This window comes from Coregonus clupeaformis, chromosome 30 (assembly GCF_020615455.1).
Source record: "Coregonus clupeaformis isolate EN_2021a chromosome 30, ASM2061545v1, whole genome shotgun sequence".
In the NCBI taxonomy this organism is placed as follows: domain Eukaryota; kingdom Metazoa; phylum Chordata; class Actinopteri; order Salmoniformes; family Salmonidae; genus Coregonus; species Coregonus clupeaformis.
The window spans coordinates 15,252,902-15,397,080 of NC_059221.1; the positions used below are offsets into that span (position 1 = coordinate 15,252,902).

The 144,179-nt window shown below is 42.6% G+C and overlaps 7 protein-coding genes and 1 long non-coding RNA gene across 15 annotated transcripts in view; 4 read left to right on the forward strand and 4 right to left on the reverse strand.

Moving 5' to 3' along the window:
- Positions 1–3,119: 3,119 nt before the first annotated feature.
- agap2 (ArfGAP with GTPase domain, ankyrin repeat and PH domain 2) lies at positions 3,120–28,710 on the reverse strand. Of its 7 annotated transcripts, none has more exons than XM_045209466.1 (18): positions 28,438–28,709; positions 10,970–11,028; positions 10,730–10,817; positions 10,515–10,600; positions 10,117–10,258; positions 9,775–9,909; positions 9,354–9,475; positions 8,745–8,927; positions 8,375–8,455; positions 8,171–8,275; positions 7,476–7,746; positions 7,224–7,355; positions 7,035–7,094; positions 6,548–6,699; positions 6,179–6,269; positions 5,683–5,905; positions 5,117–5,408; positions 3,120–4,917 (listed from the first exon to the last, which is right to left on the reverse strand). In XM_045209466.1, the coding sequence occupies exons 1-18, from the start codon at positions 28,598–28,600 to the stop codon at positions 4,684–4,686; spliced, it is 2,619 nt and encodes an 872-aa protein (XP_045065401.1). In that variant the 5' UTR covers positions 28,601–28,709; the 3' UTR covers positions 3,120–4,683. The 7 variants fall into 7 exon arrangements, with proteins under 7 accessions (XP_045065401.1, XP_045065397.1, XP_045065398.1 ...); XM_045209462.1 differs by lacking the exon at positions 28,438–28,709 and adding an exon at positions 21,447–22,796; XM_045209463.1 differs by lacking the exon at positions 28,438–28,709 and adding an exon at positions 21,447–22,796 and having other exon boundaries at positions 7,224–7,352; positions 10,970–11,031.
- Positions 28,711–29,311: 601 nt separating this feature from the next.
- tspan31 (tetraspanin 31) lies at positions 29,312–39,674 on the forward strand. The gene is made up of 6 exons (XM_041856651.2): positions 29,312–29,482; positions 30,488–30,655; positions 36,013–36,093; positions 38,332–38,472; positions 38,934–39,044; positions 39,283–39,674. The coding sequence occupies exons 1-6, from the start codon at positions 29,420–29,422 to the stop codon at positions 39,355–39,357; spliced, it is 639 nt and encodes a 212-aa protein (XP_041712585.1). The 5' UTR covers positions 29,312–29,419; the 3' UTR covers positions 39,358–39,674.
- A 13,821-nt stretch (positions 39,675–53,495) lies between these two features.
- LOC121545812 (E3 ubiquitin-protein ligase MARCHF9) lies at positions 53,496–61,099 on the forward strand. Its single transcript, XM_041856650.2, has 4 exons — positions 53,496–55,322; positions 58,223–58,378; positions 59,025–59,217; positions 59,553–61,099. Exons 1-4 carry the CDS (start codon positions 54,999–55,001, stop codon positions 59,879–59,881), a joined length of 1,002 nt encoding a protein of 333 aa, XP_041712584.1. The 5' UTR covers positions 53,496–54,998; the 3' UTR covers positions 59,882–61,099.
- Positions 61,100–65,378: 4,279 nt separating this feature from the next.
- Positions 65,379–67,218, reverse strand: LOC121545811. Its single transcript, XM_045209309.1, has 2 exons — positions 65,548–67,218; positions 65,379–65,441 (listed from the first exon to the last, which is right to left on the reverse strand). The coding sequence occupies exon 1, from the start codon at positions 67,216–67,218 to the stop codon at positions 66,058–66,060; it is 1,161 nt and encodes a 386-aa protein (XP_045065244.1). The 3' UTR covers positions 65,379–65,441; positions 65,548–66,057.
- Positions 67,219–70,331: 3,113 nt separating this feature from the next.
- Positions 70,332–70,799, reverse strand: LOC121545809. Its single transcript, XR_005996298.2, has 2 exons — positions 70,501–70,799; positions 70,332–70,394 (listed from the first exon to the last, which is right to left on the reverse strand). It is a non-coding gene; the product is annotated as an uncharacterized LOC121545809 (long non-coding RNA).
- A 24,936-nt stretch (positions 70,800–95,735) lies between these two features.
- Positions 95,736–105,982, forward strand: LOC121545808 (natural resistance-associated macrophage protein 2-like). Of its 2 annotated transcripts, XM_041856648.2 has the most exons (15): positions 95,740–96,181; positions 96,710–96,793; positions 97,455–97,600; positions 97,831–97,953; positions 101,151–101,270; positions 101,473–101,579; positions 101,675–101,813; positions 102,009–102,164; positions 102,432–102,590; positions 102,718–102,804; positions 103,722–103,841; positions 104,144–104,293; positions 104,726–104,799; positions 104,933–105,086; positions 105,837–105,982. In XM_041856648.2, exons 1-15 carry the CDS (start codon positions 96,136–96,138, stop codon positions 105,942–105,944), a joined length of 1,773 nt encoding a protein of 590 aa, XP_041712582.1. In that variant the 5' UTR covers positions 95,740–96,135; the 3' UTR covers positions 105,945–105,982. The 2 variants fall into 2 exon arrangements, with proteins under 2 accessions (XP_041712583.1, XP_041712582.1); XM_041856649.2 differs by lacking the exons at positions 104,933–105,086; positions 105,837–105,982 and having other exon boundaries at positions 95,736–96,181; positions 104,144–104,325.
- Positions 105,983–110,003: 4,021 nt separating this feature from the next.
- On the forward strand, positions 110,004–119,979 carry LOC121545807 (carboxy-terminal domain RNA polymerase II polypeptide A small phosphatase 2). The gene is made up of 7 exons (XM_041856647.2): positions 110,004–110,645; positions 114,285–114,439; positions 115,692–115,796; positions 116,051–116,107; positions 116,906–116,998; positions 117,726–117,911; positions 118,529–119,979. Exons 1-7 carry the CDS (start codon positions 110,585–110,587, stop codon positions 118,652–118,654), a joined length of 783 nt encoding a protein of 260 aa, XP_041712581.1. The 5' UTR covers positions 110,004–110,584; the 3' UTR covers positions 118,655–119,979.
- A 14,591-nt stretch (positions 119,980–134,570) lies between these two features.
- LOC121545806 (nck-associated protein 5-like) overlaps positions 134,571–144,179 on the reverse strand; it is a 16,840-nt gene continuing 7,231 nt past the window's right edge. Inside the window, exons 3-13 of the mRNA XM_041856646.2 lie at positions 143,070–143,237; positions 142,810–142,917; positions 142,574–142,693; positions 141,874–141,972; positions 138,805–141,495; positions 138,279–138,691; positions 137,981–138,119; positions 137,253–137,328; positions 136,734–137,027; positions 136,333–136,481; positions 134,571–136,053 (exon numbers count right to left, since the gene is read on the reverse strand). Coding sequence (XP_041712580.2) covers positions 135,790–136,053; positions 136,333–136,481; positions 136,734–137,027; positions 137,253–137,328; positions 137,981–138,119; positions 138,279–138,691; positions 138,805–141,495; positions 141,874–141,972; positions 142,574–142,693; positions 142,810–142,917; positions 143,070–143,237 — 4,521 coding nt within the window. The 3' untranslated portion in view covers positions 134,571–135,789. The remainder of the gene's footprint in view (positions 136,054–136,332; positions 136,482–136,733; positions 137,028–137,252; positions 137,329–137,980; positions 138,120–138,278; positions 138,692–138,804; positions 141,496–141,873; positions 141,973–142,573; positions 142,694–142,809; positions 142,918–143,069; positions 143,238–144,179) is intronic.

Sequence of the window (144,179 nt, forward strand, 5' to 3'; positions counted from 1 at the left end):
TTCATGGTGCTGCTTGCTTGGTGGTGCCCCTTGCTTAGGGGTGTTGCAGACTCTGGGGCTTTTCAGAACAGGTGTATATATACTGAGATCATGTGACAGATCATGTGACACTTAGATTGCACACAGGTGGACTTTATGTAACTAATTATGTGACTTCTGAAGGTAATTGGTTGCACCAGATCTTATTTAGGGGCTTCATAGCAAAGGGGGTGAATACATATGCACGCACCCCTTTTCCGTTATTAATCTTTTAGAATTTCTTTAAACAAGTTATTTTTTTCATTTCACTTCACCAATTTGGACTATTTTGTGTATGTCCATGACATGAAATCCAAATAAAAATCAATTTAAATTACAGGTTGTAATGCAATAAAATAGGAAAAACGCCAAGGGGGATGAATACTTTTGCAAGGCACTGTACGTGCTTGTAGTTTGTCCACTTTATTATCAATCGATTGTAAATTGGCCAATAGTATCAATGGCAAAGGCAGATTAGCCACTCATCGCCGGCTCCTTACCAGGCACCCCGATCTCCTTCCGCGATATCTCCTTTTCTTTCTACTGCGAATGACGGTCATAAGAGACGGTAGCAGCAACATTATGTAAAAAATAAGTTGCAAACAATGTGAAAAAACACACAAAATAGCACGGTTGGTTAAGAGTCCATAAAACGGCAGCCATCCCCAAGTTGTAGACCTTACCTTGAAATGCTTACTTACAAGCCCTTAACCAACAATGCAGTTCAAGAAATAGAGTTAAGAAAATATTTACTAAATAAAATAAGGTAAAAATGTAAATAAAAAGTAAAACAATAAAATAACAATAACAAGGCTATATGCAGGGGGTACCGGTACTGAGTCAATGTGCGGGGGTACTGGTTAGTCGAGGTAGTTTGTACATGTAGGTAGGGGTAATGCAATTTCAGAATGTGGGGGGGGGGGGACATGTCCCCCCGGTCCCCAGTGAAAGTTGCACCCCTGGTTGGAATTGTAAGAGTTGTTGCCCTGTAATTTTCTCTGCAATTGTCATTCTAATGGAATCCAGAAAGAACAAAACCCTGTCCTCAAACATTTACATCAAAAGGTGCAAAGTTATGGGCAAAGACACAAAACATTCACATCAAATGAAATATTTTTCTTGATTAAATAAAATGTAAAAAACAACCACTTTTTGTGCAGTATTAATTTACCATCCTACAAACTACTTAATTTAAATGTACATTACTATATCTAGGTTTGTACCTGTAGACTTTCCATCACCATGAAGAAAAACAATGCGCAATACAGTAATTGAGTACATCAACACATGAAGTGGTTTGTGATGATGTGGCTCAGTTGGCAGAGTATGGCGCTTGAAATGCTAGGGTGGTGGGTTCGATTCCCATGGGGGACCAGTACAAAAAAGTATGAAAATGTATGTACTCACTACTGTAAATTTGTCACGCCCTGACCTATAGACTCTAGTTAGTTTGGTCAGGGTGTGAATATATGTGGGGGGGTTTCTATGTGGGGTTTCTATTTCTGTGTCTGGCCGGGTGTGATTCCCAATCAGAGGCAGCTGTCGCTCGTTGTCTCTGATTGGGGATCATACTTAGACAGCCAGTTTTCCTGCCTGTGTTGTGGGATCTTGTTTGTGTTCGGTTAGTGTGGCTTGTTTAGTGTTAGCCTGCCGATGTCACGTTTCGTTGCCTTTTGTTGTTTTGTATGTTTATTCAGTTCAATAAACATGGATGCATTTCACGCTGCGCCTTGGTCTGACCCGTCCTTCAACGTCCGTGACAAAATTGCTCTGGATGAGCGTATACTAAAATGGAAAAGGAATAAATACACCGTTTCAGTTTTCACATAGAAATAAGTTTTATTTGCAAAGTATTTCAAGAAACTGGAAAACATATAACAAGCAAGTGCTTTATATTCCACAAGTGTTATCAGATTAACTGTTTTGTACAGATAATTATCAGACTCAAATTACAAATGCTGTTAAACACTCAAATACATTTAGTTAAAATGTTTTCACAAAAGTAGTGCACTAGTCCTGTATTAGACCTATATACTGTAGAAGTTTTCAGTGGGGGCAAAAATACATTCTAGATTTACAGGATTATTGTTCAACCCCTATTGTTTGAACTTTAATATAACAACTTTCAGGATGAATCAAGCCACTGTATTTTTAATTCATCAACATATTTAATGAGTAAAGGCTCTCCAAACCTGTTTTTTTAATCATTCTTACATATTTTCGTAACCCCAAAATTTACCTGGTCTATGAGCATTTCCTAGTATTCTGTACATAAATCTGAGACACTTCATTTAGTATGATATGTATTAATTTGTGGAAGTCCATCACCCATTTCATATGCTATGTTACGAATTACAATTCGTATTATATGTTACGAATTTGCTAAATGTATAATATGTATGAATTTGCAAACGTACTATATGCTACGAATGTGCAAAAAGTATGATATGTTACAAATTCTAGCTAGGTGGATAACGTTAGCTAGGCTAGCAGTTAAGGGTTAAGGTTAGGGTTAGGGGAAGGGTTAGCTAAAAGGGTTAAGGTTAGGGTTAGATAAAAAGGTTAAGGTTAGGGGAAGGGTTAGCTAACATGGGTTAGGGTTAGGGTTAAAAAGTACTTTAGTTTTTGCCTTAAGTAACCATCTCTCTTATGTAACCATACCAAACGTAACATATCATACTAATTTCAGTATCTCAGATTTACTTTTACTATGTTACGTCTAGTCTATGAGACCAGGCTGCAAAAAATGTGACAAAAATCTATTGGCCAGCAAGTGGGAGGGTTTTCAGCAGCAGTGGCGTGTATTATAATAATATGCCATTTAGCAGACGCTTTTATCCAAAGCGACTTACAGTCATGTGCGCATACATTTTTACGTATGGGTGGCCCCGGGGATCGAACCCACTACCCTGGCGTTACAAGCGCCATGCTCTACCAATTGAGCTACAGAGGACCACAATTCAATATTCATGGATGCCAATGGAAGCTAGGCTTCCCCCAAAAATGTACCAAGAAAAAATCATATAAAATAATGTATATTTTGTCTCTATGTGTTTCATAATTGTCCTTCAATTCGCAAAAGGCTGAATGTACTTCACTGGAGAAAGCATCAGAGCGAGCGAAACAGCGCCCCTCTGTCTCTGTATGTGTAGCCCATCTATCTGATGCTGTCTGATCAGAAGAAGTATGATATTGTTGCCGCCCATAGTATTGAATGCAAGGGTAGTGGTACAGTGGTACACAGGAACCAGAGGGCCACACAAACATTTTATTCAGTTTACTTACACAGCTCATAAAAGTTTCAAATAGAAACAGAGAGAAACAGGGATGACAAATAGATACATAGTAACAAATAGCAAACAGAAAATGGTAGAAATTATAAAGTCAGATAAAAGTACTCATATAGAAATAAATGCAGTCCATTTTTTGAATTGTAAATTTTACCATGCATGGTTACGAACAAGTCCTATCTGTTCGTACAGGCTTACATAAAAGTACAATATATATTACAAAGACATTGTATGGATTATACATCAGTATTATTTGTCAATATTTTAAAACAAAGGCTAAATGTATCATCTAAATAGATATAAATAGTTTATTACAGAGTTAACCCCCCTATTTTCTAATTTGTTTCAATTATTGTAAACAGACAATCATTCACAATTTCAGCAATACATTTGCCTTCAATAAATTGAATAAATATTGCTTTTTAGTTGTTTGATATGTTGTTCTCTTTCTGTGCTTTATTTTTGTATGTGGAGTACTTTATTTATATCCTTGTTGCCTTCCTCACTTTCAACACTACTAGTGCTGACTGATTAACCAAAATGTCGGTTATTTTTTGTTTTTTAAACGACTAATTGACCACATTGGTTCAATTATTTGAATTCCATTTGGTTGTATTTTTTTTGTGTGAGCTCATACTGTTTCTCTGGAGCTAAATCAGATCACGCCTGAACTGTGCGATGTAGTAGGGAGTTGTAGTTTCCAACAGGCCAATATTCTACATAGTTTAGCACATAAAATGTGATATGAACTACAATTACCATAATCCATTGCACATCTACTTGTCTGGTCTGTTTCTTTTACGCCTGCTAGGGAAGAGAGAAGAATACTAGATTGTGAGGTGAGAACAGCTATTGCTTCATGAGGTATCTACCTGAAATTACATTATCTAAGTGATTGATAGTTGGTATTCAGCAGTCATAAAAGTATGCCTTATTTACTTTGATGAACTACAAAATAGTAAATTTGTCAGACAGCATAGGCAGAAGCTCTATAGAGATGACATGATGACTTGGAATGAAATAATAAAGTCATCAAATAAAACAAATCTAATATACACAACAACTGAAATATTTTATTGAAGTAAAGTAATGTGAATAAATGATGGTTAATAAGTGATAAGCAGTAATGGGCAGTATATATTATTATATTGTTTTAATCTGTGTTGTTTCAGCATTCAACCCACATAATGCATAGTGCATTTCATGTAAAAAATTATAAGAATCGAAACCGAAATCGAAAAAACGTGATTCTTTTTTTATAATTAAACCGAAACGATCTCAAAAAGCACTAATCGCTCATCACTAAACACTACATCCATAGTTATTTGCTTTTTTTCACCAGCCCTTGTATGTTTTCTACCATGACCTCTTAAAGCTACGAAACCCTTCTCCTGGAATTGGTACGACCCAGGCTGCTGAGGCTGGCAGTGCTAGATCTACGGGATAGACCAAGCGTGGGTCCAGTGGGGGAGACGGGGGAGACGGGGGAGACCTCGTTAGGACAGCCATGTTGCAGCAGGATGTCAGCACACTCTTTGCTCCCAGTCTTTCTGGCCATGGTTAGGGCTGTCTGGCCATGGGGATCCCTGGCCTTCACATCACTTCCATACTGCAAGGAGAGAGAGAGATTGAACAATTCACCATTTACATTCTGTATAAAATGACCAAAAAGTATAATCATTGAGAATGTGGTAAATTAATGAATGCATTATGTTCATTTGACATCACTTGACTTGGGCAAAAGACTAACAAAGTGCTTCCAGTGCTTGGGAAAGATATGAACTCATTTGTCCAGACCAGGGCCTTACCCAGACTAGCAGCTGTGTCATGACCACATCCCCCAGCTGACAGGCAGCGTGCAAGGCGGTGTGAGGCTGTGTCTGTGAGGGTGCTCCTCCGGTGGACAGGGCAGTGTTGATCTGGTCCTTGTTGCTGTGGGCCAGGAGCAGTAGGAGCCTGGGCAAGTCCCTTTCTGTCACCGCCGACAGCAGACACACAGACATAGCAGTGTCCCCTGGGCCTGTGGAGCTTGGAGGAGGCAGGGGTGCCACAAACACCCGTTGCTCGTATTTGGCACGGATCCATGATTCTCTCTCCTCCCTGTGAGAGAGACCCGAACATAGATGAGTGACCATGAGTTACCATGGCAACTCTTCATGGATCAGAAGAGAGATCTCTGTGACAATATACAGTACCTTCCATTTGATGTACTGCAACACATTCTTGGATGCAATCATTTCAATCTTATTCTAGTCTAATAATGGTCTTCATTGGACAAAAAGAAGGGCTTTTCTTTTGAGCTCTCACGAAACAGGTAAAAATCGAATAAAGCTGAAGATGTTCCCTATCTATTACATTCAACCAGTGCCCTCACCGTGTGGCGTTGGGCGTGGGTTTGTGTCTGCCCTGGGTGTGGCTCTCCCAGATGCTATTGGCCAGGTGGTTGCCGATGGCGGTCAGGACCTGGGTGAGCTCCAAAGGCCAGTCATCCAGGTCCAGAGAGCGGACCCTCGACAGGTGTGTCCCCAGGTTACGGTGGATCCCTGAACACTCAATGCAGATCAACGCACCCAGGTTGAGACTGGCCCATGTGGGGTCTGGATGAAGGATAGACAAACCCGAGCATAGGAAGTGAGATACAAGCGCAGTCTGCATCTAACGTAATCAAATAATAGATGCCCATAACAAGGGTCATGGCTAGAAGGGATCCAGCTTTTGTCAAATTCACTTCAAAAGTTTTTTTTTTTTTTTTGCATTTTAGCTATCCTTAACCCTATCAAATCTGATGTGAATATTACAAATGTTGGATCCCTTCTAGCCATGACCCATAACAAGGGACATAGAGAGACAGAGAGAGCCTAGAAACCCACTTGGTGCTTCGCAGTCCACACAGAAGCTGTTGCCCTTGGCATTGCGGATGGCCTGTATTGCTACTGCCTCACTCTGGCTGCTCCTCCGTGCCTATAAAACAACACACACCCATTACCCGGGCATGAAGTGCATGTGGCTGCCAATGTCACTAGAGAGATCAGCACCTTGGACAGTGATAGCGGTTCCTGTCAATACACAGACAAACGGCAGAATCTTCCCTCCCCAATTACAGAACAGAAATTCAGAAGGAACATTTCTATACTATCAGACATTATTACACTATAGGCCTGGCCTACAAACAGAAATAATTACACACACATGTAACTAAGGGCATTGTAATGTTAATGCCAGTGCATTGTGGTCCTTGCCTTGTTCCTAAGGCTCTCACAGGACTGCAGGCTGGCGAGGATCTGGCTCTCTATGGCCGTCACCCAGGCATCTCTTTCCTCTAGACTCTGGGCCTCAAAGTGCCACGTCTGCCCCGTGCTGGACACAATGATGAAGTCAACATTCTCCTCATCTACAAAGATAGGTTGGTAATATGCAGGGGGGAAAAATACAACATATATTTTAGTACGTTTGAACGCTGTTAAACACTTATTTGACATATATGACAATTACAACATACAAACAGACTCACTGTGCCACCATGATATGTTCGCAGAGCAGGCAAAAGGCATGCAATAGGGTGACAAAAGGGTGAACATGAAAGATTGGTAGTAATAAGGAAAACAAACAATGAGCTTTATAAATCACAGTTTCGATCCAAATGTGCAATACAGGTAAACAGTGACAGACAAACAGACAACCAACACAGGTAGATTCAGTGATCCAGCTCCTTATGTTCCTATTTACCTGTCTTGTTAATATTTCTTAAGCTACCAAAGCTTTTTAATTTCCACATTTTGCGCTTGGCTGCAGGGCAACAGATTAGCCCAGAGAAGCAGGAGAGGAGGAGAAGAAGGAAAATAAGAGCAAACGAGATTGATATAAATAGTGCAGAATAATCTGTAAGAGATGTACAGTAATAGGCCCAGAGCTCACCTTCAGCCAGTCCAATGGCTGTGTCGCCTTTCTGGTTCATACTCTTCTTCCTTGTTTTCTTCTTTCTGTCAATCATTGGAGAGGATTGACCGTCTTTTCCAAAAGGGGGACTGGTTACTCCTTCAATAGCTTCTGACATTGGGGTCAAATAAAACACTGTTTGTTATGTGTTCACAGCTCTATTGGCATACTTTATATTAGAAACCCATTATTATTAATGGAAATGTAACACAAAAATGTTTTCTGACATACCAGCACTGTGTGACTTGCTGGACAGTGACGATGGACAGCATTTTACCCCTCTATCTCCTGGAGGAGGCAATGCCCCAGCCTGTTCTTCTACAGGCACAAGGCTGGGTGGCAACAATGGGGCACTGGTGCTCTCCGTGGCCCCAGTGTCTTTGACTACGTCGTTGAGGCCAGGGGAGGGGGAGGGGCCACAAGGGGGGACAGCCCTGGGTGGGCGTTTCCCTGGAACCTTCACTGTGACACGCAATAGGTCGATCTCTTTAGCGTGAGCATTCTGCAAGTAGTCGTGAAACCGCCAAAATCATTCCCATTACTAGGATGATGTGCTGAAGATCACTAGACTAATATTAATATTGCAATTTTACTGTGTATTACAGTTCACAACACAGTGGATTCTCTTATCCAAAGTAGATTTTAAGATAACAAATAACTGTGATTCAAAATTCAAAAAGCACTAGCACATCTGAGCTATCTTTGTTGCTGGTGCATGGTAACAGTTGAATAAGATGAGAAACAAGAAGAAACCCACACGCTGCTCTTGCTAGTATCACTACTCTTTATTAAGCTGTTATGCGGCCCCGAGCAGCTTAATAAAGCTAGCAAGAGCAGTGTGCGGGTTTCTTCTTTATTCTCAAGATAACAAAGCACTAAAATGAGATATTACTGATGTTGATCTGGTTGATTGTGGTGTGACTTACATTGATGCTGGAGTGATAAGCCAGTGTGCCGTTGCTGGACAGAGTGACATATTTCTTCTTCCACTCTTTGTTCAGTGAGCTCCCACTCCGCTTCCATAGGATACTCTGTTACAAACAATGGGTTTAATGTTCCCTTCTATTACTGAGGATACAACGGAACTAGCCTATTCATTCTACATAGTATCCAGTGTGCGTCACACTGACCTGTTTGATAGTGATAGCCCGGCCACTGCCCAAGTCACCTTTAGGGTCAACATTCTTTTCACTGCCACTGCCTCGACGGTTCTGAGAGAAGTTGTATCAAGACAATAGAGTTAGAGATGAGTGTGACAGGTATAAAGACAGACTGACACACGTTTACAGGACAGACCCATGTAGTGAGATGAGTGACAACATGATGATGAGGAAGAAAAATCTAGCAGTGTAACTACTACTATATCTACAATTGTTAATGTATTTTCAGCTCTCTTTCGATAATCAGTTTGTTTGAATTGTATGGCTCTTTGGGACATTGTTCCGCTGATGAAAGAGTCTTATCATTTGATCACCAGAGATTCTGAGAACAGTAACTGACCTTGAACAGGGAGGTTCGTCGTTGAGGGACGTTTCTCAGGGACCCTGAGGAGGTGGCACTGCCGCCCCCCTCTCCCCCCGCCCCCACCCCCGTCCCTGCCCCGCCCCGTAGCTCTCTATGGCTGATCACGGGAGTGGAGGGTAGGGAGGAGGGGTAGCTACTACTCAGTCCTCCATTACTAGCCTGAGAGGTGAGGACAGACAGAGGGACAGGGGGATGGACAAGAGGAATACAAAGAGAGGATGGGGGGAAGTGGACAAATGAGATGAAACAGAGAAGACGAGGCAAACGGACAATTGACACAATGTTCTTCCTTCTGAATACACTTGGTATCTACTAGGATAAATCCTACAACAGTGGTTTCCAAACGTTTTGAACCATTCTTTGAATCCATGTATGGCCTCCTTTTATCCCCCAGATGAACTAAAAACCATGTACAGTATCTAGCCACAGCTCAAGGTTAAGTCAAGGCTCATATAGGAGGAGCTACAATACTACAACAGTTATCCACCTGTGGGTCCCACTGGCTACAGTATTGATTTTCTGTCAACAACACAGACGAGGTAAGCCTGGGAAAAATACAGATGTGAACAGTGTGTAGCATGTTACCTGTCCAGGGAAGGATGTTGACCCAGGTGTGGCGCCCCCAGTGTGACTGGGGGAGTTGGGGAGAGACTTGCAGGAGGCCAGCAGGGCAGACTGCTTCTTCTGTGTGACTATCTTCTGGGCAGCTGAGAGGAGAGAGCAAGATTAGTGAGAAGGCACTAATTGCTAATGACTTTACATTGTATTGTCCAGCATGTGAACTGGATTGTTAGGTGGGTAAAGATCATTTTTATATCACCCTTTATGTGGGATGATTTTGCCTTTAAATAATTTGTGAAGCATCTATGTTGTAGTGCTTTATGAAGACTGAATATTTGTGTTTAAAGTAGGACTGAAATTCTGTATTGTGTTGGCACAACAACAATGTGCCTGTCCCTTTGGATCCCACTGCTAACACCAATGTACTCAATGTCAGTTGACTCACCCTCCTGAAACACCCGGTCCACGTTGAGCCCATAGGTGGCGCAAGTCTCATAGAACACACAATGCCTCACATCAACACATAGCTGCCGAGCGCGTATGTCCTCAATCACACGCAGGTTGGTGCTGCTGATTTTGTCTACATAGCAAAGACAGATGAAGTCACGAACCCTTTACATTGCAAGAGTAACAGATCATTGGAATCCAAATAAACAAACAAGCACTCACTGTTTCCAGTGTGATCTGCAATTCGTCTATAATGGATCTCTATCTGTTACATGCCCATTATAATTAATAGCGTTAATCCATCCCCTAAAGTCGTCCATTCCTGCCTCATGTCCCTTACCTTGTGTCCCAACAACAACCAGTGGGATGTCGGCAGTGCTGCGGTGTGTGTTGAGCTGGCTGTACAGTTTGTACACCTCCTGGAAGCTGGCCTCATTCTCCAGACTGAACACGAGGACCACTGCATCCACCCAGCTGCTGAACTGGAGATAGAGATTTGATGGGATAGGAAGAGAGAGGGAGAAGAATGCAGAACGAGTCAGCGATAGCAGTATTGGTTAAGTATTGGATAAATAACCCACAAAAATAGAATGGATTTTTACCAAATAATCAAATGTAATTCAGTGAATTCTATTAATCAATCTTTCTGTGTGTCTGTTGCTATAGCGACACATTCTTGCACATCGATAACAACAAGGCTGTATGGTTCAGAGGGTACAGGTACACACAAAAACATACCTGTGCATCAGGAAGCGCAGCCTCCTCCCTGATGAGTAGTAGATGGTTCTGTCCATCTACCAATACCTCCTTCTTATACCTCCCCCCTGACAATGGAACAGTAGAGCAGAGGTTAATTACTGTGTGTCAGAGATTCATGAAAGATAAAATGGTAGGACTGCAGAGTTTTTCGGTATAGGAACGAAGAGGACAAGATTGGAGTTTTTCATGCTTACCTTCAATCTTCTCTAGTGGAAGATAGCTGCCTGTTATGTATCTATTGACTAATGCTGACCTGCCACTCCGAAGACTTCCCAGCACCCCCTGCACAGATTAAATAAGTTATGAAACACACACATAACCTATCTTCACTGATGTGGCAGTTTCCCTGAAGGAAGTGGGTAGATGAAGCTCTATCTAACTTCACTTTCAATTAGCCTTTCAAATGACCTTTCATGAGGATGGAGTTGTCTTACCACACGGAGCTCTGGGATGGATCGACTCAGTGTCCACTCTTGACTATTTGCAGAAGCCGCTGCTTGGGGACAAAGGGAGAGAGGGAGAGATAGAGAGCGAGAGAGAGATAATCATTTGGATAATGCTAGGGGAATATCATAACGGCCTTGGAAAGGGATAGCGATAAATTACTGCTATGTGAATTCTAACTGTGTGGCAGCCAGACATGTGGATTTGTGTAAATTCTGCTTCTATATACTGTATGTTGTCTGTATATCCTGTTTGTCTGTCTGTATATCCTGTTTGTCTGTCTGTATATCCTGTTTGTCTGTCTGTATATTCTGTTTATTGTGGCAGCACCATTTCACCTAGTCAAATTCCTGTACAGGCAAATGTATACTGAACAAAAATATAAAGGCAACATGTAAAGTGTTGGTCCCATGTTTCATGATTTGAAATAAAAGATCCTAGATATTTTCCATACGTACAAAAAGCTTATTTCTCTCAAATGTTGTGCACAAATGTGTCTACATCCCTGTTAGGGAGCATTTCTCCTTTACCAAGATAATCCATCCACCTGACAGGTGTGGCGTATCAAGAAGATGATTAAACAGCATGATCATTACACAGGTGCACCTTGTGCCAGGGACAATAAAAGGCCACTCTAAAATGTGCAGTTTTGTAACACAACACAATGCCACAGATGTCTCAAGCTTTGAGGGAGCGTGCAATTGGCATGCTGACTGCAGGAACGTCTACTAGAGCTGTTGCCAGAGGATTTAATGTTCATTTCTCTACCATAAACCACCTCCAACTTCATTTTAGAGAATTTGGCAGTACATCCAACCGGCCTCACAACCACAGACCACGTGTAACCACGCCAGCCCAGGACCGCCATATCCGGCTTCTTCACTTGCGGGATCTTCTGAGACCAGCCACCCAGACAGCTGATGAAACTGGGGGTGTCACGGTTCCCTCAGACAGAACCCAGAAGCAGACCAGGACAAGGAGAGTTGAACGAAGGTGAGGGTTTATTACAGATTCAAAAAAGGTGCAGAATAATCCAGGGACAGAGCGGGCGGCGTGGATGAGTTGTTGAGGGTGCAGTTGTTGGTCCAGTGATGGCTCGGCAGCCGCCGACCATCAGGCAGAGGTAGGGTGAAGGTTCCGGACGAGTGACTGCAGATGGGACAAAAACGGAGGTAAGTAAACCAAAAACCAACAAGGTACAAAACAACAAAACTAACGCTAGACGCTCTAGGACTGATACTCTGACAAAACCTACTGTTCATGGCTAACGATCCGGCAGGAACTGGATGTTCGGCCAGAGCCTAAGAAGGGTGATGATCAGGACCAGGTGTGCAGATTGCTGATGGGATGCAGGTGCGGAAAACAAGAGCGCTCCCCGGAGCGTTCCCGAATCCCTCGGGAAATTGGAGATTACGAACAGGAAAAACTAGTCACCAGACAGGACCCGACTCAGACAGCCGGGATCGTTACAGTACCCCCCCTCCGACGAACGCCACCGGGCGGACTCCCGGAGCGCCAGGATGGAGGCGGTAGAAGTCACTGATGAGGTCCGCATCTAGGACCTGTCGCCGCGGAATCCAACTCCTCTCCTCAGGGCCATACCCCTCCCAGTCCACGAGATACTGGAAACCCCCGGCCCCGCCGTCTGGAATCCATGATGCGACGCACCGTGTAGGCAGGACCACCTCCGATCATCCGAGGAGGAGGAGGAGGAGGCGGAGGAGGCAACAGAGGACTGAGGAAGACAGGCTTGAGGCAGGAGACATGAAAGGTGGGATGGACTCTGAGCGTCCTCGGTAGTTTGAGTCGAACTGCCACTGGATTGATCACCTTCTCCACCACAAACGGACCAATGAACTTCGGTAACAACTTCCTAGACTCAGTCCGTAACGGAAGATCCCGTGTGGCCAACCAAACCCTATCTCCGATGGTATAGGTGGGAGCGGGGATCCGGCGACGATTCGCCTGGAGCTGATACCGGTCCGAAACTCTAAGGAGTGCCTTTCTGGCCCGATGCCAGGTCCGGTGGCAACGACGAATATGGGCCTGAACAGAAGGCACTGAGAGCTCCTTCTCCTGAGAAGGAAACAGGGGAGGTTGGTAGCCATACAGGCACTGGAAGGGAGACATCCCAGTGGCAGATGTAGGAAGAGTATTGTGGGCATACTCAACCCAAGGCAACTGAGAGACCCAGGAGGTGGGGTTGGAAGAGACCAGACAGCGTAGCGTGGATTCCATCTTCTGGTTGGCTCTCTCCGCCTGACCATTGGATTGGGGTGAAAACCAGATGTGAGACTGACTGTAGCTCCAATGGCCAAACAGAAGGACTTCCAGACAGCAGAGGTAAACTGAGGGCCACGGTCGGAAACGATATCACTGGGCAAACCGTGGACCCTGAAAACCTCCCTAACCAGGATCTCGGACGTCTCCGAGGCAGAGGGAAGCTTGGCAATTGGCACAAAGTGGGCGAACTTGCTGAATCTGTCCACGATAGTCAGAACGACCGTGTTCCCCTCAGAAGCGGGCAACCCAGTGACGAAGTCCAGGGCCAGATGCGACCATGGTCGCCGGGGAATAGGAAGGGGGGTGAAGTAGTCCAGAGCTGGGCCGATTGGTACTCTTATTCTGCGCACACACTGGACAGGCAGCAACAAACCCCGAGTATCCTCGGCCACGGCAGGCCACCAAAAACGTCTGCGAAGAAACGCCATTGTCCGAGCCACGCCAGGGTGACAAGCCATCTTGCTGGCGTGGGACCATTTGAGGACAGCCGGACGAACCGACTCAGGCACAAACAACCGACCGGGTGGACCGTTACCGGGACCGGGCTGAGTCCGAAGGGCCGCCAGCACCTCCTCCTCAATCTTCCACATAACTGCTCCCACGACGCAGTTCCGGGGGAGAATTGTCTCGGTCTTGGACCCACTCTCCTCCGTCTTGGAGAACATCCGGGACAAGGCGTCCGCCTTGCCGTTCTTAGATCCAGGTCGGAACGTCGGGGAAAACTTGAATCGTCCGAAAAACAACGCCCACCTGGCCTGGACGGGAGTTGAGACGTTTAGCCGATTGCACGTAAGCAAGATTCTTGTGGTCAGTCCAGACAATAAACGGTTGCTCCGCCCTCCAACCAATGGCGCCACTCCTCCAAGGCAAGTTTCACCGCGAGAAGCTCCCGGTTACCCACATCGTAATTCCTCTCCGCAGGCGAAAGGCTGACGAGAGTAGTAGGCGCAGGGATGGAGTTTACTGTCCGTGGAGCATCGCTGCGACAGGATGGCGCCAACTCCCACATCAGACGCGGTCCACTTCAACGACGAACTGACGGGCCGTGTCCGGTTGAGAGAGAATCGGTGCGTTGGTGAATCGCCTCTTCAAATCCAGAAACGCACGATCCGCCTCCGGATTCCACTTGAAGGTCCTGATACTGGAAGTCAAGGCAGTTAATGGAGCGGCCACACGGCTGTAATCCCGGATGAATCTGCGGTAGAAATTCGCAAACCCCAAAAATCTCTGGAGCTGCAATCTCGTATCGGGCTGGGCCCATTCCAGAACCGCTCTAACCTTCTCCTGGTCCATCCTAATCTCTCCCCTGGAGATGATGTACCCGAGAAAGGATGTCGTGTGGGCGTGAAACTCGCACTTCTCGGCCTTCACGAACAGGCGATTCTCCAACAATCGCTGCAGAACCTGCCGGACATGCTGGACGTGGTCGGAAGGTTCCTTCGAGAAGATCAGAATGTCATCCAGGTAAACAAACACAAAGAGACCGATCATATCTCTCAGGACGTCGTTCACCATACTCTGGAATACCGCTGGAGCATTGGTCAGTCCAAACGGCATCACCTGATACTCGAAGTGACCCATCGGTGTATTGAAACCCGTCAACCACTCGTCCCCCTCTCTGATCCGGACCAGGTGATACGCATTGCGTAGGTCTAGCTTGGTGAACACCGTAGCACCCTGTAAGGAGTCGAAGGCAGAACTCATCAAGGGCAGGGGATACTTGTTCTTGACCGTGATGTCATTCAACCCCCGATAATCAATACACGGTCGAAGAGAGCCATCCTTCTTACCCACAAAGAAGAATCCTGCCCCCAGGGGTGATGACGAGGGACGAACGAGACCAGCAGCTAGGGACTCCTTGATGTAGGTCTCCAACGCCTCACGTTCAGGTCGGGAGATACTGTATAACCTTCCCTTGGGGTAGACAGCTCCAGGGACCAGGTTGATGGCACAATCATATGGTCGGTGGGGAGGAAGTGACAGAGCCTTCTGCTTACTGAAAACTTCCCCCAAATCGTGATATGTCTCGGGAACCAGGGACAAATCTGGGGGTTTAGCCTCAATCACCTGACTGGGAACCGAATGGGGGCAGGCAGTCTTGAGACAGTTAGCATGACAATCAAGGCTCCAACTCGTTACCTTGCCCGTCACCCAATCGAACGTGGGATTGTGTTCCTTCAGCCAGGGGTATCCAAGGACCAGAGGAACATGGGAAGACGGCAGAATGAAGAATGAAATCATCTCAGAATGATTCCCCGACAACCGCATCTTAACCGGTTCAGTCCTCATCGTGATACGTGCCAGACTACTGCCGTTCAGAGTGGTCGCTTCAATGGCTTCCGGCAATTGCTCCTTGGAAAGCCCCAGCTGTTCCACCAACTCGGCATCAAGAAAGCTTCCATCGGCACCTGAATCGATAAAAGCGTTAAGCGCTAAGCTCTGATTCCTGTTCACAAGGGTAGCCGGAAACGGGGTCTGACAGAGGTACTGAGAGGTTGAAACTGGCTCGCTAACAGTCCTCCCAACTTTAGCGAGCCGGGCAGTTTGACGACCGCCGGGAACAAGTGGAGATGTAATGTCCCGAGCGACCACAGTAGAGGCAGCAGTTGGTCTTACGTCTATGTTGACGCTCCTCCTTGGTTAACCCGTGCCGCCCCCCACTTGCATGGGTTCAGAATCGGGAGAGAGGTCCTCTCCACTAATCCTTTGTGGTGGAGAATGATCGACGTGTTCTGGTCCACCACCCGACCCGACTGGGAACTGAGAAGCTGATCGATTGGACGGACCCCATTGCTTCTCCCTCCTTCGCTCTCGGACTCGATTATCCACCCGAATAGACAAGGCTACCAAGCTGTCCAGGTCACTAGGCTCCGGATAAGAGATCAACTCATCCTTGAGCTGCTCCGACAGACCCTGGTAAAAGGCCGCTTGCAAAGACTCCTCGTTCCACCCACTCTCCACAGCCAACGTCTTGAACTCGATCACGAAGTCGGCCACGCTTGCGAAGTTCCTTGGTGAAGAGAAAACAGGCGCCTAGCTGCGTCCCTCCCTCGGACGGAATGGTCGAAGAGCTTCCTCATCTCGGCCGTGAACCCCTGGTATGAAGCCATGCAGGGATCCTGTCGTTCCCAAACGGCTGAAGCCCACTCCAGCGCTCGACCACGCAGCAACTCAATCACAAAGGCTATCCTAGCCTTGTCTGTGGCATAAGAGTAGGGCTGTAGATCGAACACTAATCCACACTGCATAAGGAAGGAACGGCATCTTCCCAGCTCCCCCTCATATTTATCCGGCGTCGGAACCTTGGGCTCACGGAGGGACACAACTTCAGAAGCGGCAGGCGAGATGGGTGAAACCGGTAGTGGGTCCTCCACCGGACACTGGCGTTGGTTCTGGACCTCCGTCAGACCGGAAGAAAGGTTCCGAACTGACAACGCGATCTCCTGTAGTACCGTGCTATGATGGCCCAACATCTTCTCCTGCTGGGTAATGGCATGGCGAACAGAGTCCAGGTCCGCTGGGTTCATTACTGGCCGGATCGTTCTGTCACGGTTCCCTCAGACAGAACCCAGAAGCAGACCAGGACAAGGAGAGTTGAACGAAGGTGAGGGTTTATTACAGATTCAAAAAAGGTGCAGAATAATCCAGGGACAGAGCGGGCGGCGTGGATGAGTTGTTGAGGGTGCAGTTGTTGGTCCAGTGATGGCTCGGCAGCCGCCGACCATCAGGCAGAGGTAGGGTGAAGGTTCCGGACGAGTGACTGCAGATGGGACAAAAACGGAGGTAAGTAAACCAAAAACCAACAAGGTACAAAACAACAAAACTAACGCTAGACGCTCTAGGACTGATACTCTGACAAAACCTACTGTTCATGGCTAACGATCCGGCAGGAACTGGATGTTCGGCCAGAGCCTAAGAAGGGTGATGATCAGGACCAGGTGTGCAGATTGCTGATGGGATGCAGGTGCGGAAAACAAGAGCGCTCCCCGGAGCGTTCCCGAACCCTCGGGAAATTGGAGATTACGAACAGGAAAAACTAGTCACCAGACAGGACCCGACTCAGACAGCCGGGATCGTTACAGGGGGTTTGCACAACCGAAGAAAAACAATCACAAAACGCCTCACCAGCGTCTTGACCTGACTGCAGTTTGGCATCGTAACTGACTTCAGTGGGCAAATTCTCACCTCCGATGGCCACTGGTACACTGGAGAAGTGTGCTCTTCACGGATGAATCCTGGTTTCAACTGTACCGGGCAGATGGCCGACGTGTGGGCGAGCGGTTTGCTGATGTCAACGATGTGAACAGAGTGCCCCATGGTGGCGGTGGGGTTATGATATGGGCAGGCATAAGCTACGGACAACCAACACAATTGCATTTTATCGATGGCAATTTGAATGCACAGAGATACCGGGACGAGATCCTGAGGCCCATTTTTATGCCATTCATCCACATGATAATGCATGGCCCCATGTCGCAAGGATCTGTACACAATTCCTGGATACTGAAAATGTCCCAGTTCTTCCACTGCCTGCATTCTCACCAGACATGTCACCCATTGAGCATGTTTGCGATGCTCTGGACCAATGTGTACGACAGCGTGTTCCAGTTCCCGCCAACATCCAGCAATTTCGCACAGCCATTGAAGAGGAGTGGGACAACATTCCACAGGCCACAATCAACAGCCTGATCAACTCTATGCGAAGGAGATGTGTCGCGCTACATGAGGTCACACCAGATACTGACTGGTTTTCTGATCCACGCCTCTACCTTTTTTTAAGGTATATCTGACCAACAGATGCATAACTGTATTCCCAGTCATGTGAAATCCATAGATTAGGGCCTAATGAATTTATTTCAATTGACTGATTTAATTATATAACATCTTTTAAATTGTTGCAAGTTGCGTTTATATTTTTGTTCAGTGTAATTGGCGAATAAAGGTTATTCTGATTCTGATGAAAGCAACCTTTCACTATAATATAAACTACTGGATTTAACTAGTTTTTCAATTCACTGTTTATCCACTCTGCCCCTCAGAGGCTCGCAAAAGTATGTGTTGTTCTCCTAGAATGCCCTTTATATGCTGAAGCTGCCAGTCAAGGCATCTGGTTTCGCAAAGGATCAAAGTGTCTAAAGGTGTCTGATGCAGGGAACTCCCTTTGCACTCCTTTTGCAAAGACAGAGAGAAGGTTCAGTGACACTGCTGCGTTCTTCGCCCTCTACCAGTAGAACACTACACACACACACACAGTCACGGTCAGCTCACACACAGCTGTGCCACACTGCCACTGTCCCTGCTGGGCTAGAGAGGTGACATGCCCCCAATACGATGTGACGCACACACTCCAAGACCCCCAGTTGTCTCTGTCCACTGTCCACAGCTGTGGCTCTGTGATGAGAGAGAGTGCAGGGTGCTGAGTGCCACTGTGTTGCTGTGGTAGGTTCCAGGGACAGACCATTATACCTCACAACCACCTGGTTCTGATCTGAATCATGGCTACAGACCATCAGACGAGCCCCTCACAGATGTATCCCCATTCAGATACACAATGAGTGCAGAGAAGATGGGGCAAGAAAAAGAGAGGGAGGAGAAAATGGGCTTTTACACACACTACCACTGCGGGCAGCTCTCTAGATTTACATGTTAGTCATTTAGCAGACGCTCTTATCCAGAGCGACTTACAGTTAGTGAATAAATTTTTTTATTTTTATACTGGCCCCCCGTGGGAATCAAACCCACAACCCTGGCGTTGCAAACGCCATGCTCTATCAACTGAGCTACATCCCTGCCGGCCATTGCCTCCCCTACCCTGGACGACGCTGGGCCAATTGTGCGCCGCCCATGAGTCTCCCGGTCGCGGCCGGCTGCGACAGAGCCTGGATTCGAACCAGGATCTCTAGTGGCACAGTTAGCACTGCGATGCAGTGCCTTAGACCACTGCGCCACTCAGGAGTGGATAAGAGACAAACTTGATCTATCTGATTTCATCTCCAGTCAAAGGGCTCTTTATGTGCCAGGCCACATGAGAGATGTTGCCAAAGCAATTAGACAGCATGATCCTTATACAGCTGCCTGCAACACACTCCGTATAAAGCGGAATATCGAGAGTCCCTCTTAGTACTGTATGAAAACAACTGTCACATGTTACTGACATTCAAAGAACCCTTCCAGTGCACTACCCTTCCATTATTTTTTAGGAACATCAAAAGTCTCACTCTTCCCCTCCATTTCATCTGTCTCTCTCTCTCTCCATTGTACAACACACCCATAACATACATTTCTCATAGCCCTCCCCATGTTGCTATGGCAACCTTTCCTCCAGACCCTACTAGCCTGATTCTGCTCTTGCCCAGAGAACACGTACGTGACTAGACACAGAACACATGCATGTGTAACAGCATGAATAATATACAGACACTTTAGGCACATACTTATATTGAGCAAACATACATAAAATAAGTTCAAACTAATATTTAACACAAGCTGCAGGCACATACCAGTGAAACCGCTTGTTAATACAGTCCACAGACATTAATGCTTGCATGTTATTGACCTTGACATAAATGTGTAATGATTTAAGTGACATGTCTTTTTTGTCAGAGGCAGATGAAACTACAAGGCGTTCTTATGTTTTATCAACTTCTCACACAAATAGGGCATATTTATTATTTATAGACCATAGAATGTCAGATGGTTGAAAATATGAAGTACAGGGAAGAGAGAGAGAGAGAGAGAGAGAGAGAGAGAGAGAGAGAGAGAGAGAGAGAGAGAGAGAGAGAGAGAGAGAGAGAGAGAGAGAGAGAGAGAGAGAGAGAGAGAGAAGGAGAGAGAGAAAGAAAGAGAGACAGAGAGAGAGAGAGAGAGAGAGAGAAAGGAAGAGAGAAAGAAAGAGAGACAGAGAGAGAGAGAGAGAGAGAGAGAAGGAAGAGAGAAAGAGAGAGAGAGAGAGAGAGAGAGAGAGAGAGAGAGAGAGAGAGAGAGAGAGAGAGAGAGAGAGAGAGAGAGAGAGAGAGAGAGAGAGAGAGAGAGAGAGAGAGAGAGAGAGAGAGAGAGAGAGAGAGAGAGAGAGAGAGAGAGAGAGAGAGAGAGAGAGAGAGAGAGAGAGAGAGAGAGATAGAGAGAGAGGGGTGCCAGAGATGTTTGTGGAGGAATAGTCAGTCATTGAGTGGGTGGAACATCAAAGATATGGATTAAGGATATTGGCTGTAATTGCACTTTCACAGAGGATATTCATATTGTCAAATTTCCCTCCAAACGCTCCAGTTTTGCTAAGGCAGCAGCCAAAGCAATACATCAAAATAACAGATAGTCATGGTGCCATGCTGTCAGCCTGCTGCCACAGCCTGGGCTTTAACCAGGGCTGTATATCCATAATATATACTGTAGCTCTGGCTTTAATCATTAGGATCATTATGAGAGTTAAACAATGGCGGTGTCCTAAATGGCACCCTATTTCCTATTTAGTGCACTACTTTTAACCAGAACCCAATGGGCCCTGGTCAAAAGTAGTGCACTAAATAGGGAATAGGGTGCCATTTGGGGAGAACGCACAGTGTAGCTACGCTGTGGAGAGATTACCCCTTCAGGCTGCGTGAAATCACCCCTGCTCCATACAGAAGGGAATTAGATTAAAACTGTCCGCTATTGTCAGCTCAGAGATCAAAATACTTTCTATCATGGTTTTACAGTCACACATGGCTCTAAGTTAAACCTCACAAACACGTGACATCCCTTTTATTATGAGCTCTATATCAAATGTATGTGAGGCTCTCGGAATAGCTTATTCCCTTCCCTCCATTACAGATGAATTCCTCTGCATATGGATCAAATTCCAGACTAGAATAAAATGGATACTCGTTTGATTCCTCCTTGACTTTCTTGTTACATGACTGAAAAGCAGCAGACAGACATTTGCTCTTGATCTTTATGTAAAGTATTTCAACCCTTAGAGCAGTGTGTGTGTGTGTGTGAGAGAGAGAGAGAGAGAGAGAGAGAGAGTCTGAAGGGACTCTGCTTCATTTTAGAGAATGTTGTGAGTGTGGGAGGAGGAGAGGAGAGATGGCTATTGGGCTGGGACACAGGGGCGGTGTCATTGTGGGACCCTTATTGTTTGATAGTTTCAATATAAGAGAGTGCATTGTTTGTGTGTGTGTGCTTGCGTGTGTGCTTGCGGTGTCCTACCGTCCTCCTCACTGGACTCTCTCTGAATATTGCAGACAGGGGGAAGTGTTGCTGTACTAGAGGAAGTGGTGGCTGAGACTGGGCTGCTGCTTTTGGTGAAGATCCCACTGATGAACTTGAGCATCTTACGATCTCGAGCAGAGCCCTTTTGTCCCTGCTGGTTGTGGGGACCAGGCTGTATCTGGCTGCTCTCTCTGCCCACACAGAGGTCCTCTGCCTGGCTGTTAGGGTCAGTGTCATCCAAGGTACAGCTGTTGCCCCTGCGTGGGGGCTTGGGGACCAGGGTGACAGGAGCAGGTAGAGAAGCGGAACTGTTCTTCAGTCTCTCCATCCTGGGATTGTCTCGCTTTGCAACCGCTCCTCCTCTTCCCTCCTGTGTAACAGCTCTGTCCCCAGCTTCATCAGTCACTCTTTCTTGATTCCCTGCTCCATCTCCAGCTTCATCCCTAACTCCCTGACCCTGAGATCTGGCCCGACCCTCACCACTCTCAGCCCAGGAGGCCCGACAGGGACCAGGGGACCGGGTTGGGATTCTCCTGTCTCTGCTATCCAGGCTCTGGGATGACGAGGGGCTTTGCTTGGCCTCTCGGCGGCTGGTCACAGGGCTGGCCAATGGGCTGTGTGCTTTCAGCAAGGACCCTGGACACTGACCCCCCGTGCGTACAGGGATACTGCTCCTGGTTGGGGTGCGGTTGGGGTCGACTGCTACCTCTACTGATGTTGAGGTCTGCGGTGTAGTTGTGCTGCATGTTATCACTTTTGAGGTGACTGTTGTCGTCTGGTTGTCCTCTTTCTCCCTTGCTGCATCCTCTCCACCCGTTAACGTTTCAGTCTTCATATTGTCAACAGTGGAGGAGGTAATAACATTGTCGCCGTCTGATAACTTGTCACTTTCTTTAGGAGGAACATCGCCCTCAAAAGGTGCCTTGTCTCTTGAGGGGCTACTGGGTGATTTCCTCTCCTCCTTGAGTTCACTACCTTTTCCACCCTCCGGGACAGCAACATCTGCCTGGTTGTCCTGTGTGGAGAAGGGCTGTCCCTTCTCCACCCCAGCCCCATCCCCAGCCTCCCTCCCCTGGGTGATTGACCTGGCCTGCTCCCCTCCATGCTCTTCCACAGCCTCTACCTTGACCAGGGTGAGGGAGATGAGGTAGGTGGTGCGCTGGTGCAGCGTGTCGACTCGGCTCATGTGATCAGGCTTTGGTAGACACAGAGAAATTCAGAAAGAGCTGACACTGACATGGATTGATGACTGACAAGCTTTGAAATTCTGATCCTCAAAGGAAAATGACAGCAGGTGGGACAAACACAGAGAGAGAGAGAGAGAGAGAGAGAGAGAGAGAGAGAGAGAGAGAGAGAGAGAGAGAGAGAGAGAGAGAGAGAGAGAGAGAGAGAGAGAGAGAGAGAGAGAGAGAGAGAGAGAGAGAGAGAGAGAGAGAGAGAGAGAGAGCTGAAGTATCCCCTCAGGGGGATTAGAACAGAACTGCTACCCACTTTCAGATGTATTTTTTCACTCTTCTCTGCTTTTAGATTTAGGATTCCAGTCATCCATTGTCAGTGTTTCACTTAATCTTCCATCCATTTTCATGGAATGTAGAAAAATACAAAATTTTGCCTACAAATATCAGAATACACTGAAATCCATCCAGTAGCGTCCCAGTTATGTTAACCAAAAACATGCTATGGTAAAAACAGTAGATGTATAAATATGTGGATTCAATTATTCACTTGACCTTATTTGTGTTGTGTTGCTGCTCCCCCATCTCAAATGGTGTTCAACTTCATGTCCCATATTTTATGCAAAACGCAAATCAGAAAAAACAAAATCCGCTCCAAGTCACAATATAGTCTATCTCAATGCAACTGTCGATCAAGTGTCAGGGAAATTTGAAGCATTTTAATATTCCCATGTTGAAAAAAAACATTTGGTATGGTATCAGAAAATATCCTCACAGCCGTGCAGTCCAGACCATGGTTTATCCTCTTCAGCCATGTGTTCTGACAGGAGCCTCTACTCAATCAGAGAAAGGTTGTGGTCAGAGCGAAAGAGGTAGACAGGACAGTGATCCGGTATGATGTCGATCAGGAAGAAAAATACAATAGGATCCAATCGGAGGCAGAGATCTGGAGATGCATGACCGAGTCACAGCGCCCGGCCACCATCACGCCTCTCACCCTCGGTCCCTGTGTCTTCCAAGCGTGTCAGGCACTGTGCATGTCAATAGAACCACCGGTCTGTGAGGCTGAGCCAAGCCTCCGTGCTGAACACTGAACGTCTCTGGCTCTGAATCTCTCTGCTATACAGACAAATCAGGTTCGACATTAGTTTTTTTTTCAACAGTCGCACAGCTGGTACCCGGATAGTATGGATCCAGAGAGGAATCTTCTCAATCCCTTCTCCTCAATCCCTCCTCTTGATCCCCCTCCTTGTGTGAGCGCCAAACCAAACAGATAAGGAAAACCCTGTTTGTATCCTATCTCTGTTCCTCTCCCCCTCTCTGTCTCTTTCCCTCTTAGCAGGCACACTGTGTGCTGTCCCTGCTCTTTATTGCTTGTCACTCCCCCTCCCCTCTCGCTCTCTCTCTCTCTCTCTCTCCCTGTCATAAATGGGGGAGGTGATGAGGCGTAGATGAAAAGGCTAGTGGTAAAACTCAGAGAAGCTGGACCTGGGGAAAGAAGGCAGGAGATACCAGAGGAGGGGAGATCAGGGGCAGAGAGATAGAGGGAGAGAAAGAATAATGAAAGAGGTGTGGAGAGGGTAATCAAGAGTGACAGTGGAATAGAACGAGGGAGAGGAAGGAAAATAGTGACTGCTTTATTTATCTCCTTCTCCTTTCTCTTGTATGTTCTTATTGCACAGATCCGTCACAGCCACTCAGTGTTATAGTTATCATCAGCATCCCCCCTCAGTCTTTACTCAAGATGCTGTGCTGGCTTGTTACTAAGGTTTTAGGATCTTCCTGGCTCCAGTGGTATTGTCCTAGCTCCTTTCCTACTCTCTCAGCAGAGGATCTCTATCTCTGTATCTTAATTGTGTGTGTGTGTGTGTGTGTGGTGTGTGTGTGTGTGTGTGTGTGTGTGTGTGTGTGTGTGTGTGTGTGTGTGTGTGTGTGTGTGTGTGTGTGTGTGTGTGTGTGTGTGTGTGTGTGTGTGTGTGTGTGTGTGTGTGTGTGTGTGTGTGTGTGCGTGATGATCCATGTGTGAATGTATTGATCTGTAGCCTGTCTACCATATAAAGGATGTGTTCATTAGCAGAAGTGAGGGTGAGAACATATTGGACATCAATAAGATTATTACACGTTACATTCAAATAAATAAAACAAGAAAACGGAAAATGTTCTATATCAGACTCATTAATGCCGTAATACATCTCTATCTAAATTTCAGATTTAAAAAAACATACAGTACATTTTATGGGTTTTCTTTGTAAAACCACGTACAGTTTTGTGAGGGTTGTTCACATATGGAATATTCACATACACTAGATTGACATCTCAGTCTCTCCCTGCTGACATCCTAATACATAACATCTGACTACCCACCTGCTCACACCTACTTCCCCTCCCTCTAGCCCTCTCACAGTCACTGAGGGGGCCATGACCACACTCACACTGAATACAAAAGGCCCTGACAGTATTTAGCTAAAGGAGGGGAATACAGCCTAGGAACAACATGATGCAGTCTCAAACACAGAGGAAGTGCACTGAATGAATGTGACTGGTAAATCCACCTTAGGGCTAACGCAAAATGTTATTTTTAGAGAACAGGTCAATTTATGCGTGAAATCCTGCAGAACATATAAAATCCCATTTTTAGTGTTCAATTTCTGTGCTCACATGTGAGAGGTTTGCGTATCTTTCTGTGCTGTCTCTTGATGAATCAAATTAATCTGATATAGACACCCACAGATTTGAGATGAAGAATCCGGTTGCCCAAGGCAAGGATTATCAGACACATGGGCTCGTTCTCTCTCTCTCTCTCTGACACACACACACACACACACACACACACACACACACACACACACACACACACACACAGAGAGAGAGTCAGAGAGAGAGTCAGATGGACACTGACAGAGGGCAGTGTTGAGGCTGGGTGATTTTTCATATTACCCAGCTAGCACATCTGGTTCCTTGGAAGTTGTGGGAACGTATGTTATTGGTTTCACATTGGATGTGGGAACGAAGCCATACATTTCCTGACCAGTGAAACTGGACGTTTTTTAAACGTTCTGAGAACAGAAGTGAAAATTTAGCCTTTTCTGGGAACGTTTATTGTTAGGTTTCAGGGAGGTTCTGAGAAAGTTTTACTCTGGTTCCTTTAAAGTTTTCCTGGGAGGTTTTATTAACGCTCTGAGAATGGAAAGTGTAGGTTAGTTGGAGGTTTTTGAATAACTTCCTTAGAACTTTCACTGAATGTTTCAATAAAACTTTTAATAACACTGCTAGCTTATTTTGGGTAAACTTTTTTAAAACTCCAAGCACAGATATGACACATGGTAATTCATTTACTTAGGCATTAATCATGCAAACACATGTATTTTATGTTGTGACATGGCATCAGTGAAATTCAAACCTAGAATCTTCTGTTCTCTATTAATGGAATTAGTCCACTGCACCACCAGGATGGAACTAGCATGCCATGTTGTTTTAAATGTATTAAATGTAACCATGTTTGAACTTTTAGGAAATGTTCTGTTAAAGTAATGAAATACCAAGAAAATAACTTTTTTTTGTCAAGTTCCTTAAATGTGCTGAGAATGTTCCAAAGCCAAGCAACTATCCTACACCATTCCCAGAAAGTTGTGGGAAGGTTGTATGCAAAATAACCATAGGACAACCACGTTCTCACCAAGCTCTAAGAAACATATGGTTCTCAGAACGTTATGTGCTAGCTGGGTATTCCATCTTTGCTGTGAGCCATCCCTGGTCCTCTTTAAAAGGCCCAATGCAGCCGTTTTTATCTCAATATCAAATTATTTCTGGGTAACAACTAAGTACCTTATTGTAATTGTTTTCAATCAAAATGGTAAAAAATAAACCAAAATTGCTTCTTAGCGAGAGCAATTCTTCAAGCAAGAATTTTGCTAGGACTGTCTAGGAGTGGTCTGAGTGGGGAGGGGAAAACTAGCTGTTATTGGCAGAGAGGTTTGGAAGTCTCTTTCTTATTGGGCTATTAACCAATTTACTGTCTAGTGATGTCACCAGGCAGACCAAAACTCCATCCCACCAAAACAGGTTGAAATTTCAGGCAGTCTTTTTAAACAGCTCTTACACTAAGAGGGCATTATCATAATTCTCACAATTTCACAGTATTATTCCAACCTCATAGTGTGGAAATATATATAAAACACAGGAAAATCCCATTTTTGACAGCACTGGGCCTTTAATCTGTTTTCTCTACAGAAATCATCCACCCTCCCACTGTGTTGGCATGCTGCAGAGAACGGAGCTGCTGTATGTGACAGATCCTAATTCAAATGGCTTAATTCTGCACCCTGGAGCATCACTCCTTCTCCCCACTCTGTTTTTTTTGTCAGCCTATTTTTGGCACGGTGGCCTCTTCATCCGACTCACTTCAATTTCAATTCCTAACAGAAATGCCGCCTCTGACACCAGTGCAATACACACTATGGGCCCTGGTCAGAAGTATGGCACTATGTAGGGAATAGAGTGACATTAGGGACAGAGCCCATGAGATGGGTACCACAGAATGGACTGTCAGAGTCCTTGAGCGTGGCTGCCATGGAACGTTTGCTGACCAAAACATATAAATGATGCAAAATAAATGTTTAAATGTGTATTAGGGAGATATCTTTCTGGCCATGCAGAGGTCTGAAGAGATCATTAAAATAAGTAAAAATGTGACTTCACGGAGTAGTAGAGCACCAGTGACTCTCAACTAATTAGGGATTCTGGTGACCTTTCTCTCACAGCCAAACAGGAGAGTGACTAAATTACCATATTTTACTAAATAATAGATTGATGATCCATAGAGAAAAGGTTTAACAATTATTTTCAACATCTCTACTCAATTTTGGTTATGGTTTAGGCTATCTCATTCATTAGTAAAACAGAGAATAGCAAGTGAATGACAATAAAACAATGATGCTCTGTGAAATCAAGTAAGAAACTAAACAAGAGTGGGAGGGAGGATGGAGGAAGTGACGAAAAGCGACAGAATTCGCATGCAAACTAAGGTTCTAGGATACTGTCGTGGTCTGAGAGGAAGTGGCTTTGAGGCCTACAGAAGAAGAGTGCCAGACAGCGTTTTGGTTGAACAACCCCACTGCCATGGCAATGGCCACGGATACTTGTTGTTTTACCCTGTGTTCTGACTAAATAGTAGCTACACAAATCTTTTCAGAAAGAAAGTAAAATGGAAATGTTGAACTGAGAGAGAGGAGTGTGGAAGCACTCACCCCCACCACAGGAAGCCAAGAGGTTGATATTTTCTTGTCTGGGCGGCAGGTAGCTTAGTGGTTAAAAGCGTTGTGCCAGTAACCGAACGGTCGCTGGTTCTAATCCCCGAGCCAACTAGGTGAAAAATCTGTCGATGTGCCCTTGAGCAAGGCACTTAACCCTAATTGCTCTGGATAAGAGTGTCTGCTAAATGACTAAAATGTAAATCTTATCATGATCTGCAGTCAGTTGTTTTGAAACATATTTCTGGGTAACTGGTCAGTCTTGACCTTAAATTAAACCTCCACCTCCATCACAAACAATAGTACATTACACTTTACTTGAAAGGGGTCTACACAAGGCATAACAGTTGAGAAAGACTAATCAGTAGAAATAAATATATTTTCAGTTACCAACAATATTACATAAACTAATTTATCCAACCTATAATATGATCTAAGTCACATGTTTGAATGCTATACTTTAATTCAGTAACCCCGTGGAATTGATCTCACATATTCAAAACTGCACATTCTAATTTCTTGTCAAACACAGCTTGCACCTGCTGTGATGATAGGAGAGCTTACCTTGAATACTGTGGAGGTAAACCTTCAGGCCAGAGCGGAGCTGCTGATCACCAACCCTCTCAAACTGCTTGAACAGTTTGTTGATTGTGTTCTGGACAGATTCATGCCGTTTTACCTCTGCTCTTATGGCAATTGACTGAGCCAATTTGTTGCTGCTATTCATCTTGAAGTATGTAGATTAAAATAAACTGGGTAAAGAATACAGTTGCTTCAGCCCATTTGAACTCCTCTCTTTTTCGTTCCACAAATGAACCGTTAAAATGCAAAAATATACTCCAAAAGAAAGGTACACTCAATAGTCTAGACCGCAAAACACCAGAGCTCTCATTGCAACGTGTTACAGTTTCCTCTGACGGCTTTGAACTCACTTCCTTATTTCAAACCATGTTAAAGCATAGTCTTATGTGCTCTAGGCAACACTAACAACTGCAAAGGTTCTTATTGCTGATTCAAAAGTCACACTATTTTCTTTTACATTATAATACAATTTCAGGTGCAATAGGTGCATTACGTGTTGGTGTTTATAGATCTCTCCATGTTCACAATAAGGGTATAACAACAGGCCTATAGCAACACTGACAGCATCAGAGCCTCTACTTGTCTCCAGTTGCTGGTGTTGCTGGTAGCTGGTGTTGCTGTACATGACATAAAGCCAATCACAGTGATGCATGGGTAAGTTAATGTTTACATAACAATCATCTACCATTGAGTGCCTCCTGTTTCTCTCTCTACCTCTCTCTTTCTCACCCCTTTCTGTTGCATAATCATTGTTAAGGCTTTGGAAAATTGTGCACATTTTCTCTTCCATATACTGTAGGCTTGATGATGTCATGGCTTGCACATACGTCATGACAACGCCCTCTTTTCACTTGTGTGCTGTTGCCTGCCAGACCAACAACAAATCAGTTTAGCCAGTTACCCTGTTAAAACTTTGCAATTAAAGCAAGGTCTTTGTTTTAGGATTTCGATAAAAAATACGAATATGGTCTGTGGTGGATTTACCTGCTCTAAAAATGCGCTTTGTTCCTTAAATGTGGTTTACATTGTGAGTATTGAAGTGGAACATATTAGCTAGCATCTTAGCTAGCTAGCTAGCTTGCTACACAGCTAAACTGGGTAGCTAGCAAGCCAGCTAACAGTTAGCTAGCTGACAAATGGAAGATTGTGTAACTAGCTAGCTAACACATTTTGAATTTCGTTTAACTAGCTTACGATGTCATCTAACTGGACATATGGGTAATTTCTGACGTAGATTGTTGCTTTTGCTAACGTTTCAATGTATTGTGTCAAAGATTTAACGTTAGCTAGCTAACCAGATAACGGTATCCTACTAAAGTTAGCTAACTGCTACATTAGAACGTATCATTGCTTGGGTTGGGAATAAAATAACGACATCTGCAAGCGAATAGCTAGTTAGCTAGCTACTCCAAACAATACTGTACATTAGTTAGCTAGCTGACTCAGCAGGGATTTGATTTAGCTATATAACTAGCAAGCTAACATTCCTACTAATTAGCAATAACACTAGCTCACAGTGAGTGTTATCTCCCTCGACCTCTGAATCATCACTGACACGTGTTACAGCTGTTCCACAAGGTCTGCAGTTAAGTCTATAATGCACGGTTTCCCAAACTCGGTCCTTGTGGGTGGGGGTTTGGGAAACCCTGCTATAGTGCATAGTTCTCCTCTGCCAGCTCAGCCCTTAGATAATAGATCTCTCTGTGTGTGTGTGTGGTGTTTTTGTTTGGAATCATTCCTCAATCAGCACATTGGCCTAGTTAGTAGAAACTCCAAAGTAGAATGTAAACTGCCTCAACCGTGTTGTATCAGAGACAGTGGTTCCTTACTTGATTGTGTGTTTGGTTACCTCTTGCTATGACTCCTTCCTAGCCTGGTTCCAGATCTGTTTGTGCTGTCTTGCCAACTCCTATAAGCATTGCAAATATGTACCATGACCAAAGGAGTTGACAAGACAACACAACCACATCTGGGACCAGGTTAACAGTTTACTGTATTTGACTGCTTCTCTCCTCACCTCCCTCCTCCTCAGCTAGTAGGTGTGCTGCTGATAGGTGTGGCAGCATGGGGGAAGGAGTTTGGCATCGTGTCTAGCATCCACATCATCGGGGGGGTCATAGCTGTGGGCTTCTTCCTGCTTCTCATAGCCATCGTGGGACTCATCGGAGCCATCCACCACCACCAAGTCATGCTCTTCTTTGTATCCTTTATTTTTCCTGTAGGAGGAAGTCTCCTAACATGGCTCAGTTTGAGTCAGTCATTGGGCTTCAATGACAGTTTCCCTGACTTCATTGTATTGGGCAATAGTTTGGAATAGTGTATCTATTAAGCCAACAAAAATCTACGTTTTTGTAAGAAAAGTGGCGATAAAATGAAAGATTAACCTCTCGTGAAGTTTTATGACATATTTTTATTGTAAGAGACAAATATTTGATAAAATATGTTAAAAGTCCAGACTGGGCTTAATGGGTAACGAGTGTACCCTTTAAACCCGTGGGTGTTCCAAATAAGCCCACCTCTTAAATAACCCATTTTAATTCATATCCAAATGTTGAAAACATACAAACTGACAATTCTTATGGGATCTTAGATTATATTAATCTCCCCTAAAGTCATTAAAATAAACTGATCATCACTATTCATCATGACAGTAGCACTCATAACAGCTGGGTGTCCAATCATATCCACAGAGATCAGTGTGGATTTAAGCTTTTGTTTTTGCCAACTAGTACACACCTGATTCAACTATTCATAGACTTCAATCAAGACATGATTAGTTGAATCAGGTGTGTTATTGCTTAGTTAGGACAAAAACCTACACCCGCACCGTGGATTAGACGCCATGCACAAAGACCATAACACACACAACTTGTTTTTATTTTTTTGGGGGGTAGATCAGCTTTAATATTGCAGATAGATTGTAACTTCCATCAATGTAATTGTCTGCATCCCTTCCAATCGCCCATATGTTTTTTTCTCGCAAATATATACTACCGTTCAAAAGTTTGGGGTCACTTAGAAATGTCCTTGTTTTCGAAAGAAAAGCAATTTTTCTGTCCATTAAAATAACATCATATTAATCAGAAATACAGTGTAGACATTGTTAATGTTGTAAATGGCTATTGTAGCTGGAAACGGCTGATTCTTAATGGAATATCTACATAGGCGTACAGAGGCCCATTATCAGCAACCATCAATCCTGTGTTTCAATGGCACGTTGTGTTTGCTAATCCAAGTTTATCATTTTAAAAGGCTAATTGATCATTAGAAAACCCTTTTGCAATTATGTTAGCACAGCTGAAAACTGTTGTGCTGATTAAAGAAGCAATAAAACTGTCCGCCTTGAGACTAGTTGAGTATCTGGAGCATCAGCAATTGTGGGTTCGATTACAGGCTCAAAATGGCCAGAAACAAAAAACTTTCTTCTGAAACTTGTCAGTCTACTCTTGTTCTGAGAAATGAAGGCCAAGAAACTGAAGATCTCGTACAATGCTGTGTACTACTCCCTTCACAGAACAGCGCAAACTGGCTCTAACCAGAATAGAAAGAGGAGTAGGAGGCCCCGGTGCACAACTGAGCAAGAGGACAAATACATTAGTGTCTAGTTTGAGAAACGGACGCCTCAGGTCCTCAACTGGCAGCTTCATTAAATAGTACCCGCAAAACACCAGTCTCAACGTCAACAGTGAAGAGGCGACTCCGGGATGCTGATCTTCTAGGCAGAGTTGCAAAGAAAAAGCATTATATCAGACTGGCCAATAAAAATAAAAGATTAAGATGGGCAAAAGAACACAGACACTGGACAGAGGAAGATTGGAAAAAAGTGTTATGGACTGACGAATCGAAGTTTGAGGTGTTCGGATCACAAAGAAGAACATTTGTGAGACGCAGACCAAATGAAAAGATGCTGGAGGAGTGCTTGATGCCATCTGTTGAGCATGGTGGAGGCAATGTGATGATCTGGGGGGGGGGCTTTGGTGGTGGTAAAGGGGATCTTGAAGAAGGAAGGCTATCACTCCATTTTGCAACGCCATGCCATACCCTGTGGACGGCGCTTGATTGGAGCCAATTTCCTCCTACAACAAGAAAATGACCCAAAGCACAGCTCCAAACTATGCAATAACTATTTAGTGAAGAACCAGTCAGCTGGTATTCTGTCTATAATGGAGTGGCCAGCACAGTCACCGGATCTCAACCCTATTGAGCTGTTGTGGGAGCAGCTTGACCTTATGGTACGTAAGAAGTGCCCATCAAGCCAATCCAACTTGTGGGAGGTGCTTCAGGAAGCATGGGGTGAATCTTCAGATTACCTCAACAAATTGACAACTAGAATGCCAAAGGTCTGCAAGGCTATAATTGCTGCAAATGGAGGATTCTTTGACGAAAGCAAAGTTTGAAGGACACAATTATTATTTCAATTAAAAATCATTATTTTTATCCTTGTCAATAGGATTTCCTATTAATTTTGCTATATTTCCTATTCAAACTAATTTCATGTATGTTTTCATGGAAAACAAGGACATTTGTAAGTGAACCCAAACTTTTGAACGGTAGTGTACAGTTGAAGTCGGAAGTTTACATACACTTAGGTTGGAGTCATTAAAACTCATTTTTCAACCACTCCACAAATTTCTTGTTAACAAACTATAGTTTTGGCAAGTCGGTTAGGACATCTACTTTGTGCATGACACAAGTAATATTTCCAACAATTGTTTACAGATAGATTATTTCACTTATAATTCACTGTATCACAATTTCAGTGGGTCAGAAGTTTACATACACTAAGTTGACGGTGTCTTTAAACAGCTTGGAAAATTCCAGAAAATTATGTCATGGCTTTAGAAGCTTCTGAAAGGCTAATTTACATAATTTGAGTCAATTTGAGGTGTACCTGTGGATGTATTTCAAGGCCTACCTTCAAACTCAGTGCCTCTTTGCTTGACATCATGGGAAAATGAAAAGAAATCAGCCAAGACCTCAGAAAAAAAATTGTAGACCTCCACAAGTCTGGTTCATCCTTGGGAGCAATTTCCAAACGCCTGAAGGTACCACGTTCATCTGTACAAACAATAGTACGCAAGTATAAACACCATGGGACCACGCAGCCGTCGTACCGCTCAGGAAGGAGACACATTCTGTCTCCTAGGGATGAACGTACTTTGGTGCGAAAAGTGCAAATCAATCCCAGAACAACAGCAAAGGACCTTGTGAAGATGCTGGAGGAAACGGGTACAAACGTATCTATATCCACAGTAAAACGAGGAAGAAGACACTGCTCCAAAACAGCCATAAAAAAGCCAGACTATGTTTTGCAACTGCACATGGGGACAAAGATCGAACTTTTTGGAGAAATGTCCTCTGGTCGGATGAAACAAAAATAGAACTGTTTGGCCATAATGACCATCGTTATGTTTGGAGGAAAAAGGGGGCACTTGCAAGCCAAAAAACACCATCCCAACCGTGAAGCACTGGGGTGGCAGCATCATGCTGTGGGGGTGCTTTGCTGCAGGAGGGACTGGTGCACTTCACAAAATAGATGGCATCATGAGGAAGGAAAATTATGTGGATATATTGAAGCAACCTCTCAAGACGTCAGTCAGGAAGTTAAAGCTTGGTCGCAAATGGGTCTTCCAAATGGACAATGATTCCAAGCATACAAGTTGTGGCAAAATGGCTTAAGGACAACAAAGTCAAAGTATTGGAGTGGCCATCACAAAGCCCTGACCTCAGTCCTATAGAAAATTTGTGGGCAGAACTGAAAAAGCGTGTGCGAGCAAGGAGGCCTATAAACCTGACTCAGTTACACCAGCTCTGTCAGGAGGAATGGGCCAACATTCACCCAACTTATTGTGGGAAGCTTGTGGAAGGCTACCCGAAACGTTTGACCAAGTTAAACAATTTAAAGGTAATGCTACCAAATACTAATTGAGTGTATGTAAACTTCTGACCCATTGGGAATGTGATGAAAGAAATAAAAGCTAAAATAAATCATTCTCTCTACTATTATTCAGACATTTCACATTCTTAAAATAAAGTGGTGATCCTAACTGACCTAAGACAGGGAAGTTTTACTAGGATTAAATATCAGGAATTGTGAAAAACTGAGTTTAAATGTATTTGGCTAAGGTGTATGTAAACTTCTGACTTCAACTGTATATATATATATATATATATATATATATATACACATACACATACATATATAAACATATCCTTTAAAAAAATATATTTCCCTTTAATACTTTCCAACTCCACCACCCCTTCCCTAATTGGAGTAAACTAGTGAACAACAATGCTTAGGCCTCTACTTCCAGCTTATACATACTATATACATTTTATGGACATTTTATGGACACAGTGAATTTGACAATAATTCTATTTTGTTTGTTTTTACTCCTGAACTTCCTCTAACACACAACTTGTAATGAATTATCTGAATGCTGGTTCACATTTGCTGTCCTCCTATTCTTGTTAATTAGTTCAACTTGTCTTCCTGAAGACGGTTTCAAATATCCCTCTCTACTGTTGCATTACAAAGGTACATGTGGTGAACCAAAAAATAGAATCACCTGGATGAATGAGGGACAACAATATGACAATGCCCCGGCCCTAAATGCATTAGTAGTCGTTCTATGGTCATGTCCTTGTCCCTCATTTGTGTCTACTACTTATAAGTCTTCTCTCTCTGCATCAATGACTACCTGTCTACTCCAAATGTCTTGGAGAGAGTACAGAGGCTTTTAATTGTTCTTAATGTTGGTAAAGGCACCATGGATAGATGCATAATTGTAGTTTTCGAGTATTTTAATCTGCATAAATCTGAAGAAAATACATATTTATGCTCGGGTTCATTGAATATTAGGGATGTCAACACACAATCCCCATGTGTTTCAATGCGTACTGGGCTTAATTGGAACAACAATGATTTATAGTAAAAAAAATAAAAATAAGACAGAATAGCAAAGTTTAGTCATAAAATATTTGGAAACCAATTGTTTGGGGTATAAATATACACTATAGACTACAATATTATGCGAAGTTAGTATTGATCATATTGAACAATATTTATTTCCATTTCCAGGGGGTGCTTTTTGTGCTACTGTACCCTTTAAGCCCACCTGAGATAAATGTCAAAATTTCAAAAAATGTCCATGTATAATAATGCAAGGTTCATTTAACAGTAAAATAAGACAAAATGCAGAAAGAAATTTGAGCTGTGAGTGCTTGAGATCTATTATATTGTTGTGGTTCACCAAGTTATGTTGCTACTGTATTGACTGTGACGTGGTACGACTGCTAGCATGAAAAACCCATATTTTCAATTGGCAAGAAATAGTAATTAATACCCATGTAGTATGCTATCATGTGCATATATCAACACTCTTCATTTTACATGAAGTATGATCACTAGAAACTCCAATGTAGAATGTAGAAGCTCCAATGTAAAATGTAGAAACTTCAATGTAGAAACTCCAATGCAGAATGTAGGAACTCTCTCGATATAGGCCTAGAAGATAAATGACCAGTTTGTTGTTTCCTTAACCCGGGCCCTTGTAGTACATGATCATACTTTTCCTGGTATTCCTCGTCCAATTTGGAGTTTCATGCTCCTGCTTGGCCATGAACCAAGGGCAGCAGGTGAGTACCCATATACCCCTCAATCTCAACTCTGGAGACCTGGGACACCAGGTGGGTGAAGTTAATTATCAGGTAGAACAAAAAACCAGCAGGCTCCGGACCTCATAGGGTAAGAGTTGAATACCCCTGCCATAGACCCTACCCCCTAGGAACTTGTGTAGATCTGAAAGGAATGGATAGATTCTCTTTCTCTATCCATTTCAGCTATGCCTTGTCAGCTGTTCCCTTCCACTCCCTCTTTCTATGTAGAATCAATCTTTATGGCTGCGTTTAGACAGGCAGCCCAATTCGTTTTTTTTTTTTCTCACTAATTTGTCTTTGACCAATCAGGAAAAAAAGAGCTGATGTGAAAAGATCTGATGTGATTGGTCAAAAGACCAATTAGTGGAAAAAATATCAGAATTGTCCTGCCTGTGTAAACTGAGCCCATGTTCTCTTGTATTCCTACGCACTCATGTCCTCATGGACCTGTGGCTCAGTTGGTAGAGCATGGCGCTTGCAATGCAAATGATAGTGGATTCGATTCCCACTGGGGCCACCTAAAAATGTACAGTGAGGGAAAAAAGTATTTGATCCCCTGCTGATTTTGTACGTTTGCCCACTGACAAAGACATGATCCGTCTATAATTTTAATGGTAGGTTCATTTGAACAGTGACAGACAGAATAACAACAAAAAAATCCAGAAAAACGCATGTCAAAAATGTTATAAATTGATTTGCATTTTAATGAGGGAAATAAGTATTTGACCCCTCTGCAAAACATGACTTAGTACTTGTTGGCAAAACCCTTGTTGGCAATCACAGAGGTCAGACGTTTCTTGTAGTTGGCCATCAGGTTTGCACACATCTCAGGAGGGATTGTGTTCCACTCCTCTTTGCAGATCTTCTCCAATTCATTAAGTATTCGAGGCTGACGTTTGGCAACTTGAACCTTCAGCTCCCTCCACAGATTTTCTATGGGATTAAGGTCTGGAGACTGGCTAGGCCACTCCAGGACCTTAATGTGCTTCTTCTTGAGCCATTCCTTTGTTGCCTTGGCCGTGTGTTTTGGGTCATTGTCATGCTGGAATACCCATCATCCATGACCCATTTTCAATGCACTGGCTGAGGGAAAGAGGTTCTCACCCAAGATTTGACTGTACATGGCCCCGTCCATCGTCCCTTTGATGCGGTGAAGTTGTCCTGTCCCTTTAGCAGAAAAACACCCCCAAAGCATAATGTTTCCACCTCCATGTTTGACGGTGGGGATGGTGTTCTTGGGGTCATAGGCAGCATTCCTCCTCCTCCAAACACAGCGAGTTGAGTTGATGCCAAAGAGCTCCATTTTGGTCTCATCTGACCACAACACTTTCACCCAGTTCTCCTCTGAATCATTCAGATGTTCATTGGCAAACTTCAGATGGGCATGTATATGTGCTTTCTTGAGCAGGGGGACCTTGCGGGCGCTGCAGGATTTCAGTCCTTCACGGCGTAGTGTGTTACCAATTGTTTTCTTGGTGACTATGGTCCCAGCTGCCTTGAGATCATTGACAAGATCCTCCCGTGTAGTTCTGGGCTGATTCCTCACCGTTCTCATGATCATTGCAACTCCACGAGGTGAGATCTTGCATGGAGCCCCAGGCAGAGGGAGATTGACAGGTCTTTTGTGTTTCTTCCATTTGCGAATAATCGCACCGACTTTTGTCACCTTCTCACCAAGCTGCTTGGCGATGGTCTTGTAGCCCATTCCAGCCTTGTGTAGGTCTAGAATCTTGTCCCTGACATCCTTGGAGAGCTCTTTGGTCTTGGCCATGGTGGAGAGTTTGGAATCTGATTGATTGATTGCTTCTGTGGGCAGGTGTCTTTTATAAAGGTAACAAACTGAGATTAGGAGCACTCTCTTTAAGAGTGTGCTCCTAATCTCAGGTCATTACCTGTATAAAATACACCTGGGAGCCAGAAATCTTTCTTATTGAGAGGGGGTCAAATACTTATTTCCCTCATTAAAATGCAAATCAATTTATAACAGTTTTGACAAGAGTTTTTCTGGATTTTGTTGTTGTTATTCTGTCTCTCACTGTTCAAATAAACCTACCATTAAAATTATAGACTGATCATTTCTTTGTCAGTGGACAAACGTACAAAATCAGCAGGGGATCAAATGCTTTTTTCCCTCACTGTATGCACTCATGACCAAGTCGCTTTGGATAAAAGCATCTGCTAAATGGCATTATTATTATATGTCCTCTCACTTTGCAGGAGAAGCTGCTGAACTCCACCTGGAGTCTGATGAGCAACAACACCAAGGGAGAGCTGGAGGGCCAGCTGGACTGCTGTGGCCTGCTCAACACCACCCTCAGCCAGAGGCAGTTTACCCAGGACTGGTTCAGCTGCACTGCTGTAAGGATTGGCTTTACTTGTAATGCATGTTCCTGCAAAATATGACCTGGAAATAGTTGTACTTGTAATACATGTGTCCTTCTGCTCATACTAAATATGGCGGGGAAATGGTAGCTGAAAAAAGTATGAAAATGTATGCACTCACTACTGTAAGTCGCTCTGGATAAGAGCGTCTGCTAAATGACTAAAATGTCAAATGTTAAAATGTAGCTGTATTTTACATTTCCCCCTTGTTCGTGATGAATCACCACAGGAAAATGTATTTCAGAAATTACTTGGTTTTATCCATAGGTAATGCCCTGTCACTGATAAATATGTGATGTAATGGTCAGAGAAGCTCTGAATGTTTCCACTTGCTTTTGCCAGTGTAGTGTGTACCTCACTCACTGTGGTTTATCAGAGTATTTGCCAGTTGATCTACACACAGCTGAGACTGAGAGCGTGTCTGTCTTCCATTGTAGCCGTGTAAAGCCAGGAACAACTGCTACACCTGTGGTGACATGATGCTACAGCACTCTACAGAGGCTCTGAAGATCCTGGGAGGGGTCGGACTCTTCTTCAGCTTCACTGAGGTGGGTGTCTGAGCTGCAAGCTTTTCTTTAGGCACTTTTTGCTCTTTTCATACTATCGTGACCACCTGAACCCGAACCAAACTGCGCCAACTTGGATATTTTCGCATTGTCCACAATTCCAGGCACTATGGTGGATGCGAACCAGGCCAGCTCAGTACAGCTTGTTTTGGCTCAGTAGTGTGAAAAGCCATTTTGTATACCACATCCTTGTCTGAATTATGTCATCATTCTCTTCCAGATTCTTGGGGTGTGGCTGGCAGTGCGCTACAGGAACCAGAAAGACCCCAGAGCCAATCCCAGTGCTTTCCTATAGTCGGTCTAACCCCATGTAATTAATGCAATACTGTAGATTCACAATGAGAAGATACACTGGTACCTGGACATCTAGAAACACTCAGGAGTTTAAACTGGACCACAATCATACAAATGGGGTGCGTTCCAAATGACACCCTATTCCCTCTATTGTGCACTACACTCTAAAAAGAAAAGGTTCCTGGAGAATCCTTTAGGGGTTCTTCAAATTGAAACTGGGGGAAACCCCTATAAGTTCGTCAAAGATAAAAGGGTTCTTCAAAGAACCCCTTTTAATGGATCCTCAAAGAACCTTTTGGGGTGAATTGTGTAACTACCCCCCCCCCCCCTATTATTATTAATAATAATAACACGCATAACAATAACAACAATATTTGAGTTCTCAGTGTTTATTATGATTTTAGTGGCAAAGCAGAATAAAACATCTAAATATGAGGTAGACTCCCAGCAGAGCCCCAAGTCCAATGGATATATCCTCTGGCCTGTTGATGTTGATGTGTTGATGTTCTCCGTATCCATAGCCAGAATGATTTAGCAGTGCATGGTGATCGAACAGGTTTCCTGTTATATTCATCAGAGGTGTAGGGAGGGTGAAGTCTGTGAATCCCAAAAATAGTAATTATACAGATGATTAACAAAACATGCACACGACATAATACATATCTTGGTTTTTGTGGTGAATATGAATGAAAAAACTGTTTTGATAATGGTTTTCATACACATACCTTGTCCATAATGTAGAGGACTATGGGATATTAATTGACGAGGTAAGGGAGGAGGATGGTAAATGTGATCAGCATAACATACCAATACCAATTGACATACCTTTGTATGCCTCCTCATCTGTATACCTACAGACACAAAAGTGAGCAGTTGTGTGTCAGTTTGGCAGTTATGTTCCTGCAAGAACCCCCACCAACTAAGGAGGTTCCTCGATGAACCCCACCTCCTATGGGGTTCTTGGAAGAACCTTTTGGGGGCCATTTTCAGTGCCAAGAACCCTAAGGTTCTTCAAAGAACTTTGAGGATCTTAGAAGAACCCTTGTTGAACCCCTAATTTTTAAGAGTGTAGTTTTGACCGGGGCCCATAGGGCTCTGGTCAAACGCAGTGCACTATATAGGGAATAGGGTGACATTTGGGAGACATCCATGGACAAGAGAGCGTACACAGAAGCTGACACACCCCTCAGATATACACACCTTCCTTAAATTCACACTGGACTAAAATACATCAACTACCTACCACATTAACCTCCGTTTGTGCAAGCCCTCTTCTTCATATTGCCTAGTTTAGATTTTGCAAGAGGTCAAACTTCTCGATGATTTTGGCAAGGATCCGGTTCTTATGTATGATAGGATAAATGGCTACCTCCATTGGGTTATTGTCCAGCCTTGATTTGAGTACCGGATCTTTGATGGCTGACTATATTCCAACCATGTAACCATAGACATCCTTCTACACGTGCCCTGCTGCACAGACATACCTACAGTACCTTGTTTTCTCCCATGCCTATTGACAACCCTAGTGTGTATAACGTTTAATAAGCAAATTAAATTCACCTTGCACTCCAGCTTTTCCTCCAACCTCTATGTAGTGTTAATTAGGCTGAGTATGGCCCTCTAGATTAGTGCTAGCTGTGATGTGTGGGACTACAGGATGGTATGTACCCACTGCTGTCAAATGCATTATTCAGGAAGTTTCTAATTTTCTCTCTTAACTTAATTTGAGGTGAAATGCTGTGCTGTCGTTTGATGTCGGAGTGAAAATGTCAGAAAGGAATGGGTGTGTATTGGACTTGTTGTGTGATGTAGTTTTGAAATGTATGTGTTTCAGATGAATTGATGATGGCGTAGATGCTGGTATTGTATTTTAGAAGTTAGATTTTAGATTGTCAAGTAGTTAATCTGATAGGATTAGGAATATTTATGAACTGAACTTGTGTAACTGAGCCAACTAATTAAAACATTCACATAAGTAAGTAGCTAGATTGCCAATGGACTGCAGCCATGATCTTTGTACATATATATCATATTTGGAAAGTTTTCAATATCATGAAAGACGGGTTTGATGCTTAAGATGATCCACACCTTATGCATTTACGATGTTCCTTTGTTTCACAAATGTCAGTAAGGGTAACATTTTAGTGACCTATGAGGGACATGGTAGTCAAGTACACTATGACCTCTCCTGCTACTTAAAGGTGCATTACGTTTATTCCTAATTCACTATTGGTTCTCGTTATTGGAAGTTGAAAATGTAAACAAGAGCAATAGTTCACATCTCTGAAAATAATTTAAATTGGTTTATGTTAAGATAAGAAAGTAGTAAGGTAATTTGGTTATTTCTAAGTCTTGTATTCTTCCAAAATAATTGTAATGAGTAATACAATGTTAAATGGCAACTTTAACTGGAAGAGAAATGATCTATTATCGATCCTTTTAAGTTTTATCTGAAAATCAGAAGTTATGCCTAATTTGGTCGAAGCTATAGTGCAAACCTGCTGTACTAGTTTTATTTTCCTTAATCCTCAGTTTGTTTGTGCATTTGTTGTTTTGCTGAATGATGTTATTTGTTTTGTTTTCATTTGCTAACATGTTTTTGTTCAACAGTGTTAAAGTAATTTTAAAATATTTTGTCTTTTTTTTATGCTGATAATGCACAGCAGGCAGTTTTTAATTTGTTAAGTTCATTTTCTAGTATTAGTAAAATGTTTGTTAAAACACTGATAAAACATTACTCCTTGTTCTATGTCTTACACAGAGGTGTGGAGGAGTGTCATCTCATCTGGCCTCTATTGATCTGGATCAACCTTTAGGACTAACATGAATTGAAATGTCAGTGCTTGTATTAGTTGAACCACTTATGGTGAATGAATATGGTTTTGCTGGTGGATATGGTGCTTGAGTAGCGCCACTACAAGGTCTAATGCATATATATATATTATCTGTACGCATTATATTAACTCTGTACCTTATAGACCATGTACCCTACTTAAAACCTTGTGCACTTATTATCCCAATTGTACCCTATCTTGCATTTTTTAGACTTGCATTTCCAAATAAAAATCACAAGATAAGAGAAATATTTTACGTTTACTATTTTGAGACTCACTTCTGGGAAGGAAATTATCTCAATTCACATTTGAGTAGTTATTGTGTAGTACACATTTTATCCATGGCCAGCAAAGGATTTGCTTGTTTTACAATGTGCAGCTCTCTCTATGTCCCACATGGTGGCAGCACAGCGCTTATACCAATTCAGCTGCATAACATCCATATTCACTTGCTTAAAAAAAGGAGTAAAGAGGAACTAGAAAAGGTGGACTAAAGCAATATATTCCTGGAAGATCAGCTGACTAACTCGCATTAACAGTATGATAGAGGCATTTAGTCCTACTGTATCTATTGAATATAAATGCCACATACTATACATTTTTCAGTCAGGTTTTAAGGAATCAGGACTGGAAAAAATATTGAGGAAATTCTCTCAGACACGTGTACTTTATGCGACGGTTTCCCTGACACAGATCAAGCTTAGTCCTGGACTAAAAAGCATGCTTAATGGAGAATCTCCACTGAAAGTGCTTTTTAATCCAGGTCTAGGCTTAATCTGTGTCCGGAAAACCTGAATCTATGAGTATTAAGTCCTTTTCATGCCTATAATGTAAGTCTATTGATCCCCTTGTTGGGTCCCATGACAGCAGACTCTGGGTAATAATACACAAGAGACCATTTCGTTACATGCATTACTTTACCAATTCAAATAAATGGCAAATCCTTTTGAGTAAGCACTAACAAGTTTATTAACAATGGGAACATAACCTGAGTATCCCTAATGCCCTAGTCTATCCCTCCATGATTGCTACCACCATAGTATGTTATACATTGATTTTATGGTTGTCTCGATAGGGGACTGATATTGACATATTGAATAAACAATCTTCCGATTCGTTGCACCATAGCTCATGCAAATGTTCAACACCCGCCCCTAGATGGGCTGTTTTAAGTGTAACCAAATTACATGAGGGTGTTTTAATAGGCTACGTATACGACTTGGCCGGGTGGTGTACCTGCATACAGGCCGGGCGGGGCCTATCCCCTGGGGCGTAGTAGGAACATTTATGTAAGTAAAATGTGCCTAGTAAGGACTTTGGGTCCTCAGAGTTTCCGGTGCGCAGACAGCAGTGTGGTTTAGACACCTCGCTGGTCCACAAACTGGGTGTGTGTTTTTGTGTGTGTGTGGTTCGGACACCTTGCTGGTCCCAATCATCCCCATCCTGTCAGTGTGCTCTCCTGAGGGCCCACTGCCAGTCCATGTCCCAAATGGCACCCAATTCCCTATTTAGTGCACTACTTTTGACCAGGGCTTATAGGGCTTTGGTCAAAAGTAGTGCACTAAATAAGGAATAAGGTACCTTTTGGGATCAGCCTGTTCCCTACCCTGTGATGCATGTCCATATGCCAGGTTTATTAACTTGGAGGAGTGGAGGAGCTGTGGAGATTCACACCAACAGGGACGACCATCTGGCCCATACAGATATTTTATGTGGTTGTGTGTGTGTCATGTAATGTACAATGCCTTTTCAAAGATATAAGTAAGGAATACAATATGCATCCTACAATATCTTAAAATTATGGATTATATATTATATTAGAGATCTGATTACATGGCTGTTTAAAAACCCCTAGTCTATCTAATTAGCATCATTTAAAAAATCCCATAAAAATCCATCTGTTTAAACTAGAGGTATCTGAAATATATTTTTTTTTTACATGGGCTGAGTCTCAATCCACCACATCTGCCGATATCGGCCTTCTGCATCTGTGGTGGAAGGTGGAACAGAGGTGTTTGTCAGACCAGGAGACATCACGAAAATTGGTCTTCTCAAGAAAATGTCTGTAGCTTCCAAACAATTTGGCCTAGAAACTAATATGACTCCTCTATGGAAAGAGGAGATTCTCATGACTCTACAACCCCCACAAGCGTCACAGGACTCGTCTGAAGTCGGTACCGCCGATCTGCCAACTTCTGTCTGTACCGTCCGAACAGTTTGGGCTACACACTATTATGACCCCAACATCGAAAGGTGAGACTCTCACGAACACGTACATGTCGGTTGTTTTGCTCTAGGACGCCCACAAGCCTCACAAAACTCATCAGAGTTTTAAAAATGTATGGAAGTATACTGTATATGGAAGTACAGTGCCTTGCAAAAGTATTCATCCCCCTTGGCATTTTTCCTATTTTGTTGCATTACAACCTGTCACGGTTTCGGCCGAGGCGGCCCCTCCTCCTTGTTCGGACAGGTTTCGGCGGTCGTCGTCTCCGGAGTACTAGCTGCCACCGTTCTATGTTTCTTGTTTGATTGGTTTTGTCTGTTTGTCACACCTGTTTTGTGTTATGTCTCATTAAGCACCCTATTTAGTTCCTTGTTGTTAGTTAGGTGTTGTGTGTAATTGTTTCCTTGTCGTGTTGCTGCGCTACCTATTTTGGTGCGCTATTTTGTAGCTTGCCTCCTTGTTGTTTTTAGGAGAGATTTACGCACATGTTTAGTGCGCCCGTTTGCTTACGCCTGTGCGCGCTTTTCTCGCCTCCGGGCTGTTCTTGGATTATTTTGTGTGATCTACTAAAGTCTTTGTTTGGACTTAACTTCTGCGTCCTGCGCCTGATTCCACACCACACCTACCTACCTACAGCAACTCATGACACAACCTGTAATTTAAATGGATTTTTATTTGGATTTCATGTAATGGGCATACAGAAAATAGTCCAAATTGGTGAAGTGAAATGAAAAAAATAACTAGTTTCAAAAAATTATAAAAAAATCTAAAATGGAAAAGTGGTGCGTGCATATGTATTCAGCCCCTTTGCTATGAAGCCCCTAAATAAGATCTGGTGCAACCAATTACCTTCAGAAGTCACATAATTAGTTAAATAAAGTCCACCTGTGTGCAATCTAAGTGTCACATGTTCTGTTACATGATCTCAGTATATACAGCCATGGTCAAAAGTTTTGAGAATGAAACAAAAACTAATTTTCACAAAGTCTGCTGCCTCAGTTTTGATGATGGCAATTTGCATATACTCCAGAATGTCATGAAGAGTGATCAGATGAATTGCACTTAATTGCATAGTCCCTCTTTGCCATGAAAATGAACTTAATCCCCAAAAAATATTTCCACTGCATTTCAGCCCTGCCACAAAAGGACCAGCTGCCATTATGTCAGTGATTATTTCGTTAACACAGGTGAGAGTGTTGACGAGGACAAGGCTGGAGATCACTCTGTCATGCTGATTGAGTTAGAATAACAGACTGGAAGCTTTAAAAGGAGGGTGGTGCTTGAAATCATTGTTCTTCCTCTGTTAACCATGGTTACCTGCAAGGAAATATGTGCCGTCATCATTGCTTTGCACAAAAAGGGCTTCACAGGCAAGGATATTGCTGCTAGTAAGATTGCACCTAAATCAACCATTTATCGGATCATCAAGAACTTCAAGGAGAGAGGTTCAATTGTTGTGAAGAAGGCGTCACGGCGCCCAAGAAAGTCCAGCAAGCACCAGGACCGTCTCCTAAAGTTGATTCAGCTGCGGGATCAGGGCACCACCAGTGCAGAGCTTGCTCAGGAATGGCAGCAGGCAGGTGTGAGTGCATCTGCACGCACAGTGAGGCGGAGACATTTGGAGGATGGCCTGGTGTCAAGAAGGGCAGCAAAGAAGCCACTTCTCTCCAGGAAAAACATCAGGGACAGACGGATATTCTGCAAAAGGCACAGGGATTGGACTGCTGAGGACTGGGGTAAAGTCATTTTCTCTGATGAATCCCCTTTCCGATTGTTTGGGGCATCCGGAAAACACCTTGTCCGAAGAAGACAAGGTTTGCGCTACCATCAGTCCTGTGTCATGCCAACAGTAAAGCATCCTGAGACCATTCATGTGTGGGGTTGCTTCTCAGCCAAGGGAGTGGGCTCACTCACAATTTTGCCTAAGAACACAGCCATGAATAAAGAATGGTACCAACACATCCTCCGAGAGCAACTTCTCCCAACCATCCAAGAACAGTTTGGTGATGACCAATGCCTTTTCCAGCATGATGGAGCACCTTGCCATAAGGCAAAAGTGATAACTAAGTGGCTCAGGGAACAAAACATCGACATTTTGGGTCCATGGCCAGGAAACTCCCCACACCTTAATCCCATTGAGAACTTGTGGTCGATCCTCAAGAGGCGGGTGGACAAACAAAAACCCACAAATTCTGACAAACTCCAAGCATTGATTATGCAAGAATGGGCTGCCATCAGTCAGGATGTGGTCCAGAAGTTAATTGACAGCATGCCAGGGCGGATTGCAGAGGTCTTGAAAAAGAAGGGTAAACACTGCAAATATTGACACTTTGCATAAACGTAATGTAATTGTAAATAAAAGCCTTTGACACTTATGGAATGGTTGTAATTACAGTGGGGGAAAAAAGTATTTAGTCAGCCACCAATTGTGCAAGTTCTCCCACTTAAAAAGATGAGAGAGGCCTGTAATTTTCATCATAGGTACACGTCAACTATGACAGACAAATTGAGATTTTTTTTCCAGAAAATCACATTGTAGGATTTTTAATGAATTTATTTGCAAATTATGGTGGAAAATAAGTATTTGGTCACCTACAAACAAGCAAGATTTCTGGCTCTCACAGACCTGTAACTTCTTCTTTAAGAGGCTCCTCTGTCCTCCACTCGTTACCTGTATTAATGGCACCTGTTTGAACTTGTTATCAGTATAAAAGACACCTGTCCACAACCTCAAACAGTCACACTCCAAACTCCACTATGGCCAAGACCAAAGAGCTGTCAAAGGACACCAGAAACAAAATTGTAGACCTGCACCAGGCTGGGAAGACTGAATCTGCAATAGGTAAGCAGCTTGGTTTGAAGAAATCAACTGTGGGAGCAATTATTAGGAAATGGAAGACAATGGAAGACCACTGATAATCTCCCTCGATCTGGGGCTCCACGCAAGATCTCACCCCGTGGGGTCAAAATGATCACAAGAACGGTGAGCAAAAATCCCAGAACCACACGGGGGGACCTAGTGAATGACCTGCAGAGAGCTGGGACCAAAGTAACAAAGCCTACCATCAGTAACACACTACGCCGCCAGGGACTCAAATCCTGCAGTGCAAGACGTGTCCCCCTGCTTAAGCCAGGCCCGTCTGAAGATTGCTAGAGTGCATTTGGATGATCCAGAAAAGGATTGGGAGAATGTCATATGGTCAGATGAAACCAAAATGTAACTTTTTGGTAAAAACTCAACTCGTCGTGTTTGGAGGACAAAGAATGCTGAGTTGCATCCAAAGAACACCATACCTACTGTGAAGCATGGGGGTGGAAACATCATGCTTTGGGGCTGTTTTTCTGCAAAGGGACCAGGACGACTGATCCGTGTAAAGGAAAGAATGAATGGGGCCATGTATCGTGAGATTTTGAGTGAAAACCTCCTTCCATCAGCAAGGGCATTGAAGATGAAACGTGGCTGGGTCTTTCAGCATGACAATGATCCCAAACACACCGCCCGGGCAATGAAGGAGTGGCTTCGTAAGAAGCATTTCAAGGTCCTGGAGTGGCCTAGCCAGTCTCCAGATCTCAACCCCATAGAAAATCTTTGGAGGGAGTTGAAAATCCGTGTTGCCCAGCGACAGCCCCAAAACATCACTGTTCTAGAGGAGATCTGCATGGAGGAATGGGTCAAAATACCAACAGTGTGTGAAAACCTTGTGAAGACTTACAGAAAACGTTTGACCTGTGTCATTGCCAACAAAGGGTATATAACAAAGTATTGAGTAACTTTTGTTATTGACCAAATACTTATTTTCCACCATAATTTGCAAATAAATTCATAAAAAATCCTACAATGTGATTTTCTGGATTTTTTTTCTCATTTTGTCTGTCATAGTTGACGTGTACCTATGATGAAAATTACAGGCCTCTCTCATCTTTTTAAGTGGGAGAACTTGCACAATTGATGGCTGACTAAATATATTTTTTCCCCACTGTATACTTCAGTATACCATAGTAACATCTGACAAAAATATCTCATAACACTGAAGCAGCAAACTTTGTGAAGACCAATATGTGTGTCATTCTCAAAACCTTTGACCACGACTGTACAGTTGAAGTCGAAAGTTTACATACACCTTAGCCAAATACATTTAAACTCTGTTTTTCACAATTCCTGACATTTAATCCTAGTAAAATGTCCCTGTTTTAGGTCAGTTAGGATCACCACTTTATTTTAAGAATGTGAAATGTCAGATTAATAGTAGAGAGAATGATTTATTTCAGCTTTTATTTCTTTCATCACATTCCCAGTGGGTCAGACATTTACATACACTCAATTAGTATTTGGTAGCATTGCCTTTAAATTGTTTAACTTGGGTCAAATGTTTCGGGTAGCCTTCCACAAGCTTCCCACAATAAGTTGGGTGAATTTTTGCCCATTCCTCCTGACAGAGCTGGTGTAGCTGAGTCAGGTTTGTAGGCCTCCTTGCTCGCAAATGCTTTTTCAGTTCTGCCACACATTTTCTATAGGATTGAGGTCAGGGCTTTGTGATGACCACTCCAATACCTTGACTTTGTTGTCCTTAAGCCATTTTGCCACAACTTTGGAAGTATGCTTGAGGTCATTGTCCATTTGGAAGACCCATTTGCGACCAAGCTTTAACTTCCTGACTGATGTCTTGAGATGTTGCTTCAATATATCCACATAATTTTCCTTCCTCATGATGCCATCTATTTTGTGAAGTGCACCAGTCCCTCCTGCAGCAAAGCACCCCCACAGCATGATGCTGCCACCCCAGTGCTTCACGGTTGGGATGGTGTTCTTCGGCTTGCAAGCATCCCCCTTTTTCCTCCAAACATAACGATGTCATTATGGCCAAACAGTCCTATTTTTGTTTCATCAGACCAGAGGACATTTCTCCAAAAAGTACGATCTTTGTCCCCATGTGCAGTTGCAAAACGTAGTCTGTCTTTTTTAATGGCGGTTTTGGAGCAGTGGCTTCTTCCTTGCTGAGCGGCCTTTAAAGTTATGTCGATATAGGACTTGTTTTAATGTGGATATAGATACTTTTGTACCTGTTTCCTCCAGCATCTTCACAAGGTCCTTTGCTGTTGTTCTGGGATTGATTTGCACTTTTCGCACCAAAGTACGTTTGTCTCTAAGCTGTTTAAAGGCACAGTGAACTTAGTGTATGTAAACTTCTGACCCACTGGAAATGTGATACAGTGAAATTATCTGTTTGTAAACAATTGTTGGAAAAATTACTTGTGTCATGCACAAAGTAGATGTCCTAACCGACTTGCCAAAACCATAGTTTGTTAACAAGAAATGTGTGGAGTGGTTGAAAAACGAGTTTTAATGACTCCAACCTAAGTGTATGTAAACTTCCGACTTCAACTGTATACACCTGTTCTGAAAGGCCCCAGAGTCTGCAACACCACTAAGCAAGGGGCACCACCAAGCAAGCGGCACCATGAAGACCAAGGAGCTCTCCAAACAGGTCAGGGACAAAGTTGTGGAGAAGTACAGATCAGGGTTGGGTTATAAAAAAATATCCGAAACGTTGAACATCCCACAGAGCACCATTCAATCTATTATAAAAAAATTGAAAGAATATGGTACCACAACAAATCTGCCAAGAGAGGGCCGCCCACCAAAACTCACGGACCAGGCAAGGAAGCATTAATCAGAGAGGCAACAAAGAGACCAAAGATAACCCTGAAGGAGCAAAAAAGCTCCACAGTGGAGATTGGAGTATCTGTCCATAGGACCACTTTAAGCCGTACACTCCACAGAGCTGGGCTTTACAGAAGAGTGGCCAGAAAAAAGCCATTGCTTAAAGAAAACAATAAGCAAACACGTTTGGTGTTCTTCAAAAGGCATGTGGGTGTCACGACTTCCGCCAAGGCTGCCTCCCCTCCTTGTTTGGGCAGGTTCCGGCGTTCGTCGTCACCGGCTTACTAGCCACTGCCGCTCCATATATCATCATTCCATTTGTCTTGTCTTGTCAATTACACACACCTGGTTCATATCCCCTCATTAGTCAGTGTATAAGTGTTCCCTCTGGCCCCTTGTCCTTGTGGGTGATTGTTATTTGTGAGTTGAGTGTAGCTCGGTTGAGCTACCTGTACCTTGTATTTCCGGGGCTATTGTTCCCTGTGTGCCTGTATTTTGTTGACGCTACCCAGTGTAACTGTTTTCTACGGAATAAACTCTGTATTCAGTGATTTACCCTCCTGCGCCTGACTCCTTCAAATCACACTCTCACAGTGGGAGACTCCCCAAACATATCTGGTCAGATTAGACTAAAATTGAGCTTTTTGGCCATCAAGGAAAACGCTATGTCTGGCGCAAACCCAACACCTCTCATCACCCCGAGAACACCATCCATGTTTTTCATCGGCAGGGACTGGGAAACTGGTCAGAATTGAAGGAATGATGGATGGCGCTAAATACAGGGAAGTTCTTGAGGGAAACCTGTTTCAGTCTTCCAGAGATTTGAGACTGGGACGGAGGTTCACCTGCCAGCAGGACAATGACCCTAACCATACTGCTAAAGAAACACTTGAGTGGTTTAAGGGGAAACATTTACATGTCTTGGAATGGCTTAGGCAAAGCCCAGACCTCAATCCAATTGAGAATCTGTGGTATGACTTAAAGATTGCTGTACACCAGCGGAGCCCATCCAACTTGAAGGAGCTGGAGCAGTTTTGCCTTGAAGAATGGGCAAAGATCCCAGTGGCTAGACATGCCAAGCTTATAGAGACATACCCCAAGAGACTTGCAGCTGTAATTGCTGCAAAAGGTGGATCTACAAAGTATTGACTTTGGGGGGTGAATAGTTATACACGCTCAAGTTTTCAGTTTTTTTGTCTAATTTCTTGTTTGTTTCACAACAAAACATATTTTGCATCTTCAAAGTGGTAGGCATGTTGTGTAAATCAAATGATACAAACCCCCAAAAAATCTATTTTAATTCCAGGTTGTAAGGCAACAAAATAGGAAAAATACCAAGGGGGTTGAATACTTTTGCAAGCCACTGTACTTTAGTTCCAAAAATAAGGGGTTAAATATTAGTAATTAAATGAAATTTAAAAAATCCTGATCTATCTTATATCTCTCATATTCTGATTAATTTTTTGACTATCTGTTTTCCCATGTATGGATATGTTATTCAACGCATTTCTATGGGCTAATAGCAGTACGACGAATTTCAATGTTTAATCAAATAATACAACATTTAAAACGTGATACTTACAGGGGTCCTAAAACTCTAAATCAAATCGCTAAATGATCCTTTGTATGACCTTCTTAAAACAATTGCATATGTTAGCTTAGTAGAAACCCAGCTCCGGGCCCTTAGACCTTAGGGGTAATATTTCTTTCATAATTGAACGTTACATTGCAACCACAGGTCATCAATACCCACATAGAATGTTGTTTGGAAAAAGTAACTGATATTTCTCTATTATACTGAGCTCTTCACATAACAGGAGGAAGGGAAAATGTTGTCAATAAAACCATAGAAATAGAATGACAAGAATGCATTTCTGACTATTTCTATGGATGCAACCATGAGACAAGACAATGATGTGTCTGGATATAGATGTACATTCCTCTCACTGTAACGGTGCAGCCAGGGCCAACAGGAGGGGAAATCATTGTCATCCGTTCAGTAAGAGGAGAGAAACAGGTCAGTGAGCCTATCAATAATGTAACAGACCGACTGGTGGGTGGGTGGATGCATGTTGTTAGTGCTCATAAAGAGAAAAAAGCCCTGCCCTGCTACGTCTGAAACTGGCAGTATGGGAGATGATATACTGTTGTTATCATAATTCCTCCATTACAGTAAGAATGGTGGTGGGTGTATGTTAGGGCTCATAAAGACAGCCCTGCCCTGCTATGCCTAGCAGCATGGGAGAGAGTAAGGATATCTTGTGATCACATTATTCTATTACAGTATGAATCACATCCCGTACACTCATTAGTAAGAATGATCATGTCGGGGCAGGTGGTGAGAGTGGGGGTGGGGCAGGATGTTCATGAGTCACTGAAACTACTCCTCAGATTACCATAAGGGGTTTTCGTGTAGGAATACAGATAGCAAATATGACCGTTTATGGGGACTACACATAATAGCCTACCCATGGCACTGCATCTCAAACCAAGTTCCATGTCGAAAATTCCACAGGTACAGAGTATGTGTGAAAAATCAATTCCGATCAATCTAAGAGTAGACTGGGTTCTGTGCAGGGTAGCAGGGCATTGCTATGGGTTCAGAATGCTGAGTGTGGGGGCTGGCTAGTGGTCAAGGAACAGCCAATAATTCAGTGTGTGTGTGTGTGTCTATTTATGTGTGATTAAACTGACCTTACAACCCCAGCGTGTGATATAACCTAATTACCTTGTCGGGTGCACTCTGCGAAATGGCCCCGAGATAATTCCCTCTCAACAAGGAAGGAGCATGGACTTTCTCAGTGGTTTCTCAGTCACCATGACACTAGGAATTTCATGGACCTTATAGTAAACTAGTGATTGCTGGTGTATTAATCCATGCTTGACTTGGGCAGGAGCTCACCGGAGCTGAGTACCGGAACCTTACATGTTCTACTCCTTGAGCTCCTGTTCCTCTTATAGAATATTAGCTCAAAAGTATTGTGGAGTTCCTGCACCTAAATATAAACAGTACCGGCACCCAAAATGAGTACCGGCACCTATTTCAGTCCAAGTCAAGCACTGAGAGTGTCCTGATCGAAATAGACAGAGACCCCATAGATCAAATGTTGTTGATAATGTGGAGTGTAGAAACAGGTCAAAGAAAGAATGGTGGAAAAGAAAGGGTCAGTGAATTCGTAGGATCATGCACATGCATAAGAAAGAAAGAAAGAAAGAAAGAAAGAAAGAAAGAAAGAAAGAAAGAAAGAAAGAAAGAAAGAAAGAAAGAAAGAAAGAAAGAAAGAAAGAAAGAAAGAAAGAAAGAAAGAAAGAAAGAAAGAAAGAAAGAAAGAAAGAAAGAAAGAAAGAAAGAAAGAAGATGCTCAGGCGTCATCATGTCTACCGGGCGTGTAGTGCATGTGGCACTGTGACAGTACACGTCAATAGGCGAGATCTCACCTTGGACAGCGACAGCGTCGTCTGTCAATACAACAGCCGAACGGAATCTGCCCTCCCCATCCCTAACTACAGGGCTCCAGAGAGGGTGCATCCATATCATACAGCGGAGACAGACTAATGACTGTAGAAAAGAAAATGAGAAAATTATACCATTGTCATGCAGTTTTTCATTCCAGTAGGCTAGTATTCATTCCGGAAGTAGGTGCTGCGTTGGTTCACTATCAAAGTCGACCATTTCGAGGAGGAATCAGGCAGCACGAGCAGGCAGTAGGCTATCATCATCAACATCTGAGAGGTTAGGCTACAATATCAATGGCATTAGGCTACCGCTGTAATTGCCCTCTCGGATGTGTAGACTTCTCCATCCGTCTGTAATTAGAAGATTGCAGCAACTGTTGTTTTGAATTCTGGTCTGTTATTCGCAAATTTAGGTGCACCATATTTTCTACGCAAAGCTAGAAGACAGAAGAGAAATGCTGATATCGAATGAAGATGGGATGTATCGCTGTTTTGAGTGGATGTATTTACAGATATATTTAACATGCAAATTCACTGGATTGTAAATTGGATCCACTCTGTGTGGACGTCGGGTGGAATGGGGTGGACCATTCTTGATGGATCAATCCAAAACATATCAGAGGAGGAATAGAATAGAAAAGAAGAATCATGATCTGACGGTTGGGATGCTACTAAGGATAATTAAAAAGACGATATAATCACACGTCTACATCTAACTTCCATTATATCGTCTGTCTGCACCCTTTTGGATTATGCTTCTTGACAACAGTCCCAGATATGACTGTGGGAATGGAAATGGAATGTTGTTGTTTTTTTACACCTCTTTCTATTTTATGTCTCTCCATTGCTCACTCTTCCACTAGTCCACTCTGGCATGTCTTCTGCTTTGTGTAGCAAACATACATTTTTGCTGCAAACCCCAAATGCAATGTGCTAAATGACTAAAATGTAAATGTAATGTGTATAATTTAGATCGATAGTGCAGGCAATGGACGATATAGGCCTATCACGTATTTGTGGTGGTAGGGGTGGAGGAAGAATCTAGCTTGACAGCACTCGCAGAGTTGTTTGGTAATGAATATTGAGAGAGTGTATCGAGCCGCTCAAGAGGAAAATCTCTCATCTGCATTGTCTTAGAAACACATGCCATCAGAGAGACAACAACCAAGACATGGTCCTTTATTTCTTACCATTTGACAGCACATTTACAGTACAAGTTTTTTAAGCTCATCAGTGATGCTATTCAGAAAATGTTTAGGTAAAATCCCCTAAGTCATAGCATATGCAGCACAATAATTGGCTAAAGATAACAGGCGTATTATAATAATAATAATAATAATAATAATAATATTAATAATAATAATAACCCTTCTCCTAAATCAAAGGCATATCTTCTCTTTTCTAGAGACCACCTTATTTTCAAATAGGTTTCATTCCCTTCTGAATAATTCATGTAGCCAAACATGTTCAAATATAGGATCCGCATGTTTTTCAACGAACTGAAAGTACTGGTTTTTATGCGAGACGTTTCGAGACAGCCCGATAGATCCGACGCAGAGAGGCCGTCCAGCATGCGGGGTCTTGGGATGGGCGGCTGCGGCTGGCCTCCCTTTGTGGACTGCTCCTCCCGGGATGACGAGGAGGAATATTACGGGACGGAGCCTCGGCCTCGGAGCCTGGGCTTTGAGGAGAAGGACCCCAAACTGCAAGTGGGCCTGGATGCCGTGTCGCTCACAAGCACTGCAAGCAGCCTGCGCTGTCGTATCTGCTTCCAAGGCCCAGAGCAGGTACTGTCCCATATAGATACATACGCCTTCACGTTGTCCAGCTTTTCGCGCCACAACACAACACCGCTCAATTGGACCATTAGGCAATAGCCCTACGCTGTCCATGGTTCTGAGTGTTAGTGCGCATGTAGGACTATAGAAAACCTATATGGCTACATTTTGACCAGTTTCGATTTGGTGTGTTTACAAATTGATTTGGTTGAGAAAATACTGACAATTATAATTTTTCTTTGAGTACTCTATAGCCTACAACAATGTGGACTATAGCTTGACTGATGTCATGGTCCACGTGTGAACGTGAATAATAATTGGCCCAGGCTTGTTTGTGGGCCTATGAGCCAAGGAATGTATAGGCATGCAGAACAATGAACAGATCTTTGGTCCTCAGCCAAAACTTGACACAACAGATGTGCAGAACCTGTACAGCCTGGCTAAGCTTGTTAACCATGGCCTTGAGATAATGAGATATGGTGTAAGTGCCACTGGAGCACAGATGGAAATCACCACTTAATCACTTTGTAAGATTTTATGTTTGTCATAGTGTTATTACAGTATACAGTAGGTGCTACTTCATAGCATCTGTAAACTCAATGGGAGCTATGCAGAAATGAAAAACTATGAAAAGGAACAGAAATGTTGATCAGTTACCTGGCTCTGACCAGTTGTTCCACATGGTTTGGATCTCAGGCTAGTTTACCGGGCCTTCAGTGAATAGACTATGAGGCAAAGGTAAACACACACATTCAGAATATATTTTAATAGTAATTTAAAAGCAGCATCAATCTTCTTTAGATTGACATGATATTAACTTCTCTTTCAGCACTGCTTCCCTGCACCACTTCAACTTAATGATTACTTAGAAGATGAGCTATTATCTTAGACCCAGCCACTTTGTAATTTAATAGTTATTTCATTATTCAAGTGGGTCACAACAGGGGACAGTCATGTCCCTGTCAGTTGGGCAATTACTTCTACAAATATAATAACCTTGCTCTGTGGGACGCATGAAATATGATTCATAATTAAACAGCCTGTCAGAACCGTCAGGAGAGGAGGACTCCATGGCATGGCAATGGCATGTGCACCCATGATGGGTGCCATGATGGGTGGTCTGGGGTCTGAGGAGATTTAATAATAATAATAATAATAATAATAATAATAATATATGCCATTTAGCAGACGCCTTTATCCAAAGCGACATACATTTGCCCTTTCTAGTGATTCTATATATGTGTGCTCCATCATCAACCTTTCCACTAGACATGGTCTAGCTTCAGAATAGGCTGTGCCAGAGCCTCATATTTGGAATGTTAGCCAAATATGAGGCTCTGGGCAGTGCCAGGCAGCATTTGCTTCAGACTGGATGTGTGCCTGGATGGATGGATGTGTGGGTGGACACATTGGATTACTTTTAACTGGCTTGACATTTTGCTGTACAACAAATGTTTGTTTATGTTTTTATTCATTTCCTCATATACTGCTGACCTTCTCTGTGTAATCTTTATAAAGTCAGCTCAGTCATTGATGTGACATGTGGCTCCTCTCCCCCACTCAAATCGGTATGTTATTAGTCAATGAAAGTATCTCGTAATACCAAGGTTTAACAAGAAAACCTGGTGAAAATAAATGTTAAAAATAGTGTAATTGTAATACCCCTGTCAAAAAACATGCAACTAGTTATTTAGGGAGAAATACACATGGGTTAAATGAGTCACTCTCTACCAACTGAACCAAAATGAGAACATATTTTCTCCATTTGTGCTTAAAAATAATTTAAGCACAACTCCCTCCAGCCAAAGCTTACACCAATCTAATGGTTTTAAATCCATGACGGGAGTGTGCAAGTGGGAGAAGTCTCTGAATGCAGCCTGAGTTCCATCACATCTAACTAGATGGGATGTTTGCTGTAGGTACTGCAAACAATGAATAGGAAACTGCATTCAGAGGAATTACTAGGCTACTTTTTAACTCCAGCCCTTTTAGATGTGTATAATTAGACACATACATAACTGTAAACAGAATTCTACAATGCTCAACATTCTCTCTATTCCTCAAGAGTCAATCTGCTGAACGTTCTTCCCATCCCACCCATCCAGTTGAGAAGGGCAATGTTTGCTGTAGGTGCTGCAGTAGGGCCTGTATTGATTGAGTTCACTGAGAGTCTGTCTCTACACCCAAATGGCAACCCATCCCCTATATAGTGCACTACTTTTGACACAAGCCCCATGGGCCTAGTCAAAAGTAGTGCAACCTAAAGGGAATAGGTTGCCATTTGGGACGTGTTTTGTGTGAACGGTAGGGGTTGAATGGCTCACCTCCTGTTCACCTGCCTGCCCTTCAAATCTCTGTGCATCCCTGCCGATGTTGCCGGGCCCTAATTGGCTCGTTCTGGCCAATAGGCCAGCATCAAGCTGGGCACATGCATTGATCTACTAATGATTCCTAGACATGCATCATTTTAGCATTGAGTAATATAGTAGCCTCGACATTTAGCTACAGTACTGACGTTTTCACCACTTTTGATTTTCCATTTACTAAGGTGGAAATTGTGGAAGAGAAGGAAGACACTAATTAATAATGAATAGGTCATTCATAGTTGCTTTCCGACAGTTTCAAAATCTACAATAAGTGGGAGGATTGTGATGTTGTGTTAAGGTGCCCCACAACCTGTGTGGGCCCACCCATTGTCTTTTTACTGAGTGCGCCAGACAGACATACACCAAACCAGTAGCTTTGGAGAGACATTGAGGGCTATCTATAATCCAATATTGTTTCTTATTCCAAAATATTTCCAATTCAGAAATAACCCATAGTGTGTAATGCCACAGAACATTAACTTGAATGAGAACGTTTATTCTAGTCATTCTAATTGTACGGTTGGACTCTTCTCTCTCCTGCAGGGAGAGCTGCTGAGCCCGTGTCGCTGTAAGGGCTCTGTGCGCTGCACCCACCAGCCCTGCCTCATCCGCTGGATCAGCGAGAGAGGCTCCTGGAGCTGTGAGCTCTGCTACTTCAAGTACCATGTCCTGGCCATCAGCACCAAGAACCCACTGCAGGTATGTCTCGTCACTCCGTCCAACCCCTCATCCCCTAGGACTTATGCTCTGGCCAGAATCAGACCCTAGCCCTTAGGTACTTCATGCAATACAATACACTACTAGCTCCACCTTGCCCACTTTGGTGATTTTCCTCATATTACTTATACCTATCCAATCTTTTCTGATTTACACAAGTGTCTAGGGAGTAGGGTTCTGTCTCATTCACTCCAGTCATATGTGCATTGTGTACTAGGTCTACTCTCATCTTCCAAATCAGTGAAGGTTCTTCTATTATCCACAGCACACAGATCTTATCTCACAGGCAGTTTTCTGCTGATGCATCAATTTGAAACCATGCACAATACCGCTATCAGAGTATTATGCAGTGCTCTGCTCTGGTGCACCAGTCTAGGCGTTACAGTTACTCACTTTGCTAGAACAAATCTTGGGCACTCGCAATGATGAAAGTGTGAAAACTGGACTGCACCATATTGTGCTGACACATTTTCCTGTTGCGTCACTAAATCTGCACCAGAAATGGCATCCTATTCTTTGGGTCAGAGCCCATGAGGCCAAAAGTAGTGCACTAAATAGTGAATAGGGTACCATTTTACTGTCTCTTTCTTAATGTCCCTTTCTTGGCCCTCGTGTCTGTTCTGTTCAGTGGCAGGCCATCTCCCTGACGGTGATCGAGAAGGTTCAGATAGCTGCCATCATCCTGGGCTCCCTGTTCCTCATCGCCAGCATCTCCTGGCTCATCTGGTCGTCCCTCAGCCCCTCGGCCAAGTGGCAGCGCCAGGACCTGCTCTTCCAGATCTGCTATGGGATGTACGGCTTCATGGACATCGTGTGCATAGGTGAGGATAAATCACAGAAGATACACACACACACACACACATACATTAGCATGCACACACACGTGTAGGCGCGCACACACACACACACACTGTGAAGCTTTGTAGATTCTACCTGGTAAAAATGGTGCATTGCCAGACTCAAAACAGATGGTGCTGCTTACGTATCTGCACTGTGTGGTTATGCCAAATGTAGGTAGGTAATCTGTTAGCACTATAGTAAGTTGCTTTGTATGATAGATTTTGAGTATGATAAATACTCCAAGTATTTCATGCCTTAAAGATCATTTAATATCTTGCCTCTTCCTATCTCTGTAAAATCATCTCTCTCTTCCTAGGCCTTATAATCCACGAGGGCTCATCAGTATACCGAATATTCAAGCGATGGCAGGCCGTCAATCAACAATGGAAAGTATTGAACTATATAAAAGCCAATGACTTGGGGGACCCGTTGAGTAGCAGTAAGGGTGGGGGTCGGGGCTCACGGAGTAACCCCCATGGCTTGGGTAGTGGCAGCAGCAGGAGACCGAGCCGGAGGTTCAGGACTATTCTGGACCACCACTGTGGCTACACCATCCTGCATATTCTGAGCCAGCTACGGCCACACAACCCACGCATCGGCTCCTCGGCCAACCGGGAGGTGGTGATGAGGGTGACAACGGTATGAAACTGAGCGTGGAAGGGGTGGAAGGAAGGACTAAAGCAGGGTATTGGGCTTTTTTTTCGGTCTGGTCGGTTCTTTCAAGATTCTGTCAACTCCATTGAGGAACTCGATTTCAGTACCCAGCCCAAGGAAGGACACGTACAGACAAGACAATGTCTGGCCCTGCAGCCAAGCTACTATGATATTGTAACAACCCTTGCCTTGGTAGGCTCATTACGATCCCTCCCAAGTGGGTTAATCCTACTGGAGCAGCGGTTACGAGTTTGTCTATGGGCTGGGAGACCCGGGTTCGAGACAATGTGTTGGATGTTTGGAAACGTCCTGAAACAGCAACAGACCGCACATACTGAACTATGAGGATCTTTCCAGGAGTTTGTTAAAAAAGAGATGCACATGATTTGTAATAATTGAAGAATGGTTATTATAATCTATGTAAAACATGCAAACTGTCCAACAGGCTTTATAACAACGCAATCCAAGGGGACAATGGATATTTTTCGGTCCGAATTCAGGATGCACAAAGAAATGCATGTTTTGTCTTTTTTTCACCTGTGTTTTTTTTGGTACGGTTTCTTTTTTACTCATTTCGATTTTTATATGGGAGTATGATTTAAGGAGATACCTGAAACTCCTTATGCCACGGCAAGCATTTTCAATCAACTCTAAATAATAATAATAATAATAGTTCCGCAGTTCTGAAATATTGTTGTAGCTAATGATGATTAGGCTACAGACAGGAGAACAAAGAATACATCATATTACAACATACATCAAAGCTATCATATGAAAACTGCCCTTATTACTGCAAACAACCCAGGGATCAAGGGATAGTCTACAAAATGAAAATCATTAATTTATTAAGATTCAAATGACTCCTAGTCCTATCTTCTCTGCAATAAAGACATCTGTACATTTCACGGTGAATTTTGCATGGGTATATCATTTTTTATGCTGCATAATTATCACACAACATTTAAGCACTTATACAAATTTGCTCTATTCAGAATGGTGCTTGTCAGAATAAACACTTTTTATTCATCTGGTTTTATTGCACCAAACAGTTTTTATTTTTATTTTTTATCTGACTAATGGCAGTGTGTTATTTCAGCTAAAACAGAGATGACTGACTTGCTGCTGTGTGTTGATGATTCAGATTTGATAACAAGTAAACCATTGGATTAAAGATGGAGATCTGACGATCTCTTATTATTCACTGTCTCACTCCTGTGTCTTTGTTTTTCTTTTTACATATTTGTGCAGTAAAAATGGTTGGCTGATTATTTCATTGTGACTACTAGGCCTTCAAGAGAGATCTGCTTTACAATTAAATTGTTTTACTTTCATTTTTGATCAACACAATCACATAAGGTGGACATTTATGGACTTTGGAAGTTTGTCTTGTCTGTGTCAAAGGCCTGTTATTAAAATGTAATAAAATCTGATCTCTGCACTCTGCTACGGTATGGAAGGACACCAGGTTGTGTTGTGGGTAATTGTCGCCACCTAGAGAACTAATCACATTGTCTCTGGATAATGTATTACAGAACAGGTGCAATGAATGATGATGCTGTAGATGGCGCCCCAATGCCATACATTGTTGACTACCTCGACGGCTCCAGTCCTAGGACTCGGACAAAGTCAGCCAGGTAACCCGGTCACGTGATATAAATATTGCACAGTTATATCAAACGTTGCCCCCTCACCTTCAATGGCTCAAACACGAGGCGCTGTATGTTGCAACTGCAAACCTACTTTGAATTGAATGGACTGAACTGTAAAGATGGGTCGTTCGCGAACGAACGGATCTTTTTGGTGAACGTCGGGAATTTGGCTCCCTGATTTGCATACTGCTACCAAAGATGGTTTAGAAACTCTGAGCTGCTACTACTGCTTTTTGAGCTCCAGACAACGATGATCTGTAGATAAGGTATAAAAACGTTATCTGAAGATGGTAATTCCTCACTGCAGGAACAATTGGTAGTGAGGAGAGAGCCTCATTCTGTACACTACATGTTTGCAGTGTGTTAAAAATATATAAATTTGCAGGCGATCTAATTTCGTCAGGTAAAATGTATTTGAACTCACGTTTCACTATCTGACATAATGGCAGCAACTTTTTAAGCTGTAGCAACCTTTTAGGCTGTACATTAGAAATGTGCTATTTTTGATTATTAATATTTTTTCTTTTGGGAGCCAAATTAACGGTTCATTTAGATGAGCGGGGGCACAGGGAGCAGCGCAAGCAGCAACAAAGATCAGGGCCAGGCGTCAGTTAAACTGCAGTATGGAAGCAAAACTGTAGGCGGAACCCTGGCCCCTTGACTTTGCCCGGAGCCAACCTGTACAACTGGCCGAGATTATATCCGGTTCAAATTCCATATCAGCCAATTAAAATCCTTGAATAAGTTGATTTGAGAGAGGCCTTAACAGAAGTCCAACGGCACGCTCTGATAATTAAAAGCAACAAGATGTATTTGACTGACTGGTAAAATAGCTCTCAGTATAGAGTGGCTAACTCCACGTAATTGTCACAGATTGTGGCAAGGGTTCGAATGTCACGTTAGTCTCCCCCCCTTTGAAATGTAGAATTACGTTAGTGTGTTGAGAAGAGAAGTGCAGACAATTTTGTAAATGAAGATTGCGAATACATTTAATGAGTAGCTATTTGTTGGACTCCCTCTTGCAAACCGACACATAGGCTACTGGCACTGCTACATAAATAATCGTCGCTACTATAGGCTATATTACATAAATGTGTAGGCTACACTTACATGTACGTTTTATCTGCATTATTATGATCATCCATTTGACCTAGATAGTTTGTGTTTATGTATTTATATGTAGGCTTCGTGTGCTGTTTAAAAAAAAAAATGTAGTTCTGTCCTTGAGCTGTTCTTGTCTATTAATGTTCTGTATTATGTCATGTTTCATGTTTTGTGTGGACCCCAGGAAGAGTAGCTGCTGCTTTTGCAACAGCTAATGGGGATCCTAATAAAATACCAATACCACTAATGCTTTATTTCAATCGAGCAGCGAGTCCCAGCAGTGAACATTGTCTCTATCATTCCAGTGTTAATACTAATTGTAATTATTTTGCACTATAGCCTATTTATTGCCTTACCTCCATAACTTGCTACATTTGCACACACTGTATATATATTTTCTGTAGTATTTTTGACTTTATGTTTTGTTTTACCCCATATGTAACTCTGTGTTGTTGTTTTTATCGCACTGCTTTCCTTTATCTTGGCCAGGTCGCAGTTGTAAATGAGAACTTGTTCTCAACTGGCTTACCTGGTTAAATAAAGGTGAAATACACATTTTTAAAAAAACAGTGTTTTCCTTAACAACAATGTTTGACGCTAAGGGGTCTCGAACCCAAAGGTAATGTGCACAGTTGTTGTTTTTTTACGATAAACTTAAATGTTGTATAGATCTCCTTTATATTTTTTTTCCGTAAAAGCACACCGCATCCGCCTATGTCGGCCATCCGCATCTGCGTGTTTGTCAGACCATATGACATCCCGAAAATCGGTCTTCTCACGAAAACGTCTGCAGCGTCCGAACGGTTTGGCCTACAAACTGCTATGGAAAGATAAGACTCTCACAAACACGATGGTGTTCTCCGTTTTGCTCTACGACCCCCACAAGTGTCACGGACTAGTCCGAAATGAATACAAATTAATGGAAATATGGAGGTACTGTAGTTTTGTGCCCCAGAAAATATGGGGTTAAATACAGTATATGTAAAAAAAAAAATATATATATATATTTCCTGAGTTTTCTTATATCTCCTAGATATAGGACAGACACTACAAAACCTTATTCCTTATGATTTATTTTTTACCATCTATTTGGCCATTTATTAATGTGTTATTCAATGCGTTTCTATGGGCTATAGTAGTATAGGCCATATTCAACATGTTATCAAATCATTTTTACATATTTTTTGGGGGATACCTAATGTGGTCCTAACATTCAAAATCAAATAGCTAAATGATCCATGGAATGACCATCTTAAAACAATTCCATAAGTTAGAAAATGCTTTTTATCGAGGTAATTTCCTTAGTAGGTGATGTCAGAAGTCAGCATGTGGGAGAAGTCAGAGCTCAGGGATGATAGACGAGTTTCCCACTAGTAATTACGAGTTGGAAGGGCATTCAAGTGGATTCTGTGGTAAATACCATCTTCCCACTTGGTTAGAAACGCAGAATAATGTTTGCAAGTATGGCCCTGGAATGCCCATCACTACTTTATGCCTCATTCAAGTCATGTCGGGAACTCGTAAATACCACCTTCCTACTGGGAAAAATTCACATGAACACCCTCCAACTCATAATTATGACTAAGAAACTTTCTGGACCCAGATCTTTGCCACATGCAGTGGCGTCATTAGGCCTGGGTTGTTTGTTTTACTGACAAAAATAAACAATATAATATACTGCGCTAGGCAGTAGCAAATCAAATCAAATTTTATTTGTCACATGCGCCGAATACAACAGGTGTAGCCCTTACTGTGAAATGCTTACTTACAAGCCCTTAACCAACAATGCAGTTCAAGAAATAGAGTTAAGAAAATATTTACTAAATAAAATAAAGTAAAAAATAAAATAAAAAGTAACACAATAAAATAACAATACCGAGGCTATATACAGGGGGTACCGGTACTGAGTCAATGTGCGGGGGTACAGGTTAGTCAAGATAATTTGTACATGTAGGTAGGGGTAAAGTGACTATGCATAGATAATAAACAGCGAGTAGCAGCAGTGTAAAAACAATGGGGGGGGTCAATGGAAGTAGTCCGGGTGGCCATTTGATTAATTCTTCAGCAGTCTTATGGCTTGAGGGTAGAAGCTGTTAAGGAGCCTTTGGACCTAGACTTGGCACTCCGATACCGCTTGCCGTGCAGTAGCAGAGAGAACAGTCTCTGACTTGGGTGACTTGAGTCTTTGACAATTTTTTGGGCCTTCCTCTGACACCGCCTAGGATATAGGTCCTGGATGGCAGGAAGCTTGGCCCCAGTGATGTACTGGGCCGTGCGCACTACCCTCTATAGCGCCTTACGGTCGGATGCTGAGCAGTTGCCATACCAGGTGGTGATGCAACCGGTCAGGATGCTCTCGATGGTGCAGTTGTATAACTTTTTGAGGATCTGGGGACCCATGCCAAATCTTTTCAGTCTCCTGAGGGGGAAAAGGTGTCGTTGTGCCCTCTTCACGACTGTCTTGGTGTGTTGATAGTTTGTTGGTGATGTGGACACCAAGGAACTTGAAACTCTCGACCCGCTCCACTACAGCCCCGTCGATGTGAATGGGGGCGTGTTCGGCCCTCCTTTTCCTGTAGTCCATGATCAGCTCCTTTGTCTTGCTCACGTTGAGGGAGAGGTTGTTGTCCTGGCACCACACTGCCAGGTCTCTGACCTCCTCCCTATAGGCTGTCTCATCGTTGTCAGTGATCAGGCCTACTATCACTCCCTCCAGGAAATACACGACGCCGCTGTTCTGGTTACTGATGGATTTATTCTTCTACTAAATTCTCCACCGTCATCAATCCACCGTCGAACTGTTTAAATACATTTCAACACATGCACAAAAAACAAGTTGGCGTTCACGTTACAGAAACCTTGCACGTAAATATGCGCGACAAATAATTAACATAATGAACATACCTCGCTGGCTGCACACAACTGAGAGGGAAATGGGTCCACTTAGAAACAAGAATACTTGTAAATAAACACGTCGTTAATTTAACTTATCTTTCAGAGTACTAAACTTTACCGCCGCTACTTTACCGCGATGTCTGGAACTTGTCACCACTAAAAGCGTCCCAACACAACATAGAATGTACAGATAGTTCCTATCACATAAATACAAGCAAAATCAATATTCAAAATACAAGTTGTACAAATAATAATGATATTATGTAAAACCTATTAATAATGACATGAATAACATTAATAATGACATGAATAACATTTATGGCAGTTAAACTCCCACCAAATCACATCCTTTGGGATTTCACCTCACAAAATAACCATAACATTCATTCTGCTTCAAGCAGTAAAACTGTCTTGTATACAGGCCTGTCAAGATAGACTGGCTTTGTAGTGCGTTTTCCCTGGTTATCTAAGGTTGAGTCACTAATTAACAGTTTTACCTTTCTGACTCTTCCATCAGTGCTAGGGTACACCTGTGCTACTCTTGCTAATCTCCATTGATTTCAATACATGCTTTCTGTTGGAGACGAACTTATGTAGTCTTAGCTTGCCTGTGCTGCAAAGACCTCTTGCTTCCTTGATGAGTTGAATTGCCTCAGCATCAGACGTTACACTCACCAGTCCATCGTCAACATAAAAATTCCTTTGGATGAATTTAACAGCGTTTTGGTTAAATTGATCCTGACCTTTAGCGGCTAGATGTTTGAGACCAAAATTGGCACAGCCGGGTGAGGAGGCTGCCCCAAACAGATGGACTTTCATCCGGAAAGTTGATGGCGGAGACATCAGGTCACCATTCTCCCACCATAAGAACCTCAGGTAGTCTTGGTCTTCCGGTCTTACATGGAACTGATGGAACATTCGCTCCACATCACACATAATAGCAATTGGGCCCTTGCGAAACCTGCAGAGAACTCCCACCAAGGTATTTGTGAGCTCTGGCCCAGTAAGAAGGTGGTCATTCAATGACGTGTCTTGGAATCTTGCTGAGCAATCGAAGACGACGCGTATCTTCCCAGGCTTTTGAGGGTGGTATACCCCGTGGTGGGGAATATACCAGGCTGGATGATTGTTGAGTTCCTTTTCGGGAACCTTCTCAGCATCACCACGAGCAATGATATCTTTCATGAAGTTCATGTAGTCTGAGCAGTATTTCTGGTCTCTCTTGAGCCTTCGTTCCAAGCCTCTTAGACGCTGAACAGAACATGACTTATTATTGGGTAGATTTGGTCTGTCTTGTTTGAAAGGTAAGGGCATTTCATAATGACCATCTTGTTTGTGTTTGATTTCATCTCTCAGCTTAGTCAAGAAGTGGAGATCTTCCTGAGAGACGGTTGCATCTTCTTCAACTCTTTCACTGAAATCAGATTCTAGTACCTTAATTACATCATTTGGACTGATCATTTCCTTGATCTGAGTCTTGCAAACATAGTGAACTTCACCTTTGAGCTTGATTGTTGGTTTGGGTTCAGGTGTCACTTTCCTTACAATGATGCGGTGACTTACTCCAATTGCATCACTGTAGTGCTCTTGTGGGTCACCATAACTCACTATGCTCCAACCTAGATCAGTTCTCTGAGCAAAGGGTTCGTTTTCTTCTCCACATACGACTTCTCTGGGCATTAGCGCTTGTGGGCAATTGTATCCGATTAGCAGACCAATTTCACATTCCTTTGGCGGTGCAATGTGTTCTGCAAGATGCTCCAAATGAGGCCATGCTTTAGCGGTCTCTGAAGTTGGAATGTGTCCGATTGGCAGGGATAAATTCACGAGTGTACGTTGTTGGCACTGTGATCTTCTTAGAGGAGAATAGACCTCTTATTTGTAGGTATTTGAGTCTTTTACAGGGTACAATTGTCCTTTTGCGACATTGTAGATAGTTTCAGCTTCACTTGTTCCGTGTTCGTATCTAGAATGTTTGCTACTTCCTCAAGAATGAAGGAAGAATCACTTTGTGAATCTAGCAGAGCATAGACAAGAACTTCCTTACTTGAATCACTTTGCGTTGACACATAGACAGGTACTATCGCTGAAGTCTGTGTAGTATTGCCATCTTGCACAACTCTGTTGGATGTGGTTTCCTTGATAACCTCTTGTGTTGACAGTAGCTTTCTTTCCTTGCCATAACTTATGTCTTTAGATGTTTCCCCTTTTGGTTCTTGTTTTTAGCGATCTTCGTGTAGGCATGTGGGATGACGTTTTGAGCAGGTGTCACAGACCATCCGGCTACTGCAGCTCTTGGATTGATGGCCAGGACTTAAACATCTGAAACACAGTCTTCCATTCTGAATGAACTTGACTCGTTCAGCGACTGTCCTTTCAATGAATTTGAAGCACTTGTGTAAACTGTGTCCTAATTTCTTACATAACACACGTGACTATGTTTCTCTCACTGATGTTAGTTGTGAAGATCTTGGCACCTACAGTTTGGTTCTTGATCTTTGCTTTATCAGGTTCACTTTGTCGTAATGCGTTGTAGGATGTTATAGGGTTGCACGCAATACTAGCTTCCATCGACAGGAATGTCACAAAATAGTTAAAGCTTGGGAACCTTCTGTGTTCCAGTTGGTATTGTGTGGCCCTTCGGTTCCATCTGCTACTTAACCAGTCGGGCAGTTTGGCAGCTAGTTTTTGATTCTCAATATCATCATTAAGAACCTTTAGACTCTCATTGTGAGCAATAGCGAATTCACAACTACGTAGAAAGTCTACAAATTTTCTTATGTCTGCACTCTCCTTAGGAGCTAGTTTTGGCCAAGCATGTAATTTGTCTCGGAAGACCTTGGCAATCACAAACGGCTCACCATAACGTTCCTTGAGCAGGTCCCCTGCTGCATGATATGAATCTCCTGAATCGATCAGAAAATAACCTTCTACTGCTTCTTTAGCTGCTCCTCCCACATATTTCTGAAGGAAGAAGATTTTCTCTGCAGCTGGAATATTTTTTCTCTCAATCAGTGTCTGAAAGGAAGACTTCCAATGGTTAAACTTGAGTGGATCCCCACTAAAAATTGTAGGCTCTGGAATGGGAAGCCTATTTGCTGATATAGCCTCAGCCAGGACTTTCACAAGCTCTCTTGTGTCGTTTTGAAGCACACTTCTTGGAGCCACATCCCTTAGTGGTTGTGGGTGCTGATACACAGGATTCACCTGATCAATTGGTTGCTCAAATGTAGGCAGCTCAGACTTATGTGGAGTAAGCCTTTGGTCTGGATACAACTCATTTTCGTCATAGACTTGAAGCCTTGCTCTGGCCGCGTTCAGTCTTTTTATCTCCTCTAAACGTCCAAGCTCTCTTTTTAAGTCTTCTACAGATCTTTTCCTTGCAGCATTCTCTTCTTGCTGTTTCTTTAAGAGCAAAGCTTATTGTCTCTCCTTTTCTATCTTACGTTCACAGTCTCTTCTCTTTCGCCTTGAAGACGACGAGTTACTGCAGCTACTTCTTGCTCTGCAACTATCTTCTTGTCCTCAACTTCAAGTCTTTGGAGTTTCTCTTGGTGGCACTCTTGCTCAGCCATAATCTTCAACACAGCCCTTGTGGCTGCATACTCAGCAGCGGCTTCTTGTCGTTTAACTGAGGATACATTAGAGCGAATGGAAGTGGCCTTAGAAGACTTAAAGTCTGGAGATGACACACTGGAAATCGTAGATGCGAATACGGAGCTTGCATCCGGCCAAATCAGTTCCTCCTTTGTTCCTTGAATTTGAGATTGCGCGTTGTGTACAACAATCTTGGTGACTGATATACATTTATCCAGCTTGCGGCGCATCTCGTGAGCTGGGCTGTCAATCCTGCGATATTCTTCATAAACATTATTCAGTTCAGATAACTCTCTTTGAATAGTGCTGCTGTGTTCGTGTAGGATGTTACTTGGATCTTGTTTTGTAACTGATTTCTTAGCCACCTTAGTTAAAGCTTTCCAGCGTTCATAAATGCTGTCAAAGCGAATTAGTAGTTCTTTTGTTTTTTCTTTCTGAAATTATTTTCCCTTTTCCGTTAATGTACGGGCTCTTCCACTTCGTCGAGGCTCTTCAGACTGTACTGCTTCTTGTACAACGCTAGACTCATCTGTCTGCTCTGTCTCTTCTACTGGCTCTACGAGTGATCCTTTACACTGACTCTCTTTACTTCTATGTGACATATTAACTTATTTGAAAGTAACCTGTACACAAGACAGTTGTCTTAAATAAACAGTAGAGTTTACAACAAACATTTTACAAAAAGAAATACTCAAGAGAATAGAATATGCCAAGTTAAGTTATTGTCTTTGAAATTAACCCTTCAGAATAAAGGCAGGCATTATAAAGATTTTGAAATGTTGCAGAATCACTCAAAATAACAGCTTTCTTAAATGCACAAACATAAATCCTCTTCTTAAGTAAATCAATGACTTATATTCAATGAAATAAAGAATTATCAATATCGCTAAATCACTTACATTAATGTCTCTTAATATCTTGTTACACACTGTTATGTTACTTGGCTACACACAGCCCTTTGAAGTCCTTTATATTTTCCAATCCTTGCGTCACCTTTTCAGAACACAACTTAAGTGTCTGACTTACGGACGTCTTCATGAAAAAAAAACGGATGAACTTGTGTGAGTCCTTTAACACTGAACAGTGGCTTATCTGTGAGTCCGTCTTGACGAGCCGTCTTGCAGAGCAGGTCAGGAAACGATCACGCAGACTCGAGTTCGACTATCACTCCCTCCAGGAAATACACGACGCCGCTGTTCTGGTTACTGATGGATTTATTCTTCTACTAAATTCTCCACCGTCATCAATCCACCGTCGAACTGTTTAAATACATTTCAACACATGCACAAAAAACAAGTTGGCGTTCACGTTACAGAAACCTTGCACGTAAATATGCGCGACAAATAATTAACATAATGAACATACCTCGCTGGCTGCACACAACTGAGAGGGAAATGGGTCCACTTAGAAACAAGAATACTTGTAAATAAACACGTCGTTAATTTAACTTATCTTTCAGAGTACTAAACTTTACCGCCGCTACTTTACCGCGATGTCTGGAACTTGTCACCACTAAAAGCGTCCCAACACAACATAGAATGTACAGATAGTTCCTATCACATAAATACAAGCAAAATCAATATTCAAAATACAAGTTGTACAAATAATAATGATATTATGTAAAACCTATTAATAATGACATGAATAACATTAATAATGACATGAATAACATTTATGGCAGTTAAACCTACCACTGTTGTGTCGTGAGCAAACTTAATGATGGTGTTGGAGTCGTGCTTGGCCACAAAGTCGTGGGTGAACAGGGAGTACAGGAGGGGACTAAGCACGCACCCCTGAGGGCCCCCCGTGTTGAGGATCAGCGTGGCAGATGTGTTGTTGCCTACCCTTACCACCTGGGGGCATCCCGTCAGGAAGTCCAGGATCCAGTTGCAGAGGGAGGTGTTTAGTCCCAGGGTCCTTAGCTTAGTGATGAGCTTTGTGGGCACTATGGTGTTGAACACTAAGCTGTAGTCAATGAACAGCATTCTCACATAGGTATTCCTTTTGTCCAGGTGGGAAAGGGATGATGGTGTTGATGTGAACCATGACCAGCCTTTCAGTGGACTTCATGGCTACCGACGTGAGTGCTACGGGGCAGTAGTCATTTAGGCAGGTTACCTTCGCTTTCTTGGGCACAGGGACTATGTACTGCAAGAAGCGACGCGATGCCTGCTGTGATTGGTCGAGATTTCACAACGCAGTGGACCGCTCACGTCCCTTGACCCCTCCCCCACCCCTACAACATAGATGTCAATGTCATCACTCTGCAAAACACCTGTCACTCAGTCAGTCTGCAGCAAAGCACAGAGCAAATGTGGATATTCTGAACTTCTTCCAAAAGAGTGGCAAAACAAACAAGCAGGTTGAGCAGATTGAGATAGCAGTGAATGAGGTGGAGAGGGCAGAACAGCCAGAAAGTCAAAGTGCAGCAGCGGCAACAGAGTTAGCCACAGGTTTGTGCAGGGTTAGTGGTAGCTAACTAGCTAGTCTCCCTCAGCATAAGGGTTGGCTAATGCTAATAGGCCATAGAATAGCAAAGCACCCTTTACTGGCTCAAACAGCTGACCAATCAGCCTGTTACCAACCCTTAGTAAACTTTTGGAAAAAATGGTGTTGGACCAGATGCAATGCTATTTCACAGTAATCAAATTACCGTTTTGTATTATCGCTTTGGTACTATTTTCACAAGTATGTGGTAAAATTCATCTAGAAATACCTTTCATATAAAGTAATTGCCTTTCACAATGCAACGCTCACAATACTTTTTATATGATTCTCTTCTCATTTCTTTAAATACATTTGACCATCACTTAATCCAACTGCCCTTAATGGTTAAAAATCTCTTAAGGATCGGACCCTTTATTTCAATTTTCGCCTAAAATGACATACCCAAATCTAACTGCCTGTAGCTCAGGACCTGAAGCAAGAATATGCATCTTCTTGATATCATTTGAAATGAAACACTTTGAAGTTTGTGGAAATTTGAAATTAATGTAGGAGAATATAACACATTAGATCTGGTAAAAGAAAAAAACAGAAAAAAACATGCGTTTTATTTTATTTTTTTGCATCATCTTTGAAATGCAAGAGAAAGGCCAGACAGGGATATATAATTATTGATGTAATTTAAATGGTGTCCACCAGATGGCAGCAGCGTGTGTACCAAGGTTCAGACTTATCCAGTGAAGAGTTACATCACTACACAATATTTTGTATCAAGTCTGCCAGGAGTTTTCCCAAATGTGCCGAATTGGTTTTCAAGTACATAACTATAGAGAACATACAAAAATGCTATGGTAATACAAAATTGAAGTTTGCACACTCCCATGAATGTCATAAATGATGGATCATTAGCTTCCCTACAGAAAATACACTAACCTTCGCAGATCTAGATGGCCGGGCGGGGTGGGTGTGGAGTCAGAGGTCAAACTGTAGAACCCAGTTCCTACATTTGAATATAAAAATTGATTTTTCAAACAAAACTACACTACATTTGATCTCTGTGACCCTCAGGATGACAAATCCGAGCAAGATTACTGAGTGTACCTTCAGAGGTGAATGTACCAAACCAGTTGCCGTGATAAGTCGCTCTGGATAAGAGCGTCTGCTAAATGACGTAAATGTAAATGTAAATGTAATAAAAAAGTTTTGTTGTTGTGCACTATCCTCAAACAATAGCATGGTATTTTTTAGCTGTAATAGCTACTGTAAATTGGACACTGCAGTTAGATTAACAAGAATTTAAGCTTTCTGCCCATATAAGACATGTCTATGTCCCGGAAAGTAGTCACATATCGCATATTGAGCAACAACCGTCCTGTATAAGGGACACCGATCCCGTAGAGGTTAATCACTCAACCGTTTGGTAAACCTAGAGATTTTAAACTGGTTTGTCTAGTATGTATGGATTTTGAGAACTACAGAAATAAAATGTATGTTTGTAAAGTTTAAATATCTAAATTACATGGATGATACATGATAACCATACATAATGAATACTCGTTATGACTAATTGATTTCACATAGTGGTAACCACAATTGGTCACCATATAAAAACACTTGCAATTTCTTTCAACATGGAGCAGGATAGACAGCAAGGGAGAGGAAGAAATCAAAGAGCTCGTGGACAAGGGGCCCGTCAGAGAGGTCAAAGAGGTGTGTATGGGCCCCGTCAAAGAGGTGGACATCAGAGAGAGGGAGGCAGACTGCAGGGAACTGTTGTGTCTAATGAAGTCCAGGCCATCGTCGTTGACCATGTGGTAAACAGAGGCCATACCATGGTAGAGGCTGCCAGATTAGTTCACCCCAATCTGAATTCGATCATGAGAACATTTAGCCAAGAAAACTGGTAAGTCTGCAGGATATGCACTATGCGTTTACAGATTTACAGTAAATGTTTTACATGTAACAATATTCTTACTGTCACGTTGTATAATGATAGGAAGACAGGCGCAGGAATACGTATTAGGGGTTTTATTTCTCCACCCAACACCAGGTACATCATAACAAATGACGGGGACGAAGCACAAAACAAACATGTATATACACTACTGTTCAAAAGTTTGGGGTCACTTAGAAATGCCCTTGTTTTCGGAAAAAAAACAATTTTTTTGTCCATTAAAATAACATCAAATTGATCAGAAATACAGTGTAGACATTGTAAATGTTGTAAATGGCTATTGTAGCTGGAGGTTGATTTTTTTATGGAATATCTAAATAGGCGTACAGAAGCCCATTATCAGCAACCATCAGTCCTGTGTTCCAATGGCACGTTGTGTTTGCTAATCCAAGTTTATCATTTTAAAAGGCTAATTGATCATTAGAAAACCCTTTTGCAATTATGTTAGCACAGCTGAAAACGGTTGTGCTGATTAAAGAAGCAATAAAACTGGCCTTCTTGAGACTACATTTACATTTTAGTCATTTAGCAGACGCTCTTATCCAGAGCGACTTACAGGAGCAATTAGGGTTAAGTGCCTTGCTCAAGGGCACATCGACAGATTTTTCACCTAGTCGGCTTGGCGATTAGAACCAGCGACCTTTCGGTTACTGGCACTACGCAATTAACTTTCTTCTGAAACTCGTCAGTCTATTCTTGTTCTGAGAAATGAAGGCTTTTCTATGCGAGAAATAGCCAAGAAACTGAAGATCTCGTACAACGCTGTGTACTACTCCCTTCACAGAACAGCGCAAACTGTCTCTAACCAGAATAGAAAGAGGAGTGGGAGGCCCCGGTGCACAACTGAGCAAGAGGACAAATACATTAGTGTGTCTAGTTTGAGAAACAGGCGCCTCACAGGTCCTCAACTGGCAGCTTCATTAAATAGTACCCGCAAAACACCAGTCTCAACGTCAACAGTGAAGAGGTGACTCCGGGATGCTGACCTTCTAGGCAGAGTTGCAAAGAAAAAGCCATATCTCACAATGGCCAATAAAAAGAAAAGATGGGCAGTCTGAGATATGGCTTTTTCTTTGCAACTCTGCCTAGAAGGTCAGCATCCCGGAGTCGCCTCTTCACTGTTGACGTTGAGACTGGTGTTTTGCGGGTGTTCCCCTGGGAGGGGGGAAGGTCAGTGACAAAGTCCACCGAGAGGTGAGACCAGGGTCGTTGTGGAACCGGCAGGGGAAGGAGCTTTCCATAAGGGAGGTGTCTGGGTGTCTTAGACTGGGCACAGATGGAGCAGGAAGAAACGTAAACCCGGACGTCCCTAGCCGAGGTGGGCGACCAGTACTTCTCAGTCAGGCAGGCGATGGTACGGCCTATCCCAGGATGACCTGACACAGGCGCTGTGTGCGCCCAGGAAAGGAGGCAGTCCCGTACACCCATGGGCATGTAGGAGCTGTTCTCTGGGCACTGTGCAGGTGTGGGTTCCGTACGCAGGGCCTGTCGTATGTCGGTGTCCACGTCCCACACCACTGGCGCAATGATACGGAACGGAGGGATGATGGAGGTCCCCCCTCCCTGCCTCTCTTCTGCGTCATAGAGGCGAGACAGGGACCCGCACACTGCTCAAAAAAATAAAGGGAACACTTAAACAACACAATGTAACTCCAAGTCAATCACACTTCTGTGAAATCAAACTGTCCACTTAGGAAGCAACACTGATTGACAATACATTTCACATGCTGTTGTGCAAATGGAATAGACAACAGGTGGAAATTATAGGCAATTAGCAAGACACCCCCAATAAAGGCCTGGTTTTGCAGGTGGTGACCACAGACCACTTCTCAGTTCCTATGCTTCCTGGCTGATGTTTTGGTCACTTTTGAATGCTGGCGGTGCTTTCACTCTAGTGGTAGCATGAGACGGAGTCTACGGGGCGGCAGGTAGCTTAGTGGGTAAGAGCGTTGTGCCAGTAACCGAAGGGTCGCTGGTTCTAATCCCCGAGCCGACTAGGTGAAAAAGATCTGTTGACGTGCAAGGCACTTAACTCTAATTGCTCATGTAAGTCGCTCTGGATAAGAGCGTCTGCTAAATGACTAAAATGTAAATGTAAAAAATGTACAACCCACACAAGTGGCTCAGGTAGTGCAGCTCATCCAGGATGGCACATCAATGCGAGCTGTGGCAAGAAGGTTTGCTGTGTCTGTCAGCGTAGTGTCCAGAGCATGGAGGCGCTACCAGGAGACAGGCCAGTACATCAGGAGATGTGGAGGAGGCCGTAGGTGGACAACAACCCAGCAGCAGGACTGCTACCTCCGCCTTTGTGCAAGGAGGAGCAGGAGGAGCACTGCCAGAGCCCTGCAAAATGACCTCCAGCAGGCCACAAATGTGCATGTGTCTGCTCAAACCGTCAGAAACAGACTCCATGAGGGCGGTATGAGGGCCCGACGTCCACAGGTGGGGGTTGTGCTTACAGCCCAACACCGTGCAGGACGTTTGGCATTTGCCAGAGAACACCAAGATTGGCAAATTCACCACTGGCGCCCTGTGCTCTTCACAGATGAAAGCAGGTTCACACTGAGCACATGTGACAGACGTGACAGAGTCTGGAGACGCCGTGGAGAACGTTCTGCTGCCTGCAACATCCTCCAGCATGACCGGTTTGGCGGTGGGTCAGTCATGGTGTGGGGTGGCATTTCTTTGGGGGGCCGCACAGCCCTCCATGTGCTCGCCAGAGGTAGCCTGACTGCCATTAGGTACCGAGATGAGATCCTCAGACCCCTTGTGAGACCATATGCTGGTGCGGTTGGCCCTGGGTTCCTCCTAATGCAAGACAATGCTAGACCTCATGTGGCTGGAGTGTGTCAGCAGATCCTGCAAGAGGAAGGCATTGATGCTATGGACTGGCCCGCCCGTTCCCCAGACCTGAATCCAATTGAGCACATCTGGGACATCATGTCTCGCTCCATCCACCAACGCCACGTTGCACCACAGACTGTCCAGGAGTTGGCGGATTGATAGATTAATTATTAATGACTAATTATTACACCCTGAAACTGTGTATAATGTGTTAGAAATGTGTGAGTGTAGGACCAGTAAAGGCTATGGCATTGAGCCACTATTTAGCAATGTGAGTAAGAGTTAGGCCAGACAACAAAGACAACTGAGAAACTAAGATAAAGAGGCCTCCCAATTTAGGGAGGGGAGAAACTGTTATGAAAACATGGTGCAGAATATTGTGAGAACGGCAATAACTGAGTAATGCAGGGAGTAGGATATGTGTGTGTGTGTGTGTGTGTATGTATGTGTGTATCAGAGCATATGAGCGGAGTGGAGCGGTGAGAATCTCAGCTCATCGCTCACGGAGCTGTTCACCCCTCCGCTCCCCCCGCTCAAAGCCACATCAGGCCAGTCCGCTCATTATCGCTCAGCACTCAACGAAGTTTGCATCGCGCTCCACTCAAATCGCCCCCTCGCTCGCTCCAAAAAAGGAAAAAAATCTGCATGTATTTCACTTTTAGCTTAAACCACAGCCTTACCTCCCAAAGAACTAAAGAGCAACGACAACATTTTCCAAATAGAAATGTTTTATTTCAAATTACAAATTAGGCCTAGCCTATGTAAGAAGGAATATACACAAAAAGTCATGTAAAATTAAACGAATCAATGGGCCTAATTATATAAATAAAAATATACAGGCTATACATCAAAGTTTTAAAAGTAAATTAACTATCAGGCCAAAATTCTGATAACTGAACTTTTGCGCAGCTTGCACGTTGATAAAAATTTAAATTGGCTTATATCCATTGTCAAACTTTAAAATAAAAAAAAATAAAAATGAATCGCTTTCCTTATCTACAGTTCTTTTGAGTTCACCTTCAAGAACACAAGTTTGGCCAATGTCTGAGGCTTCAGACTCATGCGGTGGTTTCTTGACAGCAGGCCAGCAGCGGAGAAAACCCTCTCTGCGCTCGCAGACCCGCTTGGGATGCTGAACACAATGCGAGCTACTTTAGCCAGGTGGGGGAAAAGACATGGAGTTTTCTTTCCAAAATCGAATAACATCTGCGTCCGGGTTCTGTCTCGGGGATGAGAGGTAATTTTCGACTTCACCTTTGGCGTCTCCGGTTATGCGTAGCTGCTCACTGAAGTATGACCCGAACAGGCGAGCTCTTTTTGGTTCAGGCTCGGGATTCAGGTCAGCGGCGGGTGGGGTGTCTGTCTCGGGTGTGCCGCTGGGAGCGTTAATTTCTTCAGCTTCTTTTATGAGGAGGTCACGGTTCTCCCCGAGTTTGTTGCATACAGACTCATCTCGGATTATCCATTCTGTCTTGAAACGGGATCTAACACTGATGCTAAAATGAGATGTTTATCAGTATAGTATATTCCATAGCGAATTGACACGTTGTTTGCCAATGTTTCTGCAAAAGCAGGGATGCCCATTGAAAGTGCAGCGTGAGTGTCATCGGTGAGCAGGGATTTGATTTCTGTGACAGCAGGGAGGATCATCCCCAGGTTCCCCAGCTCCTTCTGCATTTTGTCTGTGAGGTCTGCCAGTGGTGTCAGCACACTGACAAGGTGCGTCAGCTGCCGTACTTGATTCAGGGTGATAATAATAATAATAATAATATGCCATTTAGCAGACGCTTTTATCCAAAGCGACTTACAGTCATGCGTGCATACATTTTTTGTGTATGGGTGGTCCCGGGGATCGAACCCACTACCTTGGCGTTACAAGCGCCGTGCTCTACCAGCTGAGCTACAGAGGACCACGTTAGCAACATTAGACTTGAGTTTGTTTTGCCATAACGGGTCTTTTTGGAACAACCGGATGAACGACTGAATCATCCGCAGCTGACTGCTCCATCGGGTGGCGCAGGCATTTGTGGTGCGGACACCTAATTGGTCGGTTTCCTCTGTGTTCAGGGTGCTCTTGCGTACGCTTTTCACCAGGTGCCCGACTTTCACTAACAGCCTATTCATGTTGTCGTGCTCGTTAATGGCGTCTTTGATCGCCAGCTGAAGCATGTGAATGGGGCATCTCAGATGTAAATTTGACACAGTAAAGTACTGATTTATCATAGTTTCTACATTAGAGGTTATCACTTCCACATGGATTTGCGAGGGCGCAGGTGGTCCCTCATCCTCCTCTTCATGTTCTGCGCTGCTGCTGGCATCCGCGGTCACTTCACCCTCCGCCTCCTCTTCAGTGCCAGGGAGGAGGTTAAATGCCTTGATCATGTTGCTGGCACTGTCAGTGACGACCCGAATCACACGTCGTTGCACGTTCCAATATTTCAGTACACTTTCATACTTTTGGTAAATACGATCTGCGGTATGGTGCCCCTGTATGTGCTCACAGCCCAACAAAACCGTGTGCCCCCGGAACGTCCCATCAATTAAACTGGCCACGATGCCAAGGAAGCTGTGCCCTCTTCTACTGGTCCACATGTCCGCTGACAGAACGAGCCCATCACCATTTTGCAGTAGGTCTTGCAGTTTGGCTTCCATCTCTTCCAGGGCATGTGGCATGAGTGTGTCCCGTACGGTGTTGTACTCAGCGGTTCATAGTCCATGTAAATCATTTTTTAAAATGCTACATCCAGCTCTCTTTTTCTCTCCCTTGTTATGGTTGGGCCTTTGTGTGCAGTGAAGAAACTTTTGAATTCCTCAACCCTTTTCTCTTGTTGCTGCTGCTGCTCCTCTTGCTCTATAAAATACAAATTCATGGACGACACAAATTAAATTAAACGAACCATATATTAGGCCTACTTTGAATGACAAAACGAATTTGTTTGAATATTAGGCTATATTTAATGTACACTTTTGTTATAAGTTACCCTATTCAACTTGCTAACCTTTTGCTTTCTTCCCAGCGTGTTCACGTAGCACACTTTCGTGTTTTCGAGAGATGTGTCTTTTTAGATTCCAAAATGAATCTTTACTGACTGAAACGATGTCACCACATTCTTTTTCTTGAACCACCTTATCATTGTTAGTTAGTTTTATATTAATAGTACACCTGTAGGACTTCTCATTTTCCTTTTTGAAGTACTCGGTGAACTCCATTATTGAGCCGAGTTTTGACTGAAAATAGTCTACTGTTGATGACTGTGCAAGCTTCAGACTCGTGGTGTGAGCAGTGCGAAATTGGAGCGGGACATAGGGCGACGCTCCGTCCTTTTAAAAATGCCGCTCTGCGCTCTGTCCAAAATCCGCCCGCTCGCGCTCCCCGCTCGCTCCCGCTCCACTCCGCTCACATGCTCTGGTGTGTATGCATGTGTGTATATGTGTGTGTGTGTGAACTGAAGGTCAGTAGAGCAGTTTTAGAGTGGAAAACTACAGCCCGCCTACAGAGGGGAGGGATTTCTTTTTGTATGACGTATGAGTATAAAAGATGGACTCTGAAATTGTGATGGCAGAATTCTCAATGAATAAATATCTCTGACTATGCAGACCGGGACTCTGGCCGTTACTTAAATCCCAAAAGACTTACAACCTTTTGGGAGACGCACAGAGACACTAAAATAGTTTGTTAAATAATTCACATAACAGCTTGGTCCTTCTGAGCCGGACTCCAATACCCTGTTTCTGTCATTCCAGGTAACTCTGAAAACCGTCGACGGGCGAATGATACATTCGTAAATAGAAAGTCCTGCCCTTTGACATTAAGGGTTAAAACAGGCCAGAGGACACCTGATTAATGACAGAGACGGTGACGGAATCCAAACCTACATTGAATCTCGGCTGCAAGGATAAGGTCAGTAGTCTTTATTCATTAACTTGGTGAAATTGATTTGAGGACTTGCTAAAATATTGAAAAGTAGCAAATTGATCAATGCGTAGCCATTTTAAGTGAAATGTGGGGTTGACTGTCAGGAATTATCAAGATTACATTGTGAGGATAGACTCCTCCGTAGAGTAGGAGATCATTCTGGGGGACTAGTCAACCTGGTGGTGGGTCCGTAATGATTCACGGTAATAGGCCATTACCAAAATAAACTACCCGGTGTTGAAATAGAAGGAACTATTAAAAGTACACCTATGGGATGTAACCTGTAAGAGATTATTGAACAGTCAACAAATAATCCGGGTTAAACAAATACAAAAAGTACACCAGAAGGAATTAAAGTAGCATGTGTGAGAAATAGAATATTAGTAAAGTCAAAAGTCACAAACAACTGTAGATTTTGCTGTAACTCTATCCGTTCTGGAGCCTTATAAACTCCAGGTTACCGATACAACACCAATAATCATGTAAGGTTGTATACGTGTGAGACCTAATGTTTGCTCAAAAGTCACATGAATAATTCCAGGTGGTTGTATAGAGGAGGGAGAACCCATTCCTGTTGTATGAGACTGTCAGGAATTATCAAGATTACATTGTGGGGATCAATCCCTCTGTAAAAGTATGAGATAATTCTGGGGGACTAGTCAAGACTACATATACAGGGAGGGGTGGTTCCAGGTGGTTGTATAGAGGAGGGAGAACCCATTCCTGTTGTATGAGACTGTCAGGAATTATCAAGATTACATTGTGGGGATCAATCCCTCTGTAAAAGTATGAGATAATTCTGGGGGACTAGTCAAGATTACATATACAGGAAGGGGTGATTCAAGGTGTTGTTGTGTGAAGCTATTTTGAATTACTTGTTAAATTGACTTGTTATATAGAAGAGGTGGCTAAGGGATTTTTAACAGTACCAACCATGGGGGGGGCAAATCCTCACAAGAGGTCCCAGAATTTACTGGGGACGAGAAATGCTTGATGTAATTAAAATGGAATCCAGGGATAGAAGAAATCTCCATTATGTAACCAGGTGGAGGGAGAGGTATGGTTTTGAGGGACGTCTAGACGCAGATAAACTCGAATCCATGCTTAAACAGATACATAAGGTGTGTAAAGGAGAAATAAGCAGTGAGAGAGAGAGAGAGAGTAGGAGGGGCCAGTACCCACTGATAGCCTTACCTAATCTATTGGCGGGGAATGAAAGGGGCCCCAGCAACCTTAGATGTATACAGTAATAATAATAATAATATGCCATTTAGCAGACAGGCCATGAACACAGAGGACGTGGCCAGAGCGGTAGAAGGAATGACCCACCCCAAAACAGGAATAGTAATGTTTGGGCTGCCGTTAGAGGGCAGTGGGTTTCAGGGGATGCCCAGAGGACACTTTTGCCATGGGCCGATCACGGAGAGTATGTTGGGAAAATAACTGAATTGTGTAATAGCCTCAGAGAGACATGCAATCCATCATGAGCAGAATAACAGACAGGACAGAGCCAAGAAAGAAGGCAGGAAGAAAAGAGAAGTGAGTGAGAGGGAAAGAGAAGTGACGGTTGAGGTCTCCGTGCCTCCCCCAGAGCAGAGGGCAGAAAGGTTATATCCAAACTTGGCAGACCAGGCATGGAGAGAAAATCCAGATGATGAATACGTAGGGAGGAGAAGGAGAGTGCAGGGGAATAATGTTGCCCCCCCACCGGCCCCACCTCCCTATGAGGAAGAAGGGGCTGGAGGAGGAAGGGAAGATGAAGGTGAGGAAGAGCCAGAGGTAGAGGAGTACAGGACAAGGGCAGAGAAAGTCAGACAGGAGAGAAAAGAGAGAAAAGAGAGAAGAGAGCGAGAGAGAGAGAAGTCCATCCCCCAGCTTTGAGCGTGAGGAAGAGGAAGATAAGGCGTGACTAGTCCTTGAGGGAGAAATAGTAGACTCTAGTGGGGGGAAGACTAAGGAACCCTTTGATCCAAATTGTGAGGTGTTTGAATTGGCTACTATTGACTTAGCACTTCAACAGGAACAGAAACCTTATTTGACATTGACAGTAATGGGTATGAAAATTAAATTCCTTTGTGATACGGGAGCTTGCAGGACAGCAACCTGTGCAACAGACAAGCCAGATGGAGTCAGGATTGATGGGGAGAAAATCATAGTGCGATCTGCCTCTGGTCATCAATTTATTGAAAGGTTATCAGCCCCAATAACCCTAAAACATGACCAATCAGGATGAGAGGCAACCATACCCATCCTGATATCTAAGCTGTGTCGGGTAAATTTACTAGGACGTGATGTAATGACTAAATTGAATGTGGCTGTCATTTCCGCTGAGAGGGGAATGAAAGTACACAATATGGTGGTCTGTGGGGAAGGGGAGCCATGTTATTGGTATAGGCAAGATTTGTTTAGGGGGGGAATAACTGATATTCCCCGAACCTTGATGGAACTTGCTGATGATGTAGTACCAGGCCCCACTAAAATGTCCCCCGATGACCTACACTGTACTCTCTGGTATAACAAACACCCAGGTCCAGATGCAATCTATGAGAAAGCATTATTTAAAACCACAGAAAGGACTATAGCCTTGAAATGGTTTCACTATGACAACACCCACGCAGTAGTGGAGGTGGAACTAGGGCCCCAAAGTCAGAGACTGTTCAGGGAAATATGGAGCCCACATGTGTCCCTAGCAAAGGAGCCAGCAGAGGACTGGAAAGACATGGGCCAGTGGGTATCCAAGGGTAAGAGGATCACTGATTGGGTCAATATTGTGAGTGGCGATCAACACAGCCCATCCACAGATAGTACATTTAGATGAGAATAGCAGATGCTGAGGAGAGGAATACCTGTTGACAGAACAACAGGAGTCAGACTTAAAAGAAGTTCCAGAGCATTTGTGGTCCCGGGGTCCAGCAGACGTAGGATTAATAAAAGGGGTAATTCCAGTACAGGTGATACCCAAATCTAATCATAGGCCATATCAGAAGCAATACCCTATGAAACCAGAAGCAATACAAGGTTTGCAGTTTACCAAGAGCAGATTGGGAGGGACCTTGAGGGAGGGCCAATTCCCGGGGAGATAGTGAGGCCAGAAACAAAGGTGCAGTGTCCTGGAAATCACAGTCTGTTTTTTTTTTTTTTTCAGTTCTGCTGGGAGTACATTGGATGATGGGGTTTTGTGTTGAATTAGAGACAGTGAGACTATTAGTCAATACCTAGGAGAGAAGAGAGGTTACGGTAGCAAAGACAGACAAGAAGGAAATAGTACTAGTGTAGACAGGAGTGAGTGGAAGTGTTACAATTGTGACAAAACGGGACATTTTGCTAGAGAATATGAGGAACCGTGTAGTTACTGTGCAAGGAAAGGGCACCAGTTAAGAAACTGTAGGCAGAAGGGGAAGAGAGAAATCAGGAGTCCTCATGACCTGGCTGTTTGGTTGTTGTTTTTTAATTGGGGTTTTCAAATAAAAATCAACACACCTAGTATGATGTTTATAAAGCCTTGTTGTTTCAATTTTGGGGGGTTTTCAGCAGGTCAAGGGTGATAGGTCTTAGAGGAGCACACAGTGAATTTTATGGAGTTTTTTTAGGTTTTGGCTGAGTTTGGGGTATATATTATTTCTTATGAGAATGAATGTCATGAGGATTAATGAACACTTGGGATAAGTAACATTTATTAAATATTTAGAATAATGGTAATGTTTGGTATACTATGGGATGGAATTTCAATTGCCTCTGAACTCTGTTTTAACTTTCTGGTGTTAATTAATCATCCACACTGGTAAATTCTAAAGGCATGAGAGGAGGACTTTAAGATAGTTTATTTTACCAATAAATAAAAAATAAGGGATGGCAATTGGATGATAAATTACCAATATTACCTAAGTGATTGTTAGGTAGGTGATAATATTGACACATGGGCAGTGACATGTGTCAAAAGGAGGGATGGATGGTAGAACAGATTAGACAACACTTTGTGGCATATGGGATTACTCATTATAAAATAAAAAATATATATAATAAAAAATGTTCAAGATGTGTTATCTGTGCTCAAAATAATCACCAGGGCAGACAAAGGGCACCTCAGGGTGAGTATCCTCCGGCTAAGTACCCTTTCCAGCAATTGGAAATTGATTTTATAGAGTTATCACGGAGTGAAGGGAAGAAATTTAGAGTAACCCCAGATAAAGATGGGTTATCCCCCTTTGAGAAAGTGTTTGGAAGACATTACAGAATGCCACAGTTGGCAGGACCAGACAGGCAGGCATAGAACTAGAGAGCACCCTAGCAGAACACGTGAGAAGGTAGTTTATTAACCACACCTGTATGTCAGAGGTTTTGTGCCCCACAGGTGAACTAAAGGAGAAGGTGACCCACTCTATCTAACCAGGAGACTAGGTGTGGATCCAGTCCCTAAAGAAGAAAAACTGGAAGCAGGCCTGTTGGGAAGGGCCCTACCAAGTCCTATTAGATCCACCTGGGTGCATGTCACACACGGCAAAAAGGTAAACCCAGTTACACCTGACGAACAAACACAGAGTTAGGGAGAAAGAACCGATCACCACTAGGGCTCGGGGGTTGGCTCCTTAACGAAGATTCCCTTACCCTGTCTGATCATCCCTGTGTGAGTTCGATAGAAGGTAAAGCAATGGGTTGGCCTCTGGCGTCTGACATCTTCTCAGGGCGAGGGTGGGGATTCACAGGTCTCCTGACGGTAGGTAGCTGTCTGATTGTGGGGGCCATATTCCTAACACACTCAGACCCTCCTGATCCGCCAGAAGTAGTAGTTAACCTAACAACAAGTTGATAAAATAATACCTTAACACAGTCTATGAAGGCATAGGAGACAACTAGACGTAGAGAAAGGGGAAGTACTAGGGACTGTAGGGAAGGACATCACCATATGTATGTCACCATGTACATCCTGGGACTATGTAGTTGCTCATACCAAGCGGGGGGGATATGTCAATCTCCATACACAGTTTAAGGACAGGTGTAGTATTGTGAAAGTAGGGAATTACCAGAAAATGGCAGTGCGACCCATATAAGGGTAGGTGCTGTCTGAAAGTCTGAATTACGCTAAAACAGGTTACAGACCTGAACAAGTGAGATATCCTCTTCAACTGGGGCACCCTAGAGAGTAAACCTCTCTGAGGGAGGTAGTGAGACCGGGGCTGTGGTGAAGATAGTGCAAACTATAGACCTGAAGGAAGTCGTACAGGTGGAAACGGGTATAGAAATCTTAACCTGTGGTTGGAATGGATTCAGTATACGGCAAGAACTATGTCTAAAGAGGACTGTTTTGCCTGTGGGACAGCCAAACCAGGGTTAACAACTACTCCGTTCCCCTTGACAGGCTTTGACTCTCTGTCAGGTTTATCCTCCATGCAAGCCACCTGGGAATGTGGTGAAAGAGTCTTATGGTAACTTGCACTATCTGTTTCCCCCGATAACAAAGTCATCCCGACCTGGGTTGCCTCCGTTTGAAGTCACAGGGGAGTCTTATTGTTTTTCTAGGACTAATAAGATAGGATACAGGGTAAGGCATCTTAGCTCCTGCTCCCATACAGAGAATATCACAACTAAAGAGACCATGACTAATCTCTCCTCTTTGTTGCAGCCAGAGGATTTTAGAAACCAAAACCAGGCCTGTGCTGACATCTGATGGTTGTGTGGTGATAACTGATTGTGAACTCACCTACATACGCAAACAATCAAACGTGTCAGAGACTGGTGAGTTGTCACGTAGAAAGTAGAACCTCCTCCCGGGATCCTTTGATGAAAGGATATATATATTGATGGGATAGGAGTACCTCGAGGGGTTCCAGAACAATTCAAAGCTAGGAATCAGATCGCAGCTAGGTTTGAATCAAGTATTTTCTGGTGGTCAATAATTAATAAAAACGTAGATTGGATAAATTATAAAGATTTATAAACCACACTCGTGATGCAATAAAGGGATTAGCTGAGCAGACAGCGGCAACTAGCTTAATGACATGGCAGAATAGAATAGCTTTAGATATGCTTTTGGCTGAGCGGGGCGGAGTTTGTGTTCTGTTTGGATCTATGTGCTGTACTTTCATCCCCAACAATACAGCACCGGACGGGTCCGTGACCAAAGCGCTTCAGGGACTCACCACGCTGTCAAACGAACTGGCTGAGAACTCTGGTATTGATAGCTCCATAAACGGTTAGTTTGATAACATATTTGGTAAATGGAAAACTATTGTTGTAACTATTCTGGGTGAAGTTATAGCTTCTATGGGTATACTTTTTCTTTGTGGATGTTGTCTTATTCCCTGTGTCTGAGGGTTGGTGAGCAAGGCGGTTTCCCAACAGATGGTGAGATACGGCCCAATCCCGGACTCCGACTGAAGGATATGACCTACCAGGCTTGGTGGAGGACGACGACGATCCAGATAATTTGAGACTGGATGTTTTCCTAGAACTATAAATCTCTAGTTTAAAAGTTATTGTAATGATCTTTTGTGTATTAAAGTCTCATTTTAAGTATGATGTACTAGTTACCATTGCTAAAAAAGTAACGTTATGCTTTTAATCATGGGGTAACCCTGATGAACCTGTAATGTTTTAATATGCAAACCAACTTATATACTTCAATGAGTGTGATTCATTTCTATAACAACATATATTTTGTATGTGTGTAATATTTAGTCAAAGGGTGGAATTGATAGATTAATTATTAATGACTAATTATTACACCCTGAAACTGTGTATAATGTGTTAGAAATGTGTGAGTGTAGGACCAGTAAAGGCTATGGCATTGAGCCACTATTTAGCAATGTGAGTAAGAGTTAGGCCAGACAACAAAGACAACTGAGAAACTAAGATAAAGAGGCCTCCCAATTTAGGGAGGGGAGAAACTGTTATGAAAACATGGTGCAGAATATTGTGAGAACGGCAATAACTGAGTAATGCAGGGAGTAGGATATGTGTGTGTGTGTGTGTGTGTGTGTATGTATGTGTGTATGCATGTGTGTATATGTGTGTGTGTGTGAACTGAAGGTCAGTAGAGCAGTTTTAGAGTGGAAAACTACAGCCCACCTACAGAGGGGAGGGATTTCTTTTTGTATGACGTATGAGTATAAAAGATGGACTCTGAAATTGTGATGGCAGAATTCTCAATGAATAAATATCTCTGACTATGCAGACCGGGACTCTGGCCGTTACTTAAATCCCAAAAGACTTACAACCTTTTGGGAGACGCACAGAGACACTAAAATAGTTTGTTAAATCATTCACATAACACGGATGCTTTAGTCCAGGTCTGGGAGGAGATCCCTCAGGAGACCATCCGCCACCTCATCAGGAGCATGCCCAGGCATTGTAGGGAGGTCATACAGGCACGTGGAGGCCACACACACTACTGAGCCTCGTTTTGACTTGTTTTAAGGACATTACATCAAAGTTGGATCAGCCTGTAGTGTGGTTTTCCACTTTAATTTTGAGGGTGACTCCAAATCCAGACCTCCATCCATGGGTTGATAAATTTGATTTCCATTGATACATTTTTGTGTGATTTTGTTGTCAGCACATTCAACTATGTAAAGAAAAAAGTATTTAATACGATTATTTCATTCATTCAGATCTAGGATGTGTTATTTTAGTGTTCCCTTTATTTTTTTGAGCAGTGTATATATACAGTGAGGGGAAAAAGTATTTGATCCCCTGCTGATTTTGTACGTTTGCCCACTGACAAAGAAATGATCAGTCTATAATTTTAATGGTAGGTTTATTTGAACAGTGAGAGACAGAATAACAACAAATAAATCCAGAAAAACAAATGTAAAAAATGTTATAAATTGATTTGCATTTTAATGAGGGAAATAAGTATTTGACCCCTCTCAATCAGAAAGATTTCTGGCTCCCAGGTGTCTTTTATACAGGTAACGAGCTGAGATTAGGAGCACACTCTTAAAGGGAGTGCTCCTAATCTCAGCTTGTTACCTGTATAAAAGACACCTGTCCACAGAAGCAATCAATCAATCAGATTCCAAACTATCCACCATGGCCAAGACCAAAGAGCTCTCCAAGGATGTCAGGGACAAGATTGTAGACCTACACAAGGCTGGAATGGGCTACAAGACCATCGCCAAGCAGCTTGGTGAGAAGGTGACAACAGTTGGTGCGATTATTTGCAAATAGAAGAAACACAAAAGACCTGTCAATCTCCCTCGGCCTGGGGCTCCATGCAAGATCTCACCTCGTGGAGTTGCAATGATCATGAGAATGGTGAGGAATCAGCCCAGAACTACACAGGAGGATCTTGTCAATGATCTCAAGGCAGCTGGGACCATAGTCGCCAAGAAAACAATTGGTAACACACTATGCTGTGAAGGACTGAAATCCTGCAGCGCCCGCAAGGTCCCCCTGCTCAAGAAAGCACATATACAGGCCCGTCTGAAGTTTGCCAATGAACATCTGAATGATTCAGAGGAGAACTGGGTGAAAGTGTTGTGGTCAGATGAGACCAAAATGGAGCTCTTTGGCATCGACTCAACTTGCCGTGTTTGGAGGAGGAGGAATGCTGCCTATGACCCCAAGAACACCATCCCCACCGTCAAACATGGAGGTGGAAACATTATGCTTTGGGGGTGTTTTTCTGCTAAGGGGACAGGACAACTTCACCGCATCAAAGGGACGATGGACGGGGCCATGTACCATCAAATCTTGGGTGAGAACCTCCTTCCCTCAGCCAGGGCATTGAAAATGGGCCGTGGATGGCCATTCCAGCATGACAATGACCCAAAACACATGGCCAAGGCAACAAAGGAGTGGCTCAAGAAGAAGCACATTAAGGTCCAGGAGTGGCCTAGCTAGTCTCCAGACCTTAATCCCATAGAAAATCTGTGGAGGGAGCTGAAGGTTCGAGTTGCCAAAACGTCAGCCTTGAAACCTTAATGACTTGGAGAAAATTTGCAAAGAGGAGTGGGACAAAATCCCTCCTGAGATGTGTGCAAACCTGGTGGCCAACTACAAGAAACGTCTGACCTCTGTGATTGCCAACAAGGGTTTTGCCACCAAGTACTAAGTCATGTTTTGCAGAGGGGTCAAATACTTATTTCCCTCATTAAAATGCAAATCAATTTATAACATTTTTGACATGTGTTTTTCTGGATTTTTTTGTTGTTATTCTGTCTCTCACTGTTCAACTAAACCTACCATTAAAATTATAGACTGATCATTTCTTTGTCAGTGGGCAAACGTACAAAATCAGCAGGGGATCAAATACTTTTTTCCCTCACTGTATATATATATATATATATATATATATATATTTTTTTTTTTTCCTGCGTTTTCTTATATCTTCTAGATATAGGACAGACACTTCAAAACTTTATTCCTTATGATTTATTTCCTGACATACAGTTGAAGTCGGAAGTTTACACATTTCTTGTTAACAAACTATTGTTTTGGCAAGTCGGTTAGGACATCTACTTTGTGCATGACACAAGTAATTTTTCCAACAATTGTTTACAGACAGATTATTTCACTCATAATTCACTGCATCACAATTCCAGTGAGTCAGAAGTTTACATACACTAAGATGACTGTGCCTTTAAACAGCTTGGAAAATTCCAGAAAATGATGTTATGGCTTTAGAAGCTTCTGATAGGCTAATTGACATCATTTGAGTCAATTGGAGGTGTACCTGTGGATGTATTTCAAGGCCTACTTTCAAACTCAGTGCCTCTTTGCTTGACATCATGGGAAAATCAAAAGAAATCAGCAAAGACCTCAGAAAAGAAATTGTAGACCTCCACAAGTCTGGTTCATCCTTGGGAGCAATTTCCAAATGCCTGAAGGTACCACGTTCATCTGTACAAACAATAGTACACAAGTATAAACACCATGGGACCACGCAGCCGTCATACCGCTCAGGAAGGAGACGCGTTCTGTCTCCTAGAGATGAACGTACTTTGGTGCGAAAAGTGCAAATCAATCAATCCAAGAACAACAGCAAAGGACCTAGTGAATATGCTGGAGGACACAGGTACAAAAGTATCTATATCCACAGTAAAATAAGTCCTATATCGACATAACCTGAAAGGCCGCTCAGCAAGGAAGAAGCCACTGCTCCAAAACCGCCATAAAAAAGGCAGACTACGGTTTGCAACTGCACATGGGGACAAAGTTCGTACTTTTTGGAGAAATGTCCTCTGGTCGGATGAAACAAAAATAGAACTGTTTGGCCATAATGACCATCGTTATGTTTGGAGGAAAAAGGGGGATGCTTGCAAGCTGAAGAACTCCATCCCAACTGTGAAGCACGGGGGTGGCAGCATCATGCTGTGGGGGTGCTTTGCTACAGGAGGGACTGGTGCCCTTCACAAAATAGATGGCATCATGAGGAAGGAAAATTATGTGGATATATTGAAGCAAATCTCAAGACATCAGTCAGGAAGTTAAAGCTTGGTTGCAAATGGGTCTTCCAAATGGACAATGACCTCAAGCATACTTCCAAAGTTGTGGCAAAATGGCTTAAGGACAACAAAGTCAAGGTATTGGAGTGGCCATCACAAAGCCCTGACCTCAATCCTATAGAAAATGTGTGGGCAGAACTGAAAAAGCGTATGCGAGCAAGGAGGCCTACAAACCTGACTCAGTTACACGAGCTCTGTCAGGAGGAATGGGCCAAAATTCACCCAACTTATTGTGGGAAGCTTGTGGAAGGCTACCCGAAACGTTTGACCCAAGTTAAACAATTTAAAGGCAATGCTACCAAATACTAATAGGCCCTTTTCACGTGACGTCAGACAACTTCCGTTCTGCCGCGATGCAGGTTATGTTTACATCCGGTGTCGCTTAGGAACGCTTAGCTAGTAGCACATCATTATGGAGTTCACCCAGTCCCTTTCACATCTGCCACCAATACGACTTAACGACGTAGAACGACTTGCTGACAAGTGGTCCCTTACTTCAAGATCGAAGCTTGATAAAGGCTACAAGTTCTTCGTTGAAGGTTACCTGTTTGATTATGAAGGTACGTGTTTATCTTTATTTAGCTTAAATTAGCCCTATGCTAGCGAAGGTTATGAGCTGACGAGTTTCTGTTTTGCAGCCTCTTTTTAATATTACTGCTGTTTGTATCGACCGTAAGATAAGAGTCAGTAATGTATTAATGGCTAATGCTGCGCCCTTTCTCCCAATCACTGTATTGAAACAGTCTCAAGTGTAGTTAACGGTGAGGTGACAGTGAGAGGGCGATGTTACAGGTCCATGAAGAAAAATGAGGAGGCTCATCGGCTTCAGGTTTCTCAGATAAACAGTTCTCTAACATTATGATAAGATAGGTTAAGATAGATACGTTTTCTTTTTGTTGTGTTTTGCTGCGGTTGCAGATTTAATAAGAATGATTCCACAATGTTCCACTGTGGATCAGTTTGTTTCTCAGTCTGAGCTCTGATTTTGTATCATTAAACTTAATACACAACGAAATTCTTACAAACCGATGTGGGTTGTTGACGGCAATAAAGACTGGGAAAGATTCTGTGATAACTCAAAATGTTCAAATTTTCGATAAGTGTTGGCACTACTTGTCAAAGGTTTCAGAACAGCCAATTTTTCTTAATTAAAAAAAAGAAATTGGGTTTTGAAAATTGTGTACAGTAGTTTATAATGAAACGCATGAAAAAATGTTTTGTAAGTACAGCACTAATTGTTATGTCTCTATGAACAGGTTACACTAGACTCTGCAGAGGTTCCTGTGGTACTCAATCACATGTCATGTTCCTGCTCTGCTGGGAAAGCACTATGTAATCACATAGTAGCACTTCTTTTCAAAGTGCTCACTATGTTACCATGGGCTTTAAGACAGTGCCATTGCCTCTGTCATGCACCAGCGCACTGCAGACCTGGCACCCGGCCTAGGACACAGGTCAGACATTATTTGTTACACTGATGCAGAACTTTGCAGTTTGTATTGACTTTTGACAATGTATTGTTCATCATTATTATATCACAGGGAATTGTACCAGAGGCCACCAATGATATGGCGGTGTGTAAACCAGCGGCTAAGAAAAAAACAAGTGTCAGAGCTGGTGTGAAGTGCACACTGTACCGAGCCTATGATGGTGAGTCTGAATGAGCCCCCGCCTGTACTAGAGCACAAAGACTTTAGTGCATTTCTAAAATAATACAAACATAAAAGTGATTATTATTTGTTACTTTTTTATATAGACTTTCAGTGGATATTTTTTTATTTGTATTAGAAGCATGTACGAGACTGGATGAGTGTGGTTGTCTTTTTTAGTGAAAAAGATAAGGTGGCATTTAGTGAAATCTAAACTTGACATATCTCACTTTCATGCCAGGGCCTATTCCGGATCCTCACGTCATGGCCAGTGCTGAGAAACTGAAAGACATCCGTCCACAACCAGGGATTTGCAAATTGCTGCACGGGCTTGAGGGCCTTAATTTGGTGGACTCTAAATTTGGCCCTGTGCCATTTGGGTCTGTGCTTTCTTACCAGTGCCCTCTAGAATTAAGTAGAGATATTATTAAACACCCTGGTGCCAGTGAGTTTCCTCAGTTGCCTATTGAAGGTTACAACTTTAAATTTCCCATTGATTTTGAGCCCAACTACATACAACAATGTCATTTGGACAGCCTGATTGTGTCAGAGGAGATGTCTGCTGCTATTGAAGCAGAAACAAGAATGCAGTCAGAATGCCAGCTGTGGAGCCAGGGTACGCAAACCCCGACTGACAGCCAGCAGATTCCGTGAAATATGCCATGTTCGTGGGGGAGTTGTCTGCCAAGGCTTTGGCAACCCGCATTCTGAGAGGAACTCCTCAGACAGCTGCTATGAGAAGAGGGTTGGATCTGGAACCTGAGATACTGAGGCAATATTCTGATTTTTGTGATGTCTCTCTGAAACAATGCGGGGTCATCATCCACCCTGATTCACCTCACCTTGCAGCCAGCCCGGATGCTAAAGTCTTCTGCCCAACAGAAGCACCACCATTTGGTCTTGCTGAGGTTAAGAGTTGCGATGTTGAAAATGTTACCCAAGTTAAACACCTGATCACAGTTAAAGGCCAGGCCTGCCTTAAGAAGAGCCACAAATACTACTATCAGGTTCAAGGCCAACTTGCCTTAAGCGGACTTCAGTGGTGTGACTTCATTACAGATACCCGCACTGACTTCACAGTTGAGAGAATCTTTAGGGATGAGGAGATTATCCACTCAATGCGACAGAAGCTTGATCATTTCTATTATAACATCTACATGGATGTCTTCTTAAGTTATAAAACATAAGGCAGAATTTTATGTGTAAATAGTGTTAAGGTAAATGTGGAAGGTGAACCTTTGACATTTTTTTTCTTTAACTGCAAATTAACTTGTCATATACTGTATATCTCCTATGTACTGAAACACACATTTTGAAAAGGATTGTGATGTAAATGTCGACATGTTTTTCTTTAACTGCAAATGAACTTAATTGTGTTATATACTGTATATCTATGTATTGAAATACAAATTTTGAAAAGGATTGCGATGTTGTAAATGCTCTTACCAAAATCAAAAAGGATTGGAAGCAGTTGCTTGCAAACATATATTTAATAGTTCCATCAGTGCCATGACACATAAGCACATAACATGGTTAATAGTTGGATATTTTTACAATATATCACATTAGGTTCATTAATAGCTATGAAAAAGTTATTACCCTTAACAAAAACATACAGTATAACATTAGATCAATTAAATTACCAACAAAGTTAATTCATATTTACATTTTTTGTACATACAATACAGTAATATAAAAGTACTTCTATTTACAGCCCATCTAGCTTACTCAGGAAATATACAACTTCCAGTTGACAAAAACATCAGACTGGTTTGTCTCCTTTAATGTCAAGAGGTCCCTGATAGTTCGACATGAGGCAGCAGATGGCCCACAGCTGATTCACTGAACCCACTGTGGAAAGAGGAACAAGCCCATCCCAGATATGGTACTCCTTCACCCTCCGTATGGCCCTCTCGACTAAAATCCTCAGCCGGGCGATGGCCTGGGTCTTAAGAGTGTCCTCCCTGCTGAGCTGAGGAGATTTTTACGGGAAGATACGGGAATTTCTGTTTGTTGTTTGAACAAAATGGTACACTGTAATAGCATCTTCTCGAAGATTGTGCCATGCTTCGGGTGTTGGATGGGATACTGTTGCGATACAGACACCGGGAGAAAAGAAACAGCTAAATTAACATTCAGCTTTGACCAGGAATCAATATTTATCTAGCTATCATGCACAACAGTATTTGAATAGGTGAGTTACTATACATTCATGAATAAACTAACTGCATAACAAAAGGGTTAGATAGCTAGCTAAGTAAACTTGTTACATTACAGCCAGGCAGCAATGTAACGCTACCTTTTAACGTTATCGGTATCTGGTACTAAGTTGTTGTTAGCTAACGTTAGCCCACTTTTAAGTAACTAAGGCAGTGAACAATTATGAATTAACAATAACGTTAGCAAGTTACAAACCATTGCATATACGTAAACATTATTACTCTTAACTTTACTAATTTAACTTAAACGTACCTCAGAAGAGAAGTCTCAGGTTACGGGCGAACGGAAGTGAAGTTAACCTGCTACGCGGAAAGGCGGAAGTTAGATGACGTCATCGTGAAAAGGGCCTATTGAGTGTATGTAAACTTCTGACCCACTGGGAATGTGATGAAAGAAATAAAAGCTGAAATAAATCACTTTCTACTATTATTCTGACATTTCACATTCTTAAAATAAAGTGGTGATCCTAACTGACCTAAGACAGGGAATTTGTACTATAATTAAATGTCAGGAATTGTGAAAAACTGAGTTTAAATGTATTTGGCTAAGGTGTATGTAAACCTTCGACTTCAACTGTACTTTGTTTTGCCATTTATGAATGTTATTCATGCATTTCTATGGGCTATAGTAGTAAAGGCCAAATCATTTATTAAATATTTGTTTTGGATACCTAAAGTGGTCCTAAAACTCTAAATCAAATAGCTAAATGATCCATGGCATGACCATCTTAAAACAATTCAACATGTCAGCTTAAAACAGAGTGTGTTTGGGTACTGTGGGATTCGTTAATCAGTTTGCTTCATTGGACAGTTCAGAGTCTATGTTTGAAGTTGTTGAGTGGTTTTGGCAATACACTGTAGATATATTTGCTCCAGATGAGTTCCAGAGCAGAGAGACCCACAGTAGCAACTGTAATTGAGTACTGGCTGTGTCTGCTGTGGCAGGTGCGCATGAGGCCTTAATAAGTTATATTCTTCAAGAATCAATGGGTACATTTCATTAATTCAGAAGTCTAAAAATGGATGTAGCCCCTTTAACCATAACCATAACCATAACCCTTACCTAACCCTAACTTTAATGGGGGGTAGGGACGTCCCAATGATCCCTGATGTAATGTAATGATAGCTAGGGCCATTTCGGCTATCAATGGTACGGAGCTCCGATCACTTGTCGTGAACGCTCCATGGGGGAATCTCTATTGCATTCTCCTTGCGTCGTCTTGCCTCTCGCCTCGTTCACAAAACCCATTGGAGGAGAAGGTTTGAGAAGGAGGCGACCAGAGAGTACACGCGGAGTAAACCATTGAGATTTTCTCCATGTCGTTCCTCTGAAATAGATCAATTGTTTCTCTGATCATTCAGGGTCGGACATGATGTGAACGCGGCATCAACTTCTACACAAAGTAGGCTATTTCAAAACCGGAAGTCATATTATTTACCTGAATACCATGCTCATACTAAAGTCGTCCATGAGGACTTATTAATTAATGGACAGGTAGCCTACCTTTTGGCTTTGAAGAAGACGAGGATGAAGCGCTTCAGTTCATCAAAAATATTATCTTTTCTGACGACAGGTAAGGTGCCAGTAGAGCTGGAATAGCTCAGCGCTAGGGGGAATAAATAAATTAATTCAGCTGTGAGGGTGACGTGTCAGACTTTAGCGGCACTATTTGACATGTTACATAGATAGACTATTAAAAAATATGTGGAGTACTGTACAGAAAATGTGCTTATGGTTATATTCAGTGCATGCTTCTTTTGCTCTTTCCTTATTCAGTGCATGAAGTATAAAAAATATTTTCAATTGTGACTGTTTGAGGGCAATATTTACTCATTGGCATCATAATTTGATGAATTGTTGATAAAGTAAAAAGTTAATGCTTTTTATTTGACTTAGTCAGTCCAGTTGCTTGTGGGTGGCATTTTTCAGCTACACCCTGTAATTTACAGTAGGCCTATGTGGGAAGTCCCAGTTCTCTTTGCATGGGTTGGATTAGTTTTGTGGACATTAGGCTAGTGTACTTTTTGTGAAAATGGTTTGAGTGTAGACTACCACGCCATAATCTACCCTAAATTATAACTCTGTGTGTTACTGTTTTCAGACAGAAATCCCCATCCTGAGAACATCCACATCTCCTCTCTACCCCCCAGTATTCCTACAGACCAGGAGCCAACACATGGAGAAGGTAAGGGAGCCATATAAATAGAATTAGAACAGTATACAGTATAAAGTGTATTCTATGGTAGGAGCAGCAGAGAAGACCGCTTCATTTCTGTTACATTGACTTGTTGTCAATGGCAGTCCAAAAGAAGTCCGGTTGCACAGAAGTCGGTTTGCCATGACACACACACATCACACATGTTACAGAAAATAAACTGTTTGGTTGCTTACAGTCCAGTTTTTGAGATATATATCTCACAGCAAGCAAAGTTTTGAGTTGTGTCCTTTGGACTGCCACAGAAACAGCCAGTCAAAGTTGAGTGGTGTTATATAGTGTTATAAAAGTACTTTCTTGCTGCTGGCTCAAATAACTTTCAGATCGGCTTGTCAACGTTGTACTCTGTTTGTTCTTGCAATCAAATCTATATGACTGGATAATATTTATTGCAATCAGCATGCTTGGATTTCAGCCACTGAGTTCATACTTGCCGGCTCAGCTATACTGCAGGAAGGAACCAAATTTAATACTTCCTTGATGACATTACTGCGCTGCAAAAGTTGTAAAGTTGTAAGTTGTAAAATTAAATTGTGCACGTTCTGTGACCTGATGTAATAGCCTGAACTGGTTTGACTTTGAGTTGTTCAGCTATTTTAATGAGTGTATCTCACTGTGCCTCCTATTTCAGAAGACATGGCACAGGGGAAAGCAGTTGAGACCACACAAACACAGCGAGGAGCCCCTTCGGTCTTCCCAGAGGGCCAGAATGGGGGAACTGATGTATCTAGTACCAATTTTGACCATAAGGTCCCCATTCCAGATGATAACAGTCAGGTATGAGGGAGAAAGGGCTCAGACTGTCTTAGAATCCCAATTGTACTATGATTTGCTGGTCTCTTCACAGTGAATAGACTTGGCTTACTTGACTTGACTTTGATGTATTACCTTTAGCTCCTAGTGGAGCACAGGGCCTCAAAAGTGCATCAGAATATATACTTTACATTTTGAAAATGTTGTGTTTGAGCAATAAATGTTTAAACCCCTATTCCTCCCTCCTGGTTTAGATGTGGTTCAGTTTCCGTAAGCTATGGGCCTTCACAGGACCAGGGTTCCTGATGAGCATCGCCTACCTAGACCCAGGAAATATAGAGTCAGACCTGCAGTCAGGTGCTAAAGCAGGGTTCAAGGTACATGAAGGTTCAACGTTCTATTCAAACCCAAAAGGCCAGTTTCCTGGAGCAGATTAAGCATATTCCTGGACTACATTAGTCACATTTATTTTATAAAGCCTTTTTACATCAGCAGTTGTCACAACGTGCCTATACAGATACCCAGCCTAAAACACCAAAGAGCAAGCAATTCAGATGTAGATGCAAAGTGGCTAGGAAAAACTCACAAGAAAGGCAGGAACCTAGGAAGAAACCTAGAGGAACTAGGCTCCGAGAGGTGGTCAGTCCTCTTCAGATTATAAGAGTACATAGCCATTTAGGCCAGATCATTCTTCAAGATGTTGAAACGTTCATAGATGACCAGCAGGGTCAAATAATAATCACAGTGGTTATAGAGGGGGCAACAGGTCAGCACCTCGAGAGGGAGGGAGGGAGGGAGGGTGAGTGAGGGAGAGGGGGGGAGAGAGAGAGAGAGAGAGAGAGAGATCTCCAAAGCCGCAGGTGAACGGGGGACAGCCAAGAGTCGTCAGGCCAGGTAGTCCTGAGGCATGGTCTTAGGGAGCATACCTAAGATCACACAGGACACCAGATAAGACAGGAAAATTACACCAGATAGGACAGACTGACCCTAGCCCTCAGGCACATACAGTGAGGGAAAAAAAGTATTTGATCCCCTGCTGATTTTGTACGTTTGCCCACTGACAAAGAAATGATCAGTCTATAATTTTAATGGTAGGTTTATTTGAACAGTGAGAGACAGAATAACAACAAAAAAATCCAGAAAAAAGCATGTCAAAAATGTTATAAATTGAATTGCATTTTAATGACAGAAATAAGTATTTGACCCCCTCTCAATCAGAAAGATTTCTGTCTCCCAGGTGTCTTTTATACAGGTAACGAGCTGAGATTAGGAGCACACTCTTAAAGGGAGTGCTCCTAATCTCAGTTTGTTACCTGTATAAAAGACACCTGTCCACAGAAGCAATCAATCAATCAGATTCCAAACTCTCCACCATGGCCAAGACCAAAGAGCTCTCCAAGGATGTCAGGGACAAGATTGTAGACCTACACAAGGCTGGAATGGGCTACAAGACCATCGCCAAGCAGCTTGGTGAGAAGGTGACAACAGTTTGTGTGATTATTCGCAAATGGAAGAAACACAAAATAAATGTCAATCTCCCTAGGACTGGGGCTCCATGCAAGATCTCACCTCGTGGAGTTGCAATAATCATGAGAATGGTGAGGAATCAGCCCAGAACTACACGGGAGGGTCTTGTCAATGATCTCAAGGTAGCTGGGACCATAGTCACCAAGAAAACAATTGGTAACACACTACGCCGTGAAGGACTGAAATCCTGCAGCGTCCGCAAGGTTCCCCTGCTCAAGAAATCACATATACAGGCCCGTCTGAAGTTTGCCAACGAACATCTGAATGATTCAGAGGAGAACTGGGTGAAAGTGTTGTGGTCAGATGAGACCAAAATGGAGCTCTTTGGCATTTTCTCAACTCGCCGTGTTTGGAGGAGGAGGAATGCTGCCTATGACCCCAAGAACACCATCCCCACCGTCAAACATGGAGGTGGAAACATTATGCTTTGGGGGTGTTTTTCTGCTAAGGGGACAGGACAACTTCACCGCATCAAAGGGACGATGGACGGGGCCATGTACCATCAAATCTTGGGTGAGAACCTCCTTCCCTCAGCCAGGGCATTGAAAATGGGCCGTGGATGGCCATTCCAGCATGACAATGACCCAAAACACATGGCCAAGGCAACAAAGGAGTGGCTCAAGAAGAAGCACATTAAGGTCCATGAGTGGCCTAGCTAGTCTCCAGACCTTAATCCCATAGAAAAGGTTCGAGTTGCCAAACGTCAACCTTAATGACTTGGAGAAGATCTGCAAAGAGGAGTGGAACAAAATCCCTCTTGAGATTTTTGCAAACCTGGTGGCCAACTACAAGAAACGTCTGAACTCTGTGATTGCCAACAAGGGTTTTGTCACCAAGTACTAAGTCATGTTTTGCAGAGGGGTCAAATACTTATTTCCCTCATTAAAATGCAAATGAATTTATAACATTTTTGACATGCGTTTTTATGGATTTTTTTGTTGTTATTATGTCTCTCACTGTTCAAATAAACCTACCATTAAAATTATAGACTGATCATGTCTTTCTCAGTGGGCAAACGTACAAAATCAGCAGGGGATCAAATACTTTTTTCCCTCACTGTAGACTATTGCAGCATAGATACTGGGGACTGAGACTGGGGGTTCGGGGGACACTGGCCCCGTCCAAAGTTATCCCCAGACAGTGCCAACCAGGCAGGATATATCCCCACCCACTTTGCCAAACCAAAGCCACCACACCACCAAAGGGATATCAACGGACATCTAACTTACTACCCTGAGACAAGGCCGAGTATAGCCCACGAAGATCTCCCACACCTCACGAGCCCGAGGGGGCGCAAAACCGGACAGGAAATCACGTCAGTGACTCAACCCACTCAAGTCGAGTATAATGAAAAAAAGCCTGTCATGACGTGGTGCACCCTCCTAGGGACGGCATGTGAGAGCCCAAGCAAGCCAGTAATTCAGCCCCGTAATAGGGTCAGAGGCAGACAATCCTAGTGGAGAGAGGGGAGCCGGCCAGGCAGAGACAGCAAGGGTGATTCGTCACTCCAGATCAGCAGACCATTTCATAAAAATTGAGCTCTATAGGAGAAAGCCCTGCCTCCAGCTGTTTGCTTAGAAATTCTAGGCACAGTAAGGAGGCCTGCGTCTTGACCAAATGGGAGAGATAAGGAGGAGCAAGTCCATGTAATGCTTTGAAGGTTAACAATAAAACCTTGTAATCAGCCCTAGCCTTAACAGGAAGCCAGTGAATCTGAAGTGTAGAGAGGCTAGCACTGGAGTAATATGATAAAATGTTGGGGGGCTTCTAGTCAAGATTCTGGCTGATGTATTTTGCACTAGCTGAAGTTTATTTAGTGCCTTATCCGGGTAGCCGGAGAGTAGAGCATTGCAGTAGTCTAATCTTGAAGTGATAAAAGCATGGATTAGCTTTTCTGCATCATTTTTGGACAGAGGAGTAGACTTAATCTGGGTCAGGGAAATCGGCCTTTAAATAACTAATTCTGAAAAATATTGCGTTATTATTAGAAACGTTTATGTGTGTATCATAGACGGATGACACCTCTGTTCTCCTCCCATCTATCCAGCTGTTGTGGGTTCTTCTGGGAGCCACCATCATTGGTCTGCTGCTGCAGAGGCTGGCAGCCAGACTGGGTGTGGTCACTGGGATGCACCTGGCAGAAGTCTGTAACCGCCAGTACCCTACCGTCAGTCTCCCTTTTTGTCGCTCACACTCTCTGAGAAACCTGACAATATAGAATGAACTAAATCAAATTCTTCCACAGCCTTTAATACATTGACAGTTACTCATCATCAATTACTTTCTGTACTAGTCTACAACTGTTGCTTTGTATTGGAAGACAAATGTTTCAGAATGTTGTTCAATTAATGTATTTGTTTTCTACCTAGGTGCCACGCATTATCCTGTGGTTGATGGTGGAGCTGGCCATCATAGGTTCAGACATGCAGGAGGTCATAGGTTGTGCCATTGCATTCAACCTCCTCTCCTCTGGCAGGTAGACGACAGTACTGACTGACTATATGCTATTACAGAGTAGGGAGTATAGTTCTATTGGTGCCCTAAATTCTTTGTTACTTACTGTGTCTACAGGATACCTTTGTGGGGGGGGGTTCTCATCACCATCATCGACACATTTGTGTTCCTCTTCCTGGACAAGTATGGTCTGAGGAAACTTGAGGCCTTTTTTGGGGTCCTTATTACAATCATGGCCATCACCTTTGGATATGAGGTACACAAGGCTTGAATGTGCTTTCTATAATTTTGTGGAGGAATAGGGATTGTGGATGTACCCTGTACATGTACCCTGCCTGCCTTGTAGCAGTGATACTTGGACTCTCTGAGTGGATTAGCGTTGTCTCTCCCAGTATGTGATGGTGTAATGTATATGAAGGTTGTGGTTACCTCTGACCTCTTTTCCTCACAGTATGTGACGGTGCGTCCGGACCAGGGGGAGCTGCTGAAGGGGATGTTTATGCCGTACTGTGAGGGCTGTGGTCCTGTGCAGCTGGAGCAGGCTGTGGGCATCGTAGGGGCTGTCATAATGCCCCACAACATCTACCTGCACTCTGCCCTCGTCAAGGTAGCCATGGAAGACCACAGTGGCTGTATTTTATAATCATATTCGATATTTCTCCACTTAATCACTATTACACCATCACTATTGTGTAGTAGTACAATGTTTTATACTGTAATAATGATTTAGTGGAGATATTGGCAATCAAGAAACTGTTATAGTGTGTCCATTGATGACCATAGAATGTTAGTGATTGTGGAATTCCTTTCTGTCTATATTTGATGCTGTTGGACAATGCTTGACTAAGTCAATTATTGTATGAAACTTTCTCAGTCTCGACAGATTGATCGTTCCAGTAAGAAGGAGCTCAAGGAGGCCAACAAATACTTCTTCATTGAGTCGACCATCGCACTCTTCCTCTCTTTCCTCATCAACGTATTTGTGGTGGCTGTCTTCGCTGAGGCGGTCTATGGACGCACAAACATTGAAGTGGTGCGTATGTACCTAGTCTGTATGGAACTAAGGAACTACTCAGTTGAATAATCATGAACGATGAGTTGCCTCTAAGCCACTATGTTGTTTTTGTTCTTAACAACATGTCTTATTGCACTTCATTCAGCATGACATCTGTAATGCAACTGGCATTCCTCAGCTAGACCTGTTCCCCTTGAACAATGAGACACTGCAGGTGGACATCTACAAAGGGGTAAGGCTGCACTTTCATCCTCAGGCTGAATGCCACCATTTTGTTTTTCCCTGTTATTCTAGCTTGGTCCCAGATCTGTTGTGCTGGATGACAGTATTTGGCAAAACAATGATCATAGGAAATTATACTGAACAAAAATATAAACCCAACATGTAAAGTGTTGGTCCCATGTTTTATCAGCTGAAATAAAAGATCCCAGAAGTGTTTCATATGCACAAAAAGCTTATTTCTCTCAAATGTTGTGCATTTGTTTACTGGTAGTGAGCATTTCTCCTTTGCCAAGATAATCCATCCACCTGACAGGTGTGGCATATCAAGAAACAGATTAAACAGCATTATCATTACTCAACACAATGCCACAGATGTCTCAAGTTTTGAGGGATTGTGCAATTGGCATGCTGACTGCAGGAATGTCCAACATTGTTTTAGAGAATTTGGCAGTATGTCCAACCGGTTTCACAACCGCAGACCACTTGCACCACGCCAGCTCAGCACCTCCGTATCCGGCTTCTTCACCTGCAAGATTGTCTGAGGAGGGGGGGTGCTGCTGAAGAGTATTTCTGTCTGTAATAAAGCCCTTTTGTGGGGAAAAACTCATTCTGACTGGTTGGGCCTGGCTCCCCAGTGGGTGGACCTGGCTCTCAAGTGGGTGGGCCTATGCCCTCCCAGGCCCACCCATGGCTGCGCCCCTGCCCAGTCATGTGAAATCCATAGATTAGGGCCTAGTGAATTTATTTCAATTGACTGATTTCCTTATATGAACTGTAACTCAGTAAGATATTTGGAGTTGTTGTGTTTATATTTTTGTTCAGTATACCTAGTCTTGCATTACCATACTCCCAGGTCTTGTTTATCACTCTGCTGTTGGGCTAGGTGTTTTCCTGACACGACACCGAATGTTACCCCTATCATTACAGGGAGTGGTTTTGGGCTGTTTCTTCGGCCCTGCAGCACTTTATATCTGGGCCGTGGGAATCCTGGCAGCAGGTCAGAGTTCAACCATGACCGGGACCTACTCAGGACAGTTTGTCATGGAGGTTTGTGCAATAACTCATTAATTCAAGGTCAATTTAATTAAGAGATGAGATCAAGTTTGAGTCTCTGCCCAAATTACAAGTCAACTCCTGAATCTATTTGATTTTTTGATCTGCTAATTGCTTTAGCTGTCTGTCTCTGACTGAATGATGTCAGTCAGATAGGCTGTGGTGTGTTCGTGATGGTAAGAAGTTAAAACAACAGTGGCTCAGCTCTACCATCACAAACACACCACAGACATCATATAAAACCCTACATTAGCTCAATGAAGTCACAGATCTTGAACCCCGTCCCGTCCCTACAGGGCTTTTTGAACCTGCGCTGGTCCCGTTTCTCCCGGGTGTTGCTGACCCGCTCCATCGCCATCACGCCCACCCTGCTGGTGGCCATCTTCCAGGACGTCACCCACCTGACAGGCATGAACGACTTTCTGAACGTGCTGCAGAGCATGCAGGTTATTTAATTGTTTCACCTTTATTTAACCAGGTGAGTCAGGTCAGACGGCAGTGCATGCAAATCCCCTAACCTTAACCCTAGTTTCATGTCCACATCCCGGTTCAACCATAACCCTAGCCTCAACCACAACACTAACCGTAGCCTTACGTCCACATCCTAGTTCAACCCTAACCCTATCCTCAACCACAACCCAAACCCCAACCCAAGCTTCATGTCCACATCCTGGTTTAACCATAAACCTCAACCACAATCCTAACCCTAACTCTAACCTAACTTCATGTCCACACCTCAGGTCAACCCTAACCCTAACCCCAGGCAAGCTGTTGCATTTCATCAGAGTAGTTGGTTGATAGTTGAAGCATCTATAGGGGATTGTCAAATTTAAGTGGGACCCCTTCTCATTGCTGCTTTCTTTCTCTCCCACTCACAGCTGCCATTTGCGTTGATTCCCATCCTCACTTTCACCAGTTTATCCTCCCTCATGAGTGAATTTGCCAATGGATTGTAAGTATACCACGATTATGGTGAAAACTATAACATTTGAGCTAAATTAAATTTGACAGAACATACGATAATATGATACGATTTTTTTTCTTCATGCGACTGACCTCTGTTACTATCGCCATTCTCCTTTCAGATTTTGGAAGATTGGGGGAGGAGTTGTGATCTTGTTGGTGTGTTGTATCAACATGTACTTTGTTGTCATCTATGTGACCACTCTGAACAGTGTGTGGCTGTACGTGTTTGCTGCTTTTCTCTGCATAGCATATTTGGGATTTGTGGGTTACCTGGTAAGTATTTTTTTTCAATTAATGCTGTTTTCTTTATATAGCTTTTTGTGTGGTCATTTTAAAATGATTTTTACTCTTTGGTTTCCATGTCTTTGCGAAGCATACCAAACCAAAAGTGTTATTTAGAGGACCACTTTAATCTTCAACCACTGAGTCAGTTGTTAAAGGTCCAATGCAGCCGTTTTTATCTCAATATCAAATAATTTCTGGGTGCCAATTAAGTAACTTACTGTGATTGTTTTCAATGAAAATGGTCAAAACAAAACAAAAATAGCTTCTTAGCAGAGAGCAATTTCTCAAGCAAGAATTTTGCTAGGACTGTCTGGGAGTGGTCTGAGTGGGGAGGGGAAAACGGAAAACTAGCTGTTATTGGCAGGTTTGGATTTCTCTTTCTTATTGGTCTATTAACTAATTTACCGCCTGGTGATGTCACCAGGCAGGCCAAAACTCTATTCAACCACAACAGGCTGAAATTTCAGGCAGTCTTTTTAAACAGCTCTTACACTAAAAGGGAAGTATCATAATTTTCACAGTATTATTCCAACCTCCTAGTGTGAAAAGATGTATAAAACACAGGCAAATCACGTTTTTGAGTACACTGGGCCTTTTACCGTTTAACAAACTTTGAGTGAGGACAGTTGTATGTGTAGGAATGCAGTCCTGGCAGTAGAATGATTATATGTTGTACTGGCTCTCTCACACCACTCTCCCCATCTCTCTCTCTCTCTCTCCCTCCCTCTCTCCCTCTAGGCGTGGGTATGTCTGATAGCGCTAGGGGTGTCCTGTCTGGATGTCACCGGCAGGGTCAGGAACGACACCACAGTTCTGATAGAGCAGCAGCCAGAGTTTGACTCCTGAGCACGGTTCCTTCCTTCGCACACGTGTGTGTGTGTGGGGGGGGGTGAGGCTATGGGAGGAGCCTTGGGATATTTGAAAGTCATACTGTACAGATTGTAAGATTTTGATAGAAAAATTGTTTACAATTTTGAAATGACTGTAAAATTCTGTAAGGATATTTAACTTTAAGTAAATAACATTATTAGGGTACATGTAATTATTTATTTCACTTTGTATGTATTACATTTGAAGTGAATTGCCATATTAATGGTCATATTAGGACTTTGATTTGTGATGAATTTAGAAAAGGATTGTGAAATGGTACTGTACACTGTAAATGTCAATATATTATCTATTTACTCTGTGAATGAATTACGTCTTGAAATTGTTAAAAACGTAAATAAATGCTCCCATTTTTGATGTGGTGGTCAATGAAATCTACCATGGAAAAATGGTTTCATAACGTATGTGTCTAGCATTCCTCAACTCCGCCACAGGGAGACACTGTGGACTCAAACTGAGGGTAATGTTTGAAAAGTACCAGTACTGTAGTCTACAACAACAAACATGGAATGCCATGAACTTTAACATATTGTGAAAATGTATCACTATATTGTTTTTATCTGTAGATCCACCATGGTGATTTTATTTAACCTCATGTCTTCTTTATTGCTTCCAGATGCAATTGCAACCCTTCCGTATGCATCAACTTCCCATGCAGAGCTAATGTTGTTGATGTTTGGAATTCTTATGCTGGTATGAACAATTGTGTCATTACAGTTCCTGTAGCAATCACTGATATAAGAGTTAAGCATATATCAGACTGGAAGGGCTGTGACTTTGAGAGAGAGGGCCAGAGCAGACAGACGGTTTATTTGCATTGTGGCGGCGGGAATTTGTTCCTGTCATGGTGCCAGCAGCCTTCTGTAAGGAGGGAGAGTCTTCCCACCTCCCCTCTGTGTTTTTGTTTTTCTCAATGAGCCGATCTCCCTGTGTAGGGCTCTCTCACAGCCTGTCCAGCAGGCCCCTTTCCTGGAAACATAGCCCAGCAGAGGCCACTAAGGGGCAGAGAAGGGAGGCCAGGGCAGCTTCTTCCAGCAAATCACATGATCCTGGACCTAAAGACCCAGTCCTACATAAAACGAAGATGTGACCAATCTCCATAGTATCTGGGTTATCTAGATGTTATTGACAATGTTGCACAGTTCTATAAGTAAGTATGGAGGCACACATGGGACATGTATGTTATATTTACTGAGTGATTGGAGATATGTAATATGGTTAATTGCATTTATGTGGGAATAGAAAACCACCACAACCACTGTTTTTTAAATGTTTTTGTTTATTCCGAACAGTGTGATCTCATATCAATATTGTTTTATATCATTTCATTGTTTTTTAACATAATTTTTAAAGATTGTTTGATGGTGAATAGATAATGATCTGCTAATTTCTGTTGTTTTGTACAAAGTTTGATGTCATGTGAAGCAGGTGAAAGATGGAGCAGGTAGCAGATATATTTGCACCAGGATGCTTTGACCTTTGCTCTTTGCAGTTGACTAAGATTTGGAACTAAAGAACAAGATGAAATATTTGAAAATTACTCTGTCATTTATTAAGTCTAATTAAACATTTAAAAACACTTTGCTTGAAACTTGTTTATATATATATTTATAACATAATTATAACAAACAATTTTCTTCTCAATTATCGTTCAGTGATTATTCCGAAAATCTTTGCTGTTTTGCACCATCATGTAGGCTGCTTGTACATTAGTTGCAGTGCAATTGCATCACCACAACTGAATTTGTAATCTACATCATTTGAGTTAATACTACTAATAAACGTGTTACATAATTCAAAGCAATGTTGCAGGGTGATTTGTTATGACCCATTCCTTAATCCTCCACTTCAGTTTTTTTGCTTTTTGTTTGTGAATTTTAGTTTTTGTTATGCACTTGTGAGCCACTTTGAAACTCATAATTTACATTTACGTCATTTAGCAGACGCTCTTATGCAGAGCGACTTACAAATTGATGCATTCACCTTATAGCCAGTGGGATAACCACTTTACAATATTTTTAAATTTATTTTTCGGGGGGGGGGGTAGAAGGATTACTTTATCCTCTCCCAGGTATTCCTTAAAGAGGTGGGGTTTCAATCAACACAGGGCCTCAGCACCAGCTGCCCTACTCTCTCTTTCTCTGTCTTTCTATTTCTCTCTTTCTCAGTCCCTCTCTCTCTCTCTGAGTCCCTCTCTCTGAGTCTCGTTCTTTCTTTCTTTCCCCCTTCTCTCTCTCTCTCTGTCTCTCTCTGTCTCTGTTGCTCTCACTCTTAGCTTGGAGGAATGCAAAGACAACATGACCAGGAGAGAGCCACTGAAAGGCAGACAGAAAAAAAGCATAGAGAAACAATTTCAAGTTTCATTCGTGTAATCGGGCATCAAGTTCAACTTCGAACCTCATGACATTTTCCAGGTCATCCAGTTGATGCTAATTTTACACACATTCACATTGCATCTGTGTTGCTGTCTAAAAACAGTCTGAATGCAGGAATGTAAACAGCTGTGCCATTCTTGTTTACAACTTGGACTTGGTTTTGTGGTTCAAGTTTTGATCCGCATTCATGATTCTGGCAGTAGGGCCACAGAGTTTTTCTCTCTCTGCTCCGGTGTTGTTGTTTCTTTATGACTAACCTAACTAACATATTTTGTCTTTCGCTTGCTCGGGGCGGCAGGTAGCTTAGTGGTTAAGAGCATTGTGCCAGTAACCGAAAGGTCGCTGGTTCTAATCCCCGAGCCGACTAGGTGAAAAATCTGTCGATGTGCCCTTGAGCAAGGCACTTAACCCTAATTGCTCATGTAAGTCGCTCTGGATAAGAGCGTCTGCTAAATGATTAAAATGTAAAATGTAATGCTTCCTGTCCTCACTTTTGCCTCCTTAGCTCAGTGGTCCTGTTAGGACACACAGGTTGGCTTCCAAAACATTCCACAACCACAAGACATGCAGAAATCCCTGATTTATTTCCCTTTGTGTGCATGTCCATAAACATTTCATCTTGTGTGATCTTATTTCCATTCATTCACAGGCACTGTATACACCTACCTCACATCACACAGAGACATTCACAGCTCAATGCGCTCAGCACTTACTGCACTAAAGGAGAATGTTCTGAAATTCACTCACTGGTGCTGTCGAAGATGTTATTGTATAATATATGGCAATTAGCAGACACTTTCATCCAAAGCAGTCATGCATGCATACATTTTACATATGGGTGGTCCCGGGAATCAAACCCAAATCCTGGTGTTGCAAGCACCATACTCTACCAACTGATCTACAGAGGACCACACTGAGCTACAGCACACCTATGGATGCTCAGCATCTCATAGCGTCAAAAGCATTTAAAAATGCATCAAGAAACACATTCATTCATCAATTTCAATGGGTTCTGTGGTACTGGTGTAATGTATTTTTTAGTCAACAATCAAAAATAGAAACAACAGTGCAACTCAAGAAGTATGTGATGCGTGCAGCACTGCAATTCACAATAAAAAAATACTTAGCTACCTCTTCAATGATCTGCGTATGAGGAAGTGTTGTCATGTAGTGCTGGCAAATTACAACAAATCAACAAAACAGATGATCAGCGTTATGATGCACATAAATATTATATTTTGCAAAAAAAGGAAACAATCATATACTGTGCATAAACTTGAATGATTCTTATGACAAATTAGAAGTCATGTTTTTTTCTTTGTCATTACTGCAATTACTGAAGTCCTGTGTATTTCAATTAATTAAATATTGATAATATTATCAATGATATCAAATAAAAACTATTTTATTATTATTATTGTTGTTATTATTAATATTATAATTATATTTTGATCTTTTTTGCCTAATTGACTAATGCAATTGATTTCAATAATATTCATAATAATTCACTCGACTTGTGACAAAACCAGCGCTGGAATTTTTTGGTGTGGAGCGTGCAGAATAGCGAGGAATGCCTTTGCAACTCCCACTTTTCAAAGATCCAATCCGAAACGAGCAACGGTTTCAAGGCACCCTTGAAGTCCCGCCGAAGAAAAACAAAGCACAGGGGAAAAAACAAATCTCACATTTAAAATCGAATTCTATTCATAACCATTTCTCATTTAGAGAAATATTTCCGCCGATGTAATCTGTTTTATTTTCCTCCTCTCGGTAATATCAATTTGACGGTGTTGTTTATCTATAGTAAGGGGAACTTGAAACCGCCCCCTTGCCCCATTTCCTCTTGCCCCATTTCCTCGGTTGTTTTTCTTCTTTCGCCTGTATTCTCCATGTTGTTGGAACGAAAAGTGAGGTCTTCGCAGACACAGGAAGGGGCCGTTCGGGAAATATACTAGTGATAAAGTAAACCGAGAGGCGCAGCAGAGGGAATCGCAAAGACGAAAACATATCCAAGCGCCCTGCCCCTCCCATGTGTGGACAACAGAAGAAGCGAGGAATAAAGAAACATTGTTGCTGATGAAATGTAGACTCTTACAAATCCAACACAGCCACGGATGACAGTTATCAAGGCAATCCTTTAGTAACTTGTCAATATAACCTAATGAAGGCTGCTTATCTCTGTTTCGGGAACGGATTGGATTTTGAGGGCTCTGTGCTTGTCAGATGGAAAGTTCTATCATCACTCAAGTACAGAAAGAAGACATTCAATTGTCACCGAAAACAGGTAAGAATAGAATACGCTCCCGTTTTTATTGTTTGTTCTGATTAAACATGGGTTTAATGATAGTTTTGAAGGTTGGTTTGATATGGAGAAGGTTCGTTAAGTAATGAAATGTATGCACCCTAACGTTGATGTAAACAGGTTCCCATCACGTCCATTTGACAGTTCCAACGTCGCGGACATTGCGCGCGACATTCTAGAGCACACTGCTCTTGACGGTAGGCTATGCAGCCTACTACACATTTGATTAATCTTGCATACAAATAGGCTATATTAAATGCCTATATTATATTTCATGATGTTTCAAACCCACATATGCAACTGATGCTGAACATGGCTTGATTTTCAGTTATTATGGGACACCTGCATTGGAAAGGGTTTCCCCTCTGGTTCAAACACATTTTTGACAATGCGAGAGTAAAGGCTATTTGAAAAACTGCATTACATTGCATAGATTTTATGCCATCACGAATTCAAACCTGCAAAGAATATTAAAACAGTGTTTGTTGCCTATTGTAATTAAACAATTAGTCAAATCAATATTTCTTACCTATTTACGCACATTATTGGACTTTGAAGACCATCAAATGATTCCGTTTTGTTGATGTTACAGTATTTCTATGGATCAAATCAAGGTTATGTTATCTAATGCCATCGTACTGGACATTTAGGGATATGATTATAGATAATAATGATAATTTAATTAATTGACATACTGATCATTTCGCGCGTAAAATGGTAAACCAAACCACCCCAGCATTTAGCCTGTCCTGTGTTTATGATTTATGCTTTATCTTATTTTCTAGTTGTTGTATGGCGCCGTTCCATATTACTGTCACATCTGTCTGCAGCCATACACACAGCACAGCCATGTCTTGTTTTTGTTCGCAGGCTCAGCCTGGAGACAAATACATCAAGGCAGATCAATGCGCGCCAGTGTGGTACACAATCCGAATCTCATTAGAAAAATACCACATATATCCAAGGCCTATATAATATAAAGATTGACAAGTGTATGATATTTTTTCTTTGGCTGTTGGAAATTAAACCTAAAACGGTCGCTGATGAAAGATGACAAAGCATAACCGTAGAAATGCCAGGTGCCGCGGTCGGTGTTGACAGTGGTATGCACAAACACACGCCCTCCTCCCTCCGCCGCCCATTGTAAAGCGCGGTTTCAAAGATTCGTTTTTTTAATGCTTTTGCACTTTGGTTTAAATTAAAGGGTAGGCCTGGTACTCTACTGCCAATGGCATACCACACACCCCTGCAGCCCCCACAAGGCGGTGGGGCCCACGGGCTCTCGGGGCCCCCAACCCCCCCAAATGCAGATAGCATATAAACACGTCATAAACCATGGCAAAAATGTTTCGAATTATAGGAAATTTGCTGTAAAACTGGAAAAATGTGTAGAATAGCATGAGATTAGCTATAAAACGGCACATTTTCTCTATAGACCTTTGGCAATATGTGTAGAATTGCAGGAAATTAGTTGTAAAAATGCTAAATTCTCAGCCTCATTGCAAAATGTGTAGAATAGCATGAGATTAGCTATAAAACTGCAAATAAAAATGTGCTCAGACCTTGCGGGGGCCCGCAAAACTGCGCTACGCCACTGTGTACTGCTCTTTGATTATGGTACAATACCAGATTATGTGTGATAGGAGCAGAAGGGCTATCCTATGTTTGCTCAGCAGAGAAAAATATTATAGATTATTATAGATCGTTTTTTTTTCTCTTTTATTAGAATATTGTTTTCATATATTCAGGAATAGGCTTTCCTTCCCTTTAAAATGGCTTTGGGCCCCTATGCTCAGAGGTTATTTCCCCCCTTTGGCACTAGCATGTTATGTATGTGTTGATGAAGGATATCCACAACATCAATCATTTTTACTATTACATGTACACTGATTGGCAATATGCCTATACAGGTCAGCTCTAAACAATTTCGGTAACACTTTATTTGAAAGGTACCTAAAAATCCTTATAAGGACTTCATAACACATTCACAAGCAGTACATGAGCATTTCACAAATGCTTAGCTATGCTAACAACTACATGAACACTGCAAATTTACCCTTGTAGTTGTTGACAATTACATTTTAGAAATACTAAAGCACTTCCATTATGAATGTGTCCTTATGTAGGTGCCCTTCAAATATTATTACGACAAATGTTTTATTTTACAGAAAAAATGTTGAAACTGCTTTTAACCGGTGACCCATGGCATATATTTTTCCTGTGGCCCAAGGACAGGCTGTCTATTGTATATATTCTATTCTATATGTGTTGAATGATCACACCCAGGCCAGGGTCCAGTGTCCTGTATGTCTTTATATAGATGGAGTAGCATGGTTGTTTACAGGAGTGGAATTGAAAAAGGTCACACTATGAACTCACCATTTAAAATCCTAGAGGATTCCTAGAGGAATTCACCTTTTTTTTTATTTTAAACAATACAAAACATACACATACAAATTACAACATACAGACGCACACAAACATCCACAACATCACCCCTGCCCACCATTCCAATGGCTACAGAAGCCTCCCAAAGATTAAAGGAAGAGAATGAGGGAAGATGGAAGGAGATTAAATGTTAGGATCAAGGATGGAGGTTATGAATCAAGCGAGCGACTCATAATAACTGACTATCTTTTGCACTTTACAAAATATGATGAGAATGTCCAGATGTGTGAACAAGGCTCCTGAAGATTTGCATTGAAACCAATCACACTTTTTCTTTTTAAATCCGTTTTTCTATTAATCCCTTCAATAGCTTTAGTCAGTGCAGGCATCAATGTTCTGTATATCAGAGCCATCCATGTATTTAATTTGCATTTAAACTCTCATACATATATTAACAGGGGTGCTATGCATATCCAATCCAACCAAAGAATAGATGCTAATTTCCCCCTGTGGTGGAACCTCTGTGAACTAGGACACATTTTTACAGTGACTGATCAAAGGGGGCTTGGAGCATTGAGGTGTGACTGGCTTCAGCTCGCTCCGCTCCAGCCAAAGGACTTGTTCCAGGAGAGTCAGTGAAACGGTTGGAATGTTTTCTGTCTGTGTTTTCTACAGCAGAAAGTACTGTCTGTGTCCCAAATGGCACCATACTCCCTATGCACAACTTCTGACCAGTGCCACAGGGCCCTGGTCAAAAGTAATGCACTCAATAGGGAATAAGCTGCCATTTGAGACGCAGTCACTGCCTGGTGAAGAGTGTGGGTTTTCCCGCCCTCTCTGTGATTATATAACATGTACAGGCGCTTCCAGCAACAGCAACCTCATTAAACCCAGTGTGTGTGGGTGTGTGTGTGTGCGTGCCTGTCCTTGCTCCCTTTCGTAAAGGGAGCAAGGAGTTCATTCTACATATGTGCAGTAACGATGTCTCTCAAAATGGGGGAAAGACTCCTTACTTCTTCATGGGAAAATGTTGAGAAATTCACAACATCATACATTTCCCTCACCCCATCCAACTACCTGGCTTATGAGAACCTTCATTGCAGTGTGAGAATCAGCATAATGTGTTGGTGAATAGCATTTTCATATATCACTCAATTTGGATCAAAAGCTTGGTTGTGTCACAGCTAATTTTCACACACATTAAAAGCATTCTTATTTTTGCCCCTATGACAGGCCAGGTGAGCAGGTCTTCTCTGAAGAAGCCTAGGAGCTGTAACCTCTTCAAAGCACTTTTCTGTTGCCTCAGAGGAGCACAGGCTGCCCCCAAACCACTGCCACCTTCCCAGGATGCCTTGCTGGAGCCACAGGACAATGGGGACGTTGTCAAGGTAACATAATTTATTCCTCTCAGCATCTCCGCAGCATTGTTGTTGTAATTATCCATATCAGAAATAGAGTGTATGGACTGTTGTTTGCTGTATTTCAACCAAGTATGGGACTTTTATGTAGCCTAAAAAAAAGTGTCATTTTACATTTTGTTATGTTTGCAAAGCTTGTTTGGACACCTAAAGCAGATTCAGAATAAATAGTTTTTGCCACAAAGTTTCACAAATTATAATTTGCCATGTTAGACTTTATTATAGGATATGATACTCTTGTGTGTACAGTTGTATATCTAGCAAAGTGTTTTTTTGTCAAACAACTATCAGGCTTTTTATTTTACAACTGTCTAGTGCCTTATCTCATGTTTAACTACTCCAGCGTGATTGCAGGAAAAGCATAAAATAACTACATCGGAAATTGATAGCTTTCCTCTGTTGAGCAATACCTATAGTCCCGTGAAAATGTGTGGGATTATTGCCAGTGGATGTTATAACAGCATGTTGCAATATGGAATAGCTGTTGCACCTGTTGTGAACATCTTGAACACTACCATGACGGTTGGCAGCTACAGAGTAGTTTAGGTCTGTTCACATTGATCTCCTACGATGATAAGACAGCTGAGTGAATTGTAATCCACTAAGGCAAAACAGAGGTGCAGAGGGCCTACAAAGAGTGGATAATGTGATGTGCATGTCAGTTCATGTGGGAGACATAAGATATGTTAGATATGTACAGTATTTTGTGTTCTGGTGCATCATAACCAATTTGTACAGAAGCATGAAAAGGTGTTGTTGCCCACTGGCCACCAGTGAGGCTGTCAGGTGTAGATGAGCGTTAGCATCATGTAACAGGGGCTAATGAGCTTCATGTTTGTTGATATTACCTAGTGTCCTCTAGGCAGCACTGGAGCAGTGAGGAAGCTGTAGCTGTTGTGAGGCCTGGGTATTGTTTGCGTCTCTGAATTGAATCTGATTAAACATGCATATATACAGTATAGACCCTATAGCCTATCAAGTCCATCTGCTGTCAACAGCCCACAGCTGTTACACTGCGACACTGTTATTATACTGTAGTTACATTGGTTGGTGGAAATCTATAAATGTTATTTGATTTTTAATGCTAGTAGAGTGAGGCACTGTGTTTATGAAGCATAAAGCCAGTCTAATAAAAAAGGGCAATATGTGTTGATGTCCCCAATGAGTGCTCTGTACAGATACAGTAGTTACCTTGGTCTGTACTCTGTCTCCTCCACGACAGCTCTCATCTGGGCCCAGCCTGCTGCCAGAGATGATACCTCAGGACCAGGGGAAGATATGTTTGGTCATAGACCTGGATGAAACACTGGTGCATAGCTCATTCAAGGTAGCTACCAACCACTATTCAACTCTTACTGTAACTCCCGCTGTTGTCAACTCACTGTTAAAGGGTTTTGTAGGGGTATTTGTTTCAACAGTAGTTAAAAGAGGAAATATCATAAAGTGAATAATGGTTTTATTTTTATATACTGTATATATCTATATTATATTTATGGGGTTATTATAGTCTAGGTCTTAGTGATTTTATCTTATGTAATTACATTAGAATGTTCAACGGCTCCCTCTGTGTTCTTTCCTTAGCCTATTAGTAATGCAGATTTCATAGTGCCTGTGGAGATTGAGGGGACCACACACCAGGTAAAATATGTGAACTAAATACAGTATGTGTGCTTGTTGAGTCGGGTAGCTTGGTGTTCATGTACTGTATGTTGATGTGTTCAGAGTTCAGTGTTTGCTGAGCTTAAAATAGGATGGGTTTTAGGACAGATGAGGTTTGTTATGGGCGCCATGAGACCTCTACTGGCCAGATGTGAGGTTGAATGGGAAAGGAAGTGTAAGCGTTATAAAGAAAACAAGTGATTTCAGCATAGTTAGTTCACCTTTCATAAATAAGTAATTTTTAGAGAAAATGTGGAACAGAATTTACTCACCAATGCACTGCACCAGGGATAATATTTAAATACTTTATTGTATCCTTTGCATGCAGAACTTCATGCAAAAAATGCACATGCACAACTGAGCATGTGAGTACTGTTGTTTGGTTTGGGAGTGTTCGCCATGGGCCTCTGCCTGGTTCAAGTAATCCAGGATAGGCTGGTTAACACATGCACGGCCTATTCTTGATTACTTGTTTCAGGAACTGGCCACCAGCAACTGGAATGGACACAATGACAACAACAATTTAATGTAATGTGGAACAAATATAAGTATGACTACAGAGGAAGAGTGAATATTATAATAATAATATAATATAATATTTGTTTCCGGATATGCCATTACTATGCAATTTCAACGCAATTAGTAAAGGAATATGTAATAAGAATGCTGTTACTTTAGTGTTGTTACTGTAGTAATTATAGTGTTATTACATAGCTAGGTATAATCGCAGTATAATGCAAAGTGTTACCAAACATTCATACCAGGTGTTTGTTTCAGGTATACGTGCTGAAGAGGCCGTATGTGGATGAGTTCCTACAGCGAATGGGAGAGCTGTTTGAGTGTGTTCTGTTTACGGCCAGTCTTGCCAAGGTAAGCTGAAAAAGAAGAAGAAAACATTGTCTTGTTATGACATTTCCCTATTATTCTTCGTGAGAAGATTACTCTTCATTTTCAATACTAGTTTAGGAAGTTTTTTTTTTAAATATTCTCTTTCCCAACCCTCTGTAGCCTTTCCCCCATGCGTTAGATGACCTTTGTAGTGCCACAACCAGCTTTGTGAATTTGCATATTAGGAGCTAGCATACATTTTAAATGTAATGTGTAGTTACAGTTGTGGTCAACTATATTGGCACCCTTGCACAATTAAATTTTTTTTATAAAATAAGTAAAAAAAAAAAAAATGGTGTTCACATGTGTATTTGTTTGATTTACAACTGCACAGGACCCCAAAAAATAAAAACAAAATTGCCCGGACTCAAATATTAAAAATGTATTTGGTTGGAGGCAAGTTATTCTCATTTACTGTGTTATTTATCTCACCTGTGGGAAGTTAAAGGTGCATACAGGGTAAAGATAGCCATTCAACCAGTTTTGAAAAGAGAGAACTGAACATTCTGCCCCATTGAACTCCATTTTAAAGTGCAAGGGTGCCAGTATATTTGACTGCAACTGTACATTATTAGTAGCTTGGGTAAACCTTGGTGACATCTTGCACCAAATCCAAATTCCCATTTACCCTCTACTTTCCATTCCCCACTTCTGGTCTTGCCCTTTCCTGCATTCCCTGACCCCCCTTTCCCTACTTGCCCTCCCTTAGTATGCAGACCCAGTGACTGACCTGTTGGATCAGTGTGGGGTGTTCCGGGCGCGGCTCTTCCGGGAGTCCTGTGTGTTCCACCAGGGTTTCTATGTCAAAGACCTCAGCCTACTGGGCAGAGAGCTCCATAAGACCCTCATCCTGGACAACTCTCCTGCCTCCTACATCTTCCACCCTGAGAATGCTGTGAGTTTGGGTTTCATTCAACTTAACTGTGACCTCTTTCAGGATTCAAAGTGATAATTAACATGATATTAGTTCAGATTTTACTGCATTCTGATCCTATTCTATTCACTTTAAAAAAACAAGTTTAACCTTATATTCCACTTAAAATATCTGTCCAGTGTTCCCAGATGTCTATGTAATATGACCTATAATTAATTACAATATGAGTGAAATAGTTTTCCTTAAAAAAAGAAGAAGTAATTAAGTATGTTAAAAAGCAGCTTTTATGTGTTGGAATGGTGTGGGCCTACCCCAACAACAGAATGATGTGGGCATATACTGGCCATTAAAAATAATCAGGCGAGTAGGATGACATCATCCTCTATGAGGAAATAGCAAGCATTTTTTAAATGGTCTGTTTTGAGATGTAAAAATGAAATAAAAAAATTACGTGTTTTCAATTCCATTTATGCTTTGGCCACATATGAGTATAGGATGAGTCAACAACATTATTTAACAAATATGAACTTTTGATTTAGGACAGATATATACAACAAGAATATATAGTTTGTCAATACCCCAACACTGCAAACAAAGCATTAGTAAGTAAGTGAATGGTTTCTCTGTTGCTCCCTCAGGTTCCTGTGGTGTCCTGGTTTGATGATGTGGAGGATGCTGAGCTGCTCCACCTGCTGCCAGTGTTTGAGGACCTGAGTCAGGCTGAAGACGTCTACATCAAACTGGGGGAGCTAAGAGTGCCATGATGGAGGCGGGAGGACCCTGCTCTCACTGCCAGACTAGCCAGCACCTGGCCAGGAACATGCGCACCACCATAGAAATAGAATAATAACATTCTATTCATATAACATTGTATTTGTATGCTCACCACCCAGAGACACATGCATTGTATTTGGTTCAGACGAGCACTTCATGACTTTCTAAGGCCTTTTCTCTGAGACTCTGAGCTTCTGTCTGTCTGTCAACCACTGTCTGATAACTCTGAACCAAAATACCGTAGAGAACTGCAATCACTCCAAATGAATATGAATAAAGTGGTTCATTTTTGCCAAACCAGAAGCCTGCATGGCCTGATCTGACTCAGGACACTTGTATCATTGTGCCTTTTTTCTAAACAAACACAAAAACCAAGCAGCTCAAACTGTTTTTTGTTTTGTTTTTTTTCTTCCAATCTCACTATGCAATCCTCTTCTGTAATCATGATGGACTACAGTGCTACTTGTTATACGGGTGGGTCACAATCATATCCAGAATGCCAACGGAATGTATCTTTACATTTTCCTGGATATATGACCAGTCAGCATATGCTCATGTACTATACGTTTAACTGACGTTTAAGTATGTAAATATTTGTATTATTTACTGTAAAATGGCCAACAATGCAAAATGCCTCTCCAATAAGTACTGAATACATTATAAGTATATATAATTTTGAAGAGCTTAAAATATTAGCAACATTATATAAATTTTTTCTGAATAGCATACAGTGATGTTATAAAGTTTTATAAAGCTCTTTACGTTTATAATTTGGGACCAACTTCTTCAATCTGGTCACTTGAATGTCGACACACTGGATCCCATGGTTGTAGGCCCATGGTTGTAGGCTGCTCAGCAGAAGTACAGTATAGTGTTGCTCTTAATATATTTGGTCCAGTCTACACATTTATTTTTCAGTTTTTCTTGGAATACTAAATGACAGAAGTTGCACTATTTGTTTTTATAAGTAAGACTGCTAAAAGTGACAACTGTGCATTTCCAATTCAGTCAGATATATGCAGATAATGCACACGTATGCCATGCTGAATGTGGTCAAACGCTGTATTATCAAGCATTAGGAGTTGTGGAATATTTTCATTTTTTTTATTTTTACAATTTGTGTTAATTTGTGTATTATTTGCCCACTGCAAATCAGGTTATCAAAACAACAATATTCAAAACCTCTGCCAAATTATATTTTGTGGCTAGTGTTTTTGGATTGTGTAAAGTTCATCAAACGCCACTGATTCTTTTCCTCCAAAGTGTGCCTTTCAAACATTACTCTAACCTTCGAATGACTCCTCCAATCATCATAGATGATACCAACGACATTGTGTTATCAACAAACAATAACCACATTCAGGGGGTAGATGTTTGTTTGCCATTCCATAAATAATGAGCAAAACCAGCATTATTTTATATGAGTACAATCAAGTTGGTTTTTTAATTCATGTTTTATGTCCGTTTTTACTGTGTGTGTTGATCACTTAAGACATTTGAATGAATGTTTACCAATCCTAATGAATAACCAAAGATATCTGGTTGTTGATATTGTGTGTATTTAGTGGTTCTCATTGACATTGTTATAATTAAACAAAATAAAGCTAAATGTAAATTGTAAATCATGAACACACATTTAGGCCTATACATTGTTGTTCAGTGTAAAATGGGTCATACTTCCAATAGGGCGGCAGGTAGCCTAGCGGTAAAGAGCGTTGGGCCAGTAACTGAAAGGTTGCTGGTTGAATCACAGAGCCAACTAGGTGAAAAATATGCCGATGTGCCCTTGAGCAAGGCACTTAACCCGTAATTGCTCCTGTAAATCACTCTGGATAAAAACAAATATTAGGCCTACACGATAGCTTTTGGCAAGAAATACATGTATATTGGAGGCAAACTGGGCAGAAGTGGCAAAATAAAAATTTGATTATATTTCCTTGTCTGTTTGTGTTTTTTGTAGAGATTGTGAAATGTGTTGTTTTTTGTAAAGATTCTGACATGTGTTGTATTACAAATTTAAAAACATATGTCCATCCCATTGGATTTGGGGCATAGAATATACAGAAATGTACATGATTTTTTGCTACGAAATAAACAACGTTGTTGGGTGACAGCGAGAGAAAACAAGCGTATACACTTGCTATTGCTATAGGTCGGGATGCCGAGGGAGAGAGAGAAACAGAGCAGACAGCTTCAAGGCTGGTGTCGAGATGAGTGTGGGCCGCAAGCAATGTTGGGAGAAGATGAATATTGGGACGGACACAGAAAGGTGGATTTCTTAGGAAGAATGGAGGGGGGAAAAAGAGGAAGAAGAGGTCAAAGAGAATGAGGAAAGCAGAGGTTGAAGTTGAATTTGAGGAAGATGGCGATAAAAATGGAGATGGGGTGTCGAAGAAGATTGGTATCAAGTGCAAACAGAGTGAGCTGTGCGCCAGATCGAGTTCTGGAGGTGAAATGGATGTGAATGATGGCGAGTTAAGTGAAGTGGAAGGTGTGGTGAAGAGCTCGGAGCCCGAGCCTGACATCGATGAGCATGATAAATACGAATCTGGTCCAGTAGGAAGGACGTTTTTGGAGAAAGTGGATCCTTGACTTTTGGCAGATCCATTTGTGGTTTCAGGGTGGGTGGGGAAGGAGTTGGGTGCAGTTGAATCAGTGAAGGTAAACTGTAGTGGACTTGTGATATTTGTTTGTGTTTCTTCTGACCATAGGGAGTGGGCTCCCCATGTCACGCAACTTGGGTCAATATATGTTTCTTGCTTTGCTCTTAGTAACAGGGCACCATTAAAAGGAGTGAGGTTGTGACGCCCGCCGTTTGGTGTGACGCAGATCCGGTGGTGAGCGTGGTGAAACAGTCACTGTCAGTCCTTTTGAGTTTGAGTCAGAGTCTTTACCCGACAAAGTCATGTTAGGATATATCAGTTATCCTGTTAGAGCTTTTGTGCCAAATCCACTGAGCTGTTTCAGATGCAACGTTTATGGTCGTGTATGATAAAGATTTCAAGATGTGGGAAGTGTGCAGGAGGGCATGGGACAGAGGATTGTGTAGTTTCGGTGGATAAAGTTGTGTGTCTCAACTGTAGGGGTGCCCATGTTGCTGGGAATCGTAAGTGTCCGGTGCGAGAGAGGCAGGTGGAGGTGGCCAGTGTCAGAGTAGTGCAGGTGTCGTATGCTGAGGCAGTGAAGAAAGTAGAGGAGGATGGTTCAAGGGTGAGGGATCCTGAGAGGATACCCGTGATTAGTGGATCTGTGCCAGCACAGGGGGATAGGTCAACAAGTGATATATGGTTCAGTAAGGTTGGCTTCTTAGCGTTCATAGCTATGGTTATCAACTGTACCGCAGAAATGGAATGTAAATCACAGAAAATAGATGTTGTGGTGCAGAGAAATATTTGGGTATACGATATTTGACTTCAGAAGTGTTACAGGGTGTGTTGAGTTGTGGTGTCCTGTCCTCCCAGGCCTGTGGCATGGTCAAAGTAGTGGAATGGGGTAGTTTTTAATGAGTGTAGCGTTAGTGGTAGGAACCATGAGCTATGTACCTTGGGAATCAGGGGACTAATAACAACGACGGACTAGCGACATTTTCGTCTTTTGTATGATTATTATGATTATTTTTTGCAATTATTATTATTTTTTTTATTCAATTCATTATCCGTACAGTTGGTAGTGGTATGCACTATAAATTAGTGCGAAGAAGAATAATTTTTGCTACGTGACGATGTCTCTACGTCGAGACGCTCAAATCGAACAAACCATACCACTCTATGCACAAAGACTACTTTTAACAATTTCCACTGAACATTTGACAAAAACACATTTACAGGAAGAACTGTGCAGATACAAAATACAAAGTTTGGTAACATAATAAAACTGAGGGAGATTACCGTAATTCTGTTTCCAAACTTCGCATCTGCACAATTTTTCCAGTAAATGTTTTTATTATTATTATTTATTCAGGGCTGCCAACTTTTGAAGAAAGCTTGGAGTGAGATTTGCTATGTGAATTTCATTGCCCCCTGGCACAACCCCTAGAGGTGTCCTGCAATTCTATTTATTTTGACATGTTTTAGGCCTATGACCAGGGTGGAAAAAAAACAAAAACACAGGTCAGGTGTATTCAGGATGCTTTGAACATTAAATGAACACTACAAATTTGACGACTTTGTTACTTTGAGATTTTTGGGGGATGAAATTGAAAGTATTATTTTTTAACATTTGCTTCTTCTTGAGCCACTCCTTTGTTGCCTAAGCCGTGTGTTTTGGGTCATTGTCATGCTGGAATACCCATCCACGACCCATTTTCAATGCCCTGGCTGAGGGAAGGAGGTTCTCACCCAAGATTTGACGGTACATGGCCCGTCCATCGTCCCTTTGATGCGGTGAAGTTGTCCTGTCCCCTTAGCAGAAAAACACCCCTAAAGCATAATGTTTCCACCTCCATGTTTGACGGTGGGGATGGTGTTTTTGTGGTCATAGGCAGCATTCCTCCTCCTCCAAACACGTCGAGTTGAGTTGATGCCAAAGAGCTCCATTTTGGTCTCATCTGACCACAACACTTTCACCCAGTTCTCCTCTGAATCATTCAGATGTTCGTTGGCAAACTTCAGACGGGCATGTATATGTGCTTTCTTGAGCAGGGGGAACTTGCGGGCGCTGCAGGATTTCAGTCCTTCACGGCGTAGTGTTTTACCAATTGTTTTCTTGGTGACTATGGTCCCAGCTGCCTTGAGATCATTGACAAGATCCTCCCGTGTAGTTCTGGGCTGTATAAAAGACACCTGGGAGCCAGAAATCTGGGGGTCAAATACTTATTTCCCTCATTAAAATGCAAATCAATTTATAAAATTTTTGACATTCATTTTTCTGGATTTTTGTTGTTATTCTGTCTCTCACTGTTCAAATAAACCTACCATTAAAATTATAGACTGATCATTTCTTTGTCAGTGGGCAAACTTACAAAATCAGCAGGGGATCAAATACTTTTTTCCCTCACTGTATATGGGACGGCTGTCAATCTTTTGGTCCTTAAATGAAACTGGTATACTTTTTTATTTATCACAGTTTTCTTTAACCAATGATGTTCTTTAATGCAAGGCCGACCGACAAGTTCCTTACTTTTTCCCCCTTCCACTTTCCTCTTCCATTTTTGCGTTAATGCTGCAATTATTTGGTTGTAATTTTGGGTAGAGCAGACATTTCCATATGTTTTTGTTAGCTGCATGTGCGACATGACTCCACCAGTTCTACCGATGAGACCATTTACGAAGATTATACTTTTAAAAAACATTTCTTCTTCTTCAAAAAATGTTTTTTTTAATCAATTAGTATATTTGAGGTTAACCACAATATTTGTTGCATTATTTGTTCTGTCGTTTCTGGTGATTACATTGATATTGCAACCAACTTTCTATGGCTTGTTTTAGAAATAGTGATATTTGGGAGATTATTTCCTTTTCAAATAACTGAAAGTGAGAGGTTGTAATCTGAATAAAGGGAAAAAGGTCATTCTTGAACATTGGGTGAGACAATCTTACTAATTTGCTAGAGAACCAGTTTGGATTTAAGTATAACTTTTGTATGACTGAAGCTTTTAGTGATAGGTCTAATGCTTTAATATTTATTAATTTCTGTCCTCCAAATTCATATTCATTATATAAATAGGCCCGTTTAATTTTGTCTGGCTTGCCGTTCCAAATAAAATGGAATATTTTTTTCTCATATAATTTAAAAAACTGTTCACTAGGCGTAGGCAAGACCATAAGCAAATAGGTAAACTGGGATAATACTAAAGAGTTAATCAGGGGGATTTATCCACAAATTGACAGGTATTGACCTTTCCATGGTAGCAAGATCTTATCTATTTTTGCTAACTGTCTATTAAAATGTATTGGAGTGAGATCATTTATTTCATTTGGGATATGTATTCCGAGTATATCCACATCACCATCAGACCATTTTATTGGTAAACTACATGGCAATGTAAATGTTTTAGTTTTTAGTGATCCAATACATAATATAGTACATTTATCATAATTTGGTTGTAATCCAGAGAGGTTAGAAAATGTATCTAGATCTTCTATGAGGTTGTGGAGGGATTCAAGTTGTGGATTTAAAAGAAAACATGAATCATCAGTGTACAATGACACCTTTGTTTTTAAACCCTGGATTTCTAATCCCTTGATATTATTGTTGGATCTGATTTTAATAGCTAACATCTCGATGGCCATAATAAATAGGTATGCCGATAGTGGACAACCTTGTTTCACTCCTCTTGACAGTTTAAAACTTTCTGAGAAATAGCCATTATTTACTATTTTACACCTAGGGTTACTAAACATGATTTTAACCCAATTTATAAGAGATTCTCCAAAATTGAAATGCTCCAGGCATTTATATATACAGTGGGGAAAAAAAGTATTTAGTCAGTCACCAATTGTGCAAGTTCTCCCACTTAAAAAGATGAGAGAGGCCTGTAATTTTCATCATAGGTACACGTCAACTATGACAGACAAATTGAGAAAAGAAAATCCAGAAAATCACATTGTAGGATTTTTAATGAATTTATTTGCAAATTATGGTGGAAAATAAGTATTTGGTCACCTACAAACAAGCAAGATTTCTGGCTCTCACAGACCTGTAACTTCTTCTTTAAGAGGCTCCTCTGTCCTCCACTCGTTACCTGTATTAATGGCACCTGTTTGAACTTGTTATCAGTATAAAAGACACCTGTCCACAACCTCAAACAGTCACACTCCAAACTCCACTATGGCCAAGACCAAAGAGTTGTCAAAGGACACCAGAAACAAAATTGTAGACCTGCACCAGGCTGGGAAGACTGAATCTGCAATAGGTAAGCAGCTTGGTTTGAAGAAATCAACTGTGGGAGCAATTATTAGGAAATGCAAGACATACAAGACCACTGATAATCTCCCTCGATCTGGGGCTCCACACAAGATCTCACCCCGTGGGGTCAAAATGATCACAAGAACGGTGAGCAAAAATCCCAGAACCACATGGGGGGACCTAGTGAATGACCTGCAGAGAGCTGGGACCAAAGTAACAAAGCCTACCATCAGTAACACACTACGCCGCCAGGGACTCAAATCCTGCAGTGCCAGACGTGTCCCCCTGCTTAAGCCAGTACATGTCCAGGCCCGTCTGAAGTTTGCTAGAGTGCATTTGGATGATCCAGAAGAGGATTGGGAGAATGTCATATGGTCAGATGAAACCAAAATATAACTTTTTGGTAAAAACTCAACTCGTCGTGTTTGGAGGACAAAGAATGCTGAGATGCATCCAAAGAACACCATACCTACTGTGAAGCATGGGGGTGGAAACATCATGCTTTGGGGCTGTTTTTCTGCAAAGGGACCAGGACGACTGATCCGTGTAAAGGAAAGAATGAATGGGGCCATGTATCGTGAGATTTTGAGTGAAAACCTCCTTCCATCAGCAAGGGCATTGAAGATGAAACGTGGCTGGGTCTTTCAGCATGACAATGATCCCAAACACACCGCCCGGGCAACGAAGAAGTGGCTTCGTAAGAAGCATTTCAAGGTCCTGGAGTGGCCTAGCCAGTCTCCAGATCTCAACCCCATAGAAAATCTTTGGAGGGAGTTGAAAGTCCGTGTTGCCCAGCGACAGCCCCAAAACATCACTGCTCTAGAGGAGATCTGCATGGAGGAATGGGCCAAAATACCAGCAACAGTGTGTGAAAACCTTGTGAAGACTTACAGAAAACGTTGCCAACAAAGGGTATATAACAAAGTATTGAAAAACTTTTGTTATTGACCAAATACTTATTTTCCACCATAATTTACAAATAAATTCATTAAAAATCCTACAATGTGATTTTCTGGATTTTTTTTTCTCAATTTGTCTGTCATAGTTGACGTGTACCTATGATGAAAATTACAGGCCTCTCTCATCTTTTTAAGTGGTAGAACTTGCACAATTGGTGGCTGACTAAATACTTTTTTCCCCCACTGTAAACCCCAGTCGTACTTTATCAAATGCCTTTTTGAAGTCTGCTATGAATACCAGGCCTGGTTTCCCAGATTTTTCATAGTATTCTATTGTTTCCAGTACTTGCCTTATATTATCTCCAATGTATCTCCATGTAAAAAACCTGTCTGATTAGAATGAATAATGTCCGACAATACCTTTTTAATTCTATGCACTATACATTTTGCTAGACTTTTTGCTTCACAACACTGAAGTGTAAGGGGCCTCCAATTTTTTTAATGGACTGGATCTTTATATTTTCCTGTTTCAGTAATAATGAAATCAGACCTTCTTCTTGAGTGCCTGATAATCTACCGTTTACATAGGAGTGGTTAAAACATGCTAATAACGGTCCTCTGAGTATATCAAAAAAGGTTTGGTATACCTCGACTGGTATGCCATCCAACCCTGGAGTTTTCCCAGACTTAAAGTATTTAATTGCATCCAGAAGTTCCTCCTCTGTAATTTCACCTTCACATGATTCTTTCTGTATGGCTGTTAATTTTACATTAGCAATAGAAAAAAAATCTCTACAATTAGCTTCAGTTAGAGGAGATGGAGGTGACTGAAACGAAAACATATGCTTAAAGTACTTTGTTTCCTTCTTCAAAATATAGTTTGGTGATCATGGGTGACTCCGTCATTTGTAACCAGTTTCAGTAAATTATTTTTTTATTATTTTTTATTATGTTGAAGATTTAAAAAATAATTTTGTGCATTTTTCCCCATATTCCATCCAGTTTGCTTTATTGTTATAATATATTACACTTGATCTTTCTTGAATAAGTTTCTCCATTTCTTTTTGTTTTTCCTCTAATTTATTCTGAGCCTCTATGTTAAAGTTTTTATTGCTATCTATCTGTTCTGTTAGACCTTCTATTTCCTTTGTTAGTATGGACTCTTTTGACCTAAATTGCTTTTTTCGAGATGAGTACTGAATTGCATGGCCTCTAAAGACACATTTAAAGGTGTCCCATACAATAAGGGGATTTGCTGTACCTATGTTATGTCGGAAAAAATCAGTTATAAATTCCTCTGTCCTTGTTAAAAACAAGTTATCATCCAATAAGCTTTGATTAAATTTCCAATATCCTCGCCCACGTGGAAATTCAGTAAGAGTAATGTATGTGTGAATTATACACTGCTCAAAAAAAATAAAGGGACCACTTAAACAATACATCCTAGATCTGAATGAATGAAATAATCTTATTAAATACTTTTTTCTTTACATAGTTGAATGTGCTGACAAGAAAATCACACAAAAATTATCAATGGAAATCAAATGTATCAACCCATGGAGGTCTGGATTTGGAGTCACCCTCAAAATTAAAGTGGAAAACCACACTACAGGCTGATCCAACTTTGATGTAATGTCCTTAAAACAAGTCAAAATGAGGCTCAGTAGTGTGTGTGGCCTCCACGTGCCTGTATGACCTCCCTACAACGCCTGGGCATGCTCCTGATGAGGTGGCGGATGGTCTCCTGAGGGATCTCCTCCCAGTCCTGGACTAAAGCATCTGCCAACTCCTGGACAGTCTGTGGTGCAACGTGGCGTTGGTGGATGGAGCGAGACATGATGTCCCAGATGTGCTCAATTGGATTCAGGTCTGGGGAACGGGCGGGCCAGTGCATAGCATCAATTCCTTCCTCTTGCAGGAACTGCTGACACACTCCAGCCACATGAGGTCTAGCATTGTCTTGCATTAGGAGGAACCCAGGGCCAACCGCACCAGCATATGGTCTCACAAGGGGTCTGAGGATCTCATCTCGGTACCTAATGGCAGTCAGGCTACCTCTGGCGAGCACATGGAGGGCTGTGCGGCCCCCTAAAGAAATGCCACCCCACACCATGACTGACCCACCGCCAAACCGGTCATGCTGGAGGATGTTGCAGGCAGCAGAACGTTCTCCACGGCGTCTCCAGACTCTGTCATGTCTGTCACATGTGCTCAGTGTGAACCTGCTTTCATCTGTGAAGAGCACAGGGCGCCAATGGCGAATTTGCCAATCTTGGTGTTCTCTGGCAAATGCCAAACGTCCTGCACGGTGTTGGGCTGTAAGCACAACCCCCACCTGTGAACGTCGGGCCCTCATACCACCCTCATGGAGTCTGTTTCTGACAGTTTGAGCAGACACATGCACATTTGTGGCCTGCTGGAGGTCATTTTGCAGGGCTCTGGCAGTGCTCCTCCTGCTCCTCCTTGCACAAAGGCGGAGGTAGCGGTCCTGCTGCTGGGTTGTTGCCCTCCTACGGCCTTCTCCACGTCTCCTGATGTACTGGCCTGTCTCCTGGTAGCGCCTCCATGCTCTGGACACTACGCTGACAGACACAGCAAACCTTCTTGCCACAGCTCGCATTGATGTGCCATCCTGGATGAGCTGCACTACCTGAGCCACTTGTGTGGGTTGTAGACTCCGTCTCATGCTACCACTAGAGTGAAAGCACCGCCAGCATTCAAAAGTGACCAAAACATCAGCCAGGAAGCATAGGAACTGAGAAGTGGTCTGTGGTCACCACCTGCAGAACCACTTCTTTATTGGGGGTGTCTTGCTAATTGCCTATAATTTCCAACTGTTGTCTATTCCATTTTCACAACAGCATGTGCAATTTATTGTCAATCAGTGTTGCTTCCTAAGTGGACAGTTTGATTTCACAGAAGTGTGATTGACTTGGAGTTACATTGTGTTGTTTAAGTGTTCCCTTTATTTTTTTGAGCAGTGTATGATGGTCCGACCGCATTCTGTCCCCTATCAACACTTTTTAAACTTTTGATGCCAACGAGAATTATATAAGAAAGAAGTCAAGACGACTAGCTTGATTGAGTCTCCGCCATGTATATCTACTAGTTCTAATGTATCCATCACATTCACGATTTCCTTAAGAGCATGAGGGTGATTGTTTGTAGTCTGATTTCCTTTACGGTCCATTGAGCTATTTAAAACTGTATTATAATCTCCCGCCATAATAATAGAGTCTTGAATTGCTTGCAGGGTTGATAATTTATTATAAATATTGTCAAAGAAGTGTGGATCATCATTATTTGGTCCGTAAAGGTTAATGAGCCATATCTGTTTATGGTCCAATAACATATTTAAAATAATCCATCTACCTTGCGTATCTGTTTGGACAATTTGCACATTCTGATCGAAATTACTGTTAATTAATATCATCACCCCTTTTGAGTTTCTTTGCCCATGGGAGAAGTATATCCCCCCCCATTCCTTTTTCCACACAACTTCATCTAGAATTGTTGAATGAGTTTCCTGTAAACAATAGATATTATATTCCTTCTCTTTGAGCCATGTATATATTGTTCTTCTTTTGTTATTATCTATATTCTGCTCCCGAGTGGCGCAGTGGTCTAAGGCTCTAGTAGCTGTGCCACTAGAGATCCTGGTTCGAATCCAGGCTCTGCTGTAGCCGGCCGCAACCGGGAGACCAATGGGGTGGTGCACAATTGGCCCAGCGTCGTCCAGGGTAGGGGAGGGAATGGCCAGCAGGGAGGTAGCTCAGTTGGTAGAGCATGGCGTTTGCAACGCCAGGGTTGTGGGTTCGATTCCCACGGGGGGCCAGTATGAAAAAAGAAAAAAAAGAATAATGTATGCACTAACTGTAAGTCGCTCTGGATAAGAGTGTCTGCTAAATGACGTAAATGTAAACAATTATAACTGGCTATACTTATTTCACCACATACCATAATGAGATACAAGTTTCAATTCTATTCATCATTATATATGTTTGTACATTTACCAATAAAAAATACCATAGTGATTGAGTGTCCATATAGCTGTACCATGATATTTGCATTGCTACTAAGTAACCCTCCAATTGTTCTCCACTAATTCCCCCGCTAAAGCCCCTCCCCATCCCAAGTTGGGCAGTCATCCCAGTGATCGGCATACCACTCCCGTCCCCCCGGATCCCTAGGCCCCCGAGAGGCCAGGACCCATCCATCGAAAACAGCACACAGTGCTACCCACAAAACAGAAGCTGGTCAACCGCCAAAAGCATTTCCAATGCTCTCACCTCAATACATATATAGCTATTAAAAAATATATATCTATTCAAATATCTTGCATATCTTATTTTCCATCATTATCAATTAATATGCGTAATAATGTCAGCAGTTCATGCGTAGGATTTTAACCTATAACCCAGATTGCCATTGTATTACATTACATTTTTGACAAGCAATTATTATTTTAGCAAACAATTATTGTGGTTCATCCTATATTCTCCCTAACATCCTTACCCCCTTGCAACAGATGTGGGATAAACACACACGCACATACTCTAACACACTCAACCCCTTTCCTCCATAATCAACCATAAGATCAGATGCTCAACGGTTGTTACATCCCAGAGCCCAACTCAAGAAAGGACCTGATTTACGAATGCATATACAGTTACAGCTGTTTGAGAAAGCATGCAAGATCGAGCAAAAATTGACAACAATGTGAGATTTGATTAATCTATTTAATCTATGTCAAGTCCTAGGTGATGGAGATCAGATCCACCCTTTTCACCTGAGACACAAACACTCTGGGCCCCCGTTGTAACCATTTTTCCCAAGCATCTCCGTGCAGTCAGACCTATTTTGTGCCACCTGGGCCACAATAATAATCCCCCTCTCTGATTGTCCGAGTGTGACCCCCTCCCCATGGGCTACTGCAGCCAGTGTTGCCAGCACTGCCACTACCTGGGTGGGGGTACCCCACCGGAACCCACCGGCTAGGTACAAGGTCGTCAAGGTTCTCATTGCAGCTTTGAGAATTTCCTCGTATATTATGCTCTCCCATCAGGGGGCTCTGGTTTTGTAGGACCAACCCTGCCAGGCAGGCTCAGAATCTTGAGGGGGCGGTGCTGCTCAAGTAGGTCTCTGACCGCATTTATTTTTCTGTTTTGGCTGCAAACACAAAAATGCATACCACACCTTCCATCACAATTCATCCACACATTCCCACATACTGTGCCTTTGCTATGTTTTTATATCCACTATGTTGATTGAGTACTTGTGTGTCACGGATTCAGCCGAGGCTGCTCCTCCTACTTGTTCGGGCAGGCTTCGGCGTTCGTACTAGCTGCTACCGATCTATGTTTCTGGGTTCTACATGTTTTGTCTTCAGTGTACACACCTGGTTCCCATTATGTCTATGATTTGTTCCCTATTTAACCCTCTGGCTCCCACTGTGTTGTGTGCGTGTTTGTTCTATGTTTGGTGTTATCGACTGGTGAGTGGGATTGTCCTCCCTGCGTGGAGTTTATGTTCATTTGTTATTTACGAGTAAAGTACGTTGTCTACTAGCTCTGTGTCCTGCGCCTGACTCCGTCCTACCGCTACACACTGACGCCTGACATTGTGTTCTAATTTAGTTGTATTTGAAGATATAACTTTGCTTGTTATCTTTTCTTGTAATACCGTCTTATCCCTTTATATAATACTATAAATACTATAAATGTGCTTTATTATTACAATCCCTACCATGGCTAGTATTGGGTGTTCCATTATTTGACTCCTCTATTAGAACTTTCAGAATAGCCATGGAGTGGTCTTTGTGTCGCGGAACATTTGGTTGTCAATATACAGTTTATCGACAACGAGAGCTCCAACCGTCTTTGTAAGACGCAGAGTAGGTGAACGGATGATATCCGTATGTGTGGTTCCCACCATGAAGCATGGAGGAGGAGGTGTGATTGTGTGGAAGTGCTTTGCTGGTGACACTGTCGTTATTTATTTAGAAATCAAGGCACACTTAACCAGCATGGCTACCACAACATTCTGCAGCGATATGCCATCCCGTCTGGTTTGCGCTTAGTGAGACTATCATTTGTTTTTCAACAGGACAATGACCCAAAACACACCTCCAGGCTGTGTAAGGGCTATTTGACCAAGGAGCTTGATGGAGTGCTGCATCAGATGACCTGGCCTCCACAATCACCCGACCTCAACCCAATTGAGATGGTTTGGGATGAGTTGGATCGCAGAGTGAGGGAAAAGCAGCCAACAAGTGCTCAGCATATGTGGGAACTCCTTCAAGACTGTTGGAAAAGCATTCCTCATGAAGCTGGTTGAGAGAATGCCAAGAGTGTGCAAAGCTGTCATCAAGGCAAAGGGTGCTACTTTGAAGAATCTAAAATATATTTTGATTTGCTTAACACTTTTTTGGTTACTACATGATTCCATATGTGTTACTTCATAGTTTTGATGTCTTCACTATTATTCTACAATGTAGAAAATAGTAAAAATAAAGAAAAACCCTTGAATGAGTAGGTGTGTCCAAACTTTTGACTGGTACTGTATATATATATTTTGTTTTACGATGTGATTTACTTCTTGGATGTTTCTTTGATGTGATGTGTTATTTGTTGTTCATTTCAGGGACTCTGATGTCTGGATTGTCCATCTTGTTCCTGGTGTCTGTGGTGAACATGTTCTTTGGATCAGCGATACTCTTCAAGGTAGCCTAAATATTTATAGATCCATCTCTCTCGTGATTCGGATGTGAAGTGATTCCACTCATACATTGGAAGTGTGTAGTATAATTGTGTGAGGAGGTCTCAGCAAGGTGACCCAGGTGTAACATGGCTCTTCTCTTCACTAACAGGCTCACATGAACCTGGGGCTGGTCATTATGTGTGGCTTGTTCTGTTCGACACTCAGCTCATCATTGAGAAAGCAGAGAACGGAGACAAGGACTACATCTGGTGAGGCTTTTCAACAGTTCACCAAAAAAGCAGTAGTAAAGCTTTTTACTTGCTGATGTATTAGAATGAAAAATAATATATAAAGTAATTGCAATGAAGTAATTGTTTTTCTGTCTTTTGAAAGCATTGCGTGGACCTGTTCCTCGACTTTGTGACCATTTTCAGAAAACTCATTCTTCTTGCCATGAAGGTTATTTATTTTAAGTTTTTTCACAGACAGAAGATGAATCTAGCATGGAATGTACTGTTTACTTTTTCCTCATATAAGCACATTTCACAATATGCAAATTGTGATCATATTTAATATTTTCAGGACAAGAAGAAAGAAAATAAGTAGATGGAAGAAATCCAATTAAAAACGATCTGTGACAAGGAACAGAACCAGCAACAAAGCCTCTGTCTGCAATGCTGTTGGTGCTTTTACTATTGGTCGTTCTTCGTTAACTTATGGTATTTAGTTTTCTTGCTTTGTTTTGAGCTTGCAAAAGGAGGTTATGATAAAAGGTTGTATTTAGGCTACCGCTGCAGTGATGATGCTTGTCCTGTAGGGGGAGTGGTTGTTCTATGAAGGCCTACATTCGCAAAACTGTCTGAAGTCTTTTTCTGCCATAAAAAGCGAGTACAAGATTTTTCAGCAGGCTGTTTGAGCTTTTGGAGATTAATCATTGTTTTATTTTAAGTCATAATATTTTGATTAGTTGTCAATGCTATTCCCCCAATCTTTTTAGTTTAGTTTAGTTTATAGAAAGGATGTGACCGACATCATGACCTGTGATAATCTTTAGCACCCCTTCTCCTTGAGATATTATTGTGATCTTCTCCATTTATGTATGTTACCTTGAAGAATAACCTTATAAACAATCTTTTGGTACTGTTTTGGTAATTCAGATGACTTTTCATGAAGATTTAGATGTGCACTTTATTGTCAGACTGGTGAGTTTTAGCGCCACAAAAAGGACTGGTCAAGGCTGTAGATTAGATGGATCAAATGCTGATGCATTCTCTCGCAATATTTTTGCCAAATGTTTTTTCTTTCATATTTTGATAATCTGTATACTGTGAAAAACATACCTTAAAGTGTAATAATGATAATCTAATTTGATACATTTATTTAAATACATTGAAAAATGCTCAACTAAATGCAGTTTTTTTCATTGCAGTACTTGCACGCAAACATGCAGATACACATTTCAATAGCAAGGTGTATGGTGTCATTTTCTTGTATTTATTTGTGCTTCAGTGAGAACACAAGAAACAATCATAAAAACATTTTTAAAAGAATGTTGACATCTTGGCTGTTCAAGATTATGACATCCAGCATTAAACAATAATCTATTTTAGCCAGGTGACTGCATTTACACAAGATTACCCCAAAATTGACAATTACCCAAATTATGTGAAGTTGATTTAACATGAAAATAAATAAATAATACAAATACATATTAATTGGACAATAATGTAGCCACATCTCTTTTTCATAATATTATTGCTGGCATCTATTACCTTCAAAGAATGGTGAGCTAAACTAAACACATATTCTGACAAGCTTTCTTGGCAGTTACAGAGAAATAATCTGAACAACACCATCAACAAACAATTGTATACTTAACAATTGTAATGTATTTATTCAATAGCGAAAAATCACAAACATTAACATTCATTTTTGAAGAGCTCAAGATAAAGGAATCGGTACATTATTGTGTGAACTGATAAAGAAAAGAGAAGGACGTATTGGTAGTAAGTTCTTGCATGGTCAGGGTGTTCAGTGCTCTGTAGTCTGTAATAAATACAGTAAGATCTTTTGGTGAGGGTCAGAGTAAGATTGGACAAGGCATATTCAATTTCAACAAAGACTGTGAGAATGTTTGATATTGTCAGCTTGTCTGTGTATTTCATAATCCTAAAATTATATAAATAACTATTTTGGTTAGCGGAGTGTGTTCTGTCCAATTACCTCCCGTCATAAATCAGTGTTATTCTGAATCGTCTATATCCTTTGGGTTGTAGTTATCCTGAGGAGAGGTTTGTCTTTCCAGTTAACCTTGCAACATAGCTGGTGAGAAAGCATACATGGAAGTCCTAAGGGGACCATCTTATCACAGTCCTTATCCATATTCCTCTAAGGGTGTTCAGCGCCACTTGTACCCTTTTCACAATACTGAGCCAAACCAAGCTGGGTCGAACCAAGCTGTATCCGGCTGGCCGGGTTACGCATTCACCATAGTAGCTGAAACCATTCTGGAAAGGACAATGTGAAAAGAAAATATTCGAGCCAGTCCAATATGGTTCGGATTGGCACGATAGTGTGAAAAGGGTATATCTTAGCACAGTCCATATCCCATGTTCTATTAAGGTGGGTCAGTCAGCGCCACTGTAAGATCTGCAAAGCACCTGTCTCTCTGCCTCCCCCGGTCATCCCTGGCTACCACAGGAAGAGAGGCTGTCGTAGAGAGAGTCACTGAGCGACTCGGGGGTCTCTAGGACCTGGGGTCGGCTGGGGGAGAGGGCCTCTTCAGGCCTCTCCCTTACCAGCTCCAGGCCCGCCTCCCGGCCAAGGCCCATGTCTGGGGCACTGGGCGTACTGCGGATCTTCCCACGTCGGCTCAACCCTGTCTGGGCCGGCACCGGCAGACTGCTGGGATCCATGTTACGAGAGACAGAGGGACCACAGGCCTTCTATAAGGAGGAGGTGGAAGAGGAGTGGAGAGAGGAGGAGGGGGGAGAGAATGAGTGAGGGAGGGAGGGAGGGAGGAGGAAAGAGGGAAAGGAGGGAGGGATAAGGAGGGAGGGAAGAGAGAGTCATTAGTCATTTGTAAAAAGTTCACAAATGTCACAAATCCACAATTAATTTTTAATAATCCTATTCTAAATTATTCATGAATACATTATTGTAAAGAATTTACATATTACAAATGAAAAATAGTTAGTCTGACATTATTATCATTTTCAACCCACCCCTCTGAATGGGGATCCATAGGGGGCAGTCTCCACCTCTTCCTCCATGGCCAGGTACACCTCAGTGGGCCCTGTAGGGGTCTTCAGGTTGGGGAACGTCCAGGTCTTTGAGTGGGGGGACAGCATGTGAGCTCCATAAGCTTCTTTGTCTGCAAAGGTTACAAAATACATTTTATTCAGGATTATTCTAAATGAAAGATTCCATACATAAAGTATTTATTGTATAAAACTCATTAAAGTTTCTTATACCAAATCATCAGATTGCTATACAGGTATTATGATATGTTTGATTTTGAGTATTAAATATTTGATATAGTGTATTGTGATATATTTCATATTGCATACTGTGATATACAGCATTTGATATTATGAACTGTGATGTATATTTCTCAGTACTGTACCTTCATGAATGACTCCAGCTGTCTGTCTGTTCATGCCTTTCCCCTCCAGTACAGACCCGTACAGTACCGGCGTGGTCATCTCTCTGTGAGGTTGATAGCACTGCTCCAGGGACGTGGGTTCTCTGTCCAGGGTCCTAGCCCTCCTTCCTACCCTCCCTGGGGAACTAGAGGAGCCATGCTCAGCTCCAGCCCCCCTCATCTTAGACATGCTTCTTCCTGCTGCCCCACTACTGTAGTCAGGCAGAGGGAAGGTGCCAATGCCACTGTCTAGTGTGTAAGTGGAGGCTCCAGAAGCTAATAGGAGAGGGGAGAAGTAGAGAGAGAGGAGAGGAATTGCACTTGTTACATTTTGATAAATGTGCACGTTGTCATTTTCGGTTAATAGCTCCTGTATACCAAAGGCAATTATGAAATGTAAAACATTTTCTGTTTTGATTATGTAAAGTGTAAGGATGAACTAAATCAAAGCAAGACTGGATGCCTCCATAAACAAGGATTGTGAGCAGACCATTTTCCTACCTGCAAAGGGCTGGGAGTGAACTGGGTCAGCTAAATTCTCATATGAGGGGATGTTACTTATCAGATGTTCTGAACCCTGAGTAAAGAAAAAACAGAAACAGAGTTCTCAATACGCACATTCACACATTCATGAAGTGAAATAACAGCCAAAAAACATACATAATACACACAACAATAATCACATAATAACATAATAGTCACACATAATAAAGTGAAAAATACAGCTGCGAGCAGCAATGAACGGAAAGGACACAAGATCAGTTGGATAAGATGATTGCAGATGATTTTGAGCATTAGCATGACATATGCAAGAATTAGTTGTTAATAGTTTCCTTGTTTTTTGAGATATCAATACCAAATTCAGTGTGGTTCATCTTAGGGACAACCATGATAGCGATTCCACGTTTCAGGTTGATAGGCAACTGTTGAGTGGATTAACAGTGGTTTAAATGGACATGTAAAATCAGATTTGTTATTTGTCAGCTTTTCCCACATTTCCAAAATGATGGACCTTATAGGTCCTTGAAGCAAATTTGTTCAGCATGAAGAAAGATACCTACACACAAAGTGGGCTCTAGTTTCTGTGTACCAAATTAGATACTTTTTTAACCAATCTATGCTTGAGTTATTAGACCATGTCAAGGAAAAAAGAAGAAGAATTCAGACAATAACAATAGTTTCGCTGTGAACCCCTAATGAATACTCATCGTAATTCAGCTGTAGCCTACCTTCTGCATGTCCTCTCTGTTGGTGTTGTGGCTGATGATGCTGTCTGTATGGTGGCTGCTGAATGGTCTGGAGGTCTTACAGTCAAAGGAGAGGCGTCTCTGGGCCACACTGATGCCACTGAAGTCCTTCCCATCCACCCTATAGTCACAACAGATTAAGGAATTGGTTTATAAAAGGAAAGGCAACACAAAACAACTGATCTTTCCACCTTTGCACAAAATTCACTTTTTACAATAGATCAATCTTAACTGGCTTATACATAGAATTCAACAGTGCTTGCTTCTATAATTTCTTCACCTGTTCAGTAACTGCTGCATGAAATTGTCTGAGCGCGCTCCCCTGTACATCACAGACAACTGGCCCTGTGATTGGTCCATCACCACCTCACAGGAGTGACCCCTCCCAGAGCGGTCCCTCCCAGCCCCCTCGACCCCGTTCATGTAGGCTCTCTCCTCCTCCAGAGCTCTCCTCAGACCCTCCGCCTTCTCCATCAGCATAGAGATATTCAGGCTCTCCACCCCCACCCCCTCTCCTTTAGACTTAGACCCCGCCATCTTGGAAGGGATATTCAGCCTCCACTCTCCACCCTTCTTCTCGTCTTTGATTTTAGGAGGCGTGTCTGGTTTGCGGTTCAGAGCTGGGAGTTTGCTTTTCTTCAGGCCGAACCAGCTTGCGATGCCATTGGAGCCTTTCTGTTTCACCTCGGTGACCTGTTCAAAGTTTTTATTTATCAAATTGCTGACAGCAAACACTCTGAAATACTTGATAATAACACATTAAAACACAACACTATACCATAGTTAGAGAAAACAAACATCAATACCTGTCCTCTGTCCCGGTCCTGCTCTGCCAGTTTCAGCATGTTCTCCTCAATACCCTTCATCACCTTCTCTTCCATGGCTGACGTAGGGCCGGGGGTGGGGCTGGGGACAATAGGGACAAGGTGTCTCTCCTCCTCCTGCTGTGCGCCTGATGTTGGCCTTGGGGGAGGAAGGCTGTCTCCGCGCACTGTGGTGTTTCTCTTCTTGTTTGCGTTGAGCTTGCTCCTGTCCTCTGACTTGGATGAGTAGCGTGGTGTCAGTGCTGGGGCATCCAGGGTGGGTTTCCCAGTTCCACCTCTACTGACAGCTGAGGGTGAGGGAGCCAGGGCCTGGCACGGTTTAGACGGGGACTTAGGCATGACTTTGTTGGGGCTGTTGCTGCTCTGAGGGATGCTGGGTGCAGGTTGTTTACCATGGTAAGACAGGTTCAGAGAAGCTGGGCATTTCATGTTCTGTAGAACTATGGGAGTGTCAGTGTTTGGGGACGGTAGGCCCAGTTTACCTTTGGGGTTGTCTGTATTAGTCACACCCACTCTGGATGAGAGCGTCTCCAGCTCTGCCTTAGCGACTGAAGAGCCAGAGAGAAGAGACTTAGCTGCTGGATCGTAGGACTGACAGGCACCAGGGAACTTCAAAACAACACTACCAAGAATACCTTTAGGCTTAACATCCAAAGAGTCTGTATATTTCGAGTGCCTCTGCTCCTCTAAATTACCATCCACAGGCTTCTCCGCTGTCTTACTCCTGTCAATGTTAAAAGTGACTATACTCTCATCACTATGAGGGTCTGGCTTGTCAACTGGCAGCAGCACATTGACTTGTAAATCCTCAGAGCTCCTCAGCTTGCCAAGTGCAGCCAGCCTGTCTTTGAATGTGTGACTAGACTCGGCTGGCTGCCTCCCTGGCCCTGCTACCCGAGAAGGCCTCTTGGGAATGGATGAGGGATCATGTCTCTTGGCTGGGAGAGCTGGATGCTGGGACTGGGAGAGATCAGAGTTCTGCATGGTGGTTTCTCTAGCGTCCTGGTCCTGTGATCCTCTGTCTTTCATGCTGGCGTAGTGAGCAGGGCTCCCCTGAGACTGAGCTGCTCTGAGGGCAGAAGGGTTGGGCAGACTGTGGTGGCCGTGCCAGACTGGGCTGTCTGTGTTCACATCCTGATCGGACGAGGATGAAGAGGACGAGGAAGATGAGGAGGAGGGGGAGTCCGAGGCAGGGGAGAAATGCTGCAGCTGGAGACTCCGGACATTCTCTTTATGTAGTAGTGAATTCACTTGCTTCCTGTCACTATCTGTGTTGGTAAAAGAGGAAGATGATATGTTTATGTTCTCTGGGACCTTGGATTCTTCCAGCTGAGCCGAGATGGAGAGTGCCGAAACGTTCTCATAGTACGGGACCTTCTGAGAAGAGGCCCTGGGTGTCTGCGAAGTGCCGGGGGCCAGTGGCTTGGGGACACCACGGCTTGCCTTGGGGGCAGAGAGGCTGCTGTAGCAAAGCTCCTTGGCTGGAGGAGAGCAGGCATCCTCAGGCTGTGGCGGGGAGGTGGGGGCTGAGGCTGAGTGTGTGGTGGCTGGGTAGGACTCTGACCTGGCGGGTGGAGGAGGAGGCTGCCTGGTCCTCTCTGTGGTGGTGGCTCTGCGGGAGGGGACGGGGGAGTGGTACACCTCATAGTTATTGGTACGGCAGGGGATCTTGGAGGTTCGGGTGAGCTGTGGGCTCAGACGGACAGCACTGGCCACTGCCTGGGTTCTCTCTGCCATCGTGGGGATCTTTATAAACTTTACGATCCTGGACGAGGAGTTGATAGCAGCAGCTTTGACGTCGATGAGGCAGGAGGAGGGGATGGGGCTGAAGGCCACGTTGGCTCTCCCTGAGAGAGCCCCCTCCTCTGCTGGGCCACTGTCTTTCTCTGGGATTACTACATCACTCAACACATCATCACTATCATTGGAGGAGAGGAGAAACCCATTGGTTTCCAGCTCACAGTATGCAATCTGAGGGTTGTCCTTCACTCCAGGGACAGGCAGTTGGGAAGTAAACAAACTGCTGTCTTCAGATTTTCCTTTAAGACAGCCCTCTTCATCTGTGCCCTGGACCTGCCCTGTCTTTATCCCTGCCTCTGGGCACTGATTGGCTGGACTAGTCTGATCTACGCCTGTGATTGACAAGTAAGAGTTGGGACCCGCTGGTTGCTGGTGGTCATTCATTGTCTGGTGTTTCTCCACTGATGTGCTCTTGATGTGGAATTCACTAATAGCAGCTGTGGTGGATGTGCCTTTGATGTGGTTCGGGGTTGAGTTAGGCTTTGGAGTGCAAATATGGTTACATTTGACTGGAATGTCTGTGCTCTTCTTGCAGTGAGTAGGACATAACTGCCCTTCACCATTCATGTGCTGCTGGTGTTGCGTGTTGTCAGAGTCTGAGCAGGAGCAGCGGCAGCGTGTCTGGTGCTTCTTACACAGGTCTCCAGCAGCCAGGACAGCCTCTGTGGACATCAGAACCTGGCTGTAGTCACAGAAGGAGATGCTGCCTGCCGAGGGGTGGAACTTGAGGGGGTCGGTCTCCTCCATCTTGCGGAGGACCTCCAGGATGTGTGCTTTCTTCTTGAAGAATGGGGACAGGGCCTCCATGGATGCGGCTGGGTCTCGGGGGGGAGTTGCTGGGGCCTGTGGCAGTGTGCGGTGGAACCCATTTCCCTGTTGAGAGAAAGATTGTCAGGTTGTTATTGTAGAAGTGAATGTGTTCTCAATAACTAACTGGTTAAATAAAGGTTATAAACAAGATTCATATAATTTCTTTCAATAACACTTCAACAAGACAGCAGCCTCATACTGTATATGAAAAATCTACAGAACAAAAACACTGTTGGCATAAGTGAAGGAAATCAGTTTAACAGAGATTAGAAAGTCCAGGTCTTTACTATAGTGAAATAGAAAGGAAATGCCATTTCATATGAGAAACCATGGACCCAACAGTATAAGTCATGACTGCTGACGTAACCCAGACAGTGTTTATCCCAATAGGAGTCTACAGCCATGTCTCAGGATTAAGTGTTGACTGTGCATTGTCCACACCTTGGCTTGTGCTTGACTCTGTGACTGTGACTCCACCTGTTTGTCAGAGACATTGTGCAGCAGCTGTGTATTGTACACTGGGAGGGGTCCTGGCTGCACCTGTAACAGTAAATTCAATGCAATTAGGATATCATGTACACCACTTTAAGCAAAAAAATGGTTATAGGACTCTATACTATAGGCTACATTACAACACACAGAAGCAGGACATCAATACACAGCAGATTATGACAATGCCCTGAGACATGGCTGTAGACTCCTATAGTGCACTCTTTAAAAAGAAAAAGGGTTCCAAAAGTGTTCTTCGGCTGTCCTCATAAGAAAAACCCTTTTTGGTTCCAGGTAGAACCCTTTTGGGTTCCATGTAGAACCCTCTGTAGAAAGGGTTCTACATGGAATCCAAACGGGTTGTACCTGGAACCAAAAAGGGTTCTTCAAATGGTTCTCCTATGGGGACAGTCGGAGAACCCTTTAAGATTCTAGATAGCACCTTTTTTTTCTAAGAGTGTGTAACATGGCTGTAGACTCCTATGGTGTAACATGGCTGTAGACTCCTATGGTGTAACATGGCTGTAGACTCCTATGGTGTAACATGGCTGTAGACTCCTATGGTGTAACATGGCTGTAGACTCCTATGACGTAATGTTGCCGTAGGAGTCTACAGCCATGTCTCAGGGCAGATTGTGATATTACTTTATACCTGGTCGTGCGAGCTTGACTGGTTGGGTAGTTTCTGTTGGAAGAGCTCACAGAGCACTCTGTTCTGTCTCTCCAGGTCAAACACATGCATCTTTAGCTTGATGCACTCCTCTCGCAGATCCTGCATATATGTATAAACACAACACATCATTAAAACCACAACCCATGTCTTACTGGTTGTGATTTAAAATGGACTTTCAATAATGATTGATTGTTGAGGTTGAATTGTCAGTTTACCTTTTGGTTGAGTAGAGCTTGGACCACATGGTTGGCCACCTCATCCAGACATCTCTCATATGCCTCTCTTTGACTCTCATTTGCCAACACAAGAGCTGAATTCTCTGTCTGTTAAAAGAAGCCAATAGATTATTCATAACTGTAAATGTTTCATGTGAACATTTTAATGAAAGCGCTGAATATGTGCTGAAATTATATTTTAAAAATAATATAATTTGAGATGCTTTATATTCAGTTCATTATGATTGTGGTTGACTCACCTCTAGTTCTCTGAGTCGGTCCATTAGTTCTCCGCTGTTCTCCTCTTCCTCCAGGTAGTCCTCAACGTCCCCCTCCTCTTCCTCCAGGTAGTCCTCAACGTCCCCCTCATCTGACTCCAGATCTTCATCACACATCCTTGGTTCTGTCTCATCAGACATCGTTCTCATCTGGACCCCAAGAAGGAGGTTCATAATGTTACAATCGTCTCACTTTACTCAAAAAACAACAATGCACTATGTAACCACAAACATACAGTAAGTCATCTATATCCTTGCATTGAGACATGGCTGTAGACTCCTATGGCGTCTAGCTTTTAGACATAACAGCCTTGTCTCAGGGCAATAGTCTACCCTAAATAACAGGGAGTGTCCAGAGATAAAGACTTTCTCTTGTGAGACAATTCCTCTAGTGTCAGGTTCTTGACGATGGAGAGATGTAACACTGGTTGTGTTTGGTCGGATAAATGCATAACTGGTGTATCAGTCTGTTTGTTGGCTTTAGCTAGATTACTGAGTAATCTATAGTAATGTATAGCATACTGAGAGTCTGTTGACAAAGCCTATAGGAGCAGAACATATGGCCATGGTAGGAGTGCTATATATATCCCTGGGTTTCTCAGGAGCATTAAACAGTGTCAGGGATAAGGCAGATCTAACTCCATTACTGAAATCCTGCCAAGTCATCCCCTTCAACCAGCGCTAAACAGACAGGTCGTGGACAGTACAGTAAACCATTGTTAACAAACACAAACACTAATATACTGTAGGGATGAGTGCATTATAAGTCTAGCAGATGAGTGCTGCGAAGTGCAAAGCGTGCATGCGTTTACGAGAACCTCAACACCCCAGAGGATGTATTGAATAGGCCTAATATTACTGGCCCATCCTCATCCTCACTGCCAGTCTGAGATCTCAGCAGCCCCATCTAAACTGATGTATTGCACTGTGATCAACTGAGCAAGGCCAATTGGGGTTGTAATGGAGAGCTGATCAATGTCTCTCCTATAGAGGCAGAAGGAAGGAGATATTAGCTGCATAACAGTATCTGCATGTTCTTGGAACATTCACACATCCAACTGGGCAAAAACTGGTTATATAACAGATCCTACA

Coding starts and splice junctions, on each gene's coding strand:
- tspan31 (XM_041856651.2), top strand. CDS start 29,420: ATGGTCTGTGGTGGATTTACCTGCTCTAAAAATGCGCTTTGTTCCTTA. Junction 29,483..30,487: donor CCTTAAATGTGGTTTACATT/GTGAGTATTGAA, acceptor CCTCCTCCTCAG/CTAGTAGGTGTGCTGCTGAT. Junction 36,094..38,331: donor CCATGAACCAAGGGCAGCAG/GTGAGTACCCAT, acceptor CTCACTTTGCAG/GAGAAGCTGCTGAACTCCAC.
- LOC121545812 (XM_041856650.2), top strand. CDS start 54,999: ATGTTCAAATATAGGATCCGCATGTTTTTCAACGAACTGAAAGTACTG. Junction 55,323..58,222: donor GCTTCCAAGGCCCAGAGCAG/GTACTGTCCCAT, acceptor TCTCTCCTGCAG/GGAGAGCTGCTGAGCCCGTG. Junction 58,379..59,024: donor GCACCAAGAACCCACTGCAG/GTATGTCTCGTC, acceptor TGTTCTGTTCAG/TGGCAGGCCATCTCCCTGAC.
- LOC121545808 (XM_041856648.2), top strand. CDS start 96,136: ATGAAGCGCTTCAGTTCATCAAAAATATTATCTTTTCTGACGACAG. Junction 101,580..101,674: donor AACCTCCTCTCCTCTGGCAG/GTAGACGACAGT, acceptor CTGTGTCTACAG/GATACCTTTGTGGGGGGGGG. Junction 105,087..105,836: donor TGGGATTTGTGGGTTACCTG/GTAAGTATTTTT, acceptor CTCTCCCTCTAG/GCGTGGGTATGTCTGATAGC.
- LOC121545807 (XM_041856647.2), top strand. CDS start 110,585: ATGGAAAGTTCTATCATCACTCAAGTACAGAAAGAAGACATTCAATTG. Junction 114,440..115,691: donor ACAATGGGGACGTTGTCAAG/GTAACATAATTT, acceptor CCTCCACGACAG/CTCTCATCTGGGCCCAGCCT. Junction 116,108..116,905: donor TTGAGGGGACCACACACCAG/GTAAAATATGTG, acceptor TGTTTGTTTCAG/GTATACGTGCTGAAGAGGCC.
- agap2 (XM_045209461.1), bottom strand. CDS start 22,635: ATGAGCCGAGTCGACACGCTGCACCAGCGCACCACCTACCTCATCTCC. Junction 10,259..10,514: donor CTGCGCTTCCTGATGCACAG/GTATGTTTTTGT, acceptor CTCTATCTCCAG/TTCAGCAGCTGGGTGGATGC. Junction 9,476..9,774: donor GGACCGGGTGTTTCAGGAGG/GTGAGTCAACTG, acceptor CTCTCCTCTCAG/CTGCCCAGAAGATAGTCACA.
- LOC121545811 (XM_045209309.1), bottom strand. CDS start 67,218: ATGCCCAGAGAAGTCGTATGTGGAGAAGAAAACGAACCCTTTGCTCAG.